This window comes from Halichoeres trimaculatus, unplaced genomic scaffold (assembly GCF_033239565.1).
Source record: "Halichoeres trimaculatus isolate MK-OKI-2021-1 unplaced genomic scaffold, fHalTri1.1 fHalTri1_scaffold_7, whole genome shotgun sequence".
NCBI lineage: Eukaryota > Metazoa > Chordata > Actinopteri > Labriformes > Labridae > Halichoeres > Halichoeres trimaculatus.
Window position 1 is genome coordinate 14260947 of NW_027437185.1, and position 144179 is coordinate 14405125.

Genomic DNA, 144179 nt, shown 5'->3' on the forward strand with positions numbered 1-144179 from the left:
TGCATTCGTAACCTCCGGTAGACTAAAACTTGCATCCATGAGTTTGTACCTTTCTACAAAAAGTTTAATTGAGGGGAAAAAAAACTGGGTCCAAGTTTGATAGATGAGATAAAATACATTCTCATGCTGAGTCACAGAGGCCAGAAACATCCTGACACATCCACTCAAAACAGTGGGCACAGAGTCAGAGGGCTTCATTTATTACATTAGCCCCTGACAGGTGACCAGCACAGACTGTTTACTCGTGTTCTTTGGAAGAAATTAATGTTGACTTGTTCTTATTCATATGAAGTGTTTTGTCACGTGGTGGAGGGAACTTTATGAGGCTGTCTGTGGGAGAGCTTCAATAATACATGCTCTCCAACATCTAAGGAGTATCTGTCTTTTATATTCTCCCACAAAGAGAAGCAGAGCTGCAGCAAAGCGACTTCTCACTGGGATGGGAAAGAAAGAGGAAGCACTCTGTCTGCCTTTCTTTGTGTTTGTAAGCGTGCTGTGAGTGTGCACATTTGTGCCTGAATATTCATTTGTCACTGTGTGTGTACTCTCTGTTTTGCATGAGGGAACACTTACAGAGAAGTATGACTACACTCTCAAAGACTTTAAAGCACAGCAAAGATGCAGAAGGACTCCAAAACAAGGGTAAAGACAAAAGAGATAAAATCACACCATATATAAAAACACGTGTGTTTGTGTGTACAGGAGCTCTCTGAGTCCAGTGTGCCCCTGGTGAGGGATTTGCAGATAGTGGTGGATATAGCGCAGGGTTTCGGTCGTCATAGAACACATGGGGAGAGGAGTCTGCCTAGACAGCAGCATTGACAGATTGCATGAATAATTTAGGAACAAAGTGAGAGGCCTCATAGACCTCTGAATCACCACCAATGACAGCTGCCTGCTCTGACTTTGGCTCTACTCTCATCGCTTTTAATGCATATTATTTCCATAAATTCTTCCTCTTACATCTCTAAGTTAGTCTGGATGTGATGCTGAATCTTTGACACATGTGCAGGGGCTCTGACCTGAGGAAGAGGGCTAAAACTAGTTTGAGGAACTGCACAAGCAACAGGACTTGAATATTTCCCACATGAGTCACACAAAGCATTTAAACTACGACTGACTTGGGCTAAATTTATCACGGGCACATTTAGAGAAGCTGGACCAGAGTCAAATATCAGTACAAGGTTACTGAAGATGATAAAAAGGACATTGCAAGATTATTTCTACAGGTCCACTCTTAGATCATCAGCACTCTCTTAAGAGTAGCAGACAGTTTTTATTGATTTGCAATTCACTGTCAGATCTAATTAGAGGATTTTGATTTGTGGTCTTGTTGATCTCAGTAGAACGAGGCTGAAGGAGAGAAGACGTAAAAATTAAATGAAGGCTGGAGGGAAAAGCTTAAGGAGTGAATGCTGCATTGCAGAGAGCCAGACACAAAAACAAGTTTTATACCAGCGCTTTGTTCACATTCTAAAGAATCAGACTCCAGATGTATTATTGATCTGGAAGTTCCTCTTGTTGCTTTCCTCGCTAGGGATGAAAAAGTATTGCTTTTGCACAAGTCAAATCATTATTTAGATTTTCAAAGTTTTATCTTTTGGAAAGAGCAGTTTTGTTACATGTCATTATTTTCAATAGGAAAGGTTCTTAATGTACAGAATGCAAATGTAAAACCCCCTGGGTACTACATGTGCTTGACTTTAAGCAGATTTTTTTGGTTTTGTTTTTGTTTTGTTTTGTTATTATTTGGGCTTTTATGCATTGAACTGGATAGGAGAGGGGACAGTGATAAGAGTAGGAAACAGGATGGGAATGGGGAATGACATGTGGGAAAGAGGCCACAGGCTGGATTAAAACCGGGGCCACCCGCATGAGGGCAAACCTCATGGAGTGCGACTGAAACGGCTTGGCCATCTGCACTCAAGCAGATCGCTTCTTGTCAAAATGTTTATCAATTCCAGGATTATCAGGCTGCACCAAGGCTAGATCCTTACATTGGCAAGCAGAGTTTACAGAGTGTGGGAAATTATTTACCTTTGATGGACACACATGATCAGCCTTTTCTCTGCTGACTGCAACATTATGCTGATTTACATTTTAAAGCATTTTAAAAGTGGATATCTTTCCAATATTAAGTGTTTTACTGGTTTTGAAAAAATATATATATAACAAAAGCAAACATGATCTTATGCTTCACAGAATTGCCAGAACAGTTACTGACAAGAGCATTTAAAACACAAAAGTGGTTATGTCTGCCTTACTACTCACAGATGGACTTTGCTGGGTTAATATGAACAAAAGAAGAAAGTAGGATTACATTTTTCATGAGAGAACATTTCTTATTATTACCTCGATAACAATAAACTTGACAATAACCTAAAAGTACTTTTATAGTAAAACAAAAAAAAAAGGTGTGACCTTCGATAGCTTCACGTCATCTTTACTTCGTCACCTTCAAGGAAACCAAAAACAGCCTACATAGATATGCCCTGATACTCAAGTGGAACTTTGCTACCACCAATTCTAAGTCCTTATTAAAAACAAAACTTTTTCCATGTGATTAAAAAAATCCCCAAACCTGATGATTTTACAAAGACCCTTTTGGATTTAAAACAGCATTTTATGTTCCCCATGTCACATCCAGAGGGACTAACAGAAAGACCTACTGTAATCTGCATTCCTGCCCCCCTCCCCAGCCCTCTTTCAAAAAGGAAGTTGAAGGTTTATTAGAGTTGGTGGCCTGTGATTGTGTTTTAATGAGAGAAAGACTGCAGAGGGGAGATAAGGCAGCGAGTTCAGGCTGCGAGGTCCTCAGTGGGATTAGAATAATCATCAAAAAACGCCATGTCTTTAAAAAACACACAATGGACCAGGGCTGCTCCTGTCGGCCCACACTTCTCCGCCCCATTCATCCCCCCACCTCTCCATCCCTCCGCCTCGACACCAGTCGGCCAATTGACATTCCAGTGTGACGGTCCACTGCTTGCAGTGGAATGTGACATTTCCTCTCATCGCTCTCCAGCGAGCCAAATGTGCGGTTTTACAGATTAGAGAGGGACAGTGAGAAAACGTGAGGATGAAGCAAGAGAGTGGAGGAAGGATGAGATGATGTGTGAGAGTGAGAGGGCACAGACTGAGAAAGGAGGGGGGGATAGAAAGAGATAAGGAAGCATTTCAGGACTGAATTAATGCAAAGTCATGATAATGAGGCATTCAGACATCAGCAGCATCATTAGACATTGTGATTTCACTGTTCCTGTCCTCCTGTGCTCTACATTTAACATCAACAATCAACTCCTGGCTCTGTGGAGCTTCATGGAAATCAGCAAGTGAGGGGGATAAATATCACAGTGCTTTTCGTTTAGGTTACCTATAAATGTCACATGTTAATGTGACATTAAACTCGTGATTTTCTTGCTTTTAGACACGCATATGCATAATTAGCACACTGTGATGCCACACTGATCTTAAGCATCATGTGTTTACCTGCATGATTTTTAATGTAATAATCACAGGGTGGATGGAAATGATCCAAGACAAGTCTAACTTTACACTGACGTAAATATTTACAGCACATGCTTTCAGGCAAATAGCAATGGATTTCCCACTTGTTGTTGCTACAAGGGGGCAGTAATTGTCACTGAGGACTCTTAGCATGTGAAGTTAATACCTTCTGTGAGGGCACTCTTTGCTGACTTGAGTGCACCGTCCCCTCTTCCTCTAGTCTTGGCTTAGAGAGCTGAAATAGCTTTGTCTTTCTGTCTTGTGGCTGGCACATATATGAAACGTCAGGTTATTTTCTTTTTTAGGCTGTATACTGTCCCTCTGGTACCCCTGTAGTAGCTTCACATGATTTACAGCTAAAAAAAATTCCCTGTGTTTCTTTCACTGGTGTTTTATTAAAACCCTTGTTTTTGTTTGTTTCTTTGTCTGAAACAAGAGCTTTAGCTGCTGCCACTTTAAGGCTTCCCACTCCACAATCCCTCTTCTCTCTGATTGGCCAGCCCTTTGGAGGCCTGTGGGGGTGGAGCCACAAGCAGACCTTGATGTTTGAGGCTTTCCCCTCCAATGTGTCATATACCAGTTCACACATCCTTATGTAATGACCCTATCACTTCAGCAAATCTTGCGAAACTCTTGTAAAGGTCACGTGCTACTTTTTAGAACAGGATGTTTAGATTCAGGATTTTTACACAGTGGTTTAAAAATCTGCACATTTTTGTGTGAACATCCAGCATTGTCAATTTATATCTACATTTAAAATATTGGAAAGCAACATACCCCCTCTTTAATATGAGATCTTATCTGGAGGGGAAATAAGATCAGTGATTTAGTCGGTTTACAGGAAAACACTTCCTTTGGTTTGTTTTGCTCTTAAAGAATCTTTCTCTAGGGCTTAGAATGAGTTTGATTAAATTTTGCATTAGCAAATTAAATGTTCACACAGCATCTCTTACTTTTCTGAAATTAGAGTTGCATTTTCAAAGAAGCCCTACACTCTGCATTATGATTACTGAGATACAAGCTGAAACTTTGGTACAAAAAAGGCAGAAACAATAGTTGAAAAACATCTTTGTTTGAAGAGTACAATAACTGGGCTGGAGGTAAAAAGAAAAAAAAAACAGTGTAAGGTCTTACTTGTGCTGAGAAAAAAAAAGCCTTCACTGAAGATCTTAAGGGGAAAAAAAGCCCACCTCACCACTTCGTCTGAACAGCTTGTGTGGGATGTGTGAACATTGTGTGGTTACCTTGTACATGTCTGAGAGAGTGAAAGTTCAAGAGGGGTCTGAGAGCTTGAAAAAACAGACACCTTCTTCACCATACTCGCGTCCTCTTTGAGTTTACCTTTTATTTTTATTATAATAATTCTCTGTCCCTTTAAGCTTAACAGATCTGGATGATTAGGTGTAGTTTTTTGCAGAAGAAAGATTTTCACTTTGACCCAACCCAGAAAAATGGCAACAGATGCAGGGAGAGTGTCGTGTCACTTTGAGTCCAGTGATCAAACAGAGTCTTTGATAGAAACCATGCAGCTTGAGGTGGATACCGTAACTCTGCTCAACTGGGACTCTCCCTTATGTACTGCTCTTTAAATGCTGTTTAAATCACACCAGCTAATCTGAAAGGCTTTACCCGTGTTGGTGTGTGTGTGTGTGTGTGTGTATACACTGTGTGACAGAGCAAGTGTGGGAAGAGGGGGAGAGAAAGGGAGCAGGGGGAGTTAGTTTGCGGCCTCTCTCTACAGGGAGAGGGGATTATGTTCCTCTGCTGTCATGTGTTCTGACATTCAGAATGTTATTAAACTTCAATAGGCTGAGCTCAGGGTTCACTGATTACTCTTACTGGGGCTGAATCCATTATTCAGGGTTTACTTCACAGCGCGTGTTTACCAAAATCACACCTGCACGCTTCACACACTGATGCAGGAACACCTGCACATGCACTCACATATGCACGCATGCATATTTTCTTGCTCCCTGCAGATCCTTGAGTACACAGAGTTGCACACATATTCAGATAAATGCATGAGGCTGACTACGACTTTACTGCAGTAATGCATTTTAGATAATATGTCTGTGCTGGCAAATTTGATTTGTGTGCCTACTAAATATGCATTGGGCCTGAGGGTGGCTGAACTTTAGAGTTAAGAATGTTTCTCTGGTGATGTAAGTGTCTTTCAGGTGAACTCTGACTCTCAGAACGAGAGCAGAAAAACAGTTTGCTAAATGTGAAGAGATTGCCTACTCACAGCTCCCAGCAAATGAACCAGAATGCACATGCACAGAATGCTCGATTGAAAAATGTCTCCTTTTGTCAAAGAGTGGTTTCTTTTCAACAAATGGAAATGACAATCAAAGTGTTGCTCTGCAGAAAAGAGATTTAAGTGAGGAATTCTGTCCCATTGAGGTAAATATTACACTGAAATAGAAGGTGTTCCTGCTTGGTGTATTTTGACCCCATCCAGCAGAGTGATTGGCTCAGAGTCCAGCCGGGTTGTGCGGGGACGCTCCCTAACTTTGATCACTGTGGAAAGTAGCCCTGCTCTGTAATCCCCTCATCTGTCATTCTGTCTGAGCCGATGTGGGCCACCATGCATCTCACCCACTCTCTCCTTCTCTCCTGTTCTTTTCTGTCTCCAGCGCCTGTTTACTACTTCCATCCATCTTCCCTTCAAGGCCTCGGTCTGCCACCATCCACCGAGATGTATGGATGGGAAACAGAGAAGGAGAAGTGCGGTTCAGAGTGCCAGCTTTCTCTTAACTTCAGTGAGCCTGGCAGCAGAGCAACTTCTCTGTTCCCTCAACAATGAGGAGGAACATATCTCAAACAGAGACACTTAATCTTCAGGGTAGGGGACTAACTGGCTCCAGCCTGTGATTGACTGTCCCTCTCTGATGGTCCCTGGGTGACCCTCAACACCACTGAGACGAGCCAGGGCCAATAAAGCTCAGACTGGATAATAACTCATCATAACCTCATACGTTTTCATTTACAGAGCAGTATAACGACATTAGCTGTATAAATCAACAGCTAATGGGAGAAGTGAAGCCTGAAAATATGAGCCTTGATGTGTGTACTGAGCACTGAAGTCTGAAGCAATATTTCACACTGTCCTGTCTGAGGCCAAAGAGTCTGTATCTGTCCTCTCGTATATTTGTAACGTCTGCACTACGAATTACCGTATTAAAAATATAACAGCGTAGTAAAGTTTTGCTTTAACATTAATTTGAAACATAAAGAAGATTAAAGACACTGACAAAACTTAAAAGTCAAAATGTGTTGAAATAAAACGTTTCCTAAACTAAGGGTCACACCTCTGGAACAAAGCCATGTTTTAATACAGACCCCGCAGAGAAATGCAAAATCCTGAAGGGCAGACTTTTTGTAGTCATGTTTGTTTTATTTTCACACAAATATCTGCAGCTCTACCTGTATGATACTCATGGTCTTCTCATTAGCGGAAAACACAACAGTCTTAGCTCGAATCTCATCATGGCCTGCCAATGTCTGCTAATAGTTTTAGCTCATCCTGTCTAAGACTCTTTGTCATCCCCTGCTAGTCTCTGTATGCAACCACAGATCAATCAGTCAATCAAACATAGATCAATTGAAATCATGCCCGATAAGTCTGCCAATGCAGAACCTCTGTGAATTGATAACCAGCTAACATTAAAAGAGGGGTTATTGTGCTTCTTTTAGCCTTAATTCTGTCCCTCTGGTTGCGTTTGTTGTAGCTGTACATGATTTACAGCAAAAAAAAAAAAAATGTGTTTAGAAAATCCTTTTTCAGCCTCTGTCTGAAACAATTTCATATTGCTGCTGCTTTAAGGCTCCTGCTCCACTAACCCCCTCTCTCTGATTGGCAAGCCCTCTGGAGGCCTGTTGGATGCAGAGCTATGTGTATACCTTGGTGTTTGAGGTCCGTCACTCCAGCGTGTTATAAACCACTGTGGAGAACCTAAACTCAATGGCTGCTTGCCGTTTTCAGAGCAGAGAGCCCTATCCTGCCAGAGCATTTTTATAGCAATCTGACTGATCTGACCCACAGAATATTGTTTTCCATGACTTTGGACTATGAGTATATACCAGAAACTATCAAAAGAAAGAATAGAAAGATTACCTTTTCCCATTCTTTAGTAATCGGTCTGGTTTCACCAAAAACACATTTTTTTTAGCCAAAAAATGGAGAAAAACTTGTCTTTACTCATGATCGGGACTCTTTTTCTCCAAACTACCGTGACACATACTCTGTTCAAGCGTCGGCTGCCTGACCTTGCAATGTTTCACCATTGCTTCTCCTGCCATTTCGCATCTTCTTCACATAATCACTGTAAATCTCTGTTCAAAGAGAACACTGCTGCCACCTACAAGGGTCAGTTCATCACTACACTACTTTCAAAGACTGAAATTGATGGACAAGCTCCACCAGACTGTCCCTCAGCCCTCCACGTTAAAAAACACAATTGCCAATGAGCGGTTGTTAGACATCAATGGCAGCCAATGCTTCAAGTGATGGCTTCATAATTTCATTAAATCACAAAAAGATCTTGTGCAATTTTAAGAAAAGAACTGTTTAGAGCAGTTCAAAGAAAGATTCAGGGATTTCCACAACATTTGAATATGCAACGGCTTGAAATTTTGCATATTTAGGCTAAACATCCAGCACTGTAGCCACATGTAGCCATGTTTGGAAATGGGAAAGCACAACACCCTCTATTTAACGTTTGTGAGGCCACCAGGAAGTTAAGACTGTGCAAATCCTTATCACCAGGTGTCCTTGCATGCATATTCAACATCCTGCATGATACAGATTGCACCAGCTCAACTGGTATTCAACCAACTGGAAAAACAGTCAGTACTTTCCAAGGGGCAACATCTGGTTAGTAAAAATAAAGCCTATGCGGAGGTGCTAAAAGTCGCTGTTCGTTGAGAATCCGCTTGAGGCTGGCTGCAGAAAGACTGGAAGTCACATACAAACCCAGACATAAAAACGGACTTTTACAGCATTAAAAAGCATATTTACAGCCTGGTTCAAAAAACAGCTTGGGTTTAAAACGCTGATTTCACTATCAGCACACACTGTACAGTGAGTGAATCTATCTTTGCAGTTTAAAAATGATTAGGGTTGTTTGATTTTCCAATCAGAGGCACAGCTCAGGTCAGGTGACCGCCGGGAGCCCCCGTAGCTGCGTCCACGGATTGGTTTCAGGAACAGACGGGTGACGTCGCGGATGCTTCGTCCATGTTTATACAGTCTATGGTACTTTCCTTCCTCTGCATTCCAGTAGCTTCTCACATCAAATTTGAAACCCTATTGCTTACTTACAAAATAACAACAATAAAAGCTCTGTCCTGTGATCCCATATTAACAAACACAAACACAATAGTTGGCAGAATCATGCATATGAGAGGTTAAACATTGCAGTAGTAACATGAATTTTTTAATGTATAATGGTTGAACACTGCTTGAGTAAAACGTGTCCAAGTATGTGTCCTGTGCAGGTACTTTCTTGAACTTTGCTTGTGTTTTGTCTGGTCCAGTCTTCACTTGCTTGTCAGAGGGCTAGCCAAGTCCATCAATAAAGCTTTTAACTTTTCCAAGAAAACTGGTCAGCTGTTTGAGTCAAAGTGGAAATACAATCCAGATATTCAGAGTAAGAGTACCCTCCAGATATTTTCAGTGCAACATATGTGTGGTTGAAAGACATAAATCTCTGTAGGTAGGGAAATATGTTCATAAATTAACCAAGCTCTTACACTGTCCTGAGGCTGCTCCTACGTTTTGTCAATGTGCTGTTGGAAGCTGTCTTTAGATCTAACCCTGCTGTGAGTGCCAGTCACCCAGGCACATAGAGACAGCTTGAGGGTTGGATGGATGAGAGACGTGAGGTGCTACATCTGACTGAAGGGGGCTTCGGTCTTACAGCATCTCTGTAGGAGGAGAATGTGTTCTTGTGTTTTTGTGCACCCATGTTCATGTCTGTGTAAATGTCTTTGCTCATATATGAGCAGAAAAAGAACCCACCTACACAGAAATGTGTGCAGCCACTGCCTGCAGCTGCTGGTGGGTGTTTGTTACACACATGAAGGGACAAGAGGCAGGCGTTTGAGGAGAGAAACAGAGTCAGGTAAACTTCAAGGGACTTCGAGTCAACAGACATGAGGTTACATGTGAGTCTAACCCCATGCACAGTGCAAACCAATTGACCCCAGCAGATCCAAAGAGGAACAAGCTTTTCCTCTCTGATGGCTGTGAGACTTTACTGCGTCTCTCCAACACAAGCTGGCAGCAATGTCTTCACCACTATTGATTTCCTTTCCTACCTGATTTAGAAAAACATGCCTCCCATGCCAGGAAGAGACACTACCACCAAGTTAGACCACTTCTCTTCATCACAGCATCATTGAAATGCAAGGGAAGACAATAAAAGGGGTTTGTGAACAGACCTTATTTAGAAAACAAAAGACCTCAAAGAAAAATCAATAGAAAGCTGCAGCTTGGCACACAAAAACAATATTTCTAACTAAAGGGAAAGCAACAAAAATTATGAGTAAATAGGAACATTCTCTTGCTCCTGTCTATCAAAAACACTCTCACTGAATATTTTCTACAGCTTGAGAGAGATTGGAAATGTGTGGAGAGAGGGGGGATGACATATCCTAAATAATGCCAGGATAGGGAATTAACCCAACAACCAAGGTAATACGGACTTATAGCCTCCGTACATGGGATGTATGCTCTTCAAATGAACTGGCGCCCCTGCGTTTACAGAAAAATGGGTGACAACCACTTACAACTCATGGAGTACTTGACCTTACAAATGTAGTTACGGGATGCTGAAATCAAAGCCGACAAACTGTGATGAACATAAGACTTTTTAAACGGCTGTGAGGAGTTAGAAAGTGATCTTAAAAAAAGGCACCCTTCTGGATATATGCCTGATCGTAATTCACACTTGAAAATGAGATTATTAGCACCAATATTGCTGGTTACAGATTATTTTGAATTGTTACTTCTTAGCTTCGACGGACGGATTGGTTTACAGCACATCTAGGTCTCTATGACAACACCATGCCAGCTGACAAAGTTTAGTAGTGAGAAGATATAAAAGAGTGATACAACCCGAGCTAAAGGCTAGTTAGCTGTTAGCTCGGGCTAAGACTTGTGATAATGTCCATTCCAACCCACAGTCAGCAGTTATTCTGCAGTGGTCTGTTCAAACTTGAGAGTCTATCAATAAAATGAAGAGTGAGGTTATGTTAGCTCTGCTTGGTAGATGACTGGCAGGACATCACCAGGATTCACTAACGTTACACATAACCAACATGACGTGTCTTAGAGCACCGGACTGTCAGCTGTGCTTAATATAAACGGCTGCTAAACTACTTAAAAACTAACAGTGTTTACTTGTCCCGTTAGCCTACAGATATGTAGGAGCGCTGGGCTAACGATGTTGCTAACCTTAGCCAGCTGCTACAACGTTTCATTGATGTCACGTTTCAAACCATAGCGCTACGTAATTGTACTGATGAATACCTTACCTTGGCGTGTATCCAGTAAAAAGTTGTCTTGAACAAAGAAAATTTGTTTTGATCTGATATCCATTTAATTCCAAAACAAACACACACCTCACTAAAAGTAATTTTTGACAGTGTGTGGAGACTCCAGGCCACAAGGTGGCGAGGGAGTGCAGTTAAAACAGATTCTCCTCATAGCATCATTAGGCTTTGGATTCCAGTATATGATCAGTTTTTGCTTCAGTTTAAAGAAAGAATGATAATTCATGAGTTGTCACATGGATGCCCGGCAATCCTGGGGAAAAATGTGACAATGACCTCAGTATAGTGCAAAGAGCTGAATCTCTTTGAGCAGACCTCGTCCTGGCAGCATCCTTGTACAGAAATCGATGTTGAAGGCTGCAAGCGGCATTCTTTCTGATGGCCAACAGGTGGCGGCTGGGATTGAAAATAGTTCAGAAGCAAGTTTTCCTTTTTGGAATCTTTTATTGGCACAAACAATAACTTAAGCTAGTAACCTCCTACTCTTAAAAACAAGGTGCTGAAATCCAAACAGCCAAACTTTAGACACAAAGATAAGGGTCCACAAACAGCTTTGCGACATCATGCTGGCTTCAGCCGGATATATCTGTGAGGCTAAAATAATCATGTACCAAGTGTTTGTTTGTCCACACCTGTGTTTGTCCAGGTTTCTTGGAAACTGGCCTTGCTGCTAATCAGCCGTCTCTATTGGAGCATCTGTGAAAATGCTGATTAGTGTGAGTATGTTTGTGTGAGTCCATTGGTGTAGGTATGATACTGCTGCTCATCGTCAGCTCTCTGAGAGACAGACGGTGTGAAAAATCTGCACCTGGACACAATTAGCCAGCATTCACTTCGAATGACCCTCCAGGCTAGAACAAGATCTCTGTTTGTACTTTCCTTCTCTTTCTTCACTTCTTTTTGTCGGTTCATGAAAATGTCTCCTTCACCCCATTTTAAAACTTCTCTGCCTCAGCCATCATCAGTACACCTGCAGGCATTTTGAGGAAATCATCATTACAATTTTGAAGATGTCTCTTTTTATTTTAATACCCAAGACATCACCGCATAGCAGCATCTGGTGTTGATAACCAATGTGGGTGAAGCCATCACGAAAAGACAAAAAGCGGCTGTGAGTGGATGACACCTTCAAAGTAGTGACTGGTAAGGAGGTGAATTTTATGAAACTGTGACAGGAATGTGGCTGTTTTGAAAACTGCCAACTATATCTGAGTCTTGTCACTTCCACATCAATCTTCCAGGCGATGCCCATCTCAAGGTTACCGTTCATTTCTATGAAATTTTCTAGACTCCTTCGAAAATTTTTCACAATCATTTGCAATCGGCTTTCTGAAACCACAACAAGCACAGTATTCTACAAAACAGATTCAGCAGAGCAGCCATCTTTCATACTCCATTAATAAACAGAATGGATTATATACTGCAGTATGTAGGAGGCAGTGTTTGGAAGGAAGAGGTACATACTCCATTCATATGGAAAAAAGAGAGATGCTGCTCTTTGAAGAGGCAGACGTGTTCATTTTTAAACAAGGTAGCCAACACATCACATTAATGAAGCCCACTTCAATGTCAAAATGATAAATGACCATCTTTCTTTTTCAGTAACAGCTCCATGTTTCCACATTTCTAGGACATTTTCAAAATTAGGTCTTGTGTTCCAATCATTACAAGAAAAAAAACAAAATGGGCTGATTAAAAAGGGTTTATAGCGCTTATAGATGCTAAACCCTTGATTTGATTTTGTTTAAATCTTATAAACAAACACAGATTTTGGACAAAAATCTTAGAAATGTGGGAACACAAGGGCTGTTGGTGATTAACTCTGATAGGAGCCAAGAAAAGACAAAGTATGGTGGATCAAAATCCTGTTTGAGCATGTGATTACTCAACACTGATACACACTGATGATTGTTTTCTGGTATGCCAACACTGAAAGCTAGTCACATGTTGAGGGTGTGAGAATAACCTTGGCCTTATTAGCCTGTTGCTAACAGTGCCCTGTGCTCATATCTCAAGCTCATTTTCAAGAAGTTGTAGTTAGAAAAACACATGAATTGTTGCTAATTTTACAATAAGTATTTTCTGCATTGACAGAATGCATATTTACTTAAAACTTTACCAAAAAAAAAGTTGCTAAAACTACCCAATTTATCAAATGTGGATTGTGGATTTTGTTTAAAGTGTCAATTAGCATCTTAAGCCCCATGTCCACCAAGCGGTTCAGTTCGGTTCATCTCGGCACGGCACGGGTCCAATCCTTGGACAGATCCCTAAATAACCAAGTCGAGCCGTTCCACTTTTTGGGATCCGTAGGGGTGCCAGACTAAACTAATCCAATACCGGAAGATAGAGTTACAACATTGGTTGGTCAAAAGAATCATCAGATAGCATGTGACAGCAGCTGTATTTCTCCCAGCTTTCTCTGAAACAGAGCTTTATTGTGCTTTGTACCAAAGGGCCAAATGACAAATCTCAAAGAAGGCGAATTGCTAGATGTCTTCCATTGTAGCCTTTTGTTTACTGTGTTGCGCTTTCCTTCTTTGTTGGATTTATTAGCAGCGTACGCTGTGTAGCTGACACGGCTATTGGCATTCGGATTACACGTCACCACAACTTGTACTAAACCATTCATTCATTCATTTTCCGGACCGCTTATCCTCTTCAGGGTCGCAGGTGGCTGTAGCCTATCCCGTCTGTCATTGGGCGAGCAGCAGGATACACCCTAGACTGATAGCCAGCCAATGGCAGGGCTAACATATAGGCAGAAAACCTTTCATGCACACACTCACACCTACAGACGATTCTGAGGGACCAATTAACCTGATGAGCATGTTTTTGGACTGTGGGAGGAAGCCGGAGTACCTGGAGAGAATCCACACATGCACGAGGAGCACATGCAAACTCTACACAGAGAATCCCACTGGCCAAGCTGGGAATCGAACCGGTGACCTTCTTGCTGTGAGGCTGCAGCACTAACTGTTGCGTGCAGCCCCCATAGTAAACCATACTGATCTAAACAGGACTGCTTGGTGGGAACGGGTCAGGCTTTACTGAGTTTAAGAGCCTCAGTTTCCCATAATTCTCTGGGTTAAGATTAAGGCTCCTAAGAAACCAATGGGCACCAAGACAATATCAGTGTTTTGTGGTGTTAATTAACACATCTTTATCTGAAAGTTGTGATTTACAGTTCCTCATTAGACAGGACATTTGACACACACAGATTTAATTTCAGATAGGGACTCATCATTGGTTAATGACGGGGTAATTTCATCCTCAAGAGGTGATTTTCATCCAGGGTGCAGGGTTGTGAAGTAAAGAGCAGCGATGAATAATTACAACTAGACACCAGACCTGTGGATGTGGCAAGAAGTTAAGTTGAAGCATGACAACAGCGACAAGTTTCCCTGAACACCTCATTATAGAGTCTCATATAAGAGCCGGATCCATGAGATTTGGGTGTGAGGTAAAAGAGAAAAGGGGAAAAACCAGAGATGCGTCTCTGGAAAGAGAAAGAAAGAGAGTGACAGAAAAGAGAGATGTTAATTATACAGTAGGCCTCTGGCTGTCAGAGTGAGAAGAGAGTGGGGGCCTCTCCGGTAGTTGATGTCACTAATCATGGGGGTGTGACACAGCATGACACCCTGCTATCTCTATGTAACACACACACACACACACACACACACACACACACACACACACACACACACACACACACACACACACACACACACACACACACACACACACACACACACACACCAACAGGAACTACACAACAAGCACCAGGGCAGACAATGACACTTTCTATATTTGCATCTTCATCATAATAATTATTCTTCCACCGCTGAACAATAATACGAGAACGATTGATGCATGAAATGTCTTCCAGGTAATGACAGTTATTTTTGCTTCAGCCCTGAACCGCACAGATCAAATTGATAAAGCTGAATGCACGTTATACAAGTAAGTAAAAAATAATATTAGAAGCATAAAAAACTAATTTCACATAAAGAGGAGTACATGCAGGTACACTAGGGATTTGTTTACCACCTCCAGCTGACATGTCACAGTCAGCTTGTGTTAAGGAGTAACAACAGTTAGAGGATGATTGGATTAACTTTGCAGAATTTGGGTTTTTAAGAAACACAACATGGCATTCTTCCATATAAGTCACTGCTATTGGAATAGCTATATTTCCCTGGAATGGTATCATCTACATTGTGCTTGTCACTGACTGTTTCTTCCACAAGCAGATCTGGATCAGGCACTAAATGTTCTCGGCTGTAACTCTTGTTGGTTCATCCTAAAGTTTGCACTCACTGTTCTGCTCAGTCTTCTGCTCTATGTATACTATAAAACCCTCTTTGCTGTGAGCTACAGGTCTGCTGACACTTGTTACTACTGTTGCTGCAGGTCTTATGACTTTAATGGAGCCCACCCCCACCACAGTATCCTCCTTCAGGCTGGGAGTTTACATTCTCCTGCAGGGCAGCTTTTTATCGGCACTCCTCAGTCCCTGCTGTGCCGCGCTTGCTGTGCCTCGTGGGGAGTAATGAGAACAGTGCCTAGACACCAAACATAAATGCTTTACATATTCTACATTTACATAATAATTGATTTGAAATGACTCGCCTGAATGAATTTAGTGAATTTCTATTACATAGCCCAAAATGTTAGAGGAGTAATCTTGTGTTATTTTTGTAAGGGAGCAGGAAGTTTTATATTTTTAAATTCATTTTTCTCTGAGGTATTCAATTTATTATGGTAGCATGTTTCATTATGTCAGGTGAATTTATCATTAGGTACCAACAGCAATCAGCTAATGAAAGGCTGTAAAGGAAAGGGGAGGTATCAGGGTAACAGGGTATCAAATGGAAAATATAAAGCCTAGAAAATAAAAAATATCACTTCTTTAAAGGTGGGCACATTGTGTAGATATGGAAAGCAGTCAAATGTTTCACCATCCTCCTGGATAAAGGGATGATGGCCTTAAGGACAAGAAGCTTTCTTGATGTATGATGAGTATGATCACTGATACCCAATTTTTGAACGTCAAAGACATCTGCCAGTACAAATTATTTTGTCTAAATTTTATGCAGTTACAGACTTAATCTTAGTCTACAACTCAAAATCCACAATAGACTCTGTATGATTCTTAAACAAAAGTGGGGAAAAAAGGGGTGATCATGGATTTGCCACCTGAACCTGCAGTTGCTCTCACTGTGGAGATCTTCATCTTCCAGGCAGAACAGGCAGCTATATCAGTCAGACTAAGTTAGTATGTAGCTGGTGAATACAGCCCTGAACAGGAAGGAGAGAAATACAGTCCTTGAATGCAGGTAGAGACTGAACAATGAAACACTTTTGGTCATAAGCTTATGTTGTTATTGGTCCACCTCAGAATACCACCATTTTGCCTTCTTAATTGATATAAGTTTGTGGTTGTGAGCTGGTTGCACTGCCCTCTAGTGGCCACATGAGTTAGTGTTTAAATCTAAATCCTTCAAAGAAACCTTGAAGCCTGACAGTGGCACTGAAAGGATGCATTAGGTCAATCAATCTCATAATCTGAACTTCTTTATTTTAGTTTTTCCTACAGATGCTTAAATTCCATCACTCCTCTCTCATATTTGTGCAGGTGCATGCTATGAATGGAAAGCATGTGAACACAATGTTTCTCCCAGGCTCTATGAGATGAGACCATTGAAACTAGCTTTTTAATAACTGTACCGGTCTTCTAGATGCTTCTGTTTTTCACACAAGACAGACTGTCTGAGATAATATTCTGGATCACTGCACGTCTTTGTGCTTCCGACAGCATCTTATTCTTCTCTGCTCATAATATCCAAACTCATATCCCATTTGCCTGAGGCTTAGTACAACTCATATGACTCCTGTGGAAATAAAACCAAACAAATAGTCATAGTTTATTTCTTTATTCCGTTACAAAAGCATGATGACTTCCTTCCAGGACACTTTGGTTAGAAAAAAAATATTTCTCAAAAGTCTGATTCCTAATAGTTATACTCTTAAACATTTTTTTAAACTTAAAAACCATTTATAGACCATTATTTTATTTTTAAAACTCTGCAACATCCTTTCCGTAGTTAAAAAACAACAATAAAGATGCTTCTGGTGATTAGATTCCAGTAATAAAATACTGTGAAAATGAAAACGACAAAGAAATATTCAAATGGTGTTAAAATTTTGCACTTAAAAAAAAGAAAACACTAACAAGAAAATCTCTGAGATTGAAACAAAATGAAACAAAATAAAATTGAAAACAACATCAGCATCTACGAATTATTCAACACCAGCGTGGCTGCTTTTAGTTTTTTTTTTTTGTAACACTCGTCAAAGTGTATAACACTTTCATGGATCCCAAACTCTTCTTTATATTACAAACATTGAGTGGCTTTTTTTCTCTTTTTTGTACAAATCTGTTATGGCATATAAAACATCTGTCTGGAGGTAAAGCCTCCAGTGAAGAGTGCTGTGCTGTGTCCTAAGTCATACAACAGCAGCAAAAGAAGAGGCAGAGATGAGGGAAGAAAAGAAAAGAAAGTACTCACACAGCAGGAAACTAATCCAGGTACACTGGGGCTCAATGGGGAGGAGAACAAACATTTTCACTGGGAAGGAGAGAGAAGCCTTTTATATACATAATAGGTGGAGATATGTATGATTTCAGTAAACTCTGACTGTCCATTTTTATCGCCTGTATGACCGTGTAGAGAAAAAGGGAGGTCATACTTTTGATTTGGTTCCGTATCTTATTTTCTTTATTAAAGCAGAAACTCTGAAGATGAAAAAATAATACACGGCTTGCTGTGGAGACAGAAGAGCAGAGCTGCTTTTGTTCAGGTGCTTGGCCTCTGCTGTGAAATGAGAGGTCCGAGAGAGTGTGCGGTACATAATCTGAAAACGACCTCTGGCCTCCAGCAGCAGAGGAAATCCCTTTTTGAGCAGCAACCTTGCAGTCACCTTCAAGTAAAATATCACCCTCAGACTCAAAGATTCCAACCAAGTGAGATGACGATGATGATGTTCAGTGCATTTCTGGACGTAGGTAAGAAGGATAACAACAATTTATCCTGTAGGAGTTTGTAGCTGGTTATAGAATATACAGAAATGTATCCTTGGTCTTTAAATGTGCTGCAGAGGCAGAAGAGATTAAAAGCAAGATGAAATATTTTTATATAGTTAAGTCTAATGCCTTTAGATGCAGCCATCAGGCAGGTGACAGATCTGATAGTTAACAGTCGATGGCAGAAAAAGCCTTAGACATATTTTCAGTGGCAAAGTTCAACTATTTTCTTTTCTTTCTTTTTTTTGAGGGACATATTTCGCTCATAAACAAAGAAGGATTATTGTATTTATTAAGAAACACAACTTACTATCTATAAGGCGAGGTATACAATGAGACTCAGCATAAATTTCTTATCCACAGGGAGGCGCCAAAGTTGACACAATCAGGAGAAGTTCCTAATTAGAGCTTTAACATAAATTTACTTTGAGTTTTGAATGCTTTTTCTTTTTGTAAGTATTTTCTTAAAAGCAATTTAAGCATTCAACTTTGGGTTGAAAACATGAAGCCAATGCTGATGTGCAAAAAAAAAAAAAGAAAGGAAAGAAAAATGCAGCACCCAAAGTATCCACTTGAGGCTGGCTCCTTAGAAACTACATTTGAGTCCATATTTAAAAACTTTTATTACTTACTTTTACTTTTATTTGTTACAGTTACTTGAGTAGTTTACTTTTTGAAGAGCAGTGTCATGCATATGCGCGCATTGATGGGAGTTGTGGTTTTGATGCAGTTTTGGTGGAACGGTTGGAGCTTTTTGACCAGGTTGCAAAGTCGTAGCTTCAGCAATGACTGCAGGGAATTATTAAGAATCAGCTTTTCCAGCATGGAGAATACCATCTTTGAGCTTCACCGTTTATTACAGATCAGTTTTTTAGAGCTGTATCTATGTCAGAAAAATTTAGGGTGCTAGACGCAGGATAAGAAAACGAAAATTCAAGTCCCTTAGAAACTTAAACCAGACACATAAGTGGCCGTCAACATGGAAAACGAACCCTCAGTAGTCATTAATTTGTTTCTAACAGACAACTTCAAAAATGCGATAATTTTGAAGAAACCAACTGAAATAGTCTTTATGTCAGAGGTTGTTAAATAAGAAATATAGAGTTGTTTAGGGCCTTTGAGGCATAAAACTTTTTGTTGTGTAATTAAATTGGATTGTTGATTATGTAAGCCTCATTCAACTTATAACCTGAACCACAGTTTATGCTGTTGATAAACATGAAATCTTATTGATTTGCAAAAGATATGAGCCAAGAAATGCAAAGCACATCACCAGTTATCAGTCTTTGTTCTGGTTTTTAGATGTTTAAAGGTGAATTTTTACTTTAAAGCTTCTGTGCTGAACTCGACTGTCTGTCTCCTGTCATATCTGCCCTCTCCTGTCCAGGGCCTGACACCCTGACTCCTGTTTCCTTGACATGATCCGAAAAGAAAGAGTCTTGAGCTGAGCAGTGTTGGACCACCATAACCGTGACTTTCACCAAAGAAGAGTGGTGGTTGTGAATCTGTCAGTCACTGCCAAGTCTCTCAATTCGGCCTCCTTCCCCAGATAGCTCGGAGGAAGGGGGGCAACTTTCCTTTAACAGGTCACGCACAATCTGCTGTGGATATGCCACTCTCAATGAACTGAGAGCAAATAGCTGCGCTGCTGTGTCATTAAAACAGCTGAAAACACCACGCGGGAGGGAGGGCACTAAGCAGCAACAGCTTCATTAAAGATTAAGAATTTTTTTCTTCAGATAACATCTGAATTTGTCAATCTTTGCTTTTAAGCATATGCTGCAAATGGACCCACATGTATATAAATGGATATGCTATGAATGTCACAACAGTAGAATACAGTGTAAGGTCACTCAGTACTGTACATAATGTGTCGTCGTGTAATTTGTGGCATTCTTCAAACAGGTTTATGATGTATCTGTTGGCCAACTCAATAGCCAGCCAGCAATAAGTGTGCAGTTTGTGTGTAGTGTGTGTGTGTGTGTGTTTGAGAATGATCATATGGCACAAAGACAAGGCATGATGTGTTAAATGAGGTGTAGCAGCAATGCACGTTTTGTAGCCTGTTCAACCTTTGATTTAAACAGCCTGGGAGAAATCAAATCAAATCGCGTCTGACAAAGCTCTTCATGTACTGTTCTTTAAAAACTGGCTACACTACGCAGAGCACTCTGTCCATCAACAATGGGGTGTAAATGTAGGGGTGAGAGGAAGAGGGGATGTCCCAAAGCAATATCAAATCATTGAAGCAGTCCAGAGTGGTCATCCCCCTCTGCCACATCTGTGCAAACACACGTTCCCTCGACCATCAGAAGCATCTAGGTAGTACAAAGCCAGCAGTGGAGGTGAAGATATTGCACACGCAGACTAATGTCAACAGCTCTGTGGAAATTGCACAGCGCAGGCGTCACACTGAAGAATAGTTTGTTTTTTTTCCACACAAATGAACACTGTAAAAAATTCAAAAACACGCCCTGTTGACGGCTTCTTTATTGCAGCACATTTCCCTTCATTCTTTCATGATCTCTTCTCTGAACATCCATTTATTTAAAAAAATGTTGCAAGTCTCTGTTCGTAGTTTGTAAGGAGTGATTCAACAGTGCATTTTGGCAGTACGTTAAGTCTTGTTCAAGTCGGGCGCCTCCACAGCCAGGATGATAGATGGGTCAAACCGGGCAGCCATGATTTGTGAGGTCATTAGAGTCATTGTGCTCTTTTTTTCTGCCCCACCCTGCCGATTCCTCGCCGCCAGCACAGTCACGTGATGATCACATGCCGGAGGCTCCCAGTCCCATGCTGGCGGTGTGGCTCATGCAGGGCAGTGTCTGAACGGTCTTGGGGAAGTCGTGGGTGAGGATTCGTCCGTTTTCTCCACCATTGCCGTTGCCACTCATCCGGGTCAGGGTGGAGCAGTGCATGGCATCGTTAATGGACTGCTGGTAGAGAGGAAGAAAGAAAGAAAGAAAGAAAGAAAGAAAGAAAGAAAGAAAGAAAGAAAGAAAGAAAGAGTCAGCCTGCACACTTGATATCAGACATGCAAGTATTATCCACCAATCAGCACAGAAGATTATCTACTCCATTAAAAGAAAACACATTGAAAAGTCTGCACAGTGTCTATTACATAAATATATGCACATAAGCATCTGTTTCTATGTCTATCTGAATGTGGTGCTGGCACGCCAAGGAATTTAGAAGCAGAATGAGCTGTTAGGAGTCACGGGGTGCTGATTTTCACCCTCTTTATCTGGGCCCGGTTGATATTCGGGGGTGGTAAACCGTGCTGCTGGCCGATGTGCATCAATGTCCTAATTTGTAACAGGAGGAGCTGAGTGAAGTGTGGGCAGTAAGACGGGAGCTGAGGCTTCACTCATTGGTTTAATAGCTTCATTCTGCAGTCTAGTGCAATAAAAGCCAGTGGGACCAAAAGCTGATCTAATGATGTGCGACGCACGTGTGTGTGCATGAGCATGTGTCTCTTTAGTATCTGCCTACACTTCCCTCCTCTACAGCCCATTAAATTGGGAAAAGCGAGTGTATGATGTGGTGCAACATGTGAGTTCTGCACAGGGATCGGAGACTTATTCTGACTTCTAATTGGAACGGAGTTGTTGTTTCTTTCAAGCCAAACAGCATAAAGGCACCGCCGGACTAATAGGCTCCTCGCCAATCTCATCAGCATACTGATCAGGTGTTTCTACGACAGCTGATTAAAACATAAGAGACCTGTGGAGAAGATCAGTCCTTGTCTTTGCCCTGCCTTGCTTTTTTTTTTCTCTGCAGTCTGCATGGAGAGTATCTCAGAGAGAGGGGCTTTGATGTTTCTGAAGAATGAATCAAAGGTTGTTTGTAGTAAATTGATCCACACAGCAGATGACTAACTGCTACCATGTTGCTGCTGTCAGAGGAGAGAGCTCACATCTCGCAGTTGAAGTATTACAAGCAACAAGTCTTACGGTTAGATTTGTGAACATACAACAGTTTGTGTTAAGACTATTCTAGGTTAAAGCAGTGATGAAACACATGTGAGCCGCTTCGGGCCTGCCTTATGGTATACATATAAAGGATGTTCACCACAATGGGCCCTGCGTTTGCGAGACAGTTTAGCAAACAGAGAAGAAGGAGCAGGGAGAGGTTTGCTCAGAGCGACAGAAGTAGATAGATGTACCACTGTGATTTAAATTGCCTTCATACCTGTGCTGCAAGTCAAATTTATTTTAATTTGTGAATCAGATTAGAGTAATGAGTGCAGTAATTGGATTTATCTAAAAGACTAGGGAACTATTTTTTTAAAGCTGAATGCTTAATGTTTACTTAACTGCTGAGTCTGAGAAATTCTCCATTAAATCAATCAACAAAAAGTAAACAAAGAGATAGCACACTTGAACAGTGTCTTCTAGAGGCATTCACTGGTAACTTTAAAGAGCAACTGATGGAGGATACCTTGAGCTAACCCTGCTCGGCTAACACAGGCTTAATAGCTGTTTGCTTTGCTAGTGTATCAGTTAATTTAATCTAAGTGTAAACTTTAACACATAAAAACAGGCATGAGGGCAATTTCAAAATCAAGTGATCAACAACACCGCAGGGGGTCAGTGACGTAAAGACGTGAGCTGCAGAGGCAGAGAGAGGTACAGGAGAGCGTTGGCACTGCAGTGGAAGCCGTGAGAGGCCCTACTGTGATCACGGTTAGATGGGCGAACGAGGTGAGGAGGCGGATGTCATCATCATCATCATCATCATCATCAATATCGATCACAGCGTTTCCTACCCCATGGCTGTGCTCTGCCCTTATATCTTAACAGTGTTGTTGGCGTACAGGCCGTAGCTCTGCAGCTCTGTGTAGGGGGCGCTAGCACCACTGTCTAAGGCTGAGCAGTGAAAGGCCTGAGCAGCTGAGGCAGCAGCAGCTCGCGCAGTGGACACCTTCATTCGGCGCGACTCGGTCCGAGACTTGTAGCAGAACTCCACCAGCGCCACCAGCATGGCCAGGCCCAGGCCGCCGATCAGGATGTAGAAGACTCCCGCCACGTTGCTGAGGCTCAGAGCACTCGTCTTGTCCTGCAGGGTGGAGGGGGGAGGGCAGAGGGAACAGTTCAGCTTCAGAATAACCTCATTTGAATGACCACAAACTGAAGACACTTATACAAAGTGAGTTTTGAAAATGAACCCCTTATTTAATCACACATTCATTCTAGCACACATCCAGTTATATTAGCATCCAAGCTAATTAGAAACACAAACTACAGTCACCTAAAGAACAGGGTGAAAGGTCACAAACACACACAATGAAAATAATAATAAAATGTATTCTCAAAGCCTGTATTACAAAGTCAGAATTAAACTTTAGACCTAGTTGTGGTGTCTAGTTTTAGAAAAAAAAACAAGTGAACAGTGGACTCATGTTGACCACAGAATTACTAAACTCTACAACTGGTGCAACATGCTGTCTTTACTCCTCATATAATTTATTCTAGGAAACATATGCTTCAGATTAGTGTTCCTCTCTGGCTGCAAAAAACTCAGTAGGTGGTGGGAAATGTAGTAATAAAGAGACACAACATCACCTAACGTAAATAAATGGCCAACTTTTGGCAAAATTTACCAAGTCCATTGATAAAACAGGATAACATAAATAATATTAAGTACACCTAGCGTGCCAATCTGGCCTTGAACCAGAGCTTCTCACAAACCAGTAGGTACAGTGGGTGGTTGGAAAAGCCAATAATAAAATCTACTATTGCATATTAATTTTCATTGGAAGTATTTCAGTTTAATAGAGACTGCTGGACTCATATTTCATCACTGCAGGAGCAGAGAAAATGAGAAGCCTTCATGAGGGCACTGTCGTAAATAAGACATAATCCAGCAGCGCCCAATAACACGCAGTGATCACACTTTTTAATTTAAAAGGGGAAAAATGTCTGCATGCTAAAAATTAGCTCCAAGTGATTTATGCAGGCTGCTGTTTGGTCACAGGCCTTTATCAAGACTTTTTTTAATTTTATGAATCATACTCCTGCAGTGGTCCTCTGAATAAAAAGAGGAAACATTCATGTAACATTTGAATGCTCTCTTTTGTATCTGTCCTGGAAAACCATCCTACTTTACATTTTTAAATTGAATACCACTGATTGTCTATGTGCTGCTGGTGCATAATCAAATAAGTGTAAGCTGACTCTAGTTCAAAGAGGGCCTGGCTTTGTTGAAAACATTGTTGTTTCCAGGTATTAAAAATAATACTGTTTTTGACTTTTTCACATGAAACTTCAACATTTTCCACAGTTTTTTTTTGTCATAAAAACAAAACTTTTGTACATTTCAGTTTTCTCAAATTACATTCCGTAAAGGTGGGTGCAGGACAGGTAAAGTGAAAGAACACAATACAACACATGCATTCATGCAGCCACAGCACAGACAAGTATTATCTCGACATTGCTCCACATAATGGGTCATTTATCTCGACTGCTGTGCTGCCTACTTACATTTATGTCTATTTATATTCTGTAATGAAACTGAATCATTTAAACTGAGCCAGTCAAAGTAAAGGGCTCTCATGGAACAGTAGCGTCTGCTGAAGATGTTATGTCATCTAAATCTGTTCAGAAAATCCCTTTGAGTCACTTAAAGAGATTAATATCATATGAGCTGCTTTACCTCTGTTATTTATGTATGGGTTACTGTGCATCATTCGTCTTCTTGCATTTAAAATTACACTTTATCCCACACCACCACTCATTGTATATTTTATTTATCTATTTTACTTCACTATAAGCTTTAAACCAAGGACTAGTTTACATTTATGATGCATTTATTTTATGTACACAGTGTTCCACTTGCACTTTACCAGCATTAGTTTATAGAAATAAGGTCTCATAGGCACAAGGTGTGTCAAACTATATGCTCTGGAGGGATTAAAGTTTTTACAGTTTGCAAAACCATCAGCCTGACTGAACCATTATCAGTTGGCACGCAAAGATCCATCCAGCTGTTTCATGTAATTGTTCTCCTTTGAGCCCATCAGAAACCAGAATAAGAAATGCTTTATTAATCCCAGGGGTAAAATTGGTGTTACCATTGCTCTTCATATAATACAACAGTTGGAAAAATAAGATGTAATAAGATCATAATGTAAAATAAGTGATAGACATGCAATAAAATAAGCAATACAGTAGCAGTAAATACAAAAATAAGCAATTAGGGATAAACGGGATAAAAAAAAAACTATTTACATTAAGAGGGAAGATGAGGCAAGATGAACTATGTTGAACAGATATTGCACTTAGTTAAATATATCAAACATTAATTGTACTCAATGAACTGTATTAAACAGATAATGCACTTGAAGCCAGGTACTGCATATTAAAAATAAATGTTGCCGTGTATTAACCAGTGTGCGGACAGGTTACCTAGTTTTAATCTGAATAAATAAGTACCAGTAAAATAAGTTTAATAAGTGAACCCAGGTTATTAATCCTGTATCTAGTTTAAAGGGAGGGATTATGAAGCCTGATGGCTGCAGGCAGGAATGACCTCCTGTGTCTTTCTGTGGTGGGTCATGGAGGAATCAGTCTTGTACTGAATGTGCTCCTGTGTCCAACCAGTACACTGTGGAGTGGATGCTGGACATTGTCCAAGATGCTTTGCAGCTTTGACAGCATCCTCGTCTCTGACGTCACTGTCAAAGAGTCCAGCTCCACCCCAATAATGTCACCGGCCTTATGGATGAGTTTAAGTCTGTTTGCAACTTATTCATAGATTTATCATAAAATGAACACAATCAAGTAATAAGTGTATTAATAATAAAGTGCCTCCGCCTTTTACAAAGCTAATACTTATTTAGAGAGTTCAGGAGTTTTTTAGCAAGTGTTAGCTGAGGCATAAAAGAAATAAGTTACTGAAATGAAATATTTACACTTAGAGCATCTCATATGTAAACGTAGCTCGGGTTTTGAAAGAACGGCTAATTCACTTTTTGAGAAAATATGAGACTAAAGTCAAGTATTTTCGGAGAAAATAAACATACAGTGCTTTAAAATGTTCTTCTATTTCTAATGTACACCGAAGAGGTGAGGAAACAGTGAACTGCTCCTAAAAATAGACTCATGGATCTGCACTGAAAAGATGTTCAGCACATACGAATCACTGTGATCTGCTCTGAATCCCTCCTGCTCTGAATGTTTCCCTAAGTGAAGAGCGCTTGGAAAATGTTTGTCTTTTCTACGAACCCGCCACAGCCTATAGTTTGACACTCCTGCACTCGAGCTTCAAAGTATCAGTGAGGAAGAGGAAGATTTTTTTTGACATGTGTGCTGACAGGATCAGAAGGCCAGCTGACATTTCAAATATGTACAGCTAAAGAGAGAAAGCTTTTCTGTCAGGGAGAAGTAGCCTAGTTCCCGAAACAGTGTTGATTATATAAAGTGCAGACTAGACTTGGTGTGACTCTGAGTCGATGAAGCAGCTTAACAGGGTTTGCATCCATACGTGAAAACTCTACAGTGTGGGAGTTTGAGCAGCTAGAGCCTGAATGCAAATGTAATGTCTCAACATGTTGAAAGGGTACAACAAGTTCAGAGGCCTAATGTCCCCATCTGTCTCGTTTACATCCTGATTCATTTTACAGCACAAACTCAAGGTTGTCATCACACTTTCCCTCTTGATACCCATCTGAGTGGGTATCATTTATCAAGGATTTGTGCTTCATGGATTATAACTGTAGTTCCTGTATGTGTATCAAACCATTGTGACACTTCTAGCTAATCCACCACACAATATTTATGTACACGCTGGTAATGAACATCAAATCTCTCACAACACAAGCTCATCAGTGGGAACAAATAGACACCGGAGTACTGTCAGAGTACTGGCCTGAATATAAGACAATGTTTCATGAAATAGTGCGGCAATCTAACATTAAAAGACATAGTTTGAAGGCCTTTGGACTTATTTTCATAAAGCCTGTTTTAATGTCACCAATTCTACAGAGTAAACCACATACCCCTACTCTGAAAACTATCTTTACCAATTTATTTTGGTAATACTGAGCAGAGTTAATTTTAGTTAACACAGTAACTGGACTTTTTTTGTTACTCTAATAAATGACCTTCTATCATTAATTGTGGCTTTCAAAGGAACAGCTGAGGACACAGTGGCTTCTGTAGAGCACAGTTACATTAGCCAGCTATGAGTTATGATCTGTTTCGTACTGAAGGGATCATTCTTGGAGTCTTTGGGGTGGGGTTGTATGAGACTCTGATCAAGGACATTCGTTTATCACAGAGGACATATGCCAGATGTGACTCAAATCTTTTGTGATCACGACAACAACTCCACCTCTAGGTGACTTACAGTAGGTGACCAGTCCTACCAGTCTGTTTATATTTCTATTACATTACTATTAATGTGATAATACCCGTTGAATTAGTTTGGAGCTGTCTGTGTCACATGCACTATACCATAACCATGAAGAAGTTATTATTATCATTTTTTTTTCGACTGAGGTGCTCTCTGCTAGCTTGCTACAAAAAGTAAACTTGATATTATTTGTGTATTTTTCCACATATGTCATGAACTGACTCAACATCTCTATGTGGACATCACTGGGATCCAATTGGTTGATAACAAGCAGTAATGCTTTGCCCAGCAAAGGGTGGAGGCACTGACAACCTGTTTAAAGAACCAGAGTCAAAACAACTGCACAGCCCGGCAATAACTCATACAACCCCACCTCTCAGAAACACACTATCCATCTAATGCCACAGAGGAGATTTTTAAACAAAGCTCACCTAGGAGGAGTGTAAAAAAGAACAAGTAAATGTGACATTTTAAAAAAAGGTACTTGGTTATATAAGAGCATTAGCATGCAGTAGCTCTATTTACCAAGGAGAGGTCATACTGTGTAAAATAAGACAGAAAAAGAACAAAAATCATAACTCTGAACTGTTTGTTAATTCAGTTTCATTTAAAAAACACACCGCCTTCATTTCTATCTGCCTTTCTAATCTTTAGACGTCTTTCTGGAGAAAAACAGGTGTTACAAAGAAGGGAGGTTGTCTTATATTCAGGCCAATACGATGGTACATCTGGAGCCACATCTGCAAAGTGATAGAGACTGAGGGCTGAACTCAGGGCTGGTCTAGGATCAGGACAGGGTTGTGCTAGGAGGTGCTGTGAGGTGACACGTTTGGGTTGGAGACTAACCTTTCTTCCGGAGTCCGTGTTGCCACACTCTCCTTTATCGTACCACCATTTGTTTTTCAGTTTGTCTAAGACGGCTTGCTCATTGAGTTTCAACACCGCTAGGTTTACTGGGATTCTTCCAACCGTAAGGAAATAACATAAATAACATATTATACCATGTTATTTTATGTTATTAATTCAGAAACACAGAGCAGCAATTACACAATAATAAAAAGTCAATAAAAACAAAGAAGCTAACAGTACACAATGCACATACACAAACACACGCACACACGCACACATAAGCATCAACATCATTAGAAGCCTCAGAGTCAAAGTGATATGCATTAATACTCCATCTATCTCAGTTTTCTTCTCTCTGCAGCAGTAGATGTGTATTACTATATCACTTTGGGTAACCGGCACACTGCTAATCCTCTCTTAAACAACACGGATGTCTCAATTAAATCTTTTGTCAAAAGTAAACCGCCAAAGGTAACGACTGAAACTGAACAAATCCCAAAGCCACTTAATGGATGCATCTTCAAATATCATTGAGCATAAGGGACTTAGCTGGTTTAATTACTTCACATTGATCAATATTGAATCATTGCTGCTCTTTTTTTATCAAGTAGAGGAGATGGTGTGAAACCTTCCCTCCCCAGCTTACAGATTTAGCCGCTGCAGGCCAAACAAACAACCTCCCCCCTCATTGCTTGCACTTTTTCTTCGCTCCCAGCCTCACCGCAGAGAGATCAAGTGTTGCTAGAGTGGTAGAGCAGTGTGTGCCTGCCGGTTACCCCCACCCCAACACACCCCCACTCCCAGTGGTGGTGGGTTACCCGCAGGGTTTATCAAACTTGCTCTGACCTTGGAGTCCCCGCCCCCGCTGCCGCACTCTCCCTTGTCGTACCACCACTTGTTTTTCAATTTGTCCAAGAGGCCCTGCTCGTTCAGTTTTAACACTGCCAGGTTTACTGGATTTCTTGAAGATAATATGAAACGATAGCCATTAGGAGACACTCCATGAGACAGATATAACAAGATTGGTCGCATGGTGGTGGTGATTATGACATAACAGTGACTTCAGATAGGAAACTCCTGCATGAGACTACTGGTATGAAGCAGGAGTGCTGGCTCTGGGTGTACATGTTAGTCATATATATCCGCAATGGGGGGCTGTGATGCAGAGCGCCGATTCAGTGGCAAAGTCAGGTTTTACCAGACAGCGGCCTTAGAAAGGAGGCAGAGCAAGCTCTATAAATGGAGGCGTTCTGGATGTGGAAGTCTGTCTGGAGATGGTAATTTCCTTTCAGAAGCAGCAGCATACAGATTGCTATGGTAACTATCCCATCAATATTCAACCCATAACGGCATCTTGGTGAATAGAAGCCTGTTTGATTAATTTATATCAGCAGAGACAAATGCAGAACGAGGCGTTGAATGTTTAAACTGTCACTTTCTCTTCCAAAACAACTTCATTATCTAATCAGGCTGAAAGGAAACCTTGTGACCAACTTCAGACAGAGTTCAGAGTCTACATGAATCCAAAGCATCTCTATAGGGCTTGCCCTCCCTTTCTCTGTTGAAAGTCTGTGCATTTCCTATAGCTGACTGCCCGTGGACAAAGACTCCCTACAACTTTATATCACAGAAAGGCAGAATCTGTCACCAGAATTTGCATAAAGAAATAAAGATCACAACCATCCTCAGGTTGTCTTTCACATCAAATCAGCTTCTTTTCTTCTCTACGACTGCAATTTACTTTGGTGGCATTCTGCCTTTCTCACCAGTGGACACAAAGGAGTCTTTATCTCGATCTGGAGGGCACAGCACAGCTGTAGGGTACACAGGTACCCGCTGAACTGGTAAAACCTTGGAATTCTTCTTTCCCAGGAACAGAAAGAAGTCGAAGTATGTGGACATGGATGGAACGCAGTTTCTTTAGTCAGGTGGTTTAAGGTGACTGTATGCCAGAGCAGCTACTGTTGAGCTGCATGTTTGGTGGATGGGGGAATAGTCAGGCAGGCATGGGGGTGGCAGGACATCATACAATTTGAAAGTAGAGAGGGGAAAACAGAGAACATACATAACGTTTCATAGATTGATCATTGCATTTGAAAGACTGTTGGTAGATCCTGTAAAGTGAAGAGTTAGCTTACACCCAAATTTAAAACTCTAAAGTGCTGCTTTCAATCATCCCTGTAGACACATGTAAACCATATCAAAACTTTTGGCTTGGAGACAGAAATCTATGAGCAGATTTAGATTCACATCAAATGTTTCAGTATTTTTGAGTATTTCAATCTGGTCTTTGGATGATATGAGCAAACTCCAATGCATCAAAACACTGCTGTTGAGCTTCATTTTCGCTGCTGTCTCTTTAAGGCTCCCCATTCCATAAACCCCCTTCCCCCTGATTGCCCAGCCTTCAGGAAGCCTGGTGGGGCAGAGCTTTGGGCAGACTTTGGTGTTTGAGGCCAGTAAGGAGATCCTCGTGCAATGAGCTCTTCATTTTAGCAAGTCATGAAAAGATCACATGTTATTTCTAGAACAGACTTTTTGGAGCAGTTTGCAGAAAGATTTAGGGATTTCTACAACATATGAATCTATGGTGGTTTAAAAATATGCACGCATTTAGTCAGCATCTCTACTTTACATTGAAGTTTAAAACATGGGAAAGAATAATACCCCCTTTAAAATGTTTTCAGAAAATTTTAGGTACCTGTTTAAATCTGCAGCACAAAGATTCTGCAGTTCTAGCAATGTCTGTACGCAAACATGCCCAAAATAAAAATTCTTACATGCTGAAACTCAGCAGGAAAAATTCCAACCATGTTTGTAACCATAATCAAGCATGTCAGTGTGCTATTAACTAATTAGCTACCACTGCTGGATAAAAGACAACAGAACGACCCAATCAGGACATTTTCTAATGACCTGAATGTCATGGCAATCAGATAATTGCAGAAAAAGTTCAGTCTGGGTCAAAGCAGGAGCATGACATTGAACTCTCACAGATTGCCTGTGATGTGTTCAGATACTGGGTGTGCACACATGCTGTGACCAGCAGTGTGAGCATGGATCTTTTCAACCCACACATCCTGTTGTTTTATTCACCATGTCTTTAATGACTGATGATCCATTTTATCTCTGTCTTGATTTTACTGATCGCTTAGTTCTTGTTTTGATTTTTGTTTTTAGTAAGGATTCGTTTTTCAGAACTCAGGCACTTTTGTCACCTTGTTTGTCCTGTCTTGTCCTGCGCTCGTTGCTGTTGTTTAAAGGAAGAGGATAGAGAAAGACAGAGTTATCTTGACCTTCTTCTGTAATACGTAACGCACCAAAGCAAAAAGGTGAGACAGAAATGCCCACCTCTGATCTGCTGAAGTTAATAACAGCTCTATCTCAACACTGCGGACCTCAACGTGTAAGTTGCAACAATAAAACTCTGTGCCTTCTGCTTTTCCATTATTAGCTAATCAAATGATGACGAGCGAACTTCTCCCAAGTTCACTACAAAGTCGCGTTGCTCAGTTACTGCCATTATAATGAGTTCACTGATGAGGCCAGGATACATTTGTGATATTCAGAGTGCAACTATTGTTAGATTAGCAGTCACCCATAGTTCACTTTTTGAATAGGGAGGACTTTGTGTATACTTATGATTCATTGCTCTGTTAACAATTCACTGCAGATATGATTGAAATCACCTCTTTGAATGCATGAACCACTCACTGATGTCTGATTCCAGCACAATTAGTCAGTTTCTATTTTAACCACAAAAATGTCTGAATCACTCAAATTTCAATATTTAATCCCACACTTCTGGTCATGAATGTTTGTTATCTTTTAATGAATGTCTGTATCAGACATCTGTGAATGGTAACCTGGGAATAACTTACATCACACTGATTGTTATTAACACAAAGAGCCAGAGAGATAAAGGAGACATCCTCAGCAGTTCATCACTGATATCTGAATACACAGTTGTAGTCCTGGACCAATTTTCTTGCATGAGTTTTGAGCAGATTAATTTCACCACTTGTGGTGCCACAAAAACAGCTCTCACCGGCTGAATCCAAATTGATTTGAGCTTTAAAAGGAGCCTCTGAGTTACATGTATTCAACAATTCTAGCCAGCATGTTCTGACCTTTGGCTGTCAACCAAAGTGGAGCCCCAAATGAATCCTCAGCAACTTTGAATAAAATCTCCCCATATGGCTCCTTTCATTAAAATGAATGAGGCCTATTAGAGATAGATTAAAAGCTTCAGATGCCACCGGCTCCTGCGCTCTTTCTGTCAGTGCATGAGAAATATGAATGGGAAGTTGGTTTAAGGTGTTAATGTGATGTGAAGAGACAGCTGCTGCTCTTGGACATCGAAGGCAGAAAAGTACAACCAGCATGAATTATCGCTCATTAAATCAGTTATTACATTCCAATGTGGCAAATATGAATTCAGCTCAGCTAATTACACATTCAAGGTGTGAGCCCTGGCGGAAGTGGAAAAGTAGCCTTGTGGGATATGCTCCTTTTAAGCTGTAACCCTGCTTCAAGGGCTCTGTTGGTTACTGAGAGGTGCATTTACATTCTGTATGAGTGTTTCTGTGTGTTTGAGGGGATGCTTCAGTTTCAAAGCGGACCGCCTGAGACCAGCCTCAGCAAATGTTCATAAAGCAGGTTCAGAATGTAATTAGCAGCCAGCAGGGAGAGAAGCATGGCTTAAGGAGAATGAAAACTCACATATTTCTACTTGACACTTCAGCTAGTGCTCACACCTTAGCTTAAAGGGCACTTTAAATACAGTATATACATATGCAGACATAAAACAAAAATAGCCTCAAGTAGTGGCAATGAGGTATGTGAAGATGTAAGTGAAAGTATGAAAACTTTAAACAAAACGCTTTGTAAATTACTGTTTATGAATGGCTTTGTTTGGAAAGTCTTTAAAGTATCAAGAACAAAATTACAAATTCAGAGATGTGTCATTGTGATTTAATAAAAGAAGTATAAATGAATTGTAGTTTAAAATGCATGAGCAAAAAATAAAACAAAACAAAAGAAAACAAAACACAAAAATGTCAGTGAAGGTTCCTTAAACTTGCTGTGAGAACTGGGCTGTATGGTGATGTCAGTTGGTGACTTACGAAACTCCTGCACTAGCTTGGATAAAAGTTCACAGAGGCTTTTATCCAGGCCTAGCTGGAGTAGCAGAGGCTTACCTGAGGGGGGAGCCCTTGGGTGTGGCGATGCCATAACCTTTAGAGTCCAGGTTACCTCCCACCTTCATTGTGTCACATGGTTTCCTCTGCTCTATGTACTCGTTCATGGTGGACTCCAGCAGATAAGCGTACTTCCCTTTGGACTTCCTGACTCGCATCACTCCCTCGTCTGTGGTCTTGACAAAAACGGAAGGGTCGGCCGCTTTCATGTAGGACCACATCTTCTCGAACACGGCAATCTTGGACCTCTGCCAGCCAGAAATACAAAGAAGAGGTTAAGGAAGACAGAGAAAGAGATGGTATCAGTCTCTAAAAAATCCAAAGTAAACCACCCCTAAACATTAATTTAAAGGCTCACTCATTCATTTGCTTTGGAGAAATTACACTCCCATTAAATTTATGTAAGGTGGTATTTGTAACATAAACACAAGTCATCCTTTTTAGAGGGTAAGTCCACCATCTTCTTCTACTCAACAGCCATTTCACAGGAAACCTGAGTTCTGTTCACACCGGCACCAAACTCCACAAAAGTTCCCAAACACAAACAATGTTCAACTTCATGTGTAAAAGCAAATAGCCCAAACTTTTGGCCTAACTTTATCAAAACATTTTTCCTGTTATCATCCTGGTAAAGTTTTAGCGAAAAGTTAGGATGAGCTAATGTGAGAACACAGCTGGGAAGATCATTTTCAGGACAGCAAAGATGACCAATCTGTTTGAACGAAGCAGTGATATTTGTGGCAGAACTTTCCTCATTAGTAACGGGATGTTGCTTTGTCCTCCGTTAAATTCTTGAAACTACACCACGGCTTCTGCAGTGTGCTTTTGGTGTCATTTCCAACCTCCTGAGAATCCCCACCAATTCCCTCATCTGACAGAGTAAAACTCATGCTGTGGGGGAAATATGTGACAAAGCAGCTTTGGAAGAACTCTCCTGTAAATTTCTGGAAGAGGTCAGGAGTGCATATGCCAAAGAGGCCTTTGTCACTTGTGCAACAGTTATAGTGCACAGGGTATGTTTATATGCCTCATCAAAATAGACTGTGTAAGCTTATGAAGGGGAAGACTTTCAAGTCATTATTGTGTCAGCTAGATCATATTTGGCATCTTTTGCTAAAAATGAGGTAAAAATGACATGCAAAATTATCAAACTGCACTACCCCTTTAACACCTGGTGCCACAATCCTGCACACATTCAAGTACAACTGTTTTATTAAAGTTGCTCTTGTGTGTTTTGTTTCCAGTCTTCTTTGTCCATGTTGGGCTGACACCTTGTTATACACGAGACATTAGAAAATTCATCAACCCCACTCGGGATGGGTACCATTTACATTTGAAACAATACGGTTCCAACAACCAGCACCTGGCAATTGGTACTGGTACTCAACGGTTCAAATATTCAGTACTTTTTTGTGTTCCTGTGGTAAAAAATATCAATTTGCTTAATGAAAAAATGAATGTGTATATATGGTGTATATATATATATATATATATATATATATATATATATATATATAGATATATATATATATATATATATATATATATATATAGATATATATACACAGTACCTTTTGATTTTATGTGAATCAGTTACTGGTACTTTTGACAGAATTTGGTTGGTACCTTTAAAAGTTCCTTACTCGGTACCCATCCCTAACCACTTCACATTTAAAATCTTCATTTCTCACCCTGAAAAATTCTTTGGTGGAGCCGGCGTCCAGAGTCCCATAGGCGATCTCCGTCTGCTTGGCCAGATCCTCTGCACTCTCTATAGGAGACACCATCCTCTCCACTGTCAGGAAGGCAGCCAGGTTGGCAGTATAGGATGAGATGATGATGAGGGTGAAGAACCACCAGACTCCTCCAACAATCCGGCCAGAGAGGGAACTGAAAGAACGAGGGGAAATGTCAGCTTAGTGATAAAAGGTTATACAACAGTCACAGTGTATGAACCTGTCTTTGCAGGTTATTAAACATCATTTCAGTCTGTCTTTCATCTTTTCAAACAGAGTCTATTACAAATTAATGTACCGGTGCTGGTAAATAAATAGCATCATCACTTTTCATCCTGGCTGTTTTTTCTTCTTTTCACACAATCAAGAAGAGAAATCTTTAAACCTTCAGATGTTCACACCATCCAATGACCTACATTGCATCACACTCCCTCTGCACTCACACACTCTTCTCTTCGTTCCACCAGGCTTGAAGAGCTTAGTCCAATGTGCTGAGGAAAGATAACCAGCTCCACAAAGGCCCACTCAGCTTCCCGCCTGCCAAATTAATCTCACTTTAAGAAAGTTGCCAATATGTTTCATGGAACCATGCACATTAATTGTTGGGGATTAATAAGCAGATGAGAACACTTAGCCGCTGCTCTAATTGCAAGTTAAAATGAAAAAAAGAAAAATACAAAAACATTAAAAAAACACACACACACTGGATGATTTGTGAGCAAAATCCCCAGTGTCAAAGCTCTGTCTCTCCCTCTTTCTGTCTCTTCACCTCCAGAGAAGCCAGCTTGAGCAGCAACAGCAGAAATCATGTCGCGTTACGTATCCCATCCCCGACAAGCGCGCAGGCACAGAGCGGCAGAGCTTACGCAATGAAAATGACACAAATCTGAAACAAAAAAGGCTTTCATGATTCACCTTTGTGCCGTCAAGCCAAATGAAGCGTGAACATGAAGGCGAGATTAAGTACGAAGGGAAAAAAAGGAGGGGGGAAGAAGCTAAAACATAATCATTTAAGATGCTTTCCAGATGACGGGCGGATGATGAAAGAGCAGCCGGGGAGTGAGAGGAGAGCAAACACAGACTGGGTGTTGAGCTTTTGAAAATCAGTGGGGAGAATGCAGAGATGTCTGCGGGGTGTGTTTGTGTGTGCTTGTGTTTTTCCACTTGTTCACTCATCACTGTTCAAAAAGGTGTGGGTAAGGTTAAGCTTTTTCTCAACAGTGAGTAAGCAACATGTTTCTCTAAATACCACGGTACAGGTTTTAGTTCTGGAGCAAATTCACATTCAGCAAGTGGTTGTGTCCAAAACTGCATTCTAGCTCTGTAGACAGCTCCAGGAAAAGATCCATATGAGCAAATAAAAAAAATACCCGATACAAAGTCATGCAAAGAATGCAGAAGCATAAACCAGCCAATCATATGCTAGTATAGCTATAATAGAATAAACATCACATGTGTTTTGTGCTGAGGGGGAAACGAACTACACGCCACATTTCAATTAGCCACATTAAAACGTGGACAACAGTTCAAACTCATTTTGTTTAGAAAATTTAATTTGACCATAATTTCTAAATGTAGGACTTAACGGCTTCTTAGTGTTAGAATCAGAATTTAGAGATGGGTCATTCTGCTTTTGCATATTTTAAACATGGGTATGAAGTAACAATGCTGAATGTTCATACTTAACGTGTGCTGATTTACAAATCGATACATATTCATTTCTTGTAGAAATCCCTGAATCAGTCTTGAGACTGCCCTAAACAGTCTGTTCTAAAAAAAAAATAAAAGTACCAGACCTTCACAAGACTTGCTGGATTGATGACATCATCACATCAGGATCTCCTAACTAGCACATGACCAGGGATATCATGGGTGGGCCTCAAACACCAATGTCTCCCCAAAGCTCTGCCCTCAACTGGCCAATCAAATGAGGGGGCTTGTTGAGCAAGAAGCCGTAAAGAGACAGAAGCTAGCTAACATTTCAGACAGAACCAGAAGAGGCTACGGATGTTAACCTTTAACCCTTCTAGAACCACGGGGCTCACCGGTGACATCGCTGCACAAGTGTTTTTCAAATTACCGTAACTCCTCGCTACTTCGTGCAATTTTAATCATTCAAAGTGCCCTAGAAAGCTGAGAAAAGGGGCTTTCTGGTGATATTACATACATTACGGTAATGACTGAGTGCTTTGTGTGGAGAGAGAGGGAATGAGCAGGAGGAGCGCGGTGCTTGTGTGAGAGAGCAAAGCTTTCTTGGAGTTTGAGAGAGTTTTAGAGGTGTAATCTGTGTAAACAGATAAGAATCTTGTAAATAATAGTTTTAATCGAAGTGATTTTGTCGTCTTTTTGCAATTCTTGTGTGTTTTTCGATCGAGTTCTTTACTGTGTTTTTTTCCACATTTTGGCTAGTTTTTTTGGTGTGAGTTTTGCCGTGTTTATGTAGTTTTGCCATTGTGTATTGTTGTTGCCATTGTGTGTCAAGTGGGTGTCTGTCTTCAGGTGGACAGGAACTGTTTCAGAGTCTACCACTGCTAAAATAAAATTTAAAAAAAAGCCTGGCTTTTTGACAATTTATACAGCCTGTACCATGGACTCAGACAGCTCCAGAAATGAGCAACTGTCTGAGTTGTTGAAAAATAGTTTGAATTAAATATTTGCAATCTCAGAAATGTTCAATCTGCACTTTTCAAGAATTCAAATGAAGAAAGATGAAGAAAATTCAATTCCGTTTTCATCCTTTTCCTTTTATAACACACAGTTTTAGGTATTTTATTACATAAGAATGGTAAATACTTGACAGTTTGAAACTTCTACTTCTGGAAAAAATAGTGTAAATTATTTACACATAGGGCATTTTTTGACAAAACTATTGACAAATAGACAAAAAGACCAGGCGCTTTGATAAAAATAGCTAAGTGATATAACAGACCCTTTTCCATTAATCTGCAAATAATGCTTTTGATTAGACAGAAGGAGTGAATACCATATTTTCCAAACTTTCAGTCACTTTTTTTCATAATTTGGCTGGTCCTGCAACTTATAGCCCGGTGCAACTTGCATATCAAAATACATATAATTTATACTGCAAGAGGGTGTCTAGGCTTGAGGCAACTATACGTTACGTTAACTTACGAAATACCTATTCAGCCTGTTGTTCTGAGTGTGACTCGGTAGTTGAATAATTTGCCTTTTTAGATTAATTGTCTGTTCTTGGTCTTGGATTTTTTGTAATCAATTTCTAAATAAATGCAACTTACAGTCCAGTGTGACTTCCTCTTCACGATGCAATTTTTGACTGATGCAGCTTATACTCCAGAGTGATTTATACTCCAGAAAATTTGGTATTCAAAAAAAAGTTAGAAAGGTTAATCATAATCCAAGTCTGTGGTGATTATTTTTGCTGACAAAAAGTCAAAATCCTTGAAGTTCAAAGCAGTGCTGCACTTTAAAATAGAGTGGCTGTAATTGTTACACTACAAGCACGATTGTCTGAATAAAGACATCAGCAAATTGTCACATCTCAGCTGTAATAACCAAATTTCAGGGGCAATGTTCAGGGGGAAAAAAGATTATTTGGCACATATAAAAATAGCTTTCTATTTTTCTGAAAAAAAAACAAAAAAAAAAAACAGATAATCCTTCAAAGAAGAAAAGCTTTACTTGCAACAACGTGAGCAAAAGGCACTCATCAGAGTTTACACAATACTGCTTTGTCACAACGAGGAAGAAAAGCTCATTGAGACTTGTTTTTGGATTGAACAGCAATTTCAAAGATCTCCATTTTATTCTTCTTGGCTTTGATGTTTGTCTAGATTTGTCCTATTTCCAGAAGTTTCATCATCTGCAGTTATCAATCGTCTTTCTGTTTGTTTGCTTGAAGAGTTTAACAAATCTTTGCAACCCAGCAGAGACCGCAGGAAACAGTATACAGATTTGTCTCTCTAAGGCGAGCCAACAACTTTTTGGTAATTCATGCTGATTTTGATTTTTTTCCCGTAAATGTCAACCCTAATCCATTTCTTAACAACAAAGGATAACACAAATACACAGACTTAACTGGAAATCTTTTGGGACTGCAATTCAAGGGGTAATTTTCTGATACAGATTGCTTTGGATCATTTCAGAAGTGGGCAAAAATTAAAATGTATCTGGTGAATGTCTGATGAATGAGCCGGTGTAAATGAAATGATGTCAACCGGTCGATGGCGCGCTGGATCTGCAATCAAAATTCCTCAATACTCTTTCTTAGTGGTCTTGTTGTTTTGAAGAAAAGGTACATGTTGACAAACAAAGAAAAACCAGGGGATCAAGGAAAAAGAGAAGTGTTCTATGAGCAGATCAAACAGTACGATGTGAGATGGAGGCGGCCAGAGAGGACGAGGGGAAATGGCAGAGATGAAAAGTAAACTGGATGGCACCACCAGAGGCAGACAAACTCCTTAGTTTTGACTGCTGCCGGCCTCTAGAGATGGCAGTAAACAGCTGTCTAATCCTTCTCCTCTCTTTCTCTCTATCCCTTTCTTTTTTCCTCTGTCCACCCTGCTGCACTGCCCGCCTGTCTCTTCTTCAGCTGCGGGGGATGACAAGGGCTTGTTTTGGGCCAAGACAACAAGGGCCTACACCTTGGCACTGACACCGAGGCATTCAAGTATGCATGCACACACACACACACACACACACACACACACACACACACACACACACACACACACACACACACACACACACACACACACACACACACACACACACACACACACACACACACACACACACACACTAACATGGCATACTTTTCTTTCCCGAGGACAATGTGTGAAAGTGTGAGTTTGTCTGCACAAGCGAACAACCGGGTCACCATTTGCAGTGTGACTGGGGAGAATGAGAGAGGCTGTGTGTGTGAGAGAGATGTTTACATGTGTGTGTGTGTGGGTGTGTGTTGGTTCTCCTGCAGTTCCTCAATGTTGGAGCAGAGAGACTGGCAAACACAAACCTGTTTGTCTCTGTTTGTTTCTTTTTGAACTTGTTTCCTTTGAGCCTCCTTTTGCGCTCCTCATACATTATTGCACAGCAACCAACCTTAGCGCTGCGGTGAAACATTAAGCGAGCTGTCTCGTCGTGGAAAAGGAAATCTTCCAAGTACCTCTGTAATTTTATAGTCTTGTTAAGGCAATGATTAATGAATTATTCACTCAGCTTCTTTTATTGTGTTAGGTGAGAAATGGAACGGCAATAAGGAAAGTGAACCTTCCAGCTCAGCCGAACAAATGTTTGGAGGGAAGTGTTACGGATGATGTGTGCAGTGGTGGCAAAAGTTATCAGTTCACTTGTCATAGTTAAGAGGTTTTAGCTGTTTTGTTGAATTAGCCAAAAAAAAATGTCAGATCTATTGTACACTCAAAGAAAACCTTTGGGTTGAGTTGCAGAATGCACAGGATAACATTAGTGTTGAAGTTCTTTGGAAATATACCAATATTTTGCCAGAGACATGCTTCTGTAATTGCTGCAAAAGACAGACAAGCCAAATATCAAAGTTAAAGTAGATAAAAACAGCTAGACTCACCTTATTTGATAGGTGCTGTGCTTGGAGCAACCATGTACATGTTTTATAACAATGCTTTGGATTTGTCAGGTGTTCAATAATTTTGGCCACCGCTGTATTAGTATAAGAAATGAAATCATTTTTGATAATGTTTAGGTATTTTAACAAGTGACAACAGTTTATAGTTTCATTTAACAGTCACTTTTGTCCAAATCCACGTACAACACAAGCAAGGATTTAGACAGAAGGAAAAACCTAGTTAGTGTGACAACAGTGCTACAAGTAATTCAGCTGTAGGTGCTGCCATTAAGTGCTTTTTTTTTTTTTTTTGAGGGGGGTGGGGGGCTACAATAATCAACAAGCCAACAAGCTACAATTAATACCTGCAACAGTATACTTGAAACTTCAACAACATTCAGTAGCAGTGCTAAAAAATCCCAAGAGCTGGGTCTTAGACCTACTGACTAATTCTACCCCTGAGGACAAGGAGGAGAAGGGTCAGATAAGTGCACAAGTGTTCCCTGAACAGATGAGTTTTCACACATGTCTTAAAAGTAGAAAGGGACTCTGCGGATCGTATACAGTTAGGTAATTCATTCCACCATTTGGGAACAACAGAGGAGAAGAGTATGGCTAGTGATTTGGAGCCGCGTTGGGCTGGCAGCACCAGGCGCTTTTTACAAGCAGAGCATAGTGGGCGAGAAGGAGTGTAGACCTGGATGAGGGAGGCAGGGGCCACTGGGTTATATATATATATATATATATATATATATATATATATATATATATATATATATATATATATATATATATATATATATATATATATATATATATATATATATATATATATAAATACATAAATTTATACATATATATAAATATATATATATAAATATATATATATATATATATATATATATATATATATATATATATATATATATATATATATATATATATATATATATATATTCCCAAAGACTCAACATAATCATTTCAAGCATCACTTTGACCTCTTGGAATGGATAATCAGCACTTTTAAGAATCATTTCTGGAGTTAATGAAAAAACTAAATATTTTGGCAGACTGGATAAGATGGGATTTTCAGTGAGTTTTGAACCACTGGTTTCCTGAAATGGCAACAGAATGATGCTATCAAATCTTTATCTAATTCATTTTATCTGATGTATTAGACCAGCCCTTTTCAGGTTTTAAAGTAGTCCTTTACTTATATTTGTTTTGTCTTCACACAATCACACTAAGGGATTCACTGTATTGAACTGTGGGATCTTTGGACATTTTCAAAACGAAAACAAAACGAGTTACTGACATTTCTACTGCTTTTGTCCTTCACCAGGTGGTTATGGAAATATCTCTTTCTGTAATAAATGCAACTGCTTGCAAACCATCATTAAGAAAGAAAACAGCCATGTGTCCAATGATGGGACTTCTGAAAGCAGTGATGCTGCTCTGATATCTGCCATGGTAAGAAAATATACAGACTGAAAAAAAAAATGTGTGGCCTCAATTGATCCTCTGTGAGAAATAAGCATTGTCACACACACAAACATTCATACTTGATCCTTCAAAAGACGAAGCTTTGATTTAACCAGGTATTTCTGAGAGCGCTTGGTGTTTCCATATACCTGTTTAAAGTTATGCATGCTCTCCCACACGGCTCCAGGTGTGTGTGTGTGTGTGTGTGTGTGTGTGTGTGTGTGTGTGTGTGTGTGTGTGTGTGTGTGTGTGTGTGTGTGTGTGTGTGTGTGTGTTTAGTGGTCATATATGACTGACAGCTGAATAATCTCTGTACAGTGTGTCTGATCTAGATCTCTGTTAAGAGATCTCCACCCACAGATCCCTAAGAATGTGCTGCAGCACTAAAGCCTCATTAGAATTCCCCTGGCTGCCCCCCTCTTTTCGATATGCTAATTAGCAATGACTAATGACTTTAGCAAGTGTAAAAAATGAGACAGTAATGGCCACATTACAATGGATTAGGAATTACAGAGGTTTAAATGGGAAAGCAAATGGTCTCTAATTATGGTGTGATTCTAAGACAAATCATGGACAGATAAGGACTTTTCTGCAACAATGACTTTTTTTTTCTTCTTCTTCTTCTTAAAATCAAGTGAGACAGTCGTACATCTGTCATGACCATGCATGGCCACTCCTAATATGTCAGCATCAAGGTGGACCTGACTTTATCTCTTCAAGTCTGCAGAAAGGATAAAATGTGAGCAACATGATGGCGCCTATAAGGCCTGTGTGGATAATAGAAGCCTGCAGAGAGTGAGCCTTATACACACACAGTGTGATAACAGAGTGTAAGGTGTCTGTGAATATATGCAGACTAATTAGATGCACTGCTGCCGCGGATTGCCAGAAACATCCTTAGTAACCACAGCTCACTTTATGTGATAGTGATGACATGCTATGAAGTGAATAAATAACACCTGAGCATTATTTATATCATGTCTGTGAGAACGTCAGACAGTAAGGTTGACAACTTTTTCAAAAACCAGTAACAAACAAAAAGAAAGAAAGAAAAAAAAGTTTTCTTAGCTAATGAATCTACAACTAAAAGAATTTCATTCTTTCTCTGTGTAACTAAAGGTAATAATTATAAGAGGGGACAAAAATTATTCCACTGCAAACTGCAACCCCTGTAACCCCTTTAACAACCTCCAGAAGTCTCAGATCCAACTTTGAGAACCATTCAAATAAACTTGAAAATAAATGACGCGTTAAATCACAGGTTGTTGACCTAAAATAGAACCAAGAAAAAAAGATGGTTTCAAAACCGAAAGGGAGGGATGACTCACTAAGCTCACATTTTCAATGGGTATTTCTTACCACACTTTTGACAAGCTTCAAGTATCATTACTGCTCGCACCTTCTGCAAACCTGGCTTTCTTCTGCATCTTTGCCGCAGCATGCTGTTAGGTGGTCCTGTTCACCCCCCTGGCCTCTTGAAAACACCACATTACCTCTACTCAGAGTTGTAGCTGCACATTCTTTTCTTCCTTTCCCCATTCATCCCTATTTTTATCAACCCTTCTGCGTCACAAGCCAACCAGAAAAACACCATCCATGAACACGCTCATTCCAGCAGGATTTTGTACTTCTGATTCTGTGGGTAGATCCGATGCACATGAGGAGGGCCGTAATTGGGTGACGTGTTTCGCTCAAAAGGATGTTATCAATGGACCACTGACCACTGTCTGTGTCAGATCTGATGAAGGAGCAGGGATTACAGTGAAGAAACATCAATATGCAGGACAAAAGATGTCCTGTCTGGGACGAATCAATTAAGTCATACAAACAGGATGTTCTAGATAATACAGGACAGTTGGCAACCCAATGAGAGCGTTCCAGTTGTCTTGTGGGCCCTTGGATTTGGGCTACTCTGGACATAAAGAACAGTCTAATCAATACATTTAGCCAAATTAAGGTTGTTTTTCAATTATAAAGTTAATATTATTATTATTATCACAACCACATCTTGTGGAAGTGCGAAAAGTTGCTGTTCATTAAGAATCCGCATGAGGCTGGCTGCAGATCACGTACACACCAAGCCAAAAAAAAGGACTTTATGGCATTAAAAAGCATATTTACAGCCTGGTTCAAAGAATGGCTTGAGTCTGAAATGCTAATTTCACTATCGGCACACACTACAGGGGGTGAATATTTTTTCTGACGCAGCGGTTTAGAGGATATTAGGATTGTCTGATTGTCCAATCAGAGACACAGCTTAGTTCATGTGACTGATAGATACCCTATAGCTGTTACAAAGGAAGCTCAAAGGCTGTGTCATATTCGCACGATTATATGGCCATGACAACCGACTGGCTTTATTTTGTCGTTTCAGGAACAGACGGGTTTACGTCACAGAGACCACGTCCATATTTCTTCAGTCTATGGTTTTAAGAGCCTCTGGTTTCTTTCAAATATAAAAAAAATGCTTAAACAGGCCATGAAATCTGAGACAGATCAATTAAATATGTTACTTTTTATCAAACATTTACATCATTATTATCATTATCATCAATCATCTCCAAATTTAGGCTGCTGTGAAGGATGCCCAGAACAGGAGTCTGATAAATATTCTTGGTTTTCAGGACTCATGACTTGACTAGGACTGGGGTAGGAGGTAAGAAGTCGTAATAATTTATCCAGTTTGAAAAAGGGCCAACGTGCATCAGCTGCATATGTATGTGCCTTTCTTGTTCAAAAACGGTTACAGCTCAGATAAAAATAGTGCACCTTAGGACCTTACAGAAAATACAAGCAAGAGGAGGGCAGCATGTTAAAAGAAATATGCATAAGATGATGAGGACAAACTCAGACTTTTAACAGACATCTGATTGGCCAAGAGTTGACGCAACTGCTAGCTAACAGCAACACCCCCAGATTGTTTAGTTCAAACCTGGGTGGTAACAGTTGGCTTTCAGGCACTGAGTAAATGTGACACCTGCAGTGACCTTACTGCAGCAGAACTGATGAACGTGTTTCCACATTAAAGAAGGCACAATGTGCATTTCCATGCTGTAACTTTGCCAATTAACAGAACCTCCAGGTACTCTGACAGAATCAGTCAGGCTCTAATGTTGGAGAATAAAATGTGTTTTCACTTCCAAAAGGTCCCACAGTCAGCTGAGGTTCATGCAGCGCAGAGTCTGGAGAGAAACAGCTTTCCTCCTCACAGGTAACTCAACTGCTACATCCTACTCTCAAGAAACAGCAGCATGAAAATCTCTAACAATTGATTTTACATTCATTACATCATTTTGTTACCCATACACATCAGCTGTTTTATGGTTTAACAGCTTTTGTCAATGTTTGTTAATTACCACTTCCTCAGCTGTACCTTGGCTGCTTGTCAATGTTATGAGTTGATAAAGTTTTAATAAGCTCAATAGCATGTTAAAAAATGTGTTATACTGTGGGCTTGTCGAAGTGATTAAACGGCACAAAGTATTTATAAACCTGATTACCTTTTTATGCCATGTTATAGGTCACTGTGGTTTCTGAAACCACACACTAAAGGCCAATTGTAGTCCTCTGCTGTGGCTTCAAAATTGAACTGAGCTCCTGGCAGAGGCGCCAAATTGTTTTAATGTGCTGCACACAATGCTTTTAGCGCACACCTGGCCACACAAAAACGACAGACTTATTTTGAAAACGCACTTATCAGAATGTTCGTGGCTTCCCACCACTTTATTCTTTCTCTCTCTGTCTCGATATTACTAAATGGCGCTCAAGGGGATGAAAATGTGTTATGGCTGATATTACAGCAAAGTGTGGGGTTTGCTTGAGATTTTCTGTTTGCTTGTTTTCTTATGCTTTTGTTTTGATAGGCTCATGGTTGTTAGATTGCATATTTTCAGGGTGCTTTCATCTACAAGGCCACATGAACATGCAAGCTTTAAGCAGGGAGCAAAAAGATAATGATTTATTAAAGCATCACACCTCACCTCTCTCCTTCCTTCTGTAAAGGGCAATATTACCATGTTGAAAAGAGAACATTATGGTAATGTTGGTTCACGCCTGCAGCACACGCACCAAAAGCTAGTGATAACACCAGTCTCTGTGTTTGAAAAAAAGGATTAAGATTTATAAAACGGGATGGAATTGTTGACTGCTGGTTTCATCAAGAAGAAGCTAAAGGCTGCATCATAACATATGTTTGCTTTTAGAGTTGGATCCTGAAAAAACAACAAGCTGGCCTCCAGCTGAGTTTTGGTGCAGAGGAATCGATCTGATCGAGATCTGACTGTAATCATTGTGTCTCCTGCTGAACATTTAGGTTTGCTGAATGATATCAGCTATGCAGTCTTAGCCTGTAACCTGAGATAAGTCGGTGCTGGCGAGCTGTGAGAGCGCTCGCTCTGCGCCCACACACATACGCACAGCCTCTTAGTCACTCCAGCAAGAAAAACAGGGATCCAAACACACAGATACATCACAGCTGCTCACTGAAAATCAATACGAGCAACACACACATAATAAACCGACTTACAACAAGATTAAATCTTTCTTTACAGCAACAAATAGTGATGAACACGTGCACTCACATGCACTTTCTAACAAACACTCGATGTGAAGCTCTTCTGATAAAAAAAAGTCTTTTTACGGTTGCTATGGCAGCACTCTCTGCACTCCAAACAGTACAGCTGAGCCAAGAGAGACTTTAGTCATCCCACCCCCCAACCCCCACACACACCCTCTTTCTCTCTATAAGGGCAACCACCACTATAGTGTCATACACAAGTGAAAGCTCTCATTAGGGCTTCCACCACCTTACAAGCCAATGCACACGCTCTCAGTATTGCAGCAATTGACTGTGTACTAAGATGGATGGTGCATCTTTAATTCCTGCTGTTGTACAAAAGTGAAGCCAAAATCACCCACAGTAGTGCTGATTGGTGCTACAATCAGCCAAGAGGGGGTTGATTAGTAGAGCCATGATCTCACCTCTTCCACCTAATGCCACAGAGATGCAAATCACTGGTTTTTAAACCAAGATTATAGTTTTAAATAATCGGTTAAAAATAGGCGACACACAGTAATAAACACTTGGGAATTAAAGTTCTGATATAATTTTGCAATAATGACAAAATCATGCTAAAGAAATTAGCATTTGAGGTGCATTTCAATTTTTCGACCCATGTCCCATCTGTCAATAGGGATGTAAGGTCGCATTGCGAGACACGTGAATACACGTAAGAGTGAGGAGCAGATGGATGGCAGGAATGAAGCTGAGCTCTCCTAAAAATGAAAAGTGACAAAAAGAAGATCCTCCATATATAAAACCTCCACTCTGCATGATTCCTAGACTGAAGGAGCATCTGAAACACCAGCTTCATGTGAAAACAGGCAACGATAGATGGGATGAATTCAGGATGGATGAAGCTCTCTCTATGGTACATGTAATTATATGTGTTGATTGAGGCTTGTATGTGGTGAATTTTTTTTAGGGCAGTGTACCAAGTCTAATTTGTAAAATATGTATGAAATTGAACATGGACAATGTTACCTCTTTAGAACAGAGTGCCGTGGTGCATTTTACTGTATATGTGTGAGTGTGTGCATCACACAGCGTGTACAATAGCTCATGTATTTATTGTGCGACGTTAGAACAGTGTACAAAGACTTCTTTTTACTGTCTGAGCATGGTTTGAGGCTTGTTTTCTGTGCTATCCTTTGTAAAACAGTTCATCAAGCCTTATTTGTACAGTACCGTGTGCGTAACCAGCTGAATCTCTTTCTCCTCTAGTTTCACTTTCATTTTGTTTGGTGATGAGAAGCAGCGATCCTCAGGTGGTGAGTACATGAGAAGAGAAAGCTGTGGGGATGCTGGATGTTCTTGTGGTGCTAACATGAGACAGTTTTTATCAATGCTAATGCAAATATGTTTATCAATGTTCAAATATTGAAACTCTAAGTTCATCCTGTACAATGTGTTCCTGATGTTTGATTGTACTGTTTTCTTCCTTCACTAACCCTCTCAGATTCAATTCGGTTTCTGTGTTTTTCTTCACTTTCACTTTGAAAGTTCAAAGTATTCCAGAAAAATTGGCCAAAGCACTGAGTTACAGGACATTTTTTGTCCATTTTATAAGCAAAATAACCAAAAAGGTCCCGGCAAGCATTTTGAAGCTCTGGAATCAAAGGGTTAAAAAGTCTTTTTAATTTTTTTTCTGTTATTTAAGATAAAATATAATTTCACTTGCACTTTTAAAAAAGGACATTTTTTTAACCTCAGAGAATTAAAAAGAGAATTCTCTTTGATTTGTTAAAAATAAGAGAAAAAATATTGTAGTTTTTACACCTTTAAATATATCTTTTAAGTGTGTGTGTTTTAAATTTTGCAATCATTGCATGGTTTGTGTTTTACAGTTACAGAAATAGTTAAAATAATCCTTTCAGTCATGTTTTGTCTGCGAGCTCATTGTGTTAAAAAAATTGTGAGAAAATCACATCAATGACTTGGGAATGGTATCAAATTGTGAGTTATGTGTGTCATTACATCCCTGCCTGTTAACATAGAGGAGGCACAGCTAATGACCTTTACTGAAGCCAGGCAGCAGTCACAGCTCCAAATGTTTTGCCTTTACTTTCTTGGACACGTCTGTGTATCCAGTCTTTGATCACAGCACTCATCTTTCAGTCAAACTAATGCTCGTGTTTACAGGTGATTTCCCATGTGGCTTTGGGCTCCGTGTATAATTCATGGCTGCAGGAAAGACATTCATACTGTGTCACAGCTTGATAATAGCGAAAGCCCTCTCTGCTACAGGAAACATGTGTGCGCCTCCGTATGACTGTGATTTTAAATGCATCTCTGACAGAGTATCCGCCTCAGAGGAGCCAGTGTCTTTGTCTGTGTACAAAGTGTGATACCCCAGTGAGATCCTCTGGGGGGCTGTGTGTGCGCCTCACCAGCTCCTGTTAGTGAGTGTGCCTTGCATGTATGATCAAAAGTCGCCTTGATGCAATTTCCAGATAAATAAAACATAGGCAATGCTGTGAACTAAACTGAACCGTCTCTGGTATGAATAAATCATTCCTTCCTACCAAGTCTTCCCCAACTGCTTTGGCAGCAGCTCACTCACACCACAGTTATGTAACTCTGTGGCATGTAACACGATCTGATTTCTCACTGCTAATGATGAAAACGACAACAACGCAAAGTGATACATGACTGATGTCTGTACAAGATCAATACTCCCCTTGATCAGGGAGATCAACTGGGCTTCTCTCAGATGGCTCTATTAGCCACCGATTTACCAATTACATTTGATAATACATAGATGCACATGAAAAATTAACTTTGTAAAGGAGGGTTTGAGAGGAGATGTGCAGAGTGATGCTTGGAGGAGATACTTGGATCAAGACAAATACATGCACAACATCAATCTGCATAAATAAAAAAGGTCGAAACTATACCAGAAATGGGAGTTGAGTAATGCATGACTAAGTGCTTATTTTTGCAGGTTTTAACAAATCTACTTTGTACACTAGACTTGAAAAGAAATAAACTCATTTTATTTTGAGAGTTACACATTCCTTTGGAATATAAAAGATGTGTTAAGTTAATGAAATTGTGAAACATGAAGCAGAAACTCTCCCTCAGAGGACATTTCTTATTTTTCTTTTCAAAGTTTCATTATCGCCACAATGCAATTGTGCTCAAGACAATTTGGAAACTGTCTATCATGGCTTGTTCAATAACCCCAGAAATTCTTTTTCAATACTCTTTCCAAAGATAAGTACTGGTAAGGGACAAAATTTTAACTTGAATGGGATGAAACATCTCTTCAAAAATGTCCTCAAATGTGGGAAATGATTAAATATCTGCACAAGGAAGCTGTTTTTGCTTTTTTTTAAATGAGGAATCCAAAGACAAAAAGGATCACTGTATGAAAACAAAAATCTAAATTAGAGAAATGCTAACCCACCATGCACAGCATCCCTTATCCAACGATTTTAACCACCGGGCTGAGAAATTGCTGTTGTAGCAGGCAGAGTGTGAGTGGCAGAGCTGATTTATTTCAGTCTACAATCATGTGAAGGAAGAAAAAAACAGACTGCGGAGAGGAGACGACTCCACAGGGCCATCAGAGATACACACACATACACACACATACACACTCACACATATACACATGGACGTCAGGTGCAGACATAAACATCCCAAAACACATAGACTATAGGAACATCATGAACCCACGCCCTTTTACTCAAGTTCTCTTCCTGCCAAGATCTCCCACCCAGTGTATTTTATAAGGAAACAGACGCCAAGGAAACATCTTCAAGTTTCATACAGATTTGGCTGAATGTGTACGCTGCTGCTGCTGCTTTTCCTAAATTTACCTGCTCACAGACAGACGCTGGTTTTCTCACTGGCCTTCTACTGCTATGATAAAACCTCATCCAAAATGTTTAAAGCTAATGAAAACCCAAGTTCAAAGCAGCCTTTCAACTTGAATTTGTTGAGAACAATAAGAAAAAACTAGGATTAAAAAAGTATTTTGTCACCTCATGGAACAAAAAAACTGGAAACTAATTACTGAGTCATGTTGATTGTCTGCTGATTATTTGTCAAGACTTCATCCGTTTGCTGGCATCGTCCTAAGAATAGTTTTAACAGCAACCTGAGATGGTTATGAATTAGTAGGTTTTCAATTGTGTGGCAATTTAATTTGTACCAGGGTGTTCTGAAGTGACTACCCTCCCAGTTATTGAAATAAAAATTTAAGTTCTGACTGATCGACAAGTGTAAAGGCGAGATACTCAAAATGTAGCACACATGGCTTAACACCTGACTGTGGCATCTGCGGGTTTAAGTGGTAACACTGTTTTAACAAGTGTGGCTCGTGTTCGCAGAGCAAGCAGCAGCAGTCCCAGCAGATCAAGGTTCATATTCCATGGAAATTAGAAATCCAAGATCTCAAAATTGTAAGAATATTTCCACTTAACAGTGGTAAAGAAAGATTTTAAAGAAAGGCACTTCATACTAAGGTTGAGGTCTTGTCCCATGTGACACAGAAGGATAATTTGGAGCTTTATCATGAGATTGTAATTACTTCAGATTCACATAGACAGCTTTAAATCCCCTTTTTAGATCAAAGTACTGCTAAACCAAACTGGGCTACAAGATGCAATGACTCATGTGCCTATTTAATAGAGGTAGTAGAGAATCATATCCTTAAAGGAGTAGCTATTTTCCGGAGCTATAGCCCCAGCTAGAGGTGGATGACTGCGCTACACAAAATATCACCAGCTTTTCAGGCCTATGATACTCCATATAGAAGAAAGAAGAAAGTATAAGAAAAGTATGTACTTTGTTTGACCAACTGCTATTTCTGTTGCAGCCTGGCCAAGGTCAAGTTTAACTGTCGAGTCATATGAGCATGCACTTCCCTGATTTTCAGGTGTTTTTTTTCTCTTACATCTAGAGTCCAGAATAAAAAGGTTTGGATCAAGAAAAGCACCACTTTTGCCAAACAGCAGCTCTGGGGAAAAAAAGTATTACACTGGTGTTTCTATGGACAATATTGAATTTTAGAATATAATGAGGACTATCACGGATTTTGACACTTTTTAAATTCATAATGCAAAGGCTGATGCAACTAGAGGTGTGAAAAATGGACAACTTTTGATCCATGTGATTATAAAAAATAGTCTGTGTCAATCTCGTCCAAAGTTGATCTCATGGAAAACATTTCTGTAAAACTCAGCCAAGTACAAAAAGCACAGTGAGAACAGAAGAAAACATGAAGTCAGTGTTACATAATGAGTTCACTTCTGAAAGCAGCTGTTTGGCACTGAGAGGTGTTAGAAGAATCAGATTTTTGAGAATACACGATTCCTGAACAAACACGACAACACAAAGAGGCAGGGGTGCTGGAGGACAGGAAGCTGGGCTGATGAGAGGAAAGAGAGGCTGAAAAGTGATGGAGAGGAAATGGACGGATGGATGGAGCGGTGTGAGGGGGGGACTCACACTTAGAGTCCACCTGTCTGGAGAGATAAACACAGGGAGGGCCCAACAGCACAGACTGGGGCTTATGGGAGGGCCTGACTGACAGTGCTGACATTTAGAAAGAGCACAGTAAACAAGGTCTCACAGAGAATAAATAGCAAAGAGAGCAGGAAGGCTAACACACACACACACACACACACACACACACACACACACACACACACACACACACACACACACACACACACACACACACACACACACACACACACACGGCATACAATCTTACAAACTCTAAAATGAATGCATCACAAAACATAAGTACATCTCTGCAAGCACATATGAATACAACATCAGCACATGTATGCACACACACACACACACACACAGACACACATACACATACACACAGCTGCCTGTAAGGGTGACACTGAGAGGCTGTTCAGCAGCAGACAAAGAACGTGGCAAAAGTGTCAGCTTTTTATAGAATGTACACATACAGACAAACACACATACACAAAAACACAAACGCAGACACACACACATCAAGACACAGGCAGACAGGGAAATTAAACACGCCTACTGATTAATGGAGGAGAAGATTGTCAGTGTTGTTCCTCAGCCTTTTGTCCCTGATTTAGTGGAGGAGCATGAAGAGTGAGGCGCTTTGAGCTGCCTACCTTCAAGCTGAATATACCTCCAGAACATTCTGTTCTCACCTGTTACTTTAAAAACACTCAGCGATGAGCTGTTTATAGGCTCCTGCTCTTAAAATCACCACATTCAGAAATGGAAAGTTTGTTTCTCTGATACTTCAAAAGCATCAAAAATGATCAAACAGATTTCTTACAGATAACCAAACCTTGCTAAATACTTGATTCCGATTGGTCAAAGCCCAGCAACAATGGAGATTAATTTTCATCAGCAAAGCTGGGGACACTGGTAAGTGAGTCCCTCAGTTTTGTATCATCAAGCTCTTGTCTTACCCTGGATGAACCCCCCAGTTTCATCCCAGCACACCACTGTCATTGGTTTAGTCCTCTGGCTTGCTAGCTAATGTTACATCATTTTGATAATGCGGCATCCTGTTTTATACTAACAGCTAGAGCTCAGACCTGTGGGTGATTTATGACAGTGAGTGGGCTGAAAATTTCTCTACCAAAATATCAAAGGTGGAAAGTAGCTGAACACTAACTTCCAACTGACCTGTCACGATGCCGCTGAGTTTTTCTCTCCTCAGGTTTATAGAATGCAAAAGTGTGGTCACTTCAGATGAGGAAACAGAAAAGAGATTTGTTTCAAGTGCTCAAGAGGGGCACAGATAATTTATATATCTACTTTTAAAATGGTAATTATTGTATAACATTGATTTTTGTTTTAAGGTTATTCATTTTGTAATCTTGTGTGGTTTCTCCTGTACCTCCTCTTCGCTGAAAAATATTAATCATACCCATGATAATAACAGAAATGTCATCAATTTGATATTTTTGCAAAAACAGCTTAAAACTACTTTGTTAGTATTATTATCGTGAGAAAAAATCTCATATTTAGTCTAGTTGGTTGATTGGTGGGTCACGGCCTTATCCAGCATCCATGTGCAGCAGACAGGTACAGCAGATAGCTTCCTCAGTTTTAAACAGCGACTCCCTCCCTTTGCACAAGTTTCAGCTTCTGTCCTCTAGACTGAGATTCACAGTCCCAAGGTGTTCCTCAAAATCTTGTGATATTTGCACATACCAATTTATTTGAATTATTTACTTTGTCTTTTCTTATTATTGCCTTATCATTTTACTTTTGTGGTTTTTACTTTTCTATTTTAGCTTCAATTTATTTCTGTGGATATATATTTCAAATGATATTCTATCTAATTTTAATTATGGTTGGTAGAACTTAAGTATTTTTACAATCATTTTTTAGTGATTGACACAGTCATTGCTAGGCGTCGCCATGTCGGCTATGGCTGCCTTTTGCAGCAGCTCTCTCTTCTTTGACCATTTCTTGTAATTTTTTCGTTTCTTTTTCGTAATCTTTGTATTTGGAGTGGATTATTACTTTGAATGGTTCATTTGTTGGTCATGGACACCAATCTTTTTGTGGCTTCAGCGATATTTACTACTTTTTCTTCTGTGTTTGTCTGGAGATCCTACATTTAACCATGGCTGCATTGTTTACATGTGAACTCAGCTGTTAGCAGCCTGTAGCATGTCAATGCTAACTAATATAAGGCCTGATGTCTTCCCACAAGGTGAGGAGAAGGAGGTTTGCACGACGTGCTGGTTCTCAGGTGTGAGCTAAGAAGTGACGACAAAGACCAGTCCTTTCATCCATCATTATTGGGAGCGTAGGATCTATCTCCAATAAGATGGACAAGCTAGCCTAACGGAGGCTAACGGAGATAACATCAGACACCAAAGCCACATTGGAAGAGCTTCACCTTCTTTGAGCAGAAAGGATCCAGGAGACAGAGATGGAGCATGACTGAAGAAGCTCAGTCCTGGACCCTGTGGAGGTGGAGGCTGGCTGAACTGGAGAATGATGGACAAGCTGTCAGCATCTATTTTCTTATGGACCTTTTTGCACTTTCTATACACTTTCTCACTTTTGTTTTTCTTGATTACTGCTGTGACTTCAGTTTCGTTGTACTTGTTACAATGAAAAAGTTCTATTGTATCTTATTCTATTCTATTCTATTCTATTCTATTCTATTCTATTCTATTCTAGTGTCTTAACATTGTGTCAGTTTTGACTGTTTTGTAAGGTTATGTGTCCATGTTGTTTTGTGACTAAATGTCAAAGTGGATATTATCATCAGCTTAATGCAGAACAAATTTACCTATGGGCACAAATGAAGTAACATAACCTATATGTGGGAAAATAAACATTGTTCAGCAAATGAGTGGTTAAGGCTCCTTGCAAGGAACTTTAATCCCTCTTAGAGGTGAGCACCCCGAAAAGTCAGACTAACTTAAATGTTGTAAAGTTTATTTCAGTGCAAGCAAAAATCCAGAGTAACCAGGGAATCTATCTTCATTTTTTAAAGATGTCATTTTTTATATAAAGATTCGAAAGGATACAATTAGTCTCGGAATAGCTAACACTTAAAGGTTCAGTGTGTAGGATTTAGCTCTACTAAATAATCTGAGTACATCTTCCATAACAGTAAACTTTAAAACAAAGCCAGTTTTCTTAGAATTTTACGTAATTTTTGAAATTATTCAGATGGATTTAAACCTTCGGTATGCTTGTCTTTTCATATAACCTCCAACTAATTAGTGAATAAGAAAAGAACAAAAAGAAAACAAATCAACCAAATAGCTACAAATTGTGGGTTTTTGTTTTTGTTGATTTGTTTTCTTGAATGTAGTGTTAAAAAAGCTCCTTTCAAAAAGACAAAGTAAAAATCTGTTTGAGTAGAGTGCCTACACAGTGGTTGTTAATTAACTTAGATTATAAAGAAAGGAGAACACCCTCACATGCTGACAAGAACAAAAACATTATACAAAGGCCTATCTTGATAAAAACCCCATTCTCTCCAGTCCCAGCAGCAGAGACGCAGAGCACACTGTGTTCATGTGATGTCCTCACAGCACAGTATGTGAGGTGACTAGATCTACACACTTTAATCTGACCATCATGAGTGATATTAATACATGTCCTTTTAAATCGAGCAGGGGAACTTGTAGCGCTTAAGGAGATACATCAACATGCAGCACCATGTGTGTGAATTCACGCTGTTCTAACTCGAGCAAGTAGGTGACCCAAATCTTCAAGGGGAAGTTGTTTCCTTCAGGGCAGCATTCACTGGGGTGAAACATTCACTGTGTTGATTTTCATGACACTGAGCAGAATCTACCACACTGATCGCTACTACACGGACTGCTGCACACCAAGAAACACGTGAGCTTTTCTTTGATTTTATGCTGCCAATACCAAATGCTTTCTCACCAACAGCACACACAGGGACCATAAGAGTCACCTTGAAAAGGATAAGGAAAGTGTCCTTGGGGGATATAAGCCCTTAAAGATTTTACCACTGAGAGAATACATGACACTTGTTACAAACGGGAACATAAAAAGAACCAGTGCATGTCTGCATGAACTATAAGTAGGTTATGAATCCTGTAATCCTTCAGGTTAAAATTATGCTGTGATTGTTTTGCTTCTACGTCACATCTCTCAAGTTAAATAACTTCAGGCTGACATTCTTCTTGCAATTATTTCACCTGATGATGAAATGTGAAATAACTTACAACTGGTTCATTTGCAGTTAAAAGTGGCATGGACAGAGCAGCCGCAAGTGAAGAAAAAAATCATTTTTGTCCTCTTAAACTGTCTGTGAAAGGTCTTGCATCAGCAGAGATTGCTTCCCCCCCAAGCAAACCAAATGCAAATACAAATATGCATGAAGCTTTGTGTGGTCAAGCTTGCTCTAGAGACACACACAGCTGCACTCACACAAAATGAAATAGGACTTTATGTGTGTGCATGCAAAGACGGAGATACAGAGAGGGACAATATGTGAATGCATGGTGACATCCTCTCCCTGTCTCTGAAAGGCGTACGAGGAAATCAATAGTTATTGCAGATGCATTTTCTGGCTGAAAGAGAAGAACACCCGGACAATAGGCTTCATCCTGCATGAAGCACTGCTGAGTCTCCAGGCAGAAAACAGTAAATGTCAGGTGAAGGCCCGTGGGAGTAGGGATCCACTACCTACATCGTGTATAGCTGAGCACCTTTATGCAGCACACAGGCCTGAAGGTGCAGAGATTTCTCCTTTCTGATATTTGTCTAAGCTTAAAGCAAAGTGAAAACACATTTTAAATGTCACAAGATGGAAGTCAAGATAAAAATGAAGTGTTGCACACTGCTGTAATTTCTTTAACCTTCAGCAACTCAATCAGAGAGAGCTGCCTGAGCACTGTTGCTACATCCAAACAAGTGATCCACACAGACCTGAGAGACTTAAAACAGAACATGTCCTCCAAAGTTGCTCAGCTCTGATAAATTAGGATCATTTCAATCCCACAGATAGTTCTAGCTGTGTTAGTTGGACTGGGATTTCTGGGATTATCCACAGATTCAAAGGAAGTAGGGGAATCTTCCTCTTTTCTGCTCCAAACTTGAAAAATTCTCATGAAAAATTCAACGGCCACATTAAACAGTGTCCTAAATATTCTTATCTGTGTCTGATGATGATATGAACAGTGGAACTACTCGTACCCTTTCATCAAAAGGACTATTTCTTTGGAGCAGTTAACCTCCTGAAAAACAGGTTAACTGTGAGTTCTCTCAATTTTCAGATAACCAGGGTAAAAATAGAGCAGATATTTTTAGTAAAAACTCTTGAGGGATAGTCTGACATTGATAAGAGTGAAATTACAAGATTAAACCATTCTTCAATCCATACACAGTCTAGGACAAGTCTAGGACTTGGGTGGATAAGTCTGACTCAGGTGCTTATTTTCCATATTTGTGATTTGACTTGGACCTGAGCATGGACGACTCTGGATTGTCCACCCATGTGTGAGTGTCTTTGTCTTCAGGAAAAGTTCCAGCCAAAATGTTAAAAATAAAAAAAAAGTTTTAACAGATTTCTGTCAGGTATGCATCCACAGGGCTAAGTTAGCATAAACTTTTCATTATGCTACCATTACAAACCAACAGTAATGTTAGCAGCTGAATTGACCCACCCTGGCCCCAAGACGTTTAGTTGGTTGGAATTCTGATGAATAGCGGGTGGGCTGCAGGTATTAACAATGATCTGGCTGCAGCAGAAATTTAAGTGAGACACACTGTACATCTAAGCCCAACACACCACACTGCACTTTCATGTATCCTTGAAATTTCCAGATGTGTGATTACTACATATCCAAAAGGTCCTACAAATTCAGCCCAAGTTAATAATGTGAAAAGTTAGGGAAAGGTAGAGATCATCCTTAAAATGAAAAACAATGATGACAATTCAAACTTAGCTTATTCTTGGATTCAGACAATGGACACTTGACTTTTACTCACCTTGGGTTCTGCTCTCTTAAACTCAGACTCAACTTAGACTAAAAAAGGGGGTATTATGCTTTAAAACTGGATATAAAGTAACATTGATGGGTTCCCAAGCTAAGCATGCGCAGATTTGCAAGAAACAACTTATTCACATGCTATAGAAATCCCTGAATCTGTCTGAAAACTGATCACTTCTATAAAAAAAAGCACAAGATCTTAATCAGATCTTCACAAGGTTTTCATAAGACTTGCTGGAATGATGATGTCATCTCATAAGGATTATCTAACTGGTTCATAACACATGGGGGTCTGCCAGAGGCTGAAATTAGGCCTTTAAAAACATCATTGTAAGGAATCTTCTAAAACTACTATGGGGGTACTGAAAAAACAGCACAATGCCTCCTCTTTAAACCAAGAGGACTCGAGACGAGTATTGGACTCAAGATTCAATGACAAGCATAACTAACATTCAGGTGTCTGCTTTGAAAGTTATGTGAAACTATGCTTACAGTAATATCACTTGACTTTTTTTATTTTTTGTTTGCTTTTACTTTACCCCCTGACAGAATCAGGGTTGCTGTTAGCAGTTCTTCTTTGAACTCAGCAGGTCTATGACAAAGCCAAATGCTTTTGTCCTGCGATGGCTCAGTGCACCACAATATAAAGGGATGGTTACATTAGCAGCTTCTCCATTTCTCACCCAAACCTTCAAATAATTCTTGTCAAAAGAAACAAATAGCATCAGCTATAAACTCTAGGTGAAACTCTAGATGCATTATGCAGAGTAGCACCACCACACTGCACATATAAAATGCACATGTAGCTTAACGTTTTAAGAGAAAGGGAGCTGAACATCTCTCTTTGACCTAACCTGTCTCTGATGGTTCAGAGCTTACAATGGTAACACTGACATTATCTCCTCATCTCCTCCCTCTTGTCCCACTGGAGAGCTCAAAAAGTCAACCTCAGAGTCTCTAATTTCAGACACTTAATGAGATTTTTAATTGGTGACCTTTGGAGAATGGTTTCATCCCAGAGCTCATGAGAGCACTGGAGGGTAGACAATACATAGCACTCAATACTCAAAATAGTATTGATAGCTTCTTTTACCAACAGATCAATTGTTGAGTATGTAGATAGACAGGTTGGGGATTTGTATTGTGTACACATGTGAAGAGCTACAGACGAAAAGTTTTTCTTGCCCAAAAAATCCTACATTTAAACGTCAGGGGTAGTATCTGGAGAAAGGCAATGAAGATGCAACACCCTGCAACATGACCACATCATCAACTCCCTCTGCTGCTCTTCATCAAACTTTTATCTTCGCTGTTTGACAAGTGATGGATAAAGAATAAAGTCTCAATGAACAAAGCCCAGATGAGTCAAACCACAATGCAGGAGTGCTTGCTGGAGTGTAGGTGCAGTTAGTTGGCGTTTCCTTGTGCACCAACAAACACAACCACACTTATCTCTATGGATGTAATGCTTCATAAAAGAGCGGGCTCAGTTTCTTACCGTGGAGAGATGTCACAGCCCTGCTGCATGAAAGCCCCCAGCGAGAACCAAAGTGAGTTAAAGATGCCAAATTCATTGGTCTGCTCCGGACTCTGCTGGTTGGTGTTCTGCTGCGTTTGAGTCTGGGCCTGCTGCACCCCATTGGTGGCTGAAGTTTGCGTGGGCGTCTGTGGCTCTGCTCCCTCTTCATAGTCCTCAGCATGCCACTCATATGGGCTGAAGCGGCTGACGAGAAACAGGACAACACTGACACCGATGTAGGCGAACACGATGCACATCCAGATCTCGTAAGCCAGCGGATCCAGGAATGAAAAGACGCCAGGTTTGGATTTGGTTGGCTTCTTGATCATGATGGAGATACCCAGAGACATGAAGGGCTTAGAGAAGTCAATTACTTCTTCACGGACAAGGGTGATGGTGAGGGGAGCCACTGCCACGTCTGCTTTCTGTGGCAGAGGGACACAGAAAAAAACATATTCAGCGTGCAAGAGTTAACTTGAAATACACCTGTAACACTTTACTCGTATGTCCCAGCTTTGAAAGTGGAAAAATCTGAAAAAAAGCTGAGTTCACTCACCCCGTACACCAGCTCTCCAACCATGCCATTCCACACTTTACTCTCAGGATCTTTGGCTCCATATTTGCCATCTGACACAACCTTAAGCTTGTACTGGTAGCCCACATGTTTGGCTATCTCTGCAGCCAGCTCCACAATGTAACCCTCGTATTTATCATTCCCCACAAGCTGCTCGTGGTTTTTCTTCAGCATCACATATGGAGACTCCTGTTGGATAAAGGGAGGACAACAACTTGTGAGACACTAGTTTTTTGTGGCAGTGCATTTTATTCTCAAAACCTAAAAACAAACATACATTGATGGGTATCATTTCTTGACACAATCTGACATGTGCAAGGAGGTTATTTCTTTTTTTTTTTTCTTTTTTTCTGCAACCTAATTTGTTATGTTAATTAATTCAAAGACAGCATAATGGCCGATAGTAAAGCTTTAGCATACAGTTAAGTTTTATATGACCAATTCAAATCTATGGGAGCATTTTAAGCCTTGGTATAATTTATCAAACACTGTTTATTTCTAGCCTTTTGTTCATAGCTGGGAAGGTTTGGTAGGAAAGATAATTATGTGATATTATGAGGTATGATTTAGCTTTGTTCATGGAGGTATGGGGTGTAATTTAAACACAAAAGGTGCCTTGTGTGATCACTTAGGCAGCACGTTCACGAAGAAAGGAGCATTAATAAGATTATTGAACCAACAGGACATCAAATCGGAGGATGAAGATGAAAAGATTTGTGAAGTTCTCTCCCTCTTTCTCTCTGTCTGCGTTTCAGCCATGGAGACAGCAAAGAAGACACAGCTGACCTCTGCCCCAGAGCCAGCTGCTCCTCTGCTTCTAATAAACCAACATTTGTACATCTCACACTGATTGGGTGTCCTGAGAAATTACAGCTGACATGACACATGGGGCACCACTATGATTTGAGGAAAGAAATACATTTCACATGGAGACCTGCTGAACTCAGAGTGAATTGTCCAGCAGTGCATGCTGGGCCTCAATTCCCACAAGTTGTTATGTGCGCCTGCTTTTAGCTAACGCTGTGCTGAGCTGAGCAAATCCTTCCATCATATTTCATCAGGGTATAAAGAAAGGGGGGTTCCTCTGTGTGTTACAGTTATCTGGGTTCTCCTGCCCGTAGTGGTCGAGGTGAATGTGATGATTGTTACACATGAAAACCCAAGGTCCACTGGTACAGAAATGGCACCCCGGGGAATTGCTGGTGAGAAAGGTCTGGCGTGCAGTGCCTTGAATTGGTGTGCACATACAGACAGACACACACACATGTGAGTATGGTGCCTTTTACACACAGGCATGCTCACATTTGTACAACAAAGCATGGCATGCGAGGTCCACTTGGAGTCAGTCTCATTGACCTGAGAATGGTTCCTCTGAGATCAGCTGCCACTCAGGCATGGTAATGCTGACACACACCAAGGCACACACAAACAGGCAAAGACCATATGTCTGGAAATGGAAAGAAACACATGGAAAAGTGCACACGTACCATTGTTAAAACTGCAAAAATCAACTATGCCTATTCCTCTGGGAGTAATTTAAACAAGCCTTGAGGAAGTTCTGAAAAATTACATAATTTTCTCTGCTTTAAACTGTCTCAGAAAGGGAGCCAATTAAAAGAATGTAAAAGCCGTACACAACCCCATTAATAAAAAACAACTTTTAGCACAGCGAAACCAAATCCTAGAATTTCCTTCGTGGCCCAGTTTTATGGCAGAGACATCAGCCTCGACCTCCTTGTTGAACATGTTCTGCTTCACTCCTCCAGATCTTCTGCTAACCCCACCTTGCTCTGTGTGCACACACTGAGACAGCAGGGATTGCAGAGAAAGTACACAACGACACACTCCCACAAGCAACCAATCAGTGAGCTGAAAAGTTAGAGGGTTTAAAACTCCACTGCAACCCAACAGCCCAATAACTGCTCACACCTTATCTCTTCTCTTAGGTTCAGAGACACAGAACCAATTTATCTTCCCGAGAAAGGGGACACTGATAGGAGATGATGTCAGACACAGTTATTTTAGGTCCACTCTCCTGGGAAACTGCCGCCTTGGGTTTAAATTGGGCTCCTACATGTTTCCTTAATTAGATGCCCATTGACTACAAGTTCAGTTTTACAAAGTTTGCCTGAATGTCTGCATTAGCACCAAACCTGTTTTGGTCAATGAATCCGTCGTTGTCCAAAACATCCTCTCAACAACACTATCTATCACCTTCCAAATGCTTTAGAAATCATTACACTATGCTCGGTATGAACACAGAATTGTAAGATCCCTTATTGAAGAATAAACATGTTAAAGTGAACAATTTTTATATTCTTTTATTAAAAGGATTGATACTTTTTCCCAAATAAACACAAAAATGTACCGAAAATTTGTACCGTTGAGTACTGATATCGATTGCCAGATACCAGTACTCAACGGTACTGATGAGCATGGGTACCGTATCGTTTCAAATGTGAAAGGTACCCATTCCTACTCCTAACTTGAATCCAGATTTCTTTTTAGACCACACTTAAACCTGACTCGTTTTTGGTGATTTTTTTTAAAACAATATATCTCTAAGATAGCAGACATTGGCAGAGAAACAGTAAGCACTCCAAAACACACCATATCTGATCTTAGGTGAGGGGGAAACTAGGCACAATGCAGGAGCACTGCTGGGAGCCCTTCTTTGAATAAACCAAAGTACAGAGTAGTAGAACATACTCGCTGCAAGACGTCAGACAGGAGGACGAGATTCTAAATCTATACATCTGCATGTCTGTAGGCACTAAGTAAATTTTGTCATATTCACCTTATCCAAAGCATAAAAGATTTTTCTATTGATCCAACCTTAAGTGTTGGATCAACAGTTTAAATTCTAAGAGAACTACATCTCCCTTTCTCAGACAGTTTATTACGTAAATCCCCGCATGTTTCAGAACACTGTACATTAACCATCACACATTCATTAAATTCATTGAACATGCTTGCCTTTTCAGTGTTTCTGACGTTTTGGGTTTAATTTTTTGTATCTGTCTTTGACCAGGTGGTTTAACCAGGTTGTAAAGGTTCTGTAAGAGGGATCACCATTCAAGTTTTTATAACACATGGACAGCAATCTGATCCTATTCTGTGGAGTGAACTCAATGTTATGTACAACTGTAACCAGTACTACCAAACCACTGACCCTTGGCCCACTTATAAACATTTTTGGGCACATTTTCATTGAATTATTTTAAGGTTTTTCAGGAAAACTTCAAGACAGATTTGTGAAACTGCAAAAATGTCTTGCACCTGTGTTCTTGAATTAATGAACACCATGTCCTTCTTAATTTGTGGTTAATTTAAGCTTGTTCTGTATGTCTCTGTGCTGTTTTACATACATAAATTCTGTTTTTTCGATTTTCCTTTGCAAATTTTTTTAAGCACTGTAGATAAAAAAAAGCTTAAATTCTGGGTTTATACCTAAATTCACTTACTCACTCAAACTCATGCAAGATACTTGCCTAGTTACTTAGGTGGGCTTTACACGAGTACGAATTTCTACGACTCCGGTAAAATAAACTATGGATCCGGTGATATTGACACACGGAGACGCGTATTTGTCCATGAATCCGCATCTTTTTTGAAAACGGGTCTGCAGGTGGATTTCTGCGTATTCGTCTTCATGCCGTACTTGGTATGAACAGATAAGTCCGGAGAAGACGGTGACCTCATAGCACCCCTCCCACTCCCCGCCCCCCAACCCACGTTGTCACACACAACAACAACAATGGCGGCAGGCGGACTGACTCTGATATTGTTCCAGCAGCTACAAATATTGCTTTGACTATTATATCAACATTTTCTCAGAGAGCATGAACAACACCAGCTACGGCAACAACAACAACAAGTGCTCATGCAGAGACGCAGCATGTTACACGTGAATGAGCACTTGTTGACGTGGAATCTGCCTCGAAGCAGAACCAGACAGGCAACCTGACGACAGTTTTGCGTTGTCGTGTAACTGCACAAGCCTATGTACAATACGATGTGTAAACAGCGATACATGTTTTGATGCCGACGCCAAAACGATACGGGGCCGTCCTCGTGTGAGGAGGGCCTTAAGCTGTAAACAGCAATACTTTGTTCACAGGACACTTATGTGTGGACTCTATGGTGTGTATACCAAGTAGTTACTGAAATAGAAGTTTATTACCAGTTATGCAAAAAGTTCAAAATAAAATCTTAGTTTCATGTTCAAAGACACATGAAAAGAAAGAGACAACATTTTTGACAGTGTCCAGTAGTTAGTGTTCATAATATAAAAGTTCTTCAGTGAGTATTTGCACAAGGACACCTTTATCCTTCATTTATCTTTCCTCCTGTGTGCTGAGTTCAGCTCAGATGGCACCATCAGGCTGTTCAAAACAACACACCAGGTTGTGTTAAGTGTCCTGGCCTACATAACCAAGATGGAGCTGCAGCACTCTGTGAAGGTCTGAGGATAAGACAGTGAAAATTTAATCTGTCCAGCTCATGAGGCACCCAGGTTACCATGACATTTTCAGAGAAAAAAAAACAACACAGCTAACAATTTCTGTCTGATAAACAGTAGGCGGTAATAACAATGGTCATACTGTATGTCTTTGTGGTACAGGATGTTCCCAGTGTCTGAATTTTGATGCAAATTTAATATCAGAGGATACTTCAAGAAGCCTGAAGCCCAGCACTAGATCTTCTTGTGCTACTGTTGTATTATCCTCACATGGGATTTTCTTTTATCTTTGGGAATCACTTTTCCTCGGGAGTCCATAAGACTTAAAGCACATATTCAATAGCTGTTCAATATATGGAGAGAGTGTGAAAACCCACCTGCTCACTGTATAAACTGTGCTGCAGAAGTTAGGTTTATACAGTGAGCAGTGCTGCTGCAGCTGATCTCCAATGTTATAGAGTAAAGAATTTTACATCTCTGTATTTTCCATACACTATATAAAATCTAGAGGCGATACAGTCAAGAGACAGCGTATAGTACTGTAATATGAAAAGAGCACTCCAATCTTAGCAATCTTTTTATAGAAGCAAGCTTCAAGTCAAGAACTTTCTAGCATCAGCAAGAAACAGCGCAACACAACAATGTATCATGACATAACCAATGTGAATCATCAGGTAATGCTGCATTTATGTCCTATAATACAGACGGTAAATACCTGCATTGGAGTGAGGGAAACCTTTTACATCAGCCTTTTATCTGCTCTACACACACTGAGGATCATAAAGCAACAATATTACATCTGTCCGACAGCCCCAGACCAATTCCAAAATCAGAATGAGCCCCAAACCTGCCGATCATTTTTGTCGTAAAATGTTGCGAGCTGTGTTCAAAATAATTCCTCTTCATACATTTAGATACCTACAACCAATCAGAGAAACACAACCCTGTGCAAGGTGGCTTGCTAGGTGATGGCCTAACAATCAGATTTATACTGCTCTGTGTTAATTTCTTCCACATTTCATTTCATTTGATTCACAAAAGGATTAAATGGCTTTTAAGTCTGCTAAATCTATACAAAGACATTCTTCTTGAATTCAAATTTAACATTGCTCAAAAAACATACAACACACTGTTTTCACTAATACTGGTGCAAACAGCTAAAAACAGTCTGAGTAAAACATGAAATTGTCTGTAGGGGGTAATTCGCAACTGCCAACAGGCACAATACTGGAGCAAACTGCACTAATGTACTCTGTGAGTGGTTTGAGCTATCATTAATATCATGATATCATAAATACAATATGATCTATGAATAAGACCAGTAGCAGATAGTAAGGGCAAATGATGCGTATTCCTGGTGCATTAACAGCTGAAATCCTTTCTCAGTGAGTTCCCCCTGTAAGTGATTCTGACTGTAATTTATTGGAAGGTACAAGTCAGGCAGTGAGAGGTTAGCAGAATAAAGCTAGGATTAAAAGAAGGAAGGGAGATACAATCACAGATGTCCGCTGAATTCCCTAAGGGGTCTGAACTTTTAGGAAGTCTATCATGAAAGAAAATGAAAAACGCTACTTCGCCTTTCTCTGTTTTCATTCTCTCTCATCCTCCCCCACATGCCTTAACCTCTCTGTTTTACACTGACTTACCAGAATAGTGGTGACAATGTAAGTCCGGTTCTGCAGGCCTGTCTCATTGCTGCTTCGTATGAAGCTGGCTGTAGTCACATACTTCTCATCTTCGTTCCAGTAGCCAACCTGAGACAAGAAGAAAATGTTAATAACCAGGTCCTGTATTTATCTGACTGCTAGACAGGAAATCTTGGGCCTGAGTCAACAAAAATGATTCACTTACACTGCTTCTTTTATACTGACAAAAAGCTTCTTATCAAAGTTCTTTAAAAATGCCAAAGACAAGAATCCTTTATGAAAATCAAAAGTACATTTAAAGTTGATACAGAAGAGGAGGACACATTTTAGAGTGAGAAAAAAAACTGCCATTATGTTTTTTTTAATCTGTAATATCTTACCAGCTTTGTAAGTGTTCTAACATATTTTTTATCTTTTTGTTTTGCAAAGCTTACATCCATAATGACAGTTTAACATACGAATAATACACTGCTCAGACGGGTACTGTACATATTCAGGATTTCACTTAAAGACGTACTTTTTTAGAAATAAAAAATACAAAAAATATATATTTTTGTGAAAAAGCCCCTCAAGGTAAAATGTGGGATTTTCTTTATAAAGAAGTGAATTTTAGATTAATGCTTGTCTCTATTTGGCTTCTCCTGCTCACAGCGTACCTGTGATTAATCATGTGATTACCTTAAAGCTGCTCTAAAAGGTTACTCCTTCACTTCCATTTAAGCAGAGAAGCACTTGCCTTGATAAATGTGTCTCATTGAAGAACTTTTTTACTCCTAAGTGGTCTCTTCATGGCTTTTTAAGTTTGAATCTTTAGAAGAAGTTAGATAAACTGTGGCGCACACCTTTTATTGAATGCTGTGTCAGGACCGACAATGAGCCACAAGGTTATTTCAAGAATAAGCTATTAGGCAAAGTTTTCAAAACAGGGTCCTTGAGCAAGTACAGATGTTTTTAATTGGAGCCTCACGGCTGCAAGCTTACCTTCTTGGGTCCAGAGGGGGCCAGCTCCATGACACTAACAGTGTAGTTTGTTCTGCGGCCTTTCTCATTGAACTGAATGTGTCCGGTTAGTCCATCTATGCGGACCTGTAAGAGAAGCATGGATATTAAACAACTACCACAGCCCTGACCTGACTGGCAGATGGGTGAACAATGGCTGCTGTGAAGCATGATCCATATTCTGTCCATTTTCTTCATTTGCATGTTCAGCTTACATGCAATGCATGGGAAGCAGAGCCGTTAGTATAGCTCTCATTTATGCCTAGGCCCCTACTGGAGTGAATGACAGACGGAGTATGTGTGTGTGTATGTGAGTATGTGTGTCTGTGTGTTTGTGTGTGTGTACAGTGCAGTGTGTTTGTCTTGGCCGTGTGATGGAGTTAATTGAGCGAACAGGGCTTCAATCTCCTGTCTATCCACAGGCAGATGGTTAGATTGACTCTGAGCAGGCCTCTGCACAGCAACTCTGCAGACAGAGCCTCGGGCTGCACATGCATTCACACACACACACACACACACACACACACACACACACACACACACACACACACACACACACACACACACACACACACACACACACACACACACACACACACACACACACTCTTTTATGTAATTATAAACATGCCCTTACAAACACAAATCATTTATTATACCTCAATAGTTAATAGAAATTGCATTAAACTGTAAGAAAATAACATATTTGACTTTTTATTGTATTTTTAATTTAAAACTGTATGACCTCAAGTCCCTTTCATGCAGTTTTACATAACATGAATCAACTTCCTTGTTCCTCAATTCACATTGTTCTACATGCATTAGAGTCAGTGTGTCATCCAGTCCAACATTTGCATTTCCAGGCCAAATATTACATTTCTAAACTCAATTGCTGATGTCATATTTCATGATGATCATCCCTGAGTGTTACTGCCCGCAGGTTTGTTTACTTGCCGTGATGTCACATTTGATACTGGAGAGCTCTTCTATGACTTAATGTGAACTTTACATGGCAGAATGAGACCTAATTTGTTCAGCCAGCCCCGATTCAGGAGCAGTTAGCCGATGTGCCAGTCAGGAATTTGTACGCGTGTGTGTATGGGTTAATGCATGTGCACATATTAGCCATGTAAATGTACAGACCTGCTGCAGGGCCCTCTGGATGTCTATGCCCTGTCCCCAGGGAGCTGGTGGGTTGGCAAGACATTCTCCGGCGTTGCCCCTGCGAGATATGTCTATCCTCTGTCTCCGTAGATTCTGAAAGGCTGTTGACATGACTTTCACTCCGTCATATGTTAGAGCGCCTGTGTACTGTGACGAGAGAAGGGAACAGAAAACTGATAAAGGTCTGGACACATCTCAATGAATTTGAGAAGACCAGAACAATATCTCAGACAAATCCACCAGCTATGATCCTGCACCCCGGGATACTTTTTCTATTACTTAAATTCAATTTTAATTCTGCAGCTCTCAAAATTGTGAAGATGATCCTCCACCTTGGCTGGTTGTTGTTGCTGCAAATCAACAATCATTTCAAGGTAGAATCACAGTTTTAAAAAAAACAATTTCAGACAGGATCAGAGCTGATCTATCCACCATGTGAGATATAAACCTTGTAACCATATTTGCAGTATACTGCTGACAATCACAAACCAACTGACCTGACAGTAATTACTATAACATCCCACAGGACACCCGTAAGGAAGTCCTCAAGCCATAAAAACACCCATCCTGATTTACTTTGTATTATTTGTAACAAGGACGAGGAGTTTTCTGCATATTTTGAGCTGCCATCAATGCTTTGAAGATAAAAATTAAGGATAAAAAGAGTAATAATTGAAAATATGAGGGAGACAAGGACTCGTACTTTGAGTCCAGTCTTGGGCACTTTGGAGTCTTTGTTGTCAAACTCCAGCCACTGCTGAACAACGCGGCTCACGCTGGGCTCAGAGTTGTTGACAAGCTGGAAGCCGGTGATGTTCGCTCCTCCTTTCCTCAGATCTGTCAGGTCAATGTCCAGGAAACCCTGAGAGAGGACAAAAAACAGATGAACTGACATATGCTGGAAAAAAGGGATGGGAATACAGAGATGTCTTCAATAGACAGTCACTGATTGTCCATTGATTTCAGTCAGAGTCTTGTGAGGAATGTGCTGTAGATACTGTATCAAAAAAGGAAAAAGACACACTGAGGCATTCCTGCTAGATGCCTCTTAGCAGCAGACATCTTGTGCACATGATTTGTGATGTGATATGAAGAGTTGTGACAATCCTGCCCATTCATCTCAAAACTGCCTTAGAAAATATCAATAAAAGTGATTTAGAAACCTCAGGCAGCAGCAGGATCTTGAGACATGGTACCTTCACAAGGACTTAATTGTTCTTCATGTGTAATCTGAAAACTCTTCATTGACATGTTGTCAAGTTGTCTACTTCAGTGTTTCAACCCCAGCAAGGTGTCACAGGAAAACAAGGAGAGGGTCACTACATCAGTGGTTTTAAGGGTTTTTTTTGGCGTGTAAGTCTTAAAACAGATCAATACCTACTTCTAACTCATCAACACGGGTTATGACTTGAAATGGACCTCGGATGTGTGATGTTCAGAGTCTAAAGAGTGATTACTTCTTCATAGATTCTTTTATTTCAAGGACTTTTCCAGGATTAAGGAGGTCATTGCTTCAGGTGGTTGAGCAAAAAAGAGCAACAGAGAAAGGGAAAGAAAAAACAAGAGAATTTCTTTGTGTAACACTCTTATTCCTTTTTTAATCATTTTGTGATCCCTCTGAAAGTACAAATGAAATACAAATTTTCCTGAAGTCATTATACGGCATCCGATGAACCATATGTAAAATATTGTAGAGCAAGTAATGTATGTTACATTAAGTTCTGTATTATACTTTATTTCACCGTACTCTATCATACGCATTACATTATGACAACAAACTGGTCATATCCCATTGTACTGTATCGTATTATATTGACTCGTAACTTATCTTATTGTAACATTTCTTATAAGGTATCCTATCATGTCTTAACATAACAAATTGGTTGGATCAAATTGTATTGTATTGCATCATAATGTATCACATTGTAGAGTACCAAAAATGGCCTTGTCTTACAATACTGTTTCATATCCTATCATATGGTACTGTATCATATCTTATCATATTGTACTGAAGTGTGTCATGTCATGTCACAGCATACCAGAGCATAGCATGTCATACTGTATAATATGTGTGATGCCTCTACAGTGCCATCTAGGTCTAGTGATGTCGTCTTGGAGGTGTGTCTGACCTGTGCTTTTCTCCTTTAGCACACTGGTTGGTGTGACTCAGCATACCTGGGCTGATTTACTTAAACCTTTGCAGTCAGCTGTGTCCCAATTTAGGGGCTGCAGCCTACGAATACTGAATTTGGAGACCGCTTACGTCACAGCGGTGCTTCAAAGGCTGTCTCATGTTAAAGGCTCCATCAAAATGCGGCCGATGTGGCCAACGAATCTGGCCTCCATTTTGGAGCCAAACCCCAGAAGGAGTCCTGTTTTATCTAGTTGTGAAGGATTCCTGGCAACAACTATGTGATTGTATTTCTAATACATTGAAGAAGATTTTGTTTTACTGTTGAAAAAATGTTGTTGTTGGTCTTTTTTTTTTAAAGTAATACACTGAGGAAAACCAGCTCTTCTTTATAAATCTATTAATTATGGAAAACTTCTATGTTTATAAATGTAAACTCTCTGGGGGGAAAAACAAAACAAAACTTGACATTATTTCTTTTTTCTTTTTTATTACAGAGATCCGGACAATACATCAAATCAATTCAGTACTCTAAAAAAGCAATTAAAACTATAAAAGCTTACATTTTACGCGTTTTTTCTTTTTCTTGCTTTCTTTTTTTGTTTTGTTTTGATTTTACAATCCCTAGAGCTTGATCAAATGTCTAACATATATGTTATTTCTTAACTTACATGTGCATTGTGGTTCTACCCTCTATCAATAAAGAAAGTCATGATAATAATAGTAATAATAAAAAAAAATAATAATAACAACAATAATAATGATGATAATAATAATAATAATAATAATAATAATAATAATAATAATAATAATAATAATAATAGTAATAATAATGATAATAATAATGATAATAATAATATTAATAATGAAGTAAAATATTTAAAAAAGTAATTGTAAAAAACATCCTGTTTTAAATGTAAGGTTGTTTAAGTGTTTGAAAATAATGTAAGCCTGACAGGTGAGGGTGAGGCTGTGTGACGTCAAGAGTGACAAACAGGAAATGCTCCGTAGACCAGACCGTCTCAATGCAGTTTGGCCTTTGCAGCCTACACAGTCCTTGGTCCTTCAAGGGCTAAAGCCTTCGTGGGCTGCAGACCCTAAATTGGGACACAGCTTCTCTCTCTTTGCTTTCCCCCTTACAGGTACATTGTATTTTTGTTTTGGTTGGTTGTGTTTCCCTAAGTTTACTTCCTGCTTTGTTTGCAACTGACAACAGTTAGACACACCTCTTCCACTCATGCACACCACACACCACTGATTCTGCTGACCTTTCACACCTCATTCAGCGAATACCAGATTTAAATCCAAATCTTATTAAATAAAGTATTACTTGGGAGAAAAAAAGGGCACATGGTGTTTGTCTCCCTTTTTGTCACGATCTTTTGAGCCAGGTCATGACATAAATGTCCAACCATATGTCTCTTAAATCATGCCTACCATATCAAATAGTGTCAAACTGTATCATATCATTAACGTACTGTCTTATATGGTACCATTCAACAATTAATCATATTACAGTGAACTGTGGTTTTAATGTATCACATTGTATCATATTTTGAATCCTAAAGCATTTCATTTGATTCTATCATACTGTGTGCAACATGTTGTGTCATGTACAAAGTACCTCTGTTTGATATCTACTACAGAATATAAAAGATAATTAATCACCATTTATCTTGTTTATTCTTATGAAAGGGTTGTAAAGGGTCAATAGATGGAACTTGTGATGAAGAGAAATTAATATTTTCAGGAGGTCACCAGCCAAAAAGGTTAAGTTTCAGTGGTAAATAGAGTAATTTATTAGACTGTCGTCACTGTTTCAAATTTAGCTATCAAAGGGATTAATGTAAGAGCAAGGGTTAATGATGTAATGAAAACGACAAATCTTTCTTTTTCACTGAGGGAGGTTTTCCGAATGTGCAGAACTCATCCTTGTCGTTCCCGAGGGGCCAGGGAGAAAGAAAAACTCATTTCATGGCAGGAACCGTCCGAGGCTAATCTGTGATAGACTGAGTCCTCGTAGGCTATTGTTAACAATGGCTGGATCAAAACCTTATGGGCCACTGCGAACAATACCAGGGACGCCTGAGGCAGAGTAGAATGAAGAAAGAAGCGATTTACTGTAATGGTATCTACTACTTGTATTTTTTCCCTTGACTATTATGTGGAGAAGGCTGTTTTTTAGAGAAGGAGAAAGGCAGAGAGTGGGAGAGACAGATTCGGTCTCTCAGCAGGCTGCAGGCTGTCAGCGTGGGGAGAGGAAGAGGCAGACAAGTGGGAATGGGTGGGAGTAGAGACAGGAGCAGGAGAGAAGATTTGTCTGTGATTTGTCAAAGATTTAAGAGCAAACTTTTGACTGATGAGAAGAAAAAGTGCCTCCCTGGAGTGTCTCCTGCTAGCCAGGCATCCGTCTGGCTACGCACCTTTCTAATCTTTTTCTGCCTTTCCTCCTCTGATGTTTCTTTCATGTCGTCTGAAGGTTTCACTCTCTCTTAGCCACAAGTGTACACCACACTAAGACACTCAAAATTGTACTTGTTAGATTCTTTGATCCTCATATCCCCACAGAAAAGACAAGGGGTCTCGTTCACGTCTGCAGTGGCTGGCTGTTATGAAGTACAAATGTTAGATCTTTCATGGTTACCTTCTCCAAGAGAAAAGTCAACAGGGAGAGCATCGCAAGAAAGCTAGCTCAATGACATACAAACCATACCAGAAATACCAGAAAAGGAAGAAAGGCACTATCTACGCCTAACTCCTCTCTCATGTAACCTCCGTCTCCCTAATGTACCTGTGTGTGTTGCCAGGTGTCCATATTTCTCAGTTGAACAGTCAGAGTTATGTCTTTTTTCTGCTCCATGTATGAGCTAATGCAGTGCAGTGAGCTGAAGAGGTTACTATAGAAACCAGCTTTTGCTAACACTGGACATGGAGGGGGGATTTTTCCGACAGACATTTTTAACCACGCTTTCCAAGTAACTCTCTTTCCTTTTTTTTTTCTTTTTCTGCATCACACTCTTTTCCGTTTTCCAGACTCATCCACACACACACACACACACACACACACACACACACACACACACACACACACACACACACACACACACACACACACACACACACACACACAGACAAAAAAGCAAATTAGGAAATTTCTGAAACTGAACAAGGACATGGAAATAGTAATTCTAGTGCAAACCTTTAACGGGACAATAATAAATGACCACTTTGCCTATCAGCTGTTGTTACCGTCCAAGTCTTATCATTATAAATTAAATCTGGCAAACCAGCGAGACAAGGAGGATTGAGCCAATCAGCAGTGAGAAATTGTTCAAGCCGGCAGCTGCATATTAATGCTGTTATTACTGCAGCGTCTGCTGATGTCAATTTCCTCTTCATTTGGTTGCATTTTTGTGAGTCTGATCAGTGCTGTGAGGCGCTACATACCATTTGCAAGGAGAAAATGGCAGCAGACAAAGAGCGCTAATGGATGTACGCCTGCATACATTGGCTGCCTGACCTTTTTCTGTCACTGTCAGTCTGCATAGATTTCTGCCTCTGCCTGTCACAGGTTCCCAGTCTGTGCTTTTTACTCTTAGTCTGATTCTGTGCTGTTATGTCTGCAGGTTTGACAGTGAGGCATCTAATATATGAGGCAGCCAAAGATGGAAATGGGAAGAGAGAACATAAAAGACATAAAAGCAGCTAGTTTTAGGCTAAATTATTTGGCACATGCAAGTCTATTAACCTGGCAATAAAGTGCTGGAGGTCTGGGATCTTGTTAAAAGCCAAATTTAATAGCAGCAAATTGAAAAGAAGTGTAAAAAACACAGACAAATCAAAGAGATCTCACTGGATATAATAAAGATCCCTTACCAGGTTTGCCAGGATGTAGTGGTAGCTCTTTGCATTCTTTCCTTGTTCGACAATCTGGAAGACAAGGACACAGGGGAGAAAGAGAGAGAATAAAATGCCTGTGATACACAAACAGAGGATGGTTTATGTGTGTGTTTGCGTGTGTGTTTACAACAGAGGGAAAGGTTTTGACAGTCTCTCAGCAGCATGTCTGGTACAGTGAACAGTACTTGACCTTGTGCAGGACAGACACAAAGTAGGTCGATAAGACAAAAGGCGCTCAACGGCAGACTGTCAACATAATAAAAGGGAAGTAGCTTAACAAAGACTGGCTTTAGCAGCTGTTTAAAAAGTCAACATGATAACACCTTTATTAATGGCCATCATTTACAGATCACATGAAATAAAAACCATCAAAGTAGTTCAAGAAAACAACCATTTAGACAACCAGTTAGACACAGTAATGAGTAATGAATATGATATTTTTTTTAAACATCACTACACTAGGGTATTACTGCCACGCCAGAAAAAAAAAAAACAAAAAACAAAACTTAATGGTATCGCATCATAACGTGATGAGTCTCACATTATAAAGTGATACTGGATTGCCAAAAAATGACATAACACTCAATCATCGCAATATTTTGTGTTAATGAATTATTACATTATAATTATTTTTGATGTTCAACTTTTCTTGTTAATTTGATTAAACTCAAATTCATGCTTGCTGTTATTGAGCACTGTGGATAATGATATAAATTGTTAGAGTTTGAATTACAAGGAGTTCTGCAGAAGTAGGAATCAGTCCGACCCTATGGGGGTAGTTTCATTAATCATCCATGAGCTGGAGGGGCATGGAGGGTGCCATAGATACTAACTGCATCAGTCCATCGCCACCAAAAAATAGTCTAATTAAAACTGTTTTTTTGTTTGTTTGTTTGTTTTGTTTTGTTTTGTTTTGTTTTTTTAACTTGTGGCACATAAGTACATTGAGGCAACAGATGCTTCTTGCAGATTAACTCTGTCTTTAACTGGCCCCTGAGCAACCACTAACACACAAAGGTTCCTGCATGGATATTTCTCATTTTAATTTATTTAACCTTTATTTAACCAGAAGAAAACCTGAAAAATCGTGCATGTCCTGACCAAGACAGGAGCATGGTAGTTGCTTTTTGCTACCTTATATGTCTTCTTGTTTTTGGATTTTAAAGCATCTTCATTTTTTTTATTATTATTTTTTTGCATCTACCCACCAGCATGATGTAGAGGTAGCTGTTGTCCAGCCTTTGGACTGTCAGATGTTCTCACTGCCTTCAGTTCAAAGGTAATTATACGAGAAACATTTCTGGCACGTTTTGTGATGCCCATAGTGGTGCAATCAGTATAGGAAAGCAAATAAGTAATCAAGAACATTTTCTTTAAAACTGTTTTTTGACACATTTGCTTTTATTAATAGAAAATCTGAAGAGAGACAGGAAATGTGGGGAGTGGAGCGTGCAGGATGACATTCAGTAAAGAGTCGTGACTGGTTGAACCAGTGACTGCAGCGTCCAATCAGTGCTCCAAATCATTTTCTTGTGCCAATGTCATTGTCCACCACAAACATGCCAGAGTGAGATTACAGATGTTAAGATTAAAGATGTCACAGTGCACTTGCAGGCAGATGGTTCCCAAGCACTCTCCAAAAACTTATTGGGCTGGTGCCACAGTAGACTGCCATCATTAGGCTGCATGATGTCTTTGTACGGTTTCATACAGTCTATGCCTCTTCCTAGGATGGTTGCTATGATACTATAGCATGTTTCTTCCTCCCCCACTTACTTCCATTTCCAAAATTATTCCCCTGAAAGCTGTAATTTGATCTTTTGATCTCATACTTAAATAACTTGGAGTATTCCATCTTCCTGCAACTCCATCACGGTCTAATAATACCATCAAATAATGAAGTCTCAGTGCTGAGCAGTGCTCAAGCCGTCCTATACACCTACACTCTCTCTAACTCCTGCTGGCACTGCTGTCATTTTTTACCTGCAGGCTTCACTGGTCAGCCAAGCACAGAGGGTTGGCCTGTTTGAACATTAAAGCAAGAGGTGTAGTGCAGTGCCAGAGCTGGTTTATTTAGAAATGACACCAGCAAAATTGGGCACCACTTTGACTGACACTTTAAAATAGAAATCCTTGTCTTGCTGGTGGCGACTGTCGAGTTTGAAAATGTCCAGAAGCTAATATATATATATATATACATGTGTCATCTCAGCACATTGGACAGTCACATAAACTAAAGCAGAGTGGGCAGCAACCATTCAAAGCCATGCTCTGCCCAATTAATAACCTTTAGTACAGCAGATAAGAGGCTCATTCAGCTGTCTGCTCAGGCACTACGCATGACCTAACACATTTTACTCTCCTCTTCCTCTCTGAGTATTCCCCTTTGTGCACACTTCGAGGGGGCGCACTCATTTGTTTGTGTGCTACATGTGAGTGCGTCTAATGATGCTGTAGGTCATGACAGAAGGTGGCATTTGTTATTAATGGTGACCCCAGCACAAGGCGGGCCCCGCAGCCAAGCCCTGGGCATGGAAAAACTAGCAGGGGAAGAGGGAGGAAGGGAAGGAGGAGGGGAGACACACACCAGCAATGACACCAATACACTCAACACTTGGGAAGGAACACGCACATTACTGCCACAGTGGACCGTCAGATGGAAATGTTTTGGATGCAAGTGGGTTTTTAATAATGCATGCAGATTTGAAGAGTCATTCAGAGTTCAGCCCCAAGAGAGTGGGTCACTTTTTGTTCCTCTGTTGGAAGCAAACGCTTCGAGAGCTTTTTGAGGTAGCTCTTCTGCTGCAAGGAGCGTTCCCCAGAGTCTACATCTGTAATCAGTTACTACGAGGAGTCACCCTTAGGATACACTGTCACTGACATTAACACAGCAGATTCTGTGCACAGTACGACATGAATGAGATGAACAAATGGGTGAGTTTAAAGGGCAGGAGAGACAGACGTGCATAAATATATATGTGTGTGTGTGTACGCTACTGTTTTGGTGCCCATGCAGTGTGAAGGCAGGGGGCGGATGTGGATGATTGATGGTGGCCGTCTGAATGGAGAAATTCTCAAGCTCAGCTCCTGTAAACTGGTGAGAACTGATGCAATAACCTTAACCGTAGACACCAGGCCATCAATAACATTCACACTGAGGAGCCACAGCTTACAAATACAGATGGGGCCTGTCTGTTTGTGTGTGTAGTATGAACAATGTTAAAGTGCACGTGTGTGTAAGACAGGAAGACAAAAAGGAAAAGGGAAAAAAGTCAGACCAAAAACAAAAAAAACATAAATCACACAAATAACATCAGCAAGAAACACAAGACAGGTGTGGTAAATGACTTTACTCTTTTGGGGACAAAATGACCTGTGTGGATAAACTGCCGGTGTGAATGTCATTAATTGGTTACCCCCCTTTGGTCATGGTTGTCATGTCTGTCAGACGTTCTGTGCATCCATGATGCATGTGGTTTATAAGATCTTTTCAGGGCAGATATTTTGTCTTGTCTAGGCAGGTATGGTTAAAAAAAAAAAAAAAAAAAAGTCAACGATTGCTCAGATTCATTTATTGAGAAAGCTGTGCCAGAGGGCCAACATGCACGATGAAACACTGAAGCTTAATTAACAGTTTTTTTCTTTTTGCAATGTCAAGATACTGCTCTAAAAGATTTTAGATAACTCAAATGATAACAATCCCTTTCCATCTTCATTTTAGCCTTTTTTTCAGCTGGTCACTTTTAACAACTGGGATGATAACTTCAGTCTATAGCAGTGATTCCCAAACTTTTTTTGCTGCAGCCCCTTTTTGGAGATTAAACTATGCCACTCCATCCATCCATCTATCCATCCATCCATCCATCCTGTTCAGGGTCGCGGGTGGCTGGAGTCTATCCTAGCTGTCATTGGGCGAGAGGCAGGGTACACCCTGGACTGGTCGCCAGTCATTCGCAGGGCTGACACAGAGACAGACAACCATTTACGCACACACTCACACCTAGAGACAATTTAGAGTGACCAATTAACCTGCTGAGAATGTTTTTTGGACTGTTGGAGGAAGCCGGAGTGCCTGGAGAGAACCCACACATGTACAGGAAGAACATGCAAACTTCACACAGAAAAGCCCACCAGCCGAGGTGGGAATGGAACTGGTGACCTTCTTGCTGTGAGGCACCATGCCACTCACTTTCTCTAAATCATTTACACTTTCAGATGCGCTGTATTTGACAACATGCAAAAACCTTTTTTATTTGAAAAACTGTATCTTTTTTTCTTCATGTATCAATCTTTCAGAAGATTAAGGGAAAAGTGACTTTTATAGATTATCAAAAAGCTAAATGACACCATTTTTAGCAAACTTATCCAAGAAATTGTTTTTGCACTGGAACTTTTTTTCTGCCAGATTTACATTAACTGTGTGAGCAACTTAACTGAGAAAATTGTCACTTTCCGCAATAGCACTGTCTGACAGAATCAGTTTAAGATCATTTTGATTATAAACCAGTAATTTTTTACTTCTAATAAATTATTCCAGTTGTCACTCAACCTGCCCATCACTATATCTTTCAGGGCTTTATTAAAATTTCATCAGAATCACCAAAACTTTGTAATGATAATAAAATAAATTACATTCATGCTAACATGTGAAAATGTTCAGAGGCCTCCTCTCCTGCAGTTAGCTGTTACTTTGAAGAGGGAGGTGCACTCAGTAAACAAGAGTCTGATCGATTTTACCTTACAGTTGTTTTTTTTTGTTTGTTTGTTTTTTTTTTAAATCTTTTTGTGAATGACAGTCAGCTGTTAGCTGTGGTGCTAGCTGCTCTAGCAGAGAGAGCAGAATAGATACCATGACAAATGCAGCTAAACAAGTTAGCTGTAGAAGCTGCATTTGGCTGAATTTATTGGCCTATTTTCTCTTTTCGCTTTAACACTAAACCTAAAAATAGCCTTAAAAGGTATGTTACTCCATGCAGAAGAAATACAGAAAGACTGAGGCTTAAGCTATGTGTTCAAGGTCAGCTAGCTTATGTTTTTTCAGAAACAGGGTCTAATCCTCTGAAAAAAAAAAAAAAATTGCCTAGATTCATTAGCGTACATATTTTGTAACTCAAAAATTTGCAATTTTGTGACAGAGACAGCTTGAGATCCAACATAGTACAGCTTCAATACTTGAAGCAACTGGTGGTGACTGCTAGCAGGGCAGAATTTCTAGCGTTGCTCTCAATTCTTATCAGTGTATGTGATTTTAAAGAGGTTGCTTTGGTGTAAACATTGCTCTTACCCTTGAAACTAATCCAATAAGTTGTTTGTTTGACTCATCTGCTAACAGTTCAACCTAGCTTTTACTTCAGACACATTCTCTCTACTGTTGGTGCAAAAGCGTGAAAGAAAAACTCCATCTAAACTAAATAAAGGCTGAAGATTACCGTTACATCTGCTCCATGTACATTGCTCCGTTTTGCATGAAACCCAAAGCCTGACAGAACTGACACGCCTGGCTGCTAAGCCGTGATTGGACAATATCTGTTGGGGTGAGGTGTTAAGCTAACAGTCAGCCGTGATTCCAAGAACATTTTCTTTTTCACAGTACAGAGGTGAGGAAGTGATTATCCTATCTCAGAAGACCTGCAGACTCCATAACCAATGCTGTGTTATTTATCCCTCCTGCCCTTGATGCTGCAGGCAACTAAACCCCTCCAGCAGACCACCAACCACCCCCTCTTTTTACTGTTTCCCCACTCTTTCTGCACCTCTCTCCTTGGTTCATCTCTTTAATTCAATCACATCTCACTCCCAAGTTCATGCTAAATCGGTTAAGTATGTTTTTCAGAAGAAGTATTTTAACCTGTGTAGCTAATATCAGCTTATGTCTGAGAGGAATTCTTTTTAGAGTTAAATACTTTTCCATAAACATAAAATACAGGTTGTTGTATAATTCATTATGAGGTTGCACTCGTCAAACTGATATTGCAATATGCTTAGCAACACAGTATTGTAATTGTCTGCAAAAATGCAAATCAGGGAGAAGTCTTTTACCTTCTTGAGGATACCGGTGAGCCTCTCAGTCTCACAGTCAATGATAATCTGACCCTCCTTTCCCTTGTCCAAATCCTGGAACACTTTCAAGAAGGAGGCCTCCGTCATGGTCTCCACATTGACCGAAGTCACCAGCCAGTTCCTCTCTGCTGCTGTGTCCAGAACCTTCTGCAGCACTGACAGGCCTGGAGCAAAGAGAAGAGGAGGATAAAGCTCTGAGATTTAGGAGAACATTTCAGATAGTAGGAAAGAGAAATTACTAAGGCTAACTCTCTACAGGAGCATTTCCTGCAGAAAGTATGAGAATAAAGTGATGAATGAGTATTTGGTTTTCTACTGAGCAGTCTATAAGTGTATTTCATTACACTGACTGGGACATAAATTATGTGCATTTTAATCTTATAATATGAAGGGTAACCTCATGGAAAACAAACTGAAAGATCTTAAGAACAAAACAGAAGCTGTGCAGAAAACCAAACTGCTCTTGGTAAGTTTATCTATCAGAATCTCCCCTGTAGCTTCAGTGATAGAGAACAAGATGAAGAAAAGTCCATTAAGCACACCAACACATACAGGTGTGATTTCCAGATCGTACAGCGCCAGGGTGAATAATCACCTCTACACTAACAAATTATCAGCCCGTGCATCATCACAAACTGCACGGTCACAGCCAGCTTTACGTCCTCCAAGCTCCAATTACAGCAGCCGTTACTCAATTACGCTGTCACTGATATGCCACTGAGATACTTTAGCATCACAGGGAAAGAGGTAGTGCGGCCAATGAGCTCAGGGCTCATGCTAAGACAGGAAATAAAAGGCGATTAGAGAACACATTGATCTTGAGCTCAGATTTACAGTCTGACTCACTCTTGTACTCTTTTGGCTGCTGGCAGTGGACCAATCAGATTCCTCTCAAGCTGGCAGTCACAGTTGTTCCACAGAGTAAATAAAGTAATTTCACCCACAGCAGACTGGCAGCCATAACCAAAATGAATTATAGCAATTACAAAACCCAGAAATGTAAAGCAATACATGATGTAGCTTTGTTTGTTCCAAAAGGCTGGAAAACACAGTTAAAGCCACAGTGGGCATGTTGTGCTCTCGCGTATCCTCCTCCATGTTTGTTTGCTCATGTTCGTACAGGCTCTCGATGCACATTGAGCAAACGTTAAAATGGCTCATGCACGACAAGAGCAAAAGCCCTGTCAAAAAGAGAATGAGGGATGCAGTCACTGCCTCTGAAATATGATTGCTTGGCTTTATTACAATGCACACCAGCTGCTCTCCAGGCAATTCATGCTGCCATTTTGACACCAGGTCATTAAGAAACACAAAGATGGATGGGGTTTCACCTCTAAATATGACCACAATACTGAAAATGTAAATAAATTAGACTTTTAAAAAATGGCAAAGTACTACTGCAAGGAGATATATTGGAGCTTTTGTGCCGTCTCTTTCCAACGACTGCTGTTCATGAGTGAATAATTGAAGTCTTGGAGCAGTGAAACTGATGATCGACATGGGAACTTAGGAGGCAATTTATCATGGCCGTGAAATGCTGACCAAAGAGTGTGTAAAATCCTGCCATGCTGTGTGAAGCCAACATTTTTAGAGCTCCCCCTGGTGATGGAAGCAGTGAAAAGCCTGCCTCCTTCATAACAACAGATGGGACATGCAGGTCCAACTCAAAAATTAAAATAGATGCCCGGTAAAATTACTCAAACATGCTGTCATTGTAGATAACTCATGTGCAGGTTTAATAAAGTGGAAGAGGAATGGCAAGATAAAACATCAAACACTCACACGCAACTTACTGAACCTTGTATAGCAAAGCCTGTTCTCTTCCTCACCTGAGGGAACCTTTGACATTTTATTGGTTAAGTAAAATGTGTGTTTTAGTTAGTGGAAGGGGTGTAACACCACCCTTTAATCTATCAGTGCAATATGTCAGTGCCCAATGCGGTGGTACTTTCACACATTGGAAGGGGACGGAGGCACAGTGTCCATATTAATACACAGTCACTGGGTCTGACTTGAAAAATGGGCTGCAGTGTTTGAACAGCTGAGCTCTGTGTCAGTACAGGTTTCAGCACCATGGACAGCACCGTGGTGTGTGAAAAGAGGCTCTGTTCTGCTATTGCAGCTCACTTGTTTTTATCTCTATATACTTTTTCAGTCATCCTTTTAGTTTTCTTGTATCATTATGTGTTTGTTTGTTTATCCATTTGTTCACTATAAACATTATGCTCCAGCAAATGACCATACGGAGGAGACAAGCAACCATTAGTGCTTCAGTGTCATTAAATATTCATTGTTTAGACTTGCTTTGATAAACTTAATCAGTTTGAAAGTATCTTCAATGTTGCTTGACTAAATTCTGTTTATATCTTTCATCCACATCCTCTTTTTCCCTCTCTGCCCCTCTGTGTTCCCTCTGAATATCCTTCCCCCTCCAAATGTAGATAAGTGGCTGATGTGCCTCTATAAATCAGAGCTAGTCTGATGGGCAGACTCGTAGGACTGGCCAAGGTAAAAACAGGTCCTCCAAAGGCATCTAGGAAGAGAATTATATCATAATGGAATCTGGCTGTCATGAGCGTCCTCCTGGCTGGAGGCAATACACAGGGACCAGGGCAACCAGGCAATCAAGAGGAGAGAAATAACACTTTGGTGAAACCATTTCCACAATATTTGTTTATGATAGACTTAATGGGCTATCAAATTGTTATTTTTATTCGTGGGCTTTTTGAAAATAAAACATGAGACACACATTTGGTAGCCGATGCTGCACAGGTAAGACAGCAAGACAGATGATAATCGAAAGAGAAGAAAAATAAATAAATCCTGACAAGTTGGAAGGTGAGAAATCTTATTGATTTTTGTATGTCCCTGACCACATCAGTGAAGGGAAAGATATTTGAAAATATGAAATATTAATGCAATTCTTGCAAAGGATAAATAATAAAACAGAAATAAAATATTTTTAACTCTTTTTATAGGAGATTTGAACAGGTAACTGAAAAGATAACAGAAGAAAATGTTGGGAAAACATAAAGTTCACACACACATACACATACAAGACTAAATATGATTTTTCTTGAAGGCTTAAAATAACCCCGTAGGAAGGGTGACTACTTGGTTGTATCCAGGCAACAGAGGACTACTAATATGGTTTCCAATGGCTCCATCCCACTACTCAATCACACAAGGGTGACCCTGCACACAAACACAGTACGCAACAGTATGTGAGTGCATAATGAAGGAATCACAGAAGACAGAATAAATCAGCGCGGTGTATGTGAAGCTACGGCCATCATGCATCAATAGGGTTAGAGACCACTTCGAAATCTTTCCTGTCACTGCTTCACAGTTTACTCTGCAGAATGTCATGGTGGCATCTGTCTTTTAAAGCTGACTTAAGCTTGCTAACGACTCAGCCGAGACAAATACGTCAGCAGATAAAAGTCAGAAGAAGCCCTCAAACTGAAGATGTGCAAAATTAGCATTTTTAAAATGGGCACACTTATACAAAAAACACCCTTCATGCTCTAAAAGTTCCAACACCTGGGACAGATGGCAAGACATTATGTGAAGGTTTTAGCTGATTGGCTGGAGAGCAGAAGAAGGGGAGGGGGGTGACAGGTGTGAGCTGCATTATTTCTGTCTGCCTCTGCAGGAGGGTTGTAAGGAACTGAATGCTCCAGCACTTGTATGTTGTTTTTTTCTTTTCTTTTCTCCTTTTGGCATGCTACTTGACAAGGAAACTGTTTACTGCTGAGGACCACTCAATGAAAGGCTTCATCTTTTGTCCCATTGTGTTATTTATCTGCTTTTCAGAGCAGGTCAATGCAATATTTCTTTATCCACACTCAGTACAAAGACAGTGGGCTGAAAGAACTGCTTACTGAAGGCTGCTCGTTGCGTAACGGCTATGATGGATGTCACCATGGCAATATGAAGACAGCTAATGGCCGTTGCTTGAACAACTTTTTGTCTCATTCAAGCCTATTAGTGAAAATGCTTCTTCAAATGTTGTGATTTAAGGTTGGTGTGAACAATACATGTGGATGAAAAAAAAACTTGAGTTAAAGAAAGAGGTGTAAAACTCTGATGACATTTTTCTCTGGAAAACAAACACGTTAAGATCATCCTATGAAATGTGCACTGTCTAGTTGAATAAAGAGTGATTGGATTTCCTACCTGAGTCAGAGCTGTACATGTAGACAAACTTTTCCCATCTGTAGTGGTCGATCACTCCCACCAAAGCGTCCTGCAGCTCAGGCCTCAGCTGGATGACGAACTGGTTTGCCGTCTCGATGGGGAAAGATGGCGTGACGAAGCAGACATGCAGCGCTCCGCAGAAGGACATGAGCATGTTAACCGTCTTCCTGTCATATAGGCCAATGATGGCGTAGACACCTTTGGAGAACTGTGAACAAACTGCCAGAAGGCAAAAAAAAAAAAACAGAGAGGGGACATGGAGACGGTTAGTCTCTGGAGGAATTCAATTTTAAAATTCAAGCTGTGCATAAAAACTCAGAGTCAAGTAATCATTAGGGCTTATTAAAATCAAAAAACAAATAGCTTCTTCTCATTTGGGTGCTTTTTACTTTGGTGAACAATGAGACCATACAATGTAGAAAACAAACATATGAATATTCCAGTTTATTCTTTGCGGTGAGGCTTATTTATGCTTCCTTATGAATGAATTAAGATATGTAAGTCTTTTTCCACCACTTGCAAAACCAATCTTCCTTTTTTTGTTTTGCTGCTCTGGTGTGAGCTCTGTGTCTATCATCTTCAAGAAATCATGCAGAAATACAAAGGAAATAGATGCTAAGTACAAACTCTGTCCATGTCCGTCTGTGTATCAGACGCACAACGAGAACCTTGCATGTGTCATCTCATTGCATCACGCTTTATCAAAGTTGGCTTTTAGTCATTGTACTTCAGAAAGTGCTCTAAAGATTTCCTGAGGATTTAAATCAAGAATGACTTGTCAAAGTATTGATTTGACAGTCTGCTTCATTTTCCTGAAAGCCAAGATTTGCTGCTTTCCTTGTTTCACATTGAAGATTACAAATGTTCCACTCTGACTTTCAGTCAACAAAAGAAAGCTCTCCAAAGACATCCCTTCAGGCTCAATAATATCCAGCTGTAGCTTTATTGGAAAGACGAGTCATCATTGAATGTAGAATATTACCATTAATCAATGCTGATAATGGAGAAAGCCATTTGTGACAACCGGATATTGAAAAACATTGATCTGAACAAAGTTGGACTACGTTTAATTGAACTAAATTGAATTTTAGATGGCACTGTATTTTTCAAATCACAGTCACTTCATTCACTTTCATTTCCAGGCGTGCAGACAAAGGCTTCTCCTTAGATTTAGCAAAGAGGAAAAGCAAAGAGACAGAAAGAGAGTGCAAAGAAACATCTATCACTGGTCATCACACAGTGTTCAGAATCTTTGGTCCAAAGCAGCCCTCACAGCCGAGTTGTTTCAGCTTCTTTGTGACATGTTTATGCAAATCTGACCAGTTTGTCCATCTGTGTACCAGCAGAGTGTGTGTTTGCCTTCAGTGGGAGGTGGAGGAGGTGAAGGCAGATTAGAAGTAGAGAGGTTAATCAATGCATCCCCAGGGTTCCATTGACATTTTACAGGCAGCAGGAGGCAGTTTCCATCTCTCATTTGCTTTTCTCCCTCTGCATTTTTCTTTCTCCCATTGTCTGCACATCAATCTGACTCACTGCACCCCCCTAAAATTCTTAAATAGCTCATTTATGATCACAGCCTCTCTTTCTCCTCTCTTTGGAAGGTAAGTCCTCCTTGTAATTTTAACATGGCACGCTATCTTTGCACTCGCAGGTCTGGCCTGGGCTATTTTCCGCCACAGCAATGGGTGGGCCTTACTTATCGCAGTATTTACTAAACAGATTGAAGCCGCTGCCTGTCCCTGCGCAAGGGCCAGCTCGCTGCTAGGGGCTGAGGGAAAGACAGAGCGAGCATGGCCGGTACCCAAAACGCCTAACCTGTCACAGACCCGCACCCTCCAGGCAGGCACGTGTGTGTGTGTGTCTGCGTGTGTGTGTTCGTGTGTGTGTGACGGAGATGGAGGGTGAGAGAAATTCAGCGGTATCACATATTAATACATGTGCACACACATGAGCGCACACGCACATATGCAGTCTCTAGTGCTCCAAAAGCCTGGTGACTCACCCTACTTAAAGCTAGCCCTGAAATAGACATTTTGAGCCTCGCCACACTGACTCAGTAACAGAACTATCTTTCCTTCATGGTCTGCACACGCTCCCACTATTAAATCGACACTCGCTCTGCTATTGCTTTCCTCTAGCACACATTATGTTTCCCCTTACAATTTTCTAGGACCAATTTCAGCTGTGGCCTCCATGTTCCGCCTGGATAAAAGGTAATGAGAGCTTGTTTGACTTTTTGTGCAGTGTCCCATTACTCTGCCCTGTAGCAGGTAACCAGGTCTCACTGAATATGAGTCATTGCTCATACCTGCAGAAATGTCCATCTGAAAAAAGGAGAGAAAGAAAACAAAAAAACATGCAGCCATGTGGCACGGACCTCCTGCTCTGAGCTGGCAAGAGAAGCATGCCTTCCTCTGATTCGACAAGAGCATGACACAGAACATTAGTGTAACTCAGCGGTCTCTGCTCCTGTTCAGATAGCGGCATAAAGAGGAGCGACGTGTGAAGTGTGTGTGTTCGTGCGCTAGCGGCTTGTTAGCGCAGCTCCACATGTGTAACGACATCGGAGGCTGAGCCGAGAGACCTGGAGTGATCCCGAAGACCCCAGCAACACCTGTCCACCCTGGCACGCCGTGTCTCCTCGCCACAGTTACAGCTGCCACGGCGGCAGGACTGAGGTTGCCCCGGCAACGGTCTGTTTCTCTGGCAGGGATTAGTGTAGCTCAGAGCTGCTAAAGGACTTTGGGAAGATGAAGTGGGAATTGTGAGTGTTTGGACATTTTGTCATAATTAGGTCTCTCCTCAAGGAATTAGCAAATTTGCAAAACTGACTGGGCTTTGTCAAATCCTCAGATAGTTCCTGGAATAATGGGGCATGTGCAGAAAATTTCCACAGCATCACATTTTTATTTACACTCACACAAAGCGTAATCATTTCTAAAAGCTGACAAAAGCCTTCAGCACATGCATACAGATGATGCTGGAGAGCTCACTGGAACTGACCTTCTGACTTTGAATTTTCAGCCTTTTAAAACTTTCCCTGTGAATGAACAACCACAATCTGCATACGGATTTGTATTCGGTGTGGCCGAAGTGTTTTGGGCCGCAGGAAAAGAGCGAAAACTCCAATCCCGAAGGGGCAGATACTTGCACAACAGGAGGAGCTGTCAGGAAGAACTCATGCAGTTTCTGTCTTCCCTGTTCTCTGTTTCCCGTGCCCTGCAGCTGTTCCTCTGCTTAGCATGAGCCAAATATCAAATGACAGACGTGTCTGTGCCGGCTGCACAAAGAAGGCGTGTTTGTGACAGTTGTTCCTGCATCTGAAGTTGTTGAGGATGGTGGGGCTGCATCCTTTATAGTGTCTATGAATATTTAAGCCCTCCTGAGCATTTGGTTCCCTCTCTTTAAAATTAAGCCTGAGTTTGGTTATATTAACATTTTTATAATTAAACTATAAAGCTTACTGGTCCATTTGAGGTAATACTGTATTTAAAAAAAGAAAAGAAAAAAAACTCTTTGAAAAAGCTTCATTATTAGTCAGAGGCTTTTTCGAGGGACGTTTAAATTCAGAAGAGAAACAGGTTTTTTTAAATATGCAACGATTTTTTGGAGAAAAAGAAATCATCATTTTCTCCAGAGCAATGCGTTAATGCAAGTCATTTTCCCCAGATTTATTAGTAAAATGCACCAAAGGTTTCAAGGTGCCCTTGTGCATCTACCTGTTCCCAGCTGCTCCACTGGAGCTGCTCAAAACCTGGGAGTAAAACCGTGATATGAGAGCAGCTTCAAGCGTCCACATGGCTTGATAAGTCCAAAAAAAATCAATACAGAGGAATTGAAATGTACCGAATGCTTTCACATTTTTTTTTTTATTTTTTTTTTAGGGGGGTTGCTACCAGGGTTTTAAAGAATCACTATGAGGGAGGTTTCCTGAGAGTGCTGTCTCTGTAAACACTTGCACTCATAGGCTCATGGTTGTACTGTGACTGAATGCAAACTACAAACTGTGATACGGATGTTATTTACATTATATGCCTCCACAAACACAGCCCCATGAGCACACACACACGCACACACACACAGAAGGAGGAACACAGAGTTTCTACTATTCTCTTCCCCTGGGACTTGCATGCCATTATCCTGTGCAACATTAAGGTCAGCAGTACAGAGGGAATTTCACAGCAGCAGGAAGCCTGGTTCAGCTGGAGGGAGCGTGCTGATTGTAGGGTTCCTGTTCAGCCAACCATAAAGGTCCTTTTTTTTTTTTAATAGAGCCCCACTACTGAAGGCTGACATGCCGGGTGACTTCAGAAGAAGGTAATATTGCTCATCTTAACCTCTGATCAACTTAAACCACTCTTTTTGTTCTTGCTGTGGATGTAAAATATGTATATTTTCAAAAGGTAAAACGTCATGACTCGTTTTTCCACAGGGCCCCATGGAATAAAGACTGTGGGATGGCAGAGTAAGTCGCTAAATCCAATTCTCCACAGCAACATAACCCAGCCAGATTGATTCCCAGGGTCCAGCGCCACCTTCACGCTGTGACTCTCAATCCTGCGACATAACCAGGTTTATGTTGTCTATTCAATGACACCTCTGCATCACTAGACCACGGATCTCCAATTGATGCTTGTAGAGGTCACATCCTTTTTCAGTCAAAGCTGGTAAAAAGAAAATGATGTTACTATGATTTAGAGGGCTGGAAAAATAAAAACAAAACTGCCAGGTATTAAAGACTAGTACGGGTCGACTGATGATTGCCCTGGCCAATTATCAAGAGTCATGTCCAGCTTTTGACAGTTATCTGTATCAGTATTTCATTTTAAAATCAAATTCTTTCATTTAAGTGTGCTACTTTGGCTTCACTGCTGGTGTTTTTTCCCCCTAGGTTTAGATCTGTTTCCACTGATTGATCTGTTTTACCTAGCGCCCCAACAACAACTACTGCTACTTCTACTAAAGTGAAAAGTCTGAGCCCTCACACTTGCTCACACTTACATGAACTGTAAGAGGTGGTTGGTTTTAAAGATGAAAACTGGCTTTTACGAGCATCCAACATGATCATCTATAGTAATGAAGCAGCCTAGTTTTATAAATGACAGACCAAATTCTGGACGGCAATATCAGTGATCTGTCTCAAGAACTCCTAAAACTCTTTGTATCAGCCCCAGAGTGTACTAGGGATGGGAATCGAAAAAAAACGGTTCCTGTTGAGAATCGATAAGAAATGTTTCGATATCATTAGCCTTTGTGCCTAACGATTCCCTTATCAATTCTTTACATTGTGCCAGCGCCACCAGGCCTTACGTCGACTAGTCTGCTGCAGCTATCTAAGCTTAGCAGTTAAATAATGTTTCCCAAGAATACTCTGATTCAGGATTTTCAGCTTGAAGTTTTACTGAAAAACTGACTTCATAAAGAAATAAACATTACTCTATCTCAGGAGATTCATATTCAGTACATTTGAAATGGTATAAATCACCTTATTTACCAAAATAACAAAATAGTGCAAGCTTGATGCTAATGTATATGGGAAACTGCATTGATATGCTAGCAGTTAGCATACATCAGTATAACTTCAGCTTCAGAATAGAATTTCAACTTTAATCACAGAAACATATCACATCAACTCTTTGTAAAAAACACTTAGAATTTCAAATGTCAAAAGCTAACAGGCAATTGAAAGGCTCATGGCTGACTTCATAACTACGAAAAGCTTCCAAACAACTTAAACCATTGCTATAACCACTGTGAGACACTAGATGGCCTACTTGAATTATTGATATATTACAACACAGCACATCAACGTAACATTCTGTGCAATTTTTACCTCTTTCTGTATAATTATGCCCAGAAATATCCTGACTGAGGGACCAATTACATTTTATTCACTTACAGTATAAACTCAATTAAATGTTGTTGACAAATAAAACCTGTAAAGCTACTTTTTGTACCAAGAAGGAGAGAGAGCAAGTGTTGCAATTCCAGAGGTGGAGTTTTTCCAGATCTCTGTCCACTTTACGGAATATGCTTGTCTGTGTGTGTAAATGCACGCGCCTGTTTGTGTGTCTGTGAACACGTTGGGAACTTTGCAGTCGAGAAATAGCGCAAGGAGAAATGTGAACGTGGTGATGTGCAAATGATATTCTGTCATTTAAATTAGATAAATATCAAGGTTATTTAGTCTGTTAAATTAAAAAAAAACAAGGTACAGACCTGAGTTATGCGAGAGGTAACTCTGGATCACTTCTGCTGTGATCTGCTGTGATACATGGAAAATAAAATTTACCCGACTTGCCGGGGTGGCAGGCCGCCCCCCCCCCCTACAATGGTGGGGGTAACACAGAGCCCTGAAAAAGTAGAGCAGTCAACACCTTGTCAAAATGTGTGTTTGTGGTGATTTTACATCTATATACACACCGATTCAAAAAGAGCTTCAAACTAACACCTGATAAAGGCACCTGTTATATTTCCAAAGTGTGAAACACATTAGTTTTTCCTGGACTCAATTATAGCAGGTCAGAGGTGTCCCTGTTTGTTAGTAACACCAAAGCATCATGTCAGTAATTACTCTAGGCTCTGCCTTTGTGGGTAGCTGAAGTGATAACGCTGTTTGTAGACTTTGTAAAAGGCAGCTTTGTAAGTCCTCCAAGAAGAGCGTTTAATTTTTAAGAATAATTTTCATAAGAAATAAATTTAAACTTGCTGTGTGAAAATGTGACAGGACTCACAGGTGTCAAGACAGGGACTTTTCCTGGATCTTTGTTGCAGGTCATTCTCTATGTCTGCCCCTTGACTGCTCTCATCTGTTAACCAGCAGTTTTGAGATTCATCGATCTGCACCACCAACCCTTGACCTCACCTCGTTCTTTAAAAAACAGCCTCATGTATCAGAAAACAACAGCAGGTAGAGGAGAGGATTGCATTCTGCTGCCACTTAGTTCCCTCGCTTCCTTGAGGTGCTGTGTTGTCTTTCCTGTATTGAGTTGATGTTATCCAGTGAAAGATGAGAAGTATGACGGGAGCGGGAAGGTGGCTGTCCCATTAGGCAGTAATACACACCACATCTACAAGGGTGAAGGGTCACTCAATCAACCACAAAGCACTCAGAGGGGAGATAAACACATCTGACACCAGACACAGGAAGACACGCACAGTCATCCTCCACTCAGCCACCCATGGCTAATAACTGTCAGATGATGAGCGTTAAAAAAACAAAGAGAGCATGTTGTGGTCCCTCTGGTCTCATGCTTCTTCTGAGGAGCTAATCAGGTATGTTAATGGAAGGCGGGTGAAGAAGTCAGTATCAATACTCGCACATGGGGGCATGTACACAAGTTCAGAGTTGGCTAAAGAATGCCCTGTAACAACCGTTTCAATGAGAAAATATCTCACTGGTTTGGACATAGGAGTGTCTCACACACACAGCCTGTGCTTATGAAGAATCCCCCAGGTGCTGGGCGGGGGTGGCTTAAACTGCAAGGCCCCCAGCACAGCATGACTCACACAATGCAATCAATCCCCCACTATTCAGAGGAGAAGAGACCCTGGGGACCGAAAGCAGCACCTACGAGGATCTGCATGAATGTCTTTGGAAACGACTTGAGGAGGCGGGTTTTACTGAGGGAACAATTTTCTGTGGTATCTCCTGAAAAAAAAAAAAAAAAGACTCTGCAGATGATGATTCATTCAGTGATAATGTGTCAATTTACTGACAAAAGACAAGATTTCATCCATGTATATGCTGTACTACTGAGTGGAGATAACGTACAGTAGGTTTTGTAGATTTTTCAGGAGGAGGTGGGTTTTGCCTCACTGCTTTTTTACCTCTCTAGGGTACCCAAATACCCCATGGAGGGCTGTGCCCCAGAGAGGTGCACTCGCTGTTCCTGGGTATAAACAGCTTTGACTCCTCAAGCTTAAGGGAGATTTACCGCCTGTGCAAGAGCTATAAAACTGTGTTTATGTCACTGCTGTTACCGCTGTGTTGCAGGAAGAAGGGAGACGGTAGAAAAAAAAGAATGGAAAAGACAGATGAGGAGACGGGCTGGAGAAAAATGAAGGAAATAAAGAGAAGAGGCAGACAGGAAGACATTATTCCCTTAAGCTTCCGCTGGTGGGAATAGCCGTGATCAGAGCAGCTGACCAGCCAAACAGATCTTAGATTAATGTCAGGGAGCGCTGGATACTTATGGGAGATTACATTAGTTGAAAAGAGGGTAATGGAAGGTTAATAAGGATGAGCCAAAAAGCAAGCGCGTCTCGGAAATGAAAGTAAGACAGAAGGCAAAGCCGGTTGTCTGAGAGGAGAAGAATCAGAAACATTAGCGTCTGTGAGAGGGGATGATAGGGAGACCGCTGCGAACAAAGAGAACAGATGCCAGCCTAGCAGTGGGAAACACGGGGACCACACGGAGAAATCTAGATTCCTCCTATTTCCTCTAAGTAATAAAACAATGGCACTGTGTCGCCTCATTAAATGGGTAATCGAGGGTGTGAGAGCACTCCCCTCGGCTCCGAACATATCGCTCCCTTCCCGTGTCTCACTCTCTAACCCTGTCACGCTAGGCTATTGTCTCACCTCCTCGCTGTTTCTCGCCACAATCCCAATCTGGTTTGCAGCGGAGCATCCTGCTGCCCGCTGAATAAATGCTTACCTGGGCAGCAGGTCAGATACCCAGCCCAGACCATCACCTATCAGGGGGTATGGAAACTCCAATTATCTCCTTAACCGTCATTTCTTTTGCAATTATCCCCCCATCTGCTTATATCAGTGTCGACAGGTGCAGGGGGAGGGTCCCACTCTAGCAGGCTCATTTCTGTGACAGAAGAAGTGATGGAGGTGGATGTGTGGAGCAAGAAGAGGTGAACACACAAGCTGCATGATAATTCAGACGGAATCTGCTGTAAATTAACAATTTTCTCTGACACAAAAACAGCCGAGCCACTGGGAAGACAGTGTTCATAAAACTCCACAAGCTGAATCTCTGAGAGTTCAATTCTGTTGAATTTAAATTCCTACAACCACAGAATTAAATCCAACCAAAACATTCTTTAATGCTGAGATTTTTGTGAATAAATGTGCCACTAAAACTTGATCCAGATAGCTATAAAATGTGTACATCAGACTGTACCAACAACAAAAAAGCCACCATCCTCTAAAGCAGGGTTTTTCAAGCTTCATGGCCCATATTCTAACAAATACCGATAACACTAATATGTCCCAGTTTTGGACAATCCCTGTCCTGGTTTAAATCGACTGAAATACCAAAACAATGCACCCTGGTTTCTTTTGTGTACGTCAATCCATGTTGTTGCAGAGGCTGCTGCTGTTGGAGGTCAATGTTTAGAGCTGGTTTGTCTGCACGTGTCAATCACTCTCACCGTGCAGCTATGGTTTAGAGAATGAATCAAACTAAGACGAACCAGCTGAACAACATCAGGTGGGCTGGCTGACATGCACACAAGGAAGGGAGTGTTTTCCAAAGTGCTCCAGGATGTAACTCACCTGAAGTTCTTAGAAAAGCGCTGACATCTTAGACACTTTTCATGGTGTTGAAAGGTGCACTGATGGAAAACCTAGTTGTGCCAGGAGCCACATGTGTCTGGTATAAAGAAAGCTGTAATCAAATTAGATGTCACCAAGATCCAGAACTTATTATTTAGATTCTGATCGGAGAGCTGGCAGTGATTTGCCATCAAATAAGAACATAGTCACTTTTGTTTGTGCATGCTGCTACGCTCTCTGTCTCTTTTTCGTCTCTCCGAACAGAAATGAATAAGTCTGCTTTATAATTGTTTTTTTTTGTTTTGTTTTGTTTTGTTGTTTTTTTTGTTTTTTTTTTTTGTAATCTGAATATTCTCCTTTTTTCCAAGCAGGCAAACAAATCAAATTTGAGTCAAACAGTGTCTTCCCATGACGCCATTAATTTGAGATCAGCCATGTTGGAGGCACTCTCACAACAAGACGGAACTTTGTTGCACAAAATAGTACATTATTGCCATGTTTATGGCTTCACTAGTCTGTCGGGCTGAAAGCAATATAACAACAACAAAACATCTCAAATACATTTGACGACCAAAAAGTAGGGGTGCACCGATCACAATTTCCGGGCTGATCACTGGTCACCGATCTTTAAAAAGCCTGACCTGCCGGTACCGGTTTGGGCCAATACCAATTTTTACTTTCGATTTTTTATAACTGGCAGCATATGCCTTCAATGTTCCTGAGTTTTAGGTCTCGGAGCAAAAGCAACAATGGCTGGCTGTCAGACCTTACTGGAGGTGTATGAGATCAGTTTCATATGTAAGGATGGGCTGATCACTGATTTCTGATCTCGGATCACCGATCACCAAAAATTAAGGAAATCGGCATGTCTACCAAAAAGTATTGCAAATCTGGGTGAGGAGTGCAAAAAAATTGTCTGAGAAAAGGAGGAGATTGTGGCCAGCTAAGCTCCATGAGGATTTCCGGGGCAATAATCTGTACAACGTTCTAGTCTGTTCACATCATTTCTTATCAAGAAGGTCATATTCTCTGTCCATGGCATCTTAAAATCACAGTTTAGTAAAAGTAAATACATAATGGTGGAATATCACTTTGATTGGGTGGTAAGTCACGCCAACAAGCAGTACCTAAGTAAAACTCACCCCTAATTCATACATGAAGCGTGAGCGCTGCGTCCCACAGCGCTGCACACTACGCTGCACACTACGCTGCACACTACGCTGCACACTACGCCATGCTTAGAAACCACTCTAGTCAATCATTGCATTCACACAGCATTATTATAAATACTATGCTTTTACCTGGATGTTGTCGCGCATTTGGTGCAGGATGAAACAGTATAAATGGGTGATTGTGTGCAGAGTGCTAGCGAGCCGGGAGTGCCAGCAAGAAAAGCAAGACACTTCTCTCCTATCGTTCGAAAGTGCTCTAAATCAGCCAGTCACAGTTGTAAGGATGCACCAGTCCAACTTTTCTGGTCTTTGGGTATTGACCGATACCAAAACTGATATGACACCAGTGTTAAATAATAACCTGCATGCCTACATGTGGGATAAAACTGGTAAAGTTTTGAGTAAAAGACAAAAAAAATTAGTTAATGTGGAATTACTGGAGCTGCTATTACTTTAAACTAGTTTTTATATGTTAAAAAGCAGTTTGTTTAAATCAGTGCTTTAGAACTTATAGCAGGGGTGGCCAACCTGTGCCTCGTGAGCCGCATGTGGCTCTATGCCTTTCGGTGTGCAGCTCTTTGATCCTGAATAAAACTGATGTTTCAAATGTTGGGACCAGTATTAATTAATACTTGGGTGGTGAGATTGAAACTTAAGTTTCAGTGTCTTTTCTCTACATGTGCTCCTCTAAATCGTTCATGTACTTGTAAATGGATGGATGGATGGATGGATGGATGGATGGATGGATGGATGGATGGATGGATGAATAGATAGATAGATAGATAGATAGATAGATAGATAGATAGATAGATAGATAGATAGATAGATAAATGGAACTTTGTCTCTTCTCCAAATACAAATTTAAACACACTTACAAACACAATAAATCTCGCTTTGAAAATTGCAAATAAATTGATTTTCATTTTATGTCATTTCATTCATGTGTGAGAGGAAGTGCATTTGCAAGACCACATTTTTTGTGGCTCATCGTAGTACCACGGTAATTTTTGTGGCTCTTGGTCCATGACTCGTTGGCCACCCCTGACCTAGAGAAATGACTATTCAGTTGTAAAATTTTATAACCTGTAGATCATAGTTTAGCCTTAGTGTCAAGGTCGGACCCATCCTTCCCCACCAATACCTGATCCAGCTTTGAGAGGCTGGATCAGGCCGATACCTGATACCAGGATCAGATCGGTGCATCCCTAATACAGCGTAAAGCTACAGAAATGCTGCAGTTTTAAAAAAATTGACAGAGGTTTGTAAACCTGTTGAAAGTATGTTGATGTGTGACAATTGCACTTCTAAATTGTATAAGGAAAGATTTATTCAATATCACCTAGCTTTATACAATAGATTGCATTTTAAATACTCTAAAAAATATGTGTCTCCTGATGTTTGACAATGAGTCCCCCATACTTAGAAGCTTACTTGCCACCACTGGCTTGGTAAGGAAAATCTCTCCCTTTGACATTCTTTTGTTAGGCATCATTTTATAATGATCAGGCTGGAAAGAGGACAGCATCTTTAACCGACCCGGAAGTCACAAATAATAATGAGCAAAGTAGCAAGAGAAAGAAAAATGTTCTTTCAAATTTTCAGGCCTGCTTTTGTTCATTTTTATCTTGAGTAAAAGATTTACTCTGAGATTTAAGACAACATGACATTTTTCTGCAGTCAATATCACTGTGAACAGGGTATTAGCTATCCAACAAAAAGGCAAAGAGGCAGCAAATGAGTGGGGCAGGGCAAAGCAAATACTCAATTTCATACACCATAAATCCAAAATCATCTGGCGCTGGTCCTGCTCACTGATTTATAACATTACTCACAAGAGTCTAATATCCAATGATATAATTGGACGCTTCAAACTGTATGGCAATATGTGTAGTGGCAGACAAATTTAAAACACACCATTAAAAAACATTGTAATGTCCAGTAAAATGCTACATCTGTGTGTGTGCCTGTGCTTGTTTCTGCCGTTTTTATTTCAAGCCTTCACAACTGTTGCAGGGCAGTAATTTAGTGCTGGGAGCATCTGTGCTGCTGCGCAAATGACAGGAGCAGTCTTGAGCTGTCACTGTTGGAGCAGTTACACTGTGTCAAACTGTTTAATATGCTTGTAGGCTTTGTTCCTCATTAAAGTACACAGAAGCTCCTGAGATGTGCTGTACGACAAAAGAGGGACTCCACTGCTGTCTTTGTAGAGAAGCCATGACAGCTGCCGTCATCCGGCGCTCGTCCCTCCACCCCACAGCAAAAAGATCCTGGTCCTCATCCTCTGAACACAGTGTTTTCTAATTGCCAGCCCCACACGTCTCAGCTCAGACCTCTGTGTCCCAGCTGCCATTACCTCCAGGGACGGCAGATTTGTTTTAAATAGTCAGTGAGCTTGAGTGAATACAGAGAAGCACTCGGAGCGGGCTTGGAAAGACAATGAGAAGAGCAAATAGAAAGAGAGTGGACAGTCATCTGTAATGTGTGTGCTTAGGTGAGAAAGAGTGTGTGTGACAAAGACTGTTTTTGGTTAACAGAATCCTCCGGCAGCCGTCAAAAACCTTGAACCTCAAGTGGGCATCTCTGTGAGATTTGTCATGGATAGAAGAGGAGATTAAACAACAGGTTGCTGATTTCCTCTTCCTAAACAATTCTCTCTTCCTTTCCACCCATGTATGCACCCCTTCTCTTTCTTCACACACCTTGCACAGAAACAGTCTCCACCCCCTTCCTCTTCTCCACACTCTATCACTCTGCTGCTTGGGGAGCAGTTTTGGCTGATCTACATTGATTGCTATGGGCCATTCTCTATCCCTGGCGCTCCAGAGCAAGAAAATCCGAGCCCTCTCATTCATCAAACCGGCACCTGCCAGACTCTAGCCCAAGAGAACAACCGTCAGTTTCTTTTCTTCCACTCTGACTCTCCCATTCTCTTTGTTTCTCCCCGACAAATAACTGTCAGGTCCCGAACAGTCAGGAGGGAGCGGTGATCTGCTATTCCTCCGCCTTTTTCAACAACAACCGTTAATCCCTCTGAACACGCATGAACTGTGGAAGTCAGTCACCACTGTTGTAGCTCAATGACTGACACAGCAGCTACACAATAAAAACAACACCCCAGAGCCTAAGTGACACAAGCCACGGGGCCTGAAAATGCAGCTCAACCTCCAACCCAAACCCCCTCCTCTTAGCAATTGTATCTCAGCTGTGTCTCTTTTTGGGTGATTTTTTTTCTACTGATGGGGGAAAGAGTGAAGCGAAAAGGGCGTATCCCAGAGACAGAAAGAAATATCTCTTTGGAGACAAACATTTCCCTTTTTTCTCTTCGTCAGGCAGATCTTACAGAGAGCAGAGTATTTTTGTTTTAAGCATTAAAGCAGTTATAGTTGAATCAGTTCAATTGCCTTTTTTTCTGCAGGGTTATTATTACATATTTATGCTTATAACTCCATGGAGTCATAGCTTTGAATGTGTTGCATTGAATAATACATTAAATGCATCTGCTCGAGCTCTGTCTCTTGTAGCTATTGTGTGCTGTGTGCATTTGTGTGTGTGTGTGTGTGTGTGTGTGTGTGTGTGTGTGTGTGTGTGTGTGTGTGTGTGTGTGTGTGTGTGAGAGACCAGAGAACTTCACAAAGCAGCCTCACGCACTCCCACAGATTTTTGTTTCAGCAGTCAGAGTTAGAAACTACCCTGGTGAGGAAAACTTACAGCAGGTGAAATCTGCAGAAGACAGATTCAAGACAAAACCTCAACACTAGAGGCAACTCTTTTAAATGCATGTTTAATGAAAGCTCAGGTTAAATTTTGGACATTTTTTTATAGTCCACGGCTCCTACTTGTTATTTTGGTTTGGCTTTTATTTTCTCTGTAAGAATTTTAAAAAGCTATTTGACAAGCGAACAGAGCTTTTAAGCTCAGTAATCCAAAATCTTAGTTTGGAGATTCTAAGCATATATATTTTTTTTTTAACCAAACCAAAGAAAACTTGGGTTGTAAAAGTCCTCTGTTTTCATCTGTTATTCTGTTCAGGAAACTTAAAGAGTTTAATGATGATTTTGATTTTTAGCCCTATCTAACAGATACCTGCTTGCAGGCTCAGATAACACTCTGCTCTAAGGTGTGACCTTCTTACACCTTCTTCATTCTCACTTCTCAAGGTGCAAGTCTGACTGAAGTGATCAAGTAATTTATGAAGTAGAAAGTGTTACAGCACAGGAAGTCCTGGAAAGTCAGCTTTTATCCCCAGAGGCTAAATCATCGTTTGACAATAACAGAGGTGTCTAATGTTGGGTTTTCCAGAACAGCTTTAGATAAAAAGACTATTGGAATTCACTGAGATTGAAAGATTACTTCACAGAAATGATATCAGATTACTAATACTTTTATCAGATTGTTGTTTTTAGTGCGGACGGGTACCTTTCACACTTGAAAAGATACAGTACTGATGCCCCGTACCTGGCAATCATACCGGTACTCAACGATACCAAGTTTCCGTACTTTTTTGTGTTTATGTGGTAGAAATTATCAAATTGTTTAATAATAAAGTGTTTTTTTTCTTCAATTTGACGTATTAATTCTTCAATATATAACAATGCAATGCTGTGTTCATGTCCAGCATGGAAAATCTCCTACTCTTCCACTCCCTCACATTCACAAGGATGCATTTAGGTACCTAAACATACTACCTTTTGATTTTATGTGAATTGATACCTGGTGCTTTTGACAGGATTTGGTCAGTACCTATAAAAGTACCTAATTCGGTACCCATCCCTAGTTTTTAGAAATGTGGGAAGAGTGAGAAAACACAAGAACTAAAGCATGCAGGGACCAGGAACTGATCCTTTGATTGGTGTGATCAAGACTTTAACTTCTTTGAATTAGGCACTGCTTGATCAACTGTGCTAAAGAAGCACCACATGTATTTAATTATCCACTTTACTCTCATTTAGACTGATGCTATTTGATAATTATGATTGGCGAGTTAAAACAGCCTTCCAATTATGTTGTTCTCAATGAAGGCTAGTATCATCAGTACAGCTGATTTTTCCGAAGATTGGTTGATCCTACCTGTGTCTGAAGTGGAATACTATATGAGAAATCTGACATCACATCCTCTTTCAGAGAAGTAGGCTTACAGCAAAATATCATCTCACCTTCTCTTCAACTCTACAGAATACTCTCAAAACGATGAAAATTGGGCTCAAACATACAAATCTTAGATCTGATTTACTAAGTGCATTTATCTCTTGCACCACTAATGTGAAACTGTTTTCAATACAATGCAGGACTTCATTTAAATGTATCATTCAACCATCTCAAGAACTGACCTCTACATCAGACTGTTACTCAAATCAATCTTTTAGACCTGACTGCATGAAAGCAGCACACACACACACACACACACACACACACACACACACACACACACACACACACACACACACACACACACACACACACACACACACACACACACACACACACACACACACACACACACACACACAAACACACCGTCATCTGTGTTGTATTGATCAGGTGGCTCCATGCAGTACTCATCTCATCCATCTTTTTCAAGTTCTCTTTAACAGCTCTTCAAAGATAATAAAATACTGCCACCAACTTGGCAGAGGCAAAACAAATTGTCTTTTCCATGATCACTGATTAAGTCCTTATTGAAGGTTTGTGACCAGAACTGCACACTAGAAATCAAATGTGAGTCTGTGACATGAAACTGGAAATACAAAAGTTTGTAATGTTTTGTTGTGGGTGTGTCTTCACCAATCATATCTACCCTAACTACTTCCAATAAAGTGAATTATTGTACTTTTTTATTTTTATTTATTTATTTATTTATCTTTTTATTTGAAAAAATTAAGACAAAAGAGTGGGAACATCTAAAACCTAAATCTGTGAAAAGTCAAAAGTCACTGTATGTCCAAAATCATGAATTAAAAACTATCAAAAGGGAATGTGCTATGTCAAACAGCCTGTTGCAACAAATCTGAAATAGAGGATTTTAACATTAGTCCAGCCTCTGACAAGCCAGATAGCCCATCTTAATTCAGAAATCTCATTATTTTTGTAATCATCTTTTCTTGGTGGTGGTGGAGGGAGGTAATGCCACCCTCCAGGACGAGTCCCTCTTGCAAGGTGCGGTATTCTGCAAGCAGATTATCAATCAAAAATAGCCCTAGCTTAGCCCAGATCTCTCTGCACACATGACGGATATCAAAGAGAAAAGTAGATAACAGAAGCAGGAGCTCACAGGGGATTCGACATGACGCTTGTGATTCGGTGACGTCCTTAATTCAAACCAAGTCAATAGCAGCTTATGGTAATGTGATATCTAACTGGGGGGAATGATATTCTCCATGTGCATTCCACATCCCCAGCAGTTATTTTTAACCCTGGAAACATGTGAAATGAGCTAGTCTTTCACAGAGGATGCAAACACAAAGAGGCGCATTAAAGAAGAGAGCAATGATCCTTTGAAATGACGCTAAAAATGCAAATGTTCTGTTAGTTTTTGGCTTCACTGGTCATCAAAATGAAAATTGGCTCAATTATGCCCCTCATTTCAACCCTGATGACTCCAACTCAAAATAAATGAATTACTTTTCCTCTTTGTTTGTTCTTTTCACCCTCCCCTCCCAAAGGGTCCCCCGTTTTTATGCAGGTGCCTGTGAATGTACATAAGCACGTGTAAGTGTGTGTTTGTAAGTGTGTGTGTTTGGTGGGAGGTCTTGCTCCTGAAGGAAGTGGCGAGTCATAAGAGCCAGCTGATGAGTATCACCCTCATCCGGAGCTCCATTCATCCCCGTGCACAAGGGCCCATTCACACGCTGCTTTTCACGCTTGTGGACCCCAGAGTCCCCAGGCACACCCCCACACTCACACACCCTTACAGGGGTGAACTGTCACTCACTAATCTCACTCATGACATCCTACACAGATGCCAAAATGGCACCCAGATGTACACACGATCACCCTCCCACACACAAACCCAGAAATAGGCTGCTTTTCTCATCTGACTCATTATAAACAGGCCCTGGAGCCCGTCTTTTTTCCTTACAAACACATCTCTATAGCCTCCACAGCTAAACACCCTTTTAGAACAAGTGACACACAGCAGGAAGAGGTGTCATTTTCATTTTTGCCATCGCCTGCTTCTCAGAATCTTTCTGACATGCTTGTACCACAACCCACCATCATAGCCATGGACTGCAGTGATAGGCATGAGGAAAACATGTCACATTTGATGTTTTTTTTAAAAAGATTTGAGGGGAGAGGGGTGAATGAAGGGGAAATCTGGAAATCTAGTGAACAGATCTATTGAAGCTCTGAATACTGGCATTGAGTCTCGATAAAATAAACAGTTCCAGGCACTTTCCGGAAATCTTTCATTAACATTTTGAAAGGATCTGCTTTTAGACTTGAACCAAATTTTGGTTAAATTTTTAAAAAGCAATTCACCCCTTCCTTCCATATCTGATTCAACAGCGACATCCCTGGAAAGGATCAGCACTGGTCTGACCCTCATACTTGCATCAAATTCCCTACAGAGCATAGGACCATCTCAATAATAAGGGCATTCGTGGTGTGTTTACATTTCATTACACAGCTCTGACAGCCTCAAATTGCTAGGAGGCTTTGAGGAAAAGGTGGGTGGGGGTGGTGTTGGCTCAGCTCTGACCAGTTCTTCAATAGTTCCCCCACTGATCTGTATTTTAAGGACTCTTCTGAAAAAAATCACCATATGGAGTCAAATCTAGACAGGGTGACTTCATAAAGTCTGTGTTTTTATACAGAGGAGATGGAGAACTAGACAAAACAATACCAAAGTGCAGGGATATTGGAGCTACACTGTGACAAACAACAGTAAATTTCCTTTTAGTGAGAGCGTTCAACATGAGGCAGCAGCCAGCACTGAGCATCTATAAATCTGCATGAGTGCTGTTGCACATAATGCTTTATTTCAAATCCAATCTTAAACTCATAACAGAATCTCATAAGACCTGCTACAACCATATTACATTAAACCCCCAGTGTGGCTACGAACAAATAAGCAAATCTCAATCTTTGTTTATTTATGTCAATAGGTATACATTTGACAAACAGCTTCCTTGTCTGTTTTGATATAAGCAGCAAACAACAGCCAGGTTTGTATTCAGTGGCATGGTGGCAGTATCCAGAATAAGCATCCATGAAAGCAACTTAAGCCAAGTCCCCTGAGAAGCCCAGTGAACTGCACATGTTAGAGGTTATAAAGCCTCAGCTTCAAAGGTTTTCTTTCAACTGGTCCTGGCAAACCACAGGGTTAGGCAGTGCAAATGCAAATCACCCTGCAGATCATGTACCACCACTGGCTTCATATTCTAAATCCCATAATGAGGACTCATGAGTTTATAGTGCCCTGTGAGCCAGCCTTCAAATCACCTTCCCCAGACATGGGTGAAAGAACAGGACTTAGAAGTACAAAATTAAAGACAAAATTAGCCTTTTGCCTTGAGAATAGTCATAGTCATTCTGCCACTGCAAGGTAGCTGTGGCTTAGTGATAGAGTGGGTTGTCTCTTAATCAGAGGATTGGTGATTCAATGATCCTTGAAGCCCACATGTTGAACTGTACTTGGGCAAGACCCTGAACAAAAACTGCACCTGATGGCAAGGTCACCATCACATGATTATACATAAATATCAAATTAGTAATAGCGAGCAGCCTGGCTTTTACCTTAGCAGCCTCTGCTACCAGTGAAGGGAATGTAGCATGTAGAGTTGAAGCACTTGAAGACATCAGTAGAAGAGTGAAGTGCTATGATTGAAGTCCATTTACCGATTACTATTCAACAGCTGGCTTGTGATGGGCAAAATTACAGAACTGCAAGAGCCAGAAGAGCAGTTAGAGTGTAATCAGGTACATGGAATGAAAGACGGAGTGACGCATGGCAGGCAAGGCTGATAAAGACTTCAACAACAATTAACTAGAACTTAACCCAACACTTGTACATAGCTTTGAACACTACTGTGCACAAGAGTAGGAGAGAACGTAACCAAGGGAACTGATATGTAAAATGCAAGGTGTGTCAAGCAGCCACCTATAACGTGAAACACGGAACCTAATAAGAGTCAGAAGCATCATATTAAACAGGAGCTCCGCCAGCTTGTTGGTCATTTACCCTGAGGTCTTGAAAAGAAGGAGACACAGTATCACTGGGAGACATTTTGAGGATCAAGAACAGGCAGTCCAAGTGAGTAACCAGTCCATTCTTTAACCATGACACTAGAGAGATGGTCATCACGGGGTGATAAGACTAAAACCAGTTGTACTACATGCCTTCTATTTCATCACCCACATGAAGTGGAGTGTAGGTTTTGGGGGTTTTATTTCAACTATCTTGGTCTCAATTCACCCAAAGACATATGGCCTGTAGCACTGGCTCTATTTAAGTCCTGTCTTCAGCTAGGGTGAAAAATCATCCTCAAACTTTGCAATGAAAAGAGTCGGTTTATTGCTTGAGTTGTTTTCATTGTGTGGTTACACAATGTGGACAAAAGGTTCTCTCCACTAGTTGAGCAAAATGTCCAAATATTGTTGCATAAATTATTTGTTTCATTCCATTTGGCCAGTCTGTTAAATGCTCTCCTAATGGGGTGTTTGTTGAAGTGCTGACTCTCATGCCTATTTGCCTGTAAACAGCTGAAAATAGCTTCTGTTGAAATATAACAACTGTGAAATCATTGCCAACTACAACATAGGTCAAGCTGGAGATATTCTATTATTGTGCAAGTCAAATTATCTCAGCCTATGAAAAAAAAACGTAGAAGTACAGATCAAAGTCATCATATAGTCTTGTTAATTGAAGGAGTCTGTGGCACTGACAGAAAAAAGCCCTTCAAGCCCGTTGCTTCTCATTCTCCAAGTTATCTTTCAGCATGATGCAACAGGACAACATGTATTTTGCAGGGCTTTGAAGTAGATTCATGGTTTTATTTGTAACTGTTGCCTATCTTAAAACTATATCAGCTGATACAACCATAGACACAGACATGGCTGTAGTCCCAGAAATGTTGCCCATCGGTTTATAAAGTGGAATTTTGAGGCCTAATGATGGTGGTCATTGTACTCCAAATGCTGATTCAACCTAACTTTCAGTCGACCCATGAATGTGGTGGAGATGCCTACTTAGAAAGGGTGTGTGTGGTATTGAGGGTTTTGGAGTTTGCCTCATGAGGACTCTTGAGGAACTGCAGTTTTTGGTCTGTGTGTATTAACACAGGTGGTTGACTCTATCAGTAGAGTGCAAATTACATCCTACATTAGAAATGCTATTCCAGCTCTTGGCTCTATTTGAACATATGAAACTGGTGCAACTAACTAAAAAAAGTTATTGTTTTCTAGAATAACTCATGAGGCTCTGGACAGTTTGGACAGACAGGACAATGAGTCGGTCATGATTTTTAAGGCTAAGACTTGTAAGGCTTATAGGAAGTAACTCTACTCATTTTAAAGTGAAGGGGGCAGGTTGTTCCAAAATTCAATCTCAGCTGAAGCAAACGGATTCAAAAGCGATAATGCTCTTGTTACATCTGTAAGCTTCTACCCAACAATATGAGCAATCTTTGGCAGCCACATCTGCACCACAACACAGTAGCCAGAAAAAAGTTCAAGTCCAAGTTCCGTGGCCGTGTTAAAGAGCTACTTCCAGCACCGTGGGGAAAACCTGAACACCCCTATCCTCCATGCAGGAATCCACTCTCGGACCTCCCCTGCGCCCAATGCTTTGTTGGTTTTGTAAACTTGAGGTTGCCACATCTACGGATAAAATAGTCATATTTCTCAGGTTCAGACTTCCCCCCAAGGACCAGATTTCCTCTTCCCATATTATGGCTTTCTCTGCAGAGAGTCAGCCTAGTCCCAGATGTTTATGAATGGCAGGTGATCCCATTGGGACCTCTAGCAGCCCATGTTGCACAGCACACATGCACTGAGGAAGCGTGTTTGTGAGTTGGTGGAGAAGTCCTTTTGAGTAAGGCACTAGCTCCAGGGACTTGGTTCTGAAGTTCAGAAAGCTTTAGTCATGAAGCTTCAAAAACTTATGGCCACTGGAGGCTTGAACTTGTAGCAGTTGATGAAGCAATGACGAATCTCTGATTGGCTACCGTCCTGGAGTGAACAGATCATCCAGATTCCAATGAATCCCTCTCAACTTCTACTGCTGATGCCAAATGGAAATACTATCCTACAAGCACTGCATCACCAGCAATGATATATGAGCAAGACTTAGGTGTATACCTAGAAGACCACAATAGCTGAAGAACATATCACCCGTAGCGAACCACTCATCTGGATTAGGTAAGCCCTGGTGGAAGCTCCAGACTCTTATTCCTTGCAGCAAGATCAAGTGTTACACCCAAGAAAGCAGTCCTCACTTCCACAGGTGGAACCCAGCATCACTTTATCTGCCACCACATAATCCAGTACTGAAGGCAGAGCTTAGTCCTCCCGTGCGACAGGCTAAGCTCCAATCTGACTCTATTGCTATATTAACCTATCTATAGTCAGACGTGCTGCCAGTGAGTCTTTTTTGCAATTCAGATTTAGACAAATAATGACTGTGGATGGAAAGGACATTTTTTTGAAAATAGTACAGTGTTGTTCCTCTGAGTTTAAATGAAACAGGGTTGACGACAATAATCTTCATTTCAGTGGATATTTCATTTGTCCAGTTGTTCCAATTTTTACGGTAGTGGGTGACTGTGAAGTATTTGGAAGCTAACAGACCAAGTTGGCAATTTATTGGGAATACATAATGTTAACAAAGCTACGGTGTAGACAAGTGCATTTTGGGCTGAATGTTATATCATACCTTTACATCAATACTTTTTATAGAGTCCTTAATACAAGCTAAGTGGAGTGTGTTAACTGCTGAAGCTACATTTGAAGGCTACGAAGTGACAGTTGATCAGGCTTTATTTCACTGTGAGTCAGAGGGCCATTATACTTGTGTTTCATATGTCTTTATAAAAGAGGGTTTCTTTTTTCAAACATTCAGTGGGCTATGATTGATATTTTCAAAATTTCAGACAGGTTTCACTGTGGGAATTCAGCAGTTGACGTCTGCAAGAAATAATCAAATTTGTCTCCCTCTGAGTCACTGCTTCAAACCAGGAGCAGAAACAGGAAGATGAGGCTTTCAAACTCTATCCTCGAAGTGCTTGGCTTTCCTATAGAGCAAATGTGAGTGAACTACAGGCTATTTCAGAGCAGAAGAGGATGGAATGAGACAGAGAAAAAAACAGCTAGTCTCAGTGGTGACAAAATCTTGTCAGAACACAAAAGAGGGATAAGAGCATGGTTAACAAAGAAGAAACAATTTGGACCAGCAATTCTTTCATAAAGCTGGCATGGAGTAATTGTTTGGCTGGCATAATGGCACACATTATCCCCCACAGGAGCATGGTCTCCCCACTTCTCTGTGCGAGGGCACACAATGATGATTTTAAAACACTTTTTTTTTGACAATAAATACTGCAGAAAATAGTCTCACGCTATTTAACTGAAGATGATCTTTGCATCACTGTCATAAATTCCAAAACAGGCTGACTGATCAGATCAGATACATGCAGACAGGTAATCATAAGGTCCTCAAAGTTGAAGTATGAGATGACTGTGTGCCAAACCTTTGGACGGTTTCAGGAAGGAAGGGTTTAACAGTATTTGCCTGCCAAAAATGATGATCTGATTGCGATCCCTGCCCCATTAGAAACGCATTCAGATTCATTTTCCTCTTTGTTTGCATCGCCCTGAGTCCTGATCTGCGCCCCGGCTCTTTGTTCTCACCTCAATTTGAACAAGATGTCTCGATGGCACTCGTGTCAAAATGCATGTATCTGCAAAAACCTGATGTTATGTGATTGTAAGATTATCTCTACCGCTGCAGAGGCTGATTTGAAAAGCCCCGTGGCTTCCCTGAAGCGCAAAATCACGCTGCAACCTTGCAGAGAAAAGCGGAGAAAATAAGTCTTTCGTGGTCCCACGCAACAGTTAAAATAACCTACCAACACTCGTGAATCTTCTCAGTAGGCCTGTCTGGATGCGATTAAAGCCTGCTTAGGTATTAACGATATATGCATGGAGTTTTTTTCCTGTTTGTGAAGTGGGTAAACAGATTGTGTGGGAGTGAAAACATGCAGAACAGACGGAATATGCGATCATAATCTGTCTCTGATGAGATTCTACTTACAGGCATATGTCATGGAGAAGCTATTCCCCATTTTGACCATATCCACCTGCGGCACCAGTTTGGGGATGTCCTGGTGGTGCGAGAGGGCGAAACGAAAAACCTCATATTCGTGCGATTCTGTTGGGAACAATCCTCCTGTTGAGCAGCAAAGAAGCAGGAGTTAAAGCTGGACTCAGCACACCAGGAGCGGAAATCAGGAGAAACACTAAAAGATGCAAAAGGCAAACTTAAAGAGAGACAAACTGTCTGGTGCGTGTGCGCAATTCTCACCTATATTGATGTTACTTGGAAAACTTGAGCTTGAACCCAAGCACATCCCCAGTAAACTGGTGTAGAGGATGGTGAAGCTTCGCTGCATATTTCCTGTTGCATTGGCGAAGGGAAAAAGAGCCGAAATCCAAGCATAGGTTTTTCCGTGTGTGCGTGTGTGAAGTTAGATTCCCCGCTCCAGTCGCCTCCTGTTGAAGCAGCTTTTACACCAGCATCGGTGCAGCAGCGAGACAGTGATCGCAATGGCGAGAGGAGGCACCTTTCTCTCTCCTCTTCCTCCTCTCTCTGCTGATGCTCCCGTGTCCTTGGCTGCTGTTGTATGAGACGGAGAATGACTTCAGCATTAGCCGCACTGCAAAAAATATGCCAATCAGGGAAAGCTGTTGATTCTCATTTTCGTTTTTTGTTTCTCTGTGCATTTTTGCTACAGTAAGGCGAGATGTTTTATCTTGTTTTTAGTTGAAAGGAAATTTTGGTTATATGAAGGAACGTCTAAAAGAGCTCAATGCAACAAAGTGGAATATAGCAGCTCCATTACAAAAGAAACATTAACAGAGTTAATGTTTTGTACAGGAAACAAAACAGTTGTAGATATCCCAGATATATAATGGGATATAGTTGTCTATTAATGTTTCTATCTGGGTGAATGGAGGAACAGACACTTTCACACGCATTTCTTCCGTGCTACACTTGCATGGTGGACATTTTTTGCAGTGTGCATCTCAGTGCGCACCCACAGGTCCCTCAGGAGACGCACAGGAAACCGTGGATATCCATTCACTTTCCTGTACTGTAAAAAGTAGCATGTCCACTTCTCCAGTTTCAGATAAGGGAAGAGGTGTTGCAGTGTTTCCTTCACGGTATCCTGATTTCACCGTACAGTAACCCATCAGTGATTTCACTGACAATAAAAGCATATGAAATACAGTTCATATGAAACCCTAAATCATAATCACATCATTCATGTTTGTAGCCAAACGTAGTGAGTTAAGAATGTCACATTTTACATGAATAAAGACAAAAAATTGTTCTTTTTAATAACTTTTTTTACTGTTTTTTCTTCAATTTTATAAACACAAACAAATATTAGAACAAAATAAAACAAAAAAGGCATAGCAAAACATAAAAAGTCCCACCCCATACTAACAGAGAGTGCTGCACTGTATTTATACACAAGAAAAATAACTAAATGAGAATGAAAAGATGACAGGAGACAGGTAAACAATAAGCCCATACAAGTGATGAATGAAAGGGCAAACAGTCCTCATCTTCCAGATACAAATATAAGATATATCTTCCTCAAGAAAGAGTGCCGTGGTTCCCAGATCCTCCAGAACTGTTTTTTGATTAAACATGCTGTGAGGAGGATCTGTTTTAATTGTACTCCCTTGCCACCTTGTGGCTCAGAGTCTCACGCACACTGTCATGAATTACTTTTAGCGAGGCGTGTGTTTGTTTTGGAATTTAAGGAAGACTAAGTCCCAACCAATTTTCTTCATTCAAGACAACTTTTTACTGGATACAGCGTGACGAGGTAAGGTATTTACCAGTACAGTTACTTAGCGCTACGGTTTGAAACGTGACATAAAGCAAATATTGTAGTAGCCAGCTGCACGTTAGTGACATCGGCAGCCAACACATCTGTAGGCTAACCTTACAACAAGCAAACACTGTCAGTTTATATGTGGTAAGTAGCTGTTTATATTTAGCACAGCTGGTAGCCCAGTGCTCTAAGGCATGTCTGTAATGTGTAATGTTAGTGGATCCTGGTTAGCTATGTCTTTAAAAAGATTGTACGTGGAAATTCAAGGCAAACCAGCCAAGCCGCACCTGCAACTTTAAAAAACAAACCAAAGTCTAAGAACATGTACCAAATGGATCCTCTGGTGATTCTCTTCACTTCAACTGTTCCCAAAATAAAGTGAACTTTGAAACCCATTTTCATATTTTCATTTCAGGGGACAACAGAGAAATACTCATTATCATAAAAACCATTATCAGGAAATGGTTCTTGCATAATTTTACTCAATAAAAACAGAAATTATCCACATCATTGTGTGGTGTATTATTTTCGAAAGGCAGACTTTGAATGGAATTTTCCAGGAGGACCTAAAATGAATAGCAGCCAAACTAAGTGCTGTGGTGATGTGAAGTCTTCATGTGTTTTGACAGCACTGAGACAATACGGTGCTGTTACATTGTGAAGATTATAAGAACATTTTCACCTTATCTCAGTGTACTTCTCATTGATTGATAGGCTGGGTTGCATAAGAAGATCAATCTATTGTAGTTTGGGAATGAAAGACTGGCAAAGAAGTCCAGCTGCCGATTACACAAAAACTAAACTGTGGTTGTTCACTGGAGGAGGATGATTAAAGGTCTTGAGAAGAAATAAGGCATCTTTGCTTTTGCTTGGCAGAATAAGTTATTTAAGCATACAACCAAAGGATGTCCAATTACTTTGCTTTATTTCCCTGCTCCTGTTTTGAATTTAAAATGGAAGGAGTCACATAAGTTTAACAATGGAGATGCACACTCTAGAAGAAGTACTTAATAAAACCAGGATTTATCCTTTTAAACTGTCTTGGTTTAATATAAATTGTATAATTCTGTGTGTGAAAGGAAGCCTTCGTTTCCCTCCCCTCCCCCTCCCCCTCTCTGTCTCACAGAGCAGGACTGGCGAGCAGCTGATAAGGGGGGTTATGATTTAAACCATGTATTTACAGACAGCTACAGCCTGAAGAAAAGGTACAAGCCCTGTGCTTTTGTCCACACTGCTAAATTAACCAGCACTGGTGATATTCACATGAGATTGATTGCAAACCTCACTGTGGTGTGATGCCCTGGTGCTTGTTTAGAAAATGAAGTGGCAAATCCTGCCTTTGACACAATTAGGATTAGGGATGAGCTCACTTATCGGACCAAGGCAGGGTCCTTATTTTTCTTTTTTTCTTTTTAGTTAAAATCACTTTCTCGTCTTATTGTTTCTACAACAGGAGGAAAGGCATGAACTAATTTCAGCCGGAAAATGAAATTTAGAAGATTAGTAGCATGAGCTGAATTGGATTTCCAGTGTTTCCAATTAAGCTGAAACATTTCTGATAGAAAGTGTGACTCCTGTTGCAGCTCTTTTGAGCGATAGAAAAGCAGGAAGGAAAAGGTTATCTCATTTGTGAATGATGGATGTCTTATAAATGCAGGCAGAATGGTCAATTTTCCTGGCCTTTGTTCGAAATGATGAGGGTTTGGCTCAAACATAAAAGGTTGGACTGACTCTCATTAAAACACTTCATTTTTTTCCCTCACATCTTAAAACATTGTCTTCACTTTGTGCAGGAACACTTCTCTTTACTGCATATTTTTTACAGCTGGTTTTATGGTGTTTATTTTTATTCGGGTGTTCTTTGTAAACGAGTGTGTGCTAGAAGTGCCTCATGTGTAATGAGTGCCATGCGATCTTTTTAAAAAGTCATGATTAATGCAAAGAAATCTCAGAATAGGATTGGTAACCATGGCTAAATACGCCAAGGTGTTAAGCAGAAGAATAACAATTAGAGCTTATTACTAGTTTAAAATATCACAAACACACAGACTGTGTTTTGCGAAAAGAAATTCACATTAGGCCTTAAAGAAGTCTTCATCACAGATCCCATAATGCAACTGTCTGTCTGGGGTTTTTTAATAGAAGTCAGCATGAAGAGTATAATGAGGCTAATCCGTCAAAATCTGCTGCTTCCACTCCAGTCTGAGTGCAAAAGAAAAAAAAAAAACTCCTCAGCATGTTTTTCCTATAATTGAACCCCTGCACTTGTGTTGTGAAGTAGTTGTGTACGTCACACTGCTGGAGGCAAAACTATAAAAAGTATGTTGCTGCAGAGGTGACAGAGGAACAAAATATGTCAAACAGGCCGAGGAGTGGATGTGAAATAGCAGAATAACATCAGCCTGTCAGAGGAGCCTCCTCCAGGGTCCACAGCAGCTGTTGCGAGTGAGAAAAGAAATACTGGTGTGAATAGTGTTGTTGGATAATATGACTTTTTGGATCATACTTGCAAGAAAAAAATGTAAACACATCTAAAATTATAAACGTTTTAGTAGTAAACTAAAGGCTGCTTAAAGACCAAAACACAGTAGCTACACTCAAGCATGACTCAACAAAGATGTTCAGCCTAACCAAAATATATGCGATCTGGCCATTAGTAGACATAATAAGCAGCTAGCAGTAAGGTTAGCAACTACTTCGCTCACATAAATTCAGGTTAGTTTTTGTGGTGCAACTTTCTTTTATGTTTTAATTTCTCTTTTATTTGTTAATTGATGGTACATACTCATGCCTGCTAAGAGGCAAGGTGTTCTGACCTCACTCGTCAACATGTCCCTCTGTAGGCACTGCTAATCTACCTCTGCTTTTTCAATCCTACACTCGCATATACAAGCAAACATCAGCTTGAGACCAAAACTGCCATTGTCATCTCAAGATAATGAGACAATTGAGATATTTCAGTCCAGGCTTTTAAAACAGCTTAAAGCAATTCTTCATCCCTGCAAAACTGAAATAAATCAATGGATGCATGTCCTTTTCAGGCCTCTGCTATCCAACGCAGAACACATCTCTGCATTTTTTAAAACTGTGAAACTAGACTAATAGCCAATCCCAGTTGTCATTCTTACCCGTTCCCCTTCAATCGTTATAATAAGCAATTTCAAAATACAACTAAAAGTTCAAAACACAGCTAATATTAAGATGAAGTAGCAAAGGATTGGACATCTTTTAAAAAGAATATCAACATCATGAGAAATGTGTCATACCCCTTGGTTTCCAGTGAGGTCCTGCTTTGTCTTCCTCTTAGTCCTTCTCCTTTCTCTTAAGGGGAATTTAGAAACTACACACACATGCGAAACCAAGGGCTAAGGGAAAAGACAAGGGCTAAGGGGTAGAATTGGGATAAGCCCTTACTGTTTTTACTGTTGTTTACAGCCTGTGAAAATAATACATGTAATTTTCTTTGAATGGGATGATAAAGAGGTTTTTCTGCTGGGCTAGTCTGCTCTCCGATCTCTGTACAGAAAGAAAGACAAAGCCACAGATTCTTCTTTTTTTCTGTGTAGAAATTTCACTAATGCCATCAGATTATCTGGTTCATTTGCTTTTGAGAAAACCAAAATGTATCACAAAGGCAGAAAAGACCAATTGAGCGTGTTGCTGCTTTCTATCCTTCAGTGTTTAACAAGAAGAACTGCAAAATACAATCTGTAAAACGATAATGTGTGAATCGTCCCCCCATTTCTCTGTGAATGTGATCTTTCAGCTGCGCAGCAGTGATCAATCTTCATGTCACACACAGACATCAGTAATGGATTCTGATGGGTTTTGGCTTGTTATCTGCCTTATCTGCACACTTGATTACAGCACGCGTTGACTGACCGACTGACAGAAACTGTGAAAGTACACCAGCCTTGGACAAATGCCTGGCATTAACACAAGATCGATAAGAAGCAGACCGGCCTAGACGCCCTGTATGCTTGATTTTTGTGGCGTGCCTTAATTGGAATGAGTTATTGACATGTGGCTTAATTAGTTAGCCCCCATAATTGATTCAATGTGTGCTGGAGACGACTCAAGAAGATGGGAGCTTTGGAAGGGACTGATGATCAGAAAGTTGTGTTTGGGTTGGCATGCCATTTGCTATGGACAAAGGAATATAAAGTTGGTTCTTGAAAGACACGCTTTCCTCACATTTCAGTTTCACAATGCAACAAACTACGTTTTTTTAAAGAGCGGGTATTATGCTTTATTACATTTCAGATATAGATATAAAGCAACTGTGTTGAAAATCCGTACAGAAAATGTACAGATTTCCAAACCTCTAAACAGTCATATAGAATCTCTAAATCTGTCCGTAAACTTCTCAAAATCAATAAATGAATACATAAATAAGTAAAAAAGCAATTTAAAAAAAAAAGAAAAGGAAAAAAAAAAAAAGAAATTTCAACACTTCCTGAAATTATGAGGTCATCACATAAGATGAGTTTGAGGAGCAAGGAATCTTTAAGAAACAGCAACTAAACAAAGTGTTTCAGAGATTGAAATAAGGGTTTGGTATATAGATATATAAATATATATTTATATAAATTCTTCATTGTTCTGAGCTGTAAATCATCAAAATTGATACTGGGGTACAGAGGGAGTAGAACAAAGCCGAAATAATCTGTTAATCAAAATATTACACAAACAATGTGGACCAGTCATTTTACTTCTGATTAATTCAACTACAGGCAGAATTTTTTGCTGGACCTTTGTGCTAATTAATTTTATATGTGACAGTTAATGTAAGTTAATATGGCTCTTCTCTGATGGACATTGTCACAAACACTTAAATACTCATTATGGCGGTGACTACTTTGACAACCTTTGCTACATGTCTTCCCTTGCTCCCCCAGTTTCCTTTCTCTTGACAGCTGTCAATGGAGGCCAAAAGCCCCTTAAACAAATAGAAATTGATATGTTCATAATGCAGCTCAGTATGGTGTGTTTGTTGGGGTCTCTTTGTTTGCGATGTGTTTATGATGGGTGAAGATGAACTCCACTTTACATGTCCAGTGTCTAAAGAGAAGACCCAGCATCTCATGCAGATCGCTGATGCTTTCCATATTTGTTGAAAGTATTAAATTAAGTTTTTTGTTGTTGTTTTTTTTGTCTTGTTTCTATTCCTGCATTTTATCGGCTGCTATGTTAACACCTTTAGATTGATTTTATGAGATTAATGTACCTCTGTAGTGATGAACAGAAATAGAAGTGTAGACGTCTGTTAATTAAGTGAATTGAGTTAAAATGTAATCTTAGTTTGTAGTGAGAGAAGTAGATTAAAAAATGTACAGCGTTGGTTGTGTAATGTGTGTGAGCTCTACCATGAAATAAACTCCTGTACAGTCTTTCAGGCACTTTCTACCTGAGGGCAGTTTTTCAGTTCCCACATCAGGCCACCGCAGATGGTCACCCTTAATGTTTGTGACATTCAGCCTCAAACACCCAGAAAGGCTGTTTATGCACAGAGAGCACAGTCAATCAGATAATGCTGATGATCAAACGGACATTCAGTACAAAGAGATGAACATTTAGTGGTGTGTGGAATAAACACGTGCTCTTTCTGTTTATCCTTTTATTGCTATTCAGGTGTTCAGTTTCTCCCTCTCCCTCTCTCTTTTTGCCTCTAGCTCCCTGGATCTCAAACACTACCTGCATAATTGCCTTTCCCCTCCACCGGCCGCAGGGGAAGTGGAGCTCTCCCAACGTTACCCTGGTAATACTGATTGATGGAGTCGATGCTTGTGAGGTTCCAGAACATCGAGCATCGCTGCGCGTAGACATGACAAATTTCAGGGAACAAATTATAATGGCCTGATTAATCCCCTCTGGGGAAATGGAAATATTGTGAGTACCTATAAACTCACAGAGGACAAAGAACTGTACAAAAGGAACCGACTCTGGAGGCTTTTGTATCCATTGTCTAGGTGCAAATAGACTCAAAGATGACAGAGAGGAAATTCACAGTGCTGCCTAACAATGCGTGAAAGTAAAATAAATGATAAATTAGAAAAAGTTCAAATGCAGATTTTTAGTTACTTTTCAAGGAGCTCACTGTAACGGGGAATCCATGTGGTTGTCATCATCCATTATGACAGCAATTTATTGTAAGGAAAGTGTTTCTGTGTTAAAACATGTAGCTGCACAGACAGTTCTCTTTGTCTTATGCTAATAACTCCAACACGTTGAAAGTTTTAGAAAACAACAGGCAGTTGTGTCTGAGGAATATGAACACCAGGCTCTACTTTAAATGCATGTTTCATTTACTTAATCAGGTCAATTAGGTCAAGTAATTATAGAGAAATGGGGAGAGTGATAGAGCGGTGTTTTTTTAAACAACTTTTTGCACAGTGATGAAGTAGAAACCTGCCGTTATAGCTGTGTGCAGGGCTATTTTTGTAAAGATTAAACTGGGAATAGTGTGAAAATGATTCCTGTGAAAGTGACAATGCCAGAAAGTTATTCTCTTGTAACACATCTGAAAGTTTGAACCAAAAGTTTTGCACTTCACAGTGATGAATTAAGTATTTGTTGGTGTTTGAAAGCTGCTTAATAATGTAGCACAGAGCCAGATATTAATTTTTCAAAATGACAGTTGGTTACTTCATTGGCTGAGATGAATTGTGATATTTTTTATGGGGTACAAATACAAACCAGTCCCTCAAAATGAACAGTGACTGAATCTTTGAAGACATTTACTGCTTGCTACTGTAACAGACAGCAAAAAGACTGTAGGAAGAGTTTTTACATTTAGAAATACTGCTTACATATTACAGGACAAGATCAGCAAAGAAGATGCACTTCTGTTTTTATGAGGACTATTTAGAAAGTCTGCAAAAGACAAAAACATACTTTTATCAACTATTTGTGTAAATACAAGTTTCTCTTGTAAATCACTATGCTGGTGTCTAAACTCAGCAAATGTTTCAAAGAGAAACTCCACAAAGTTGGGGCGGTTTCTGTAGACTGATGAGTTCACATGAACCTAGTGTGTTCTTAAAACTAAAGGGAAAACACAAATACACACCAACACATGAAAAAACACAATTTTACCCCATAAAACTAAATTTATCTTCTTTTGTTTTCCAATATCAACGGTCTACTCTGATCATTTTTTTTCGCATGCGCACATATTATCTGCCCTAACTCTTTCATAAACTTTTAACCTGGAAGTTGATTTAAAAACGTAAGAGCTCTAACTTCAGTCAAATTTTGTTTTCTTTAACATACCTTTTCGCTTTACAAGGCTTCACTTCCACAAGTAGCAAAGTTATCACACTGCTGGCAGATCTGTATTGTGTCATGCTAGCCACTGAAAGGGAAGAAGTTGTGAAAGAGGTTGAAAATTCTAGCTACTGTGCAGCATCAGTGGGCCACTGACCGACGCCTCAGGGGTTGGTACAACAATAAAGATACACTGGGTTCACCCACAGTCAGTCTGTCTTCCTGAGAAAGAAAGATCCAAACTCTGCTCTTATGACACCATGGATCATGGCAACTTGAGGAAGAGCAAACAGCCTTTGTAGACTTGAAGTGGTCCATCAGTCTGTATGGATTTAATGTGTCTGGATGAAATCTTACAGCTTAAGTCCCCCGGATCGTCTCTGCTCTGCCACAATATGGGATCCGACAGGGTTCAATTCTAGTCGGTATGTTAACTCCAAACTAAAACTACAACCATTATTTGAAGAAATACACCAGAAACATTTTATCATGAAGGCTTGATAACCTCTAAGTCCTTGGAACCCCAAATTGTCTAAACTGCCTATGGAGTCTATGAAAAGTCAAAAAGTAGTCTGCGAATCATTTGTTACACTGATTCCACCTAAAACAATTCCTTATGCAGTTGCTTGATTTGAAAACACCTGCCTTACAGCTGACACCTGTCCTACCATGAAAAGCACAGGTGTCACCAGTACCATTAATGCTTGCTCTATTCAAGTGTCCAACTAACCCCTAACGCTTAATTCACAAAAGCGTGAGCGCCGCCCAGCACTGCACACTACACTGCTTACTATGCCCCACACTACGCCGTACCAAGAAACCACTCAAGTCAATCACTGCATTCACACAGCACGCACCGCGGTCTGCTGGTGCCATGATCTCCAATGGTTGAGCACAGCTGTTATGCTGCAAGTCTATTTTTGCCAGAGTGTGCTGCAGAAATGCTTCAACATCTGACAAGAAGATTGTACCAAACAGGAAATCGGACACAAAAACTAACAGAGCATCCGATCATTTCAAAATATAGCAGCATGTTCTGACTCCTGGTCGTAAATCTAACCCCTGTTTATCAAAACTACGTCACTGGCACATTGCTGGAAGTCATCAGCAGGTCAGATCCAGAGGAAAAGCAAGATTTTATAACAGGAAAAGTTGATCTTGCTGGTTAAAAACGTAATAATTTTTGTACGACACATGCCCTTTCCTTTCTGTATATAAAGGATGTGGTTTCTATACAGAAAGGAAAAGGGTATGGACTGAAGGTGCTGAAGTTTTGGGAGGGCCAAGTGAGTTTAACCTACTTATTAATTACCATGCAAGTACATTGTCATTAGTGGTATACCTGCAGGTACATGTGATTCTCCTGTGATCTTCTGATTTCAGGTATCCAGCTGATATGGGCTCTGCGCTGCGCTCCAGATACACATCTAGTATAAATTGGTGTGCGCCCTAAAACTCTAGCACGGCATGGCATGGCAAGGCATGGCATGGCACCGCATTGCACAGCATGGGGCTGCACGGCACTTGCTTTATGTGTGAATTAGGGGCCGTGAAACAGAAACTGCTTCAACATTTTATAACCATTTTATCAATAAATGTGCTTTTCTAACTGCGACATGTCGAGATGTCTTGTATGGAAAAAAAGCTTGTTTGTAATATATGAAACTTCACCAGGCAAGCATGCGACAAAAAATCACTGAAGTTAATATGTGAGGCTGAGATGACTATCGCAGATTATTAATGCAAAATAAGGCTGAGTTCATGTCTGTCTATTAAAAGAAGTGTATATCATGCTACATTTAATGATGTAATAAAAACATGTTATGTGCTAAGAAAGAATATTTCTAGAGGAGATTATTGCACACCCATATTAATCTCAAGGATAAATTTCAGGGTAATGTGTGTTAAAAGCACCCACTATGTGTGAAATAAATTGATATGTTACCTAACTGTCTCCCTATCTAACAATTTTCATTATCAAGCCTGCCATATCTGTGTGAATGTTCTGCCTCCACTAACAAGCATTTAGGATCATTCAAAACAAATTAACGCTCTGCGTGGCTAACAGGGTCAACCCAAATGAGATCAGACATGCTTACAGGGATGGTCAAAGGAGAGGGGATGATTTACAGGACCTCCAGCTGTCAATCTCACTGACCAGTGTTTACTTTGAATTGCTTTCATTAAAGCCCTTTCAGAATGAAGGTGCCATTGGCTATAATAGCAGTCATGGCTATTAGCAAAAGGGAGGGAAGAAAATATAGAGTTCTGCAGAGCATCAAAAATATAACACAGCAGGTATCAGAGATTTAGCGTGAAGCTCACACACAGGCCTCAGAAATCTCGAGAAAAAAATAAATAGAATAGGAGAAAAATGGATGCAAAGTTATCAATTTTTTAATCAAGCAATTCTTCTGAACGCTTTAAGGCTCACCTCTCACTGCCTCCCTACACTTTCTTCCACACACACAAACACACTGACACACACACACATTAACAGTTGAGTATCATAGCTCATGTGTTGCGGTGTACATTGCAAGCAATAGAGTTGACAGTTCCTTCCCTATAAAAGCAACCACGCATCACATATTTGCCCAGGGAAATCAGCGCTGGCCCAATCAATTTGGAAGCCCGTGTGCGTGAGTGTGTGTGTGTGCGTGATTGAGTGTTTGTGTGTGTGTGTGTGTGTGTCAGTGGTGCAAACCTTTACTGCCGCAGCTGCACAGGGCGCTATGGGCTCGTTAAATCAGCAGCTCTAATGATCTCAATCGCCGCCTGATGCAGTCAGACTGACTCGATACTTGCAGGCGAGGACTTGAGGAGTGGGAGGGAGAAAAGCTGAGGTGGAAAGGTCAGCGAGGAGTCACAGACAAAAGGAGAGTAGGGAAGGTCGATAAAAACAACATAGGATTCAGCCATCAGGAAGTCTAAGGTTTTGGCTCATTCACAAAGAAATTTGTCATGGTAAACATTTTTATTCCCTAAAACATGACTCCAAGTCAAAGCATATGGAAAAATCACACTTCCGTCTCTTCTCTGCAGCGCACAGCTCTCAGCTTTGATCGCATGGCAGAAATGTTTACAGCAACACTTGAGCAGCCATCTCCCCCAGGTGTCCTGCGGTTTGGATGGTATTATGATTCAATGGTGAGCCTGATAGATAGCGATGCGTTATCGGACTGCTTGAACCGTGCAATGCAGACAAGTGTGAGTAATACAGGTGGATACAGCCACTATTACTGGGTCAGCAAGCCAGGTCACACACATGCACTGGGTGTTTCTACAAACACACGCTTGGACGTTCACGTTCTTGTGCCTGTCATAACAAGTCGTACATTTTGCTCCACGCACTGTTGCTGTAAATCTGCTACTCGAATCCTTTAAAAACATGCTCTTTGTGGATCTTCATGCCAGCTGTTCAGCCAAAAACTGCACAAAACTAGACCCAAAGCAGAACAATCCTAAAAGCGAGTGAGATCTCTTCATTTTGTCTCCAGCTAGCCAGTGAGGGGAAGGTATGTGTATTTAGTTATCCCAGAGACTGAGGCAGTCCACCTGCTTTCCTCTGTTTTCCGCTTATTATGCTAAGAAGCTGCTGGCTCAAGCGTCACAATTAAAGTTATAATCCACACATCCAGGCTTAAAGTGGTAACTGGAGGTACCGATTTATACCGGTCGAACACACCTTGAGCTTGAACTTTATCAGAAGCAAAACAGAGAGGCAACTAGTATGTCTCTTTCCAGTTGAGCTAAATGAATGAACTCATGTTTTAATTGTCAAGCTCTGTCTGTAACTTTCTTTGAAAATTGAAAAATAAATAAATTCATTCATTTTCCAAACCACTTAGCCTGTTCAGGGTCACGGGTGGCTGGAGCCTATCCCAGCTGTCATTTGGTGAAAGGCGGAGTACACCCTGGACTGGTCGCCAGCATAGACTGTATATAGAGTGGACAACGTGGCTCTGCCATTTATCATTGTACAGTTTTGAAGCCAAAATTCCCCCGTCACAGGTGCAGCCATTGGCAGCAATTGCAGCCTCAGTCTGCGCAGTAGAAACGATGAGGGATTCTGGGAGAATCTGGGTGGAACTGGGTGACAAAAATAATAATGTTTTTTCTTTTGAGACTCTAATCACTTCTTGACTCTACCTCCCGACATATTTTACAATCCCCGAAAAAAATACATGAGAACGGCAGCTGTCAATTATTGTTAAACCTTAGTAAAGCCTTGTTTTTAACCTCGTAAAACTAATGAAAACAAAACTTTTCAGAAAAAAGAGGTCTTGAATACAAGACAGCCAAATTATATCTTCAAATCACCACAACAATCAGACGTGAGAAACATTTCTACAATGAGTATTAATTTCTTAAAGTTTGACCACAGCCTATCTGGAATGGCTGGAAAGCTGGATTTTTTTACCCATACTGCAGTCAGCCACCAGGGGGAGCAGTTTTTGTGGAGACCTCACTTCGAGCCAAGCAAGTGGACATCCATTTTTTTTTACAGTCTATGGTCGCCAGTCAATCACAGGGCTTAAATAAATAAATGAATAAATAAATAAAAATCCAAGAGTCAGTTCAAATTTCATGAATTAATGATGCTATTTCCTAAACCTGCTCCTTCAAAAAAGAAGAAAAAAAAATAAAAGTCCAACTCATGTCTTCAAAACACACTTCTAATGTGAAACAGCTAGAAGGACAGTTCACTTTGTATATGCCCTCTTAGTTTCATCAACATGATGTTAAGTTTTTTGTGATTTCCTCGAGCATGTGAAGGCGACTATGTTCCCAAACAGGAACATCCAACCTATAACAATAAAACAATCATCTCTCACTGAGAGGTCATGACTGGGTGCAAATACATTAATTTACACACGTCGGAAAAGATGTTGACTACCATCAACAACATTAATGAGACTTTCAATTTGAAATAAAACAAAATGTTAATGTGAATGCTATGAATGATGTATGTTAGCAGTATTAACCCTATAACGCTGAACATATATTTGATAAATGAGTTTTAAAAACGTCTAACTCATCAACATGAAAAGTAGTTTCCTTGAAAACTTGCTAAAGAAAAACAGAACACAAATACACACAAACAAAAAAAGGACTATACCCTCTTGGGGATTATCATTCCACTACAGGCAGATGAAGTTGTATTTTGACCCTTGTCAAACTGGCTGCTGCCATGAACTCATCCACGCACTTTTTTTTTTTTTTTGCAGAATCATAGCTTATCATTACAGCTAATCAAAGCTTATTTTTAAGAAGTAAGGTGAAGAATAACATCGAAATTGATACTCTTTTTTTTTTTAATAAGTATTTTCTGAACTGAAAGAATGCATTGATGTAAATTTTACAATAAAAGTTGCCAAAACACCCAATTTATCAATTGTGAAACAAAATTTTTAACAAAAACAAAATTATATCGCTAAATTATTTTTGTAGATTTTTTCAAATGGGTTTGAAAATATCTCAGTTATCCAAAAATCTTTTTTGATAGGTGGAGCTTTACAGGGTTAATCTTTTTTCAGCTCAAAGCACCTTCTTTTAGGGGGAGGGGTGAGTGATTTTCGTCCTCATTGATAAAACAGCTGGAGAGTGGAGCTGCTGAATGTGGAGAGATAAGAGTGGGGGATGATGAGCAAAGAGCAGACAACCTCAACCAAACCTGCTGCATCAAGTCTCCATACATGGAGTGCCTGCTCTACAGAGCTTAACCTGCTTTGTACACTCACCACATAAACTGGGGATCATCTGCAGGTTGACTTGTGGTGTAGAAGGGTCAGAGTGTACAGCTCTTCTTGGGGAATATCAGAGCGTGAAGCATCAACACCTGCATCACAAGGTGCTGCTGTTTGTCAGGTAATAATAAAAGGGGCAGTCGAGCAATCAGCTGTTCAGGACTAGATGTAGTGTTTAAAGATAGTTTGAGAGGTTAGAATTCAGTATGAGGAGCTCAATAACTTTCATTTTAGCACACTTGGATACTCTCCAGGGTATATTATGAAAAAACTTTGAGACTTGAAAATTTGCTTTCCGAGGTACTTTGGTAACGTGTTGGTAAAGGATCCAGACTTGTTTTCTGACCCTGATGTGGACTTCACCTATGTTTTTAAGAGTAATTTGTTTAATAATGAAAAAAATAACAATACAACACCTGACAGTTTTGAAACTACCGATGACCCAGTTCATAATTCATGTTCCAGATCTTAAAATCCAGAATATTGCCAGGATCTGGGTCCTACTTTTACATCTGTCAGAAATTACTGTGACCTTGTCTTGCATTGTTTTGCAAAGCAATCCAACCATATCATTGAATTATATTCACATATGGCGAAAACATCCGTATCTCACAATGATAAAGAATCCTTCAAAAAAAAATCCTGGGTCCAGATAGTGATCCGGATCACCTCCGAAATTGAATCACTTCTTTCTTATCCCATTTTGAACATTTCCTGAAAATTTCATCAAGATCCGTTTGTTACTTATTGAGTTATGTCGTTCACAGACAAACAGACAGACAGACAGACAAATTCTCCCAAAAACATAACCTCCTTGGTAGAGGTAATAAGCTCAGGATATTGGTTAATTAACCATATGATGCTAAGGAACCTCAGTGGCAGCCCTGGGACAGGTTTTGACCAAACCATATGTTGCTCAGTCCTTGTAGAGTGACAGGAGACAAGTCTGTGAAGGTTTGTGAAGGTCACAGATAATCCTGGCTGCTGAAAAATCAATTTCCTTTTGAGCTAAAGTGTCCCAAGTGTTTTGTTGACCCATATCTTTCTATTGGCCAGCCCTATTCTGTGGTCACCCCAGTGTTTTGAGCCAGAAACAACCAGCCATTGAGTCAAGCGTACAGATGGATTAAGACAACATACCATAGCTCTGAGCATCTTTGCAAATTCTGCACGTGCTTCACATGTATGAGCTGCATGCCTGAGTGTCTACCATTTGAATTTCTTTTGTATGTGGATTCCCATGGGAGCAGACATGCATGTATGTATGTGTATGTGAAAGTGAGAGTGCTGAATTTGTGCTTTCCTTTGAAGGACAGCGAGGAGGGATGGGAAGCCAATCTGTTTCTCTGCAGATTAACTCTCTCATTCTGGACCCTTCTTCTCCCTGCAGCACTCACTATCTCCAGCGTCTGTCTTCCCTCGTCACTCCCTCCAGTTCCTCCCTTATTGCTTCTGTACACTCTCTGTCTCTCCCTTGCTCTCTGTCAATCAGGCTACCTTCTCGGGCTCCTGTGTATTAGTGTGGGAGAGCGACAAATCTGTAGCCGTGGAGGCGGCGCAGAGATCCACCCCCGTTTGAGCGCGTCGCCTCAGCTTCAAAAGCTTTTCTTCAGAAAGGGGCAGCGTGAGAGAAGAGACCGATTGAAACTGAAGCCACAGGCTGGGAGTAGACAGAGACTTGCACAGCCCTGTGAAAAAGAGGCTTTTCCCTTTCCACTTTGTTCACTCAGTGGAACCGAATGGGAGAGGAGAACATTGTGTCCTGCCCAATTAGCTGAGCGTCAAGCCACTTCCTGTCTTTTAGTGCAGGAGGAGGCTAAGAGTGTTTACAGTGAGAAGGAGACACAGGAAGAATGAGGGCATGTGAAGGAATGAACACACCTTCATAACCCCTGGGAACTCCTCTCATCTACTTCAACCAATTCTGGCTGGAGAGAGCAGAGAAGAGAAAGAAACAACAATTTAAGAAATAAAGGAAACGACTGAGGAAATAAAAATTGAGCAAAACCAAGCAGGGTTTTGCTTTTTCCTCCTGCACATTTCTGCGTTTGAAATTGTAAGTGGGTACTTCTGTGATTGAATTCTGTGTAGGAGCGGGAGGGAGACAGGAGGACAGGTTGGGGGTGTGGTGGACAGGTTTAGGCTGAGGTGCTTTAGATAGTGTCATGTGCAGCGGGTGGTGTGGGGCTGGATGAGCAGAGTCGAGAGGAGGTGATGAGAAACAGCGAGGGTGCTAGCACTCTGCATGCTTTCATTAGCACTCTAAATGCTAATGAATAAGTTCATAGCTTTGAAGATGCAGCAATGTTAAATATGCATGGGTTATCCAACACTGTGCTCAGAGTGAGAAAAAAGGGGCTAAAAGAGGGATGGCTATGAGAGATGTAGATGGAAGGGAGGGCTGTGAGATGGAGGGAAGAAATGAAGGAAAGGGAGAGAGGAAATGGGATAGTTGTGCTTCTTCACATCACCCCCCTGTCCTTCTTCCCATTATCATCTCCTCTCCTCTAATGGGACATAATTTCTTTGTTAACGGCCATACAAGAACCAAAACATCCTTGTGGAAGTACTTTAAGAAAACTGATGAAATGAAAATCGCCGTCTTAATTGCTGCAAATAAGAGCTAGCATGACTTTTCACAGTGCTCTGGTCCGCTCTCCTCCCTGCAGGGACAGATGCAGAGTCAGTCATTAGTGTTAAGTCAAAAGACATTAAGCCAAGCTGCTTGTGGTGCAGTAATGACCCGGCAGTTTGAAGCGATGACAACAGCAACGAGGGACAAATCTCAGTGGAGGACTGCTTCATTTTTTCCCTCCCTGCAGGAAGGAAGAGTGCGATATTTGGTTTGGGAAAGCACTCGCCAAATGGAGAGTAGACTGTGCTGGATTAACCATTAACAGTAACTGCATTTTTTGTGCGTTCTGAGGCCTCTCATTTTGTGCTTGGCTCTGATGTTTGAACTCTGCAACACAAATTGAATAAATGCATGTATAATGACACTTAATTGACCATTACAGTGTGCTGGTCATTAACAGGTTAATGGCTTTCCATTAATACCTCTGCAAATGTGACAGGGGGATGGAGGTGCTTCTTCAATTTGATTTCCAATTAATATGTATGAGTAGACCTGCATGAGAGGGATGATATGAAGACGCATTATCAGAGCTGAGCAGAGGTGACAAAGCTATCTGATGACTTGGCCTAAAGAGGAAGTGACCAAACTATTAATGGGCTAAGCACTGACAAAGGAGTGAGAGGACAAGGGCAGATCTATGTGGTCTTCAACATTAGGCAGATCTGTGATGTACTATGGGCCTTTACCATCAAAGGCTATGAAAACCACATGAAGGATTTTTCACAAGCATGAGGAAAACAAACTGTTGTGATCCATTCACTAGGTCAATGATATATCTTTAAAGGTGACTTTAAACTGTTAAGGACTTTTAACGGGAGCTCTATCTAATGCTACATGGTAGCATTGGCTAAAAATATAAGAAAAGTAAAGAAAAGAGCGAGGAGAAGGAGACCCCGTAACATAACCAGCTAGATAGCCTTGACTTGATTGTGTGGCTTACTCTGCTGTGCAATCATATCAAAGAAAATGACATGTGAAAGCAAGTAAATCTGCCCTTGCCCAAAAAGTTTCTTCACAAGTTTTGGAGTTTGGGGGGATTTTATGTGTTTGTGACCAATGAGTTAATATTTTTGTTATGTGAAGAAGATAGCGAGCTTTCATTTTATTTGAAGATCCCATCAAAGTGAGATAAAAAATTTTTTTAACTACATCAAGAATGGATTTTGTAATGTATTTAGGTTTGATCAATAGTTTTTCTCTATCAATATATCATTTTGTGAAAGAAGCATATATCTATTATTCCATCATCTATTCAAGTGGAAAGCTGTAAATAAGACAAAAAGAAAGAAAAGTAGAGAACAAACCAACAAACAAACAAACAAACAAACAGACAAAAAAAAAAAAAAAAAAAAAAAAAAAAAACAGAAGGGGCTGAGAATGGGGCCTTGGGGAACTCCAACAGCAATATTCATAAATTCAGATTTGGGTGTAATGTTAACTGAGATCTGATATCTAGGGGTAAAGTGTGAGGAGCCCTTTCCAAAAAAAAGTAGAGCACTATGAGAAAAGTTTTATTAAATCAGACTTCACACATAGCTTTGACAACGATTCCATTTTCAAAAAGCTACATTTTTGCACTTAAAAAAATAGATTCACAAAACTGGGGCTTTTGCGTATAATTACTGTAGGTGAAACAGATGTTCATCTTTTTTTAACTATCTGTTCAAGTGAGGATGCAGTGTTAAACAGAAGAGGCCTGAGAATGGATCCTTGTGGAACCCCAGCATTTAGTATTTTTTTCTTTACAGTCAGATTAAGGGGAGCACAGCAAACAAAAATCTATGGGGAAGTGCACTTTTGGAGTTAGGAGTATAGAGGTCCCTACCCAGAAAAGATCAAGAAAGAAGAGGAAAGAGAGAACAGAAAAATAGTACTGCTGAGAACTTGAGGAAAAGCTCCAATCTCTGGAGAGTGATGCCATATAATGTTGGCAATGGACTGATCTTTTGGCTGCAGCAGTCGTAACTTATATGAAGTCAGGTTAAGAAAAAGTGAATGTTGAGGTTGGGGGCCAGAGATTTGCAGCCTTTGCTTCCTGTGTCCACTCATGATAAGAGACTGCGAGCTGAGCCTATGTGAGCTCCACACTCTAAATAAACATGCACAAGTATCAGGTGTATATAGGTTGCTTCTCTTCTATGTGGTTTTGATATGAGTTGCTTGTGTTTGCAAAAGTTAAGAGTGCAGCAAAAACATAGGTTACTTTTTCACAAAGTTAGGTAATTATGCACTCAGATGACAAACTGAATTGTGTTATTGTGTTGCAGAAAAATGCTAAAACTGGAACAGATGATGCCATGTGCTGTAAGAAAATATAAACCCTTTTCTTTTCTATCTTATCATTTGTTTATCCAGGTTGAGCAAAGACCTGGGGCAGAGGATGACACCCTCACACTTGAAATATTTTCAGTTCCTCAAGTTAGAGGATTACACTCTCCATATTTATTTTCACATCAGTCTCTGAAGACAACAAAATACCTGGCAGTACAGGAGATAGTGAGAAATAAGGGTTTGTATCAAAAATATGCTTTAAACTTGTTAAAACAACATGTTAGATGTTTGTGCAAATGTGTAGTTTGCATTTCTGCTGGTGTCATAGTATTTCATATGGCATTTCTACTATTTTTAACTAATTAAAGAACCAGTCCTATTGTAAAGTCAAATGGTGTGACTGTAAAAACATGACAGTATTAAATAATTTACCTTTCTAGGAGTTACGCAAGTGTACTGATGAAATAAGTTGTGTAAAGTTGTGATGCGAAATATGTCAAAGTTAATTTATGTTGTTTAATTTCTAAACTCAATAGTATCTGTTTTGTAGTGAACAAGTCAGCATCACACACATCAATGTTTTCTCTCTATATCTGGGTCATTTGGTTTAAATTGACGTTACATTACATTTTCAAAGACTGTTAGACTGCTAAAATCATATTCAAAGTAACTCTTTCATGCTAAGAGTTTTTATACTCAGAAACATGAGTTAAAGAAAATGAGAGGATACCCACACTCTGTATAGTCGTGTAGCTGGAAATCACGAGTTAAAGGGCAACTCCGGTTTTTGACACCTGGACCTTATTTATAGGTGTGTGTGCATGCTCATATACTCACTCAGACAAATATTGTGCAGCTCGGAGTTCTTCAGAAGTGATTTAGATCCAACCAATTTTAGCCGCACTTAGCTGGGGCCACGGCAAAGGAGCTTCAACGCGGGACATAATCTCTGCAAAATCGCTCATTATTGCTATAATTTTTCATCTGTTGTTAACACAAACACACTCCTCTTCTGTTGCCATAAGTGAACACTGTCCACAAGCGCACCACCAGTTCGCATTGAGTTGTGGACGTGCTTCTGTTTGTTGTTTTCGAGCCAGCTCTTCGTCTCTCTCCCTCTGCATCCTTCTTTCATGGAGCTCCTCGTCCGTGTACTCAGGCTCAAACTGGTAAGGACAGCCGTCAAACTCAAAGTCGTAGTCTGAAGATGGTAGACGAGCTGACTCTATTATAACACTGGCGATGGATGAAAAAATATAGCTGAAATGAGCGATTCTGCAGAGATTATGTCCCGCCCTGAAGCTCCCTTGCCGTGGCCCCCGCTAAGTGTGGCTAAAATCAGTTGGATCTAAATAACTTCTGAAGAACTCTGAGCTGCACGATGTTTGTCTGAGTGAGTATATGAGCATGCACACCTATAAATAAGGTCCAGGTGTCAAAAAAACGGTGTTGCCCTTTAAGATCAGGGTTGTTTACGTTTTATTTCATTCCAGCTGTGGAATTACAATACAGGAAGGTGGTTTGTGGGATCTCGAGGACTGAGTTTCTACCTACAAAAATACCAAAAATCATCTTGAAAAGGCCAAGGCACCTTTGCTCCGGTGTGTCATAACCACTTGACAAAAAGTGCTCCCTGTCAAAGTAATTCACTAACACCCAGTGTCCCCACCTTGTGTTCCAGTCTGTCATGTAAGGATATGTCGTAGGTAAGACAGGGGAGTGAAAATGTGGAAGAACAGGTTGGCAGCATGGTATTTAGTACAAAACAAGCGTGTAAATTTCAAGACATATGGTGCACAAAGCTGGCTAGGGGACTGGCTCTCATGCTTGCCATCAGCACATTACAGCAGAGAATCTAGGCAAGTTGGATAAAAGGTTTAAAAGTTTAATTTGCATACGTAGGCAGTGGGAGCAAAATAAGACCCTACATTTTAGCATAAATCCTGTGGAATGTGTCGTTTTGCTGGGGGAATACTTTGATGTTAAAAAATGCAGTGCTTACTGTAACATATTCTATGTAAATGATAACAACACAGAAGCCTCCACACCCCCCAACCCCTCCATGCATTGATAAGGATGTTTACGACCGGCCATTTGTCTACTCACAGTTGACAGCATTAAAGCACATTACTCCTCCATCTGTACTGCTGTTCTCTGTGTTATGAATTATGCTGTTTAAATGGGTTCCCTCCTTTCGAAGAGCTCTGGGCAGGGTCTGTAGAGAGGCATCTAATGGCAGCTAAATGAATTCATGCCCAGATAAGGCGTAGGCTGCAAACACAGCAAAGCAACAACAGCTGTCAGAGATAGAGAAGGAGGCAGAGAATGAAATAGAGAAAGAGGGAGAGAGGGGGAGGATTGGGATGGAGGGGCAATAGAAGAAGAAAAAGAAAAGAGACTGGAGCGGGAGAGAAGTACAAAGATGTGAAAACAAATGGAGTGTGTGAGTGGAAAATGAGAAAAAAATCTGTGCTGTGCTATCCAGCCTCTCAACAAGTGAGGAGATGTGTGGGAGAAAGCCGAACAGGGAGTGACATTAGTTGTGAAGAAATCTATTGATTGCCACAGCAGGCATTATTCTCCAAGTTAAGAGGCAAATAATCGAGGTGGGGGGGGGGGGGTGATGGATGGCATTTGATGCAGTTTTGAATTTTCTCCCATGGGGGGTGAATCAGTTGGTTCCAACATTTTGAATCTTGTTTTCAGCTCTACAGTAAAACAGCACGCACTTTTCCAAATGCTAACACTCCACCAGTGGCCTTAAAGACGAGCACCAGAGCTGCTGTCACTCTCCGTTAAGTTTAATATGAAGGAGGAGGGACGCAAGGCAGAGATGGGGACACAATCCATTCATCCCCTCCAAGAAAGATGTGTACTTTGCTAAACCGCTGCAGACATACCGTCATGCTTTAGCCAGGGGCGAGTAGAGATATGCCAGAGGAGAGAGGAAGGGAGGCACAATTCATACCAACAAATGAGCAAGAGGGGTGGCAGCTCAGTGATGGAGGGGAGGGGGAGGGAAGCATTTATATATGATGGATGAAAGGTGGAGAGGGTTGCAGACTGTCAGATGTTCCCTTTATCTCTCTTATGCGTTTTTGATACGCCGAGCGAGGGAGGGTCGGGCAGGAGCAGAGTGGGAGGGCTGAGAAGCAAAGATGGAAGGCAGCGATGGAAAAAAGAGGAGGAGGAGGAGAAATGAGGGGAAGATGCTATCACATGTGTTACCTGGCAGAATGTTGCCAACACCTCTGCTCATCTTTAATGAGGCCATGCAGGAGGAACATTATGCAGATGAGCCTTAATGGAGCGTAGACCACAGCCCAAAACGACGGTCCCCATTCCTCGTCCCCCCATCTGCTTGCCCTCTTCCTCTGTCCTCGTCATCCTCCAATTTGTCTGTGTCCTTCCCTCCACCCTGTTCTTTTAATTTGCTCCTTAATGCCTTTTCCTTACCTCCTAATCTCCCCTAAACTCATCCTCGTGTTTGCTTCTCGGGCATCATCCTCATCATTTCATTTTCCCTTTCAGAAAGCGAGACTGTGTCATCGATCTCCACTTCAGACATGCTGGCTGATCAGAAGATGAATAGGGCCCTCAAGATGTAAAAAATGAGATTCATTGCAAAAAGTGTGCTTTAGACTAGCATCTGGAGAGGAGGGGTGAAGAGAGACAGAGGAAACACAAGAAATGAAGAGAAGGAAATGAGGGGAAGGGAGTAGAGAGGGAGATGCGGCTCCTCTCAGACGGAATTTGGAGGGCCATTCCTAAATGATGTCTCATCAAGCTTCATTCTGCGTGTCATATCTAATTGCTCTTAGATCTGTTCCTATGGAAACTGCGGTTCTCTTCAAAGCTGCTGAGCGGGGATGTTTCATCACCTTTTCTCTGGGGGGTTGGTGCCACCATTACATGTAAGGTTTTGGATGAAGACATGCTGCAGAGGGATAAGCTTATTGAGCCTCAGAGGACAAGCATCACAAACCAGGAGACGATATAAGAGCGCAGAGTGGGAGAAAGGCTTTGCGTTTCATATACATGGAAAAACTGAATGCATTACTTGTTTTCACATGAGACGATAGAGAGAGGAAAATATGAATGTGCTTTGGATTGTATGCATACATCTGCATGTGTGTATATGGTATGAAAGCACACTTGCACCCACAAAACACAAACCTCTTGACTGAAGAAGTCTCTTTTATCCACACGCTAGTGAACAGCACAAAAACAGACTTTCAGATGTCGATATCAAAGATTCTTTCTCTGGTTGTATCTTGAAGCCACAAAACAACACCACTTGGCTGTTTGCCTTATTGTCCGTTGCGTGATAATAGTCAGTAGGTGTTTGTAAGATCAGCTGTCAAAGCACCTTTCTGCGGGTTCATCCTTTAATGATTTCTTTCATTCTCTACAACAAGCATGTGTCGTTATTCAGCCTTCCCCTGAAGTGATGGATGGATGTTAGCTGGTAATTTGGGCATGATTGATAAAAAACAAAATTCTCTTCAGGGGCAAAAACTGAGAGAGAAATTATTTTCCACCGGCATTTCACTCCAAGATGCCTCACAGTTTTGTTTCATTCTTTGCTGCAAGAATGTGAGACGTTTTTCATATTTGCTCGAGCTGTATACAGCGCAAACTTACCCTGGTTCGTCTTCAGAAGTGACAAATGCATTGTGAGTAATGTTGGTTTAATTACAATATTCTCTCTAAAGCCTCGAGGCTATTTTATTTTTTAAATTAATATGCCTAGTGGGGTGTAAAATGTCAGGGTGGTAGGCAAATTGCAGACATAAAGAGTATTGAAGGCCCATTAATGATTGGATTTAGTTCATTTTGTTGACAATAGCATGGTGCTGTGGTGATGTTAAATAACGGCCGTTTCCCCGTCATCTCTGAATGATGCATTCCCAAAAGGGCTGATGACATTCTGGTTGACTATGTTGTCTGAGGAGGCGAAGAGGATCCTTGGTGGATTTTTGGGTAAACAGTAATTGCATCTGTTTCCTGCCTTTGCAGCTCTCCTGGCTTAAGACTCCCACCCGATGAATTATGCATGACTTTCTAAATCATTTGTTGGTTAACAGAGTAATGAGGCTGATGCTTAGCTGCATTATGAATTTCTTAATGGAATCAAGCCACCATATTTTTTTGCTGTCTTAGTGCTTCTAGTTTAATTGTGTCAACCAGCAAGCAGCAGACAGATGCAGACATGTTCAGTAATGGCACTTTCTGAAGATAGGGCAGTCAAGTGTTTAGAGCTTGTGCAAGAGTGTGTTTGAAATACAACACAAGACATGTTTGCAGTCTCCTGTAGCTTAGTTCTTCCAATGATGGCTTTATGTCTATTTTTTTTCCAAAGGCAGCATCACACAACTGGCAGGTAATCACTCATTCATACAGCCCCCCCTCTCACTCTAGTATAAGAGGGTCATTGGTGGCTAAACAAGAGTACTTCATTTATTTCCAGTCCCCTCATGCTTACCTAAGCCACCATAGGGCTGATGGCAAACGAGAAACAATAAGGGCTTTTTGGCCAAAGCCCCTTCGTGGATACCGCTCCTGTTCTCATTCCCACTTCTCGAAATATAAACACTTGATTACCTTGGAAACTCAATACAGGTGCACAAGATAACCTTCAGAGAGGACAAAGATAAATCTCAGCCTATACAGTGTCAGGTAAAGTAGGAGAGCCATGAATGAAGACTGGAGTTATTTCTCAGACCATTCCCTCCTTCCTTTAACTCCAGTATGGTATGCCCTCCATTTGAAGTCACGCCAAAAGCGTGAATTAGAAACAAAAATGGATCAGGTATAACTGCAAACCAAGTGGCAACCTCTGGCAGCATGAAATGAAGCTGCTATGGAAATATTAAAAATCGCAGATCATGGAGCATCCACTTCAGGTCGGCTTCAAAAGAACTCAAAATCACATTAACACCAATTTCAAAAAGCTGATTTTAACAGCACCTTTACATCTTGGTACAAAATGTGACTTTAGCCTGCATAAGCCTCTCTGTTGCTAGGCGCTGCTCAAGTAGCTGCCTGTTGCAGTAGCTCTCTCGTTTTTGTCTGTTTCTTGTAATTTTTTTCATCTCATTTTTGTCGTCTTTGTATTTGGAGTGGATCATTACTTTGCATGGTTCATTGTTGGTCATGGACACCAAACTATTTGTGGCTTCAGCGATATTTTTACTACATTTCTCCCGTGTTTGTCTGGAGATCCTACATGTAACCATGGCTGCATTGTTTACATGTGAAATGAGCTGTTAGCAGCCTGTAGCATGTCAATCCTAACTAGTGTAGGGCCTAGTGTAGGGCTTGATGATTTCCCTTGAGGTGAGGAGAAGGAGGTGAGGAAGACGTGCTGGTTCTCGGGTGTGAGCTGGGAGGTGACGACGTGGAGCTGTCCTTCCATCCATCGTTGTGGGATCTATCTCTGGTGGGATGGACGAGCTAGCAGTGCTAGCCCAGCGGCAGAGGTCCTGTTCACGGACGTGGCTGACGGAGCTGATATCGGACGCCAGCGCCACGTTGGAGGAGTTTCGCCTGCTGTGGGCAGACAGGATCCAGGAGACAGAGACTGAACAGACTGCTGGGGAGGCTCAGTCCTGGACCCTGTGGAGGTGGAGACTGGCTGGGCTGGAGAGTGGTGGACGGGATGTCGTCATCTATTTTCTTGTGGACTTTTTTGCACTTTTAATACACGTTCTTACTTTTGTTTTATTGATTGCTGCTGTGACTCCTGAATTTCCCCTCAGGGATAAATAAAGTATTTTTCTATTTTCTATTTTCTATAAATTGTGGTCTTGAATTTCTTGCAGTGACACAGTAGTTTTAAATGTATTTACACCACACGTTTTGCATGCTTCAAGAGACAGCTGATCTGACTGACTGACTGATAGGTACTGTGTAGCTGCTAGCCTATGCAAGCCTCAAAGCCAGCCTGGACTCTCTTTACTTTTCACTAGTTTGTCCAAACTTTGGTCAATTCAGCATTTTCAAGATGACATCCAACAACAATGGCCTTCAAAACTCTGCATCACAAATAGATCGGTGATGTCACAGAAACTATGTTCATGTATCATATAGTCTATGGTTGGGACAAAGATACCCCTTACCCTGTTATATAACCACAGTCATGATCTATACAACAATTAAGTTGATTCGTAAAATAAACAATTGACTCACAAAAATCCCTCCACAGCATGAGAAACACTTCCCATCTTCTTAAATAGCATTTCATTTTGGAGACATCTCGTTATCTAAATCTGGTGTTTATAATCAGCTTAATTTTTGTAAAAAGCCTACTTGGAAAAATAAAACACTTCTTAATGACAAACCATGCAAACATCCAAACTGAAAAAGGATTAATTGGCTCCAAAATAAATAACAAACTTTTGATTTGTACATCTGCTTAATTGCTTTCAATTTTATTTTGATAAAAGCAGTTTTGTCTGTCTGTGCAGACTTTCAAATGAAACTTTGATTTACTCAGTGTTTCCAATTATTAATGGTAAATATGGTTCCACCTGGTCAGTCAACCAGCACTAGTAAACACTCGCTGCAAAACAATCTAACCAAGTACTCTCAGTCTATAAGTATGAAAGGAGAGGATGGCCTGAGATCATTTTTCGTGGGATTGTTTGGACATATACACAAGTCTTTCGCTTAGAAAAAGGCCTATATAAAACTCTAAATAAATGCTGACCCATTGTTTTAATTCAGATGCCTTGGGAGGGTTTTGTTTCTCTCTATACAAAGCCATTTCATGTTAACCCTATGTTAAACAGATTAAAATCATGCAAAGACACTGAGCCCCAAATTGCTCCCACGTTCAGTCAGTGACGTGTGAATGGGACTGTGTTAGTAAAACTGATGGTTCTGACCAAAGCATTTACTACCGTCAGTGTGAATGTGGTGAATGAGACTAGTGTAAAGCACTCTGAGTGGTCAGCAAGACTAGAAAAGCGGTATAAAAGAACTGGTCCATTTACCATTTTACCAAAATTAAAGTTCGATGACTTCCTATCAGTCCGTCCACTAAGTTTACTCTCCAGGGTCATTTTCTGTGGAAGGGCGATGCTATTTCTTAGAAAAAGCTCCCCGATGATACTGAACTTGAACACAGGAGCAGGAAGGACAGTCAATATTCAGCTCTTTTTCATGTGTACCAGAGATATAGGAGGCACGCTTCTGTTTGACCGTGAGTATGATTGCCTGTCACAAAGATTCCACAACCGGCTGACTGGTTTACAAAGATACACTTGAAAACCACTTGTGCCTCGTATCAGCAGTTACCAGGCACAGCATGCTTCCTCCTCTTCACCTTTCAGGGAGTAAAGCAATTTACAGTTTGGCTACTCCCAAGTGTACTTTAACTGTATGGACACAGAGCCCGAGCATCAGGTAGCTAACACCTGTCTTCTCTCACCGAGAAGCTCTGTTTCACTTTGGTTGGGTTTGATGAATGAGCAGTGGTTTGTACGTGGTCGGACTGAGGATGTGGGTCCAAGTATAAACTATTTACTGTCATTAGTTGCTCTTTCTGTGGAGCTCCTTTGTGTATTTGCAACATTTGCTTTTTGAAGCATCCCCTGAGCCCAGGTGGGTTAGTAACCTGTTAAATATGAACATGTGGAGTTAAATCATTACAATTACAATACATTACAATGCCGGTACCTGGCAATTGGTACCTGGCAATTGGTATCAGTACTCAACAGTACCAATATTCAGTACTTTTGTGTAAATATGGTAATAATTATTAATTGTTTAACAAATAAGATCTCAGGTGTTCAATTTATGTATTTTTGTATCCATTCTTCAATAATCTTGCAATGCTGTATTCAAGTCCAGCATAAAAAACTGCCTCCTTTTCCACACTCACAGTCACAAGGATGTGTTTAGGTAACAAAACATAGTACAGTTTGATTTTACATGAATCTGTACTCAGTACTACAGACAGACTTTGGTTGGTACCTCTAAAAGTACCTAAACCGGTACCGATACTGATCACTCAGGTTTGATCAAATCTATACACACAGAGAAGTCGAGCATTTCCCATCTGCCTGTTAGTACAATAGCAAAACACGAGTTTCCATCTCTGTTTGGTCCAAAGAGCTGGGTAATCATGACATTGTGCAATCCAGGCAAGAGGAGTAAAGTTGTTGGAGAGCAACTCTTCTTTTAGTTTCCAGTTGGTATAAAGTAACTTAAAGAGGGAGCATTATGTGATATAGAGGGGTTTTACTCTGTTCCTCTGGTTCCCCACTAGTAGCTTTACATCATGTACAGCTAAAAAAAATCCATATTTTCCTTTGCACTCATCACTTGAACTGACCTTTTTTAATGTTAACCTTACTGAATAGCAGGTAAAAAAAATTTAACTTGACTGTGAATTGGTAAGTTTGGTTAAGTGTTCAGTCTCCTGCAAGGGGACTGATTAGCATCCATACAAAAGGCACAGACGGCTGTAGAAGCAGAGGGATGATACTTGTTACCAATCTCAATAAAGCAATTTCAAGTTCAATTTTTGTAAGCTTCATTAAACGGTAGAGCTGAATAGTCCCCAAACACTCAAACAACCAATCTGTTTTTCAACACTAGGCGCTACCCCCAGACACAGTGATTGGTAGATGTGAGTTGTGTGGTTGCGTCAAAAATAGAAGACAATGGTTGTAGTGTTTCTCTTTGAGTGACTCATGCTTTGAGCGTGACCAGGTTTGATTATGTCCACAGTGAAAGTCTTCTCTAAAGCATCACTAGACAGGATGGTCAAGCTGTTCAAACTCAAAAATACTCCAGAGTAAGGCACATAGCATTGGCACACTGCTCAGAACTTGGGATACTACGTAGAGCCTGAGGTCATGGCAAGAACAGAAGTTTTCTTTCAGGCGGTCATGTGGAGTATGATCTGTATAAACTATTGTTCACAATTTGAAACCAAACTTGCTGCACCCCCAGACTTGGTGCAAGGGGAGATAGATGGTTATTATTTTTGGTTGTGTTCTTGTATTCTCTGTCGGGAAAAGGTCAGTCACATACCCCTTTTATTTTTATTAGCTCGATGATTGTGTTGTGATTGATTTCACAGAACTGTTTCTGCACTTAAAATAGGTTCTGGTTTGGAAAATGTGTTCATTCCTCAGGGGAAGTTATTTGTTATTTACTCTCCTCCAGCGTACAAGAGTGAAGGACTTATTTTACTGAAAGGTAGATAACCTCTTTCGAAGATTCAGGTTTAGTTATTGAGCATCTTTTCTAACACATGCTCAAGTAAATGCTCTGTCTATATCTTTATTCTTTCCTCTTTCCTTTCTCTGTCAATTGTTCTTTGTCTTCTTTTCGCTCCTTGCTTCCTTTCTTTCTGCATCGTCTGTCGGCATTCAGCTGTTTAGATAAGCTGATGTATAAATTCCCCCAAGCCCCTCATCATGGCTGGTTGCTTTATCAAGGTCAAGAGAGTACTTTGCAACACTTACAGCTTTTTATCAGCATATTATCCAAGAGCAGAGGAAGATGAAGAAACAGGCCCGTGGGCTAGAATTCTCTTGCGAAGCTTATTAAGCCCTTTACTGTTTTGATGACAGACCATGAGTAAGTTTAATGTGCCTGTGCTGAAGCTACTTGCAGACCCCAGGATCATTAGAGTTTAATCTTCAACTCCTAATCCCCCATATTCTAGAGCGGACTAGCAATGCTTGCTAACCTTGTAGCTATGCTGCTCCCAAGCAAATCCTCAACCTTGGCTTGGCTCATCTGTTTTTACAAGAGCCTATCCCAAGGCTTAGCTTCGCCCCTGGACTTAACACATCAAAAGCAACATTATTCCTCTCTCCATCTTGAGGTTAGCAATCAGTTCAAACACATTCAAACAAACAATACATACTTGAGACTCATTTTACTCACGAGCTACAATTTTCTTCCTCCCATTCCATGTGGGTAAGCTGGGCATGAGACGCTCTGAGACTGGGAATGGTTCAATAAAACCTTTTACTGCATTACCATGACATAACTTGCATGTTGCGGGCATCATCATTATCATCATTACCAAAATCGTCTGTGCAATTAATGCTCATTGCTGTTTGCTCATTTACCATTAACTAATGCAGCTACTGTATTTCCATATCTTTCCATTAACAGCCGCAGGCAGTGTCATCTGCGTCAGCTGCAGCACGACACTAATATGCCCTAAGTGTGGTGAGTCTACCGAGAAGCATCACTGTCAAGTGTCAGGGTGGAGACGGTTCAAATTGCTCACTGTGGGTCAGTAGCCCAGAGGAATGGGAGCACGACTGAAAGTTAGAAAACACTTGACACAGCATATAGAAAAACAGCACCACAAACATAAAAGAAATCAACACTGTAAACAGTAGACCGTTTTCAGGTGAAGGGTGAAGCCTGTGGGCTCTTCAGCTAGGTAAACTAACAGAGACGGTTAGGTGGACATAAAGAGAGGCAGCTATGTGTTTCTCAGCAGTGGTTTGTAGTTAGGTGCTCTGTAATGTATGTGGCAGGTCAGAGATATGGCCAAGTTGTTGATGCTTCTTTCTTTCTTTTTTCAAAATTATTATTACTCTGTGGTCAGGATGGCTATAAATTAGGGGAAATATCAGAGATTCTCAAACTTTCAGTCCCCAAATTATCAGGGAATCACAACCCCTGTGGTTGGAATACACAAATGCATCAATTCTAAAAAAAAAAAAAAAAAGACATAAACAAACCAAAAACTAGTTTATGAAACTTAATGCAGCTGAAGTTAAGAAATCAGGTTACTTGCTGTTTACTAATTAATCTGCCACCAATGTTGTCTTAGTTTAGTCACCTAAAAGGTCTTGTTGTGACAAAGTAATGTGGAAAACAGATCAAACATTTTTTGCTTGCATAGTTTTATATGAAGCATAAACTCTATTTTTGTTTAGTTTTACACAATGGATGAATTGAATATGTAATTGTAGAAAGCTTTTGATTTCGCCACTCACTCTAGGTTTCACTTGAAGGCATGTCAGACAGTGTTTGGGAGACACTGGTTTGAGCTTTGTCTTACTTACTTAAGCTACTGATCCTTGAAGGTAGAGTCTGCAGGAATTTCCAAAAAAATAGAACATCAACTTTTACAGTAACAATCCTGCTCAATCCACACTTCTGGGCCTCTAAACATGTGTGTCAGTGTCTGCCTCAACCCCGTCCTCTGCCTGTATGTTGATGTTTTGGTTGTGTCCGGACATTCAAGGGCAAAGAATAGACATGGTAACCTCAGCCATTCACAGCGTGCAAGTGACTTTGGGTGTAAATGATAGCAAGTGGCAGAAGCTGTTTAAAGCAGCTACAATAATGGGCGTAGCAGGGATGAAGAAAAACGCAACCAAAGTGAAACGAAACGCCAGACAGATAAAGCTTTTTACTTAACGTGAGTAAAGCTTGGCTCAACTTCCACTCACTTTCAGGAACTTGGAGAGCAGCACGAGACAAAGAGTGACCCGAGTTGGCTTGTTAGCTTGTGCTAACATGCCGAGTCAGACACACAGCTCTCAATCTCTCCCATGTAGAAACACAAAGCTACAGGTGGTTACTGGGCTAGAGAGTGTGTATTTATGGAGTACAGTCAGAAGCAGGGGTGTGCACTGCTGCTGGCACTGAGCCAAGGAGCAGCAGCCCAATTTGAATGTTGAGTTTACTAAGGAAAAATCCTGCAGATCCTATCTTTAAAGGTATGCTACAAAAATTTTTGGAAGTTGTACACTTTATTGACCATCGGTAAAATACTTGCTTTCATTTAGGAGGTCAGATAAAACGTTTGGTTGCCACCTTTCATCTGCTTTCTCATCTATCAAAATAAAACTATACATCATTTTGATCATGTCCATAAATCCGCGTTTAGTCTAACAGTGTTACAGGGCACTGATGTTGCATCTTCAATGTTTCTTCTTTTTCATTTGTACTGAGATAGGGGAGTGAATGTAATGCAAGTTTAATCACACACTAAATTATTCTCATCATCAGGAGTATACTTTATCTGCTTGAGAAGAGGGAAAATCCCTGAACAGATGCACAACACCTAAAAACACAGATTTCTTTCATCTTCTTTTGTCAACCTCTTTTTGCAAGTACTGGATTTGTACACAGCTCCTTCTCTGGAGACCCATCATTTTTATGCCTGGGTAAGTCGACATATGTCATGAGTTTTCTCAAAGTAGCAGAAAAGAAACCAGATTACCTTGACGGTAAAGAACAAAGGATGCTGAACAAGAGGCTTTGTTCTTTGATGCCTTTCTTATCTCAGAATTTTGAAGGTGGGAGTTGCACGCCTCATGAAACAGAAGTACAGTGTTCCAGTTTGGCCTGTAATCAAATCCCACTGTACTTGTACTAGTGACAGTATGTTCTGTAGTGTTGTGAGCAGGCAACAGTGCTGAATGTGCATACATCAATTAACATGGAAAGGACAGATTCCAGGAGATGCTGCGAAGCTCACAGGTTCAGCCAAACAGCGCTTATCTCCAGCTGGCAGCTGGACGCGGCAGAAATAACTCAATTTAATACCCATGGCTGTTGCGTGATAATGGCCACACTCCTGTCACGATGGGAGACTTCTCACCTCTTTAACCCCGCAGCTCCGCTTCTCGTCTGCAAGCTGCTGACGTTAAGCCGTCGGAGGTAAAACTAATATCAGTTGTCCTCACCCGCCCTCCCTCCTTCCTCTCATCAATCATATCAGACATAACATTTCCACTGCTCTCCTCTCTATTCTTCTCCTGGTTCGCCTTAAGACAATGCAGCTGAGTTAAATCCATCTAAAGCCTGAAGGTGTTACTCCAGTTTGCTTTATTACACACCTCACTGGTGTGTCACACACACATACACAGGATTCAAAGTCTAGCTGCCTCACCAGCTACTCAGTTCTGGAGAAGCTTTCATTATGCGACCGCAGTGCAACCTCTCAGGAAGAAAGACAGCTTGGTGACTCATAGCCAATCTAAGTCCGTCATACAATATTTGGCCAGTCAAAAGGATTTCAATTCTGCACTTTTAGACCCCATCCACGGTGCTGTGGAAAACTTTAAAAGGCTGTAAAATACAATTAAACTAACTCTCTGGGCTCCAGCCTTCTGAATATAACTTTGCCACAAAGCTTTAGATTGGCAATGACTGGTCCAAGTGTCCAACACTTGGCCAAAGTGGGAGACACTTAAGATACTTGCCATTATACAATAAAGATGAGTTAATAGAATGTCATTTAAATTTCAGGTTTAATCTCAGGTCAAATAATGGTTATGACAGCCACATGACTGCCAGTCTTATAAACATTCATATATTACCATAAGACACTAGCATTCAATCACTTTCACTTCACGTATGAATACATTACTTACAATGTATTGTATTGTATGTATGACATGCTGTTGGGACTCTCCATTTGATGTTGATTGCAGTGATACCCATGTCACAGAGGCACTGGCTGTCATACAGACATGATGCAAATGACTGGAGACTGAATCGTGTTTTGATACAAGTTTTCTTTGTTTCAAGCCAACTTTTTGCAGGATGCAAAATGATGAGGTATATGTGGTGACTGTGCTGTTGTTTGATATGTGACAATAAGCAACTCAATTTGTAGCGTAGTCTAGTGTCCAGAAGCAGAGCAGACTGCTCAGTGTTACAGCCTGGTGCTCTAAGACATCTCTGTAACTTGTAACTTTTGTGAATCCTGGTTTTGTCCTACCAGTAATAACTCCAACCTCATCAAGCAGAGCTAACATAACATCACATTTCATTTTACTGATAAGCCCTGTTTCCACCAAGCGGTACAGTTTGGTTTGTCTCAGCACAACACACATTTTATAGCGTTTCCACTGCCTAACCCAGAGAGATCCCCACTTTTTGGGACCCTTCCATAGGGGTGGCAATCTAAACTGATCCGATCCCAGAGGGTGGAGCTACAACACTGCAGACCGTTGATTGGTTGTAAGAATTGTTTCTGTCTGTTTGACAGCAGCTGTATTTCTCCTTGGGGCACATGGTCTTCTCTAAAACAAAGCTTGAATATGCTTTGTAACAAAGAGCCACATGCTAATCACAAAAAAGACCATTTGCTGGATGTCTCCCCCATAGTTGCTCTTTTTGTACTGTGTCACGTTTTTCTTCTTTATCCTGCTTTTATTAGCTTCCAACTTACATGCCGCCTACCAGGAGGGGGCACGGTTGACTGTTGAAACGCAAACAGGACCAGGCTTAACTGAGCCAACCCAAACCAAAGTGTACTGATCTAAACTGGACTGCTTTGTGGAAATGGGGCTTTAGACTCTCGAGTTTGAACAGACCACTACACTATAACTCCTGCATGTGGGTTGGAATGAACATTATCACAAGCAGCTTAGCCAGAGATCTAGCTTGTGCGCTATAACAATCCTATTTAGTTTTTTTCTGCTCTTTGGTCCTTTTTCTTTATGCAAGTCCACCTCTAGTGTCCAACATTACAGCAGAATAAATGCAAGAACTTGTTTTCTTCAGTATAAA

The 144179-nt window shown here is 40.5% G+C and overlaps 1 protein-coding gene across 1 annotated transcript; it reads right to left on the reverse strand.

The window, feature by feature from the left end:
- Positions 1–17053: 17053 nt before the first annotated feature.
- On the reverse strand, positions 17054–109513 carry gria1a (glutamate receptor, ionotropic, AMPA 1a). Its single transcript, XM_074673854.1, is given in 19 exon segments — positions 17054–20924; positions 20926–20993; positions 20996–21029; positions 21031–21087; positions 23075–23209; positions 29201–29315; positions 33556–33803; positions 35247–35445; positions 59846–60291; positions 60423–60629; positions 66549–66656; positions 67530–67634; positions 68691–68858; positions 69415–69573; positions 74719–74772; positions 80782–80966; positions 84982–85221; positions 108932–109066; positions 109202–109513. Coding segments are annotated over 19 exon segments (2907 nt in total). The 5' UTR covers positions 109290–109513; the 3' UTR covers positions 17054–20768.
- Positions 109514–144179: the final 34666 nt, after the last annotated feature.